The 141,868-nt window shown below is 51.9% G+C and overlaps 1 protein-coding gene across 1 annotated transcript; it reads left to right on the top strand.

Moving 5' to 3' along the window:
- The first annotated feature begins 54,433 nt into the window (after window positions 1–54,433).
- BACE2 (beta-secretase 2) lies at window positions 54,434–134,769 on the top strand. Its single transcript, XM_080828265.1, has 9 exons — window positions 54,434–55,147; window positions 90,060–90,148; window positions 100,024–100,240; window positions 103,630–103,758; window positions 104,918–105,052; window positions 106,595–106,696; window positions 111,145–111,294; window positions 116,871–117,039; window positions 134,215–134,769. The coding sequence occupies exons 1-9, from the start codon at window positions 54,857–54,859 to the stop codon at window positions 134,466–134,468; spliced, it is 1,536 nt and encodes a 511-aa protein (XP_080684391.1). The 5' UTR covers window positions 54,434–54,856; the 3' UTR covers window positions 134,469–134,769.
- Window positions 134,770–141,868: the final 7,099 nt, after the last annotated feature.

The following is a 141,868-nucleotide window of genomic DNA, read 5'->3' as shown; positions in this document are numbered from 1 at the left end:
TAGTAATTCACAGAACAATGATAGCTTTATTGGAGAACAATAGAGATTAAGAATGAATGAACTAAGTATTTAACAAAGAATTCAAAAAACAATAGTAAGGCTAAAGAAAAGAATCAATGAAGATAAGAGAAAAAAATAGAAGCCCCCCTCTTTGAAAAGTTAGCAGGTTGATAAATGAAATCAAGAGCTAACTCTTTGCAAAGACCAGCGAAATAGACTAACCTGGAGGAAGTCTGACTACATCGTAACATCAAGGATGATAAAGGAGGAATAATTTCTGGCAACGTGGACAACTGCCCCCACACATTATACAAAAACACAGAGAAATGCTAGATTAAATATGACAAAATTGGGGATTTTTTTGGTTTTAAAGACACAGCAATCTTGGGGGGCCTGGCTGACCCAGTCGGTGGAGCGTAGGACACATGATCTCGGGGTTGTGGGTCCAAACGCCACAATGAGGATGGAGATTACTGAAAAGTAAAATCTTTAAACAAAGAAAGAAAGAAATACATGGAAATCTCAAAATAAAGAAGGAGAAACCATCAGTGGCCAGAAATGAAGGGAAATTGTAAGCCAGAGTAGTAAGCATGAGCTGATCCTATTGTGGTCACCAGGGCCCAGATAACAGCCCCGGGATGGGAGCCCAGGGACTAACCGCAAGCTGAGCCAAGGGAGGTGGGTGCTTGATGGCCGTGTGGGGTGAGGAGGGAGAACTGAGATCCCAGCACATGGCTGGAGCCTCGGGAGCCTCTCTGCCTGGGAAAATGGGATTACAAACGCTCTGGCCACTTCTCCTGAGGACCAAAGAAGCGAACACCAGTCCAGTGCTCTAGGCGGCCCTGTGACACATTAAAAAAAAAAAAGCCTCATGCTTATGCTTCTTACAGTTGTGGAGTCCAAATTCACACCATCTTTGCGGTACAGAAACATATAGGCGGGGAAAGAAACCACCAGGAGGGAGAGTCAGCTGTTTAAATTTTAATTTTTATTATTTAAAGTTAAATATAGGGACGCCTGGGTGGCAGAGTCCAGTAACGGCCCCAACGTACCAATGAGAAAGCTAAGACAGGAAGTGGCAGGGAGGTCTGAAGCTCACAAGGTAAGTGGCAGAGCGGGGCTTTGAATGAAGGCTCGCAACTCACATTAGCAGGGAAAGAATGGATCATTCGTTAAATGTTTTAGGAAAATTGGTTTATCCTATAGATAAAATGAGTTGAAATTCTACCTCCTATCATAGGCTGATATTCTACCTGGGCTGGCGATCTGCATATTTTCACAAATTATGAAAGTACTAGAAAAAATATGAAAATACTTTTTTTCTAGAATCGTAGAGTGTAGGAGACCTTTTGCAGCAAGACACAAGCCAGAAATCATAAAGGAATGTGACAAAGCCGAGTAGCGAAAAATGCAAAATCCTATGTGGCAGAAGACCCATGACCCAAGTGACAAAGATGGTGCGGACATGGCAACAGAGTCATTCGCGTGCATTTTGGGGTCCGGAGTTTGCGGTAGGATGCAGGCTACGTGGTCAGGGAGAAGCTGGAGGAGCAAAGGAATCCGCCTCCAGCCTCTCTGACCAGCTGAGCATATCCAGCTAGCTCCACAGTTGGGCTGAGATAGGGAGGCTCATGCCATTGTGCGGTCAGCCCATCAGTGGAGATCAGCTGAACCAGGAGCAGAGGAGAGCAACTTCTGCCTCCACTGCTTCTGTCGACAGAAACAGCCTTTACAGAGAGTCATACTGATGCTTCCTTTCTTCTCCCACATCTCGAATAAACTCCCTCGGTGAATTCTATTTGGTATCATACAAGGATGGATTTGGGGATATAGAGTTCCAACTTAGCCAAGTTGATAAATGGCAGGCTGGAAGAAAATATTTGCACATCTTTACCAAAAAAGCAAACAAACACATGATTGATGCCATACTAAAATGGAAAAAAAAAATTGCCCATGGGATTGACATAAAATTTAAGTTTGAAAATAATTGTTTGTGATGCTCTAAGGAAATTATCATTTTCACATATTACTGGTGAAAGTAGAAACAGATGCAAACATTTCAGAGAGGAAAAATGTGTCGGTTCCAAAATTTAAAACATGCACACACTTTGTCAGAGAAATGTCATTTCTATCCTAGAAAAATAGCAACACAAATGAGCAAAGATAGGTTGTATGAGGTCATTCTTTGCAGCTTTGTTTGCAACAGTTAACACAAACACTGATAATGGGGATAACCTGTATTTGTACCAGGAACAAAGATGCAATTGTTTTCAAAATGATATGTATGCAATGATGTAGAAAGATTCCAATATATTATTAATGAAAGAAAATTGTCCAGGTGCCTGGGTGGCTCAGTTGGTTAAGCATCCAACCCTTGATCTCAGGGTCAGGTGTTCAAGCCCTGCATTGAGGAGTGGGGGGAGAAAGAGAGAAAGAGCTATAAAAGTGACTATGGCCAGGGGAATGGAGACCTATAAGGGAGCTGGGAAGTCAGAGAATAAGTGGGTTAGGATACTTAACTGTGATTTTGCTTGAATTCATTAGAACAATTGTTTTAAATCTGTTAAAACAATCCTGTATTTAATTTACATATCATTTTAAATTATGTATCTAACTTTTTTTCCTATATCAGAGTAAAAGAATAAAGGGGAAAAAAGCAAAGAAGTCGGGGAGAGAGGAGAAGATTTCTCTAAAGCTCAGATACAAATGGATGGCTTTCATGTAATGACCTACCTCCAAGGCAATGTTTTTACAAAATACATTTGCAGTAAGATAACACAAATTCACATTTATGTAAGTAAAACAACCCCTGCCTTCGAGTAAGGAAACAACTACCAGAATGTAGAATTTCAGCATCCACGTAATCACTTGTTGTCAGAATCACATCTTTCAGGGTATATTATTTCTTTTCCAAAGTTTTGAAAGCTCAGGGCTCAGAAATGCAACTGAGGCCACAGCCTCGAATCCTGATGCTTGGGCTTCCTGAACAAGAAATTCCTACCAGTCTCTTGCTCTTTTACTGCTGGACTTGGAGTCGCAGAGTCTCCTGCCACACAACATTTAAGTCAGTTCTTATCTCGTGTGACTAATCACAGAGACCTTTAAATCATCACTCTGCTTTTCAGTGATTTATTAACCTTACTTTAAGTCCCAGGGAAATAGTCACAGCAAGCAACATGAAGATGATTCTGTGGTTATAGGAAACCAACAGGCTATCTATAAGCTGGATTTCCTCACCCTTCCACTGACGATGATGATGATGATGATGTTTATGAGGAAGGTGATGATGATGGTGGTGATAATGGTGATGGTGGTGATGATGATGATGACGGAAATGATGGTGATGGTGGTATTGATGGTGATGGTGGTGATGATGGTGATGATGATGGTGATGGTGGTGATAATGAAGATGGTGATGATGGTGGTGAAGATAATTGGTGGTAGCGATGATGATCGCTTCTCGGCCTTTTGGCTAAGATCAAGTGTGGTGGTAGCGATGATGATGGTTGTGGTGATGACGATGATGATGATGGTGGTGATGGTGGTGATGATGATGATGATGATGAAGGCGATCATATGGCGATCATAACTGTTGATGGTGATGGTGATGATGGTGATAGTGGTGGTTGATGATGGTGATGGTGATGGTGATGATGATGATGGTGGTGATGGTGGTGATGGTGGTAGTGATGATGATGATGGTGGTGAAGTTAGTGATGATGATGATAGTGATGATATGATGGTTATGATGGTGATGATCATGATGAAGGTAATGGCGTTGGTGATGATGATTGTGGCGATGATGGTGATGGTGATGACAGTGATGATGGTGGTGATGGTGATGATGGTGATGGTGGTGACAATGGTGGTGGTGATGAGGGTGATGGTGATGATGATGATAGTGATGATGGTGATGGTGATGATGGTGGTGATGATGAAGAAAATGGTGAAGGCGATGATGATGATGGTGGTGATGGTGGTGGTGATGATGGTGATGATGATAGTGGTGATCATGATGGTGATAACAACTAGCATCAACTGCATGCTAATCTTGAGCCAGTCTGTGTTCCAAGAGTCCTACATATATTAATACATCAAACCTCATAACTACCTCATGGGGTCAAAATGATTACCTCTCCAGTTTGCAGATAAGGAAACTGCTACACACTGCTTAACCACAGCAGGAAGTGCAGAGATCCATGGAGCCCCAGCAACCTGGTTCCAGAGTCTGCAACCTGCCTCCTTACTAGTGGGGAAATCTGCTTACTGCCAATTAACTCAACAGCCTAGGTACAAGTTGGTCTTCAACCTATTTCATCCTTCCTTTTGTGACCCAAACCACAAGCTAAGATACTCCGCATATCAGAGAGGTGCCTGGCCCAGTGCCCCCTGCAAGTACCTAACCTGGGTACCACCTGGGACCCATACACTTGTGGGCTCCATCCCCAGTGCTGAGTTCTTCTGCAGTTACTGGGAAAGAGCTAGGTGCCCAGCACAAGTCAGTATGAGGGCAAAGTGTCCTTCCATTCCCTGTACTCTGGAGGGTGCCCTTCCGAGATGAACACAGACTGCCTCACCTTACGGGTAAGGAAATTGGGTATGAAAAAAGATAAGAAATCTGTCTAAGATCAGATACACTATTTCTACAAGTCAACCAAACAGAATCATGGGGCATCAATAAACAATGTCTTAAAAATGCTTCAGTGTGTCTTTAAGTTCCCTAAAAGTAAATTTCAGCATTCTTCGTTCTCTACCTAAATAGCCCCCACAGGCCACAGCGCCATCTGAAGGTGACAAGGTTGGCCCTTCACTGGGGCCAAGACCAAGTCTTCTCTGATGCCTCATCCCCTTCCCAGCGCTGGTGCTGCAGGGCTCCAAGCATCTCCCTGAGCAGTGGCTGGCACACGCTTTGATGTGAAACAAGGTGACATTTCCCATGAGGGATGGGAAACTGCATCCAGCTATGACTTGAACCATTTCTTCAGGCAACTGAGCTATTGCAGACTCTGATTCTTATCCTGGAACAGCAGCCCCCAGGCAGAGTCCTGATGTGACCTTCATGTACCCACCAAGCGCCATAGCAAGGATGCACCGACCTCCATGTGCACAGGCTTAGAATTATCACTCAGCAATAATACTGTCACTGGGCTTTTACTTTTTAAACCACTGGATTGAGATAGAAGTGACTTACAAAGAGCTATACATATTTAATACATACCTTAATGTTAGGACATAAGTAAATGCCCACAAACCTATCAGCATAATCAGTGTCATGAACACATCCATCGCCTCTAAAAGTTTCCTCCTGCCCTCTTTCTTTTTGTGTGTAAGAACACTTAAGATAAGATCTGCCCCTTAGCAAATTAGTATATTGCAGTATGCAATACATAATTACTCACTATAGGCACTATGCTGTACAGTGGGTCTCTAGGACTTGTATAACTAAAGCTTGTACCTTTAGCTAAACATCTTCCATCCCCCTCCCCCCAGACCCTGGCAACCATCACCCTGCTTTCAGCTTTCAGAAAGAAGGGAATCCTGCCATATGTGACCAAATGGTTGAGCCTGGAGGATGTTGATGTTAAGTAAAATATTCCAGACACTGAAGGACAACTATTGCAAGATCCTGCTTCTGTGAAGAATCTAAGAAAAGAGTCAAACTATCTACCTGTCTCTGAATGAGCTGGATATGAGCCCCATGCAGTATCTCACTCATTTAACTCACATTTATTCATTCATTGAACAAATACTTCCCAAACCCCTGTGATGTGCCAATCACCAAAGACAGAACAGTGAACAAAACTGGTGCAGATTAGAGCTGACAGATTGGAGGGGGACACAGCAGGGAAAGAGGCATTGGGAACTGCGTGCGAGGGTCCCAAAAAGCTAAGTGGGACCACGTCACCCGAGGGATTGGGGACCATTTCTGAGAGAGGGTCAATAGGGGATGGAGGCAGAGGGAGGACCAGGTGGCCCAGACAGGAGGAAATCTAAGGACAAAGGCTTCGTTCAGCCGTTGGAGAGACAAGGAGAGGAAGGAAACAAGAATGGCTGCCATGTCCGTGTTCCGTGAGCAACACACCGTGGCGGGGCTCAGAGTTCTAGAGACAACAGAGGCGCTGCACAGGAAGGCATCCAAACAAATTGAGACACGATCATATCTGCATTTTCAATAGAACATTGTGGCTGCAGTTGGAGTGCATTGGGAAGGCTCATGTCTGGAAACACAATTAGGAACTGTGGCAATCTTCCAGCTCCAAGATGGCTGGAGAGGGTAGCTGCTGAGGAAATGGAGAGAACGGGATGCTTCTGGAGATACTTCTAGAGGCAACGTGAGGTGAAGAACTGGATGTGGGAAGTTTGGGGGAGAGAGAATAGTCAAGGAGAACGCCAGGTCTCTGACTTGGGGGACTTGAGAGAAGACGTTACCGTATTCCCAGAGACAGAAATTCTAGAAGGTAAAATACCTTTAGGAAACCAGAATTCATTTCCATTTGAGGTCACACACTGGAGTTGGAGCGACCCAAGGAACAACCACACGGAGCTGGTGGGGGGTGGGGGTGGCTCCCAGGAGCAGGAGCTCAGGACAGAGGTCTGGAACGTAGACACACCTTGGGGGTTAGTAGGCTGGGTTGTTGCTGAAACGACAGACATGCCTGAGACGGTTCGGGAGTGTGTGTGACTTGAACAAGGTCCTTGGACCAACCCTAAGGAGCCCTAACATTCAGCATCTGAGGGCAGGAGGATGAAGTCCCACAAGGAGAGGCAGCAGGGGACAGGGAGACAGGGACCAGGCGGGAGTGCGAAGACCAAGAACCTAGGATGAACACCTTCTAAGGAGAGTGAGGTCCACGGTCCCCAGGGTGTAGGGCAGACAGCTGAGCAAGGCCTGGCCAGGATTCACTGGATTTAGCTGCCATTTGGGGGCACGACAGATGCACAGTTATGGGGGCTGGGGCTGGGGGAGATGGAAGCCATGGGTGTTGGCGGTTGTCCACCGAGTTTGGCTGTGAAGAACTGGGGAGTGTTCTGGGAATGACAACCTCTGAGAGGGAAGATGGGGGTGGGGTGAGAGAAAGGCCACCAGAGCCGGGGGCGGTGGGGGGGGGCGGTTAGCCTGAGGGATGCTGCCAGGCTGCAGAGCACAGAGGAAGACCATGCATCCAGGACTGAGGCCCTCCAGCTCCCCGACAAGGGGCATGGCCCAGGGGAGAGCAGGGGGCAGCAGGAGAAGCGATGGGAGAGGGTGATGGAAGGAGGCGAGGGCCTCCTAAGCCTCAGGGCATGTGGGCTGGGACTAGTGCTGTCCTGGGGTCTGGAGCACAAGGGGAGGAACGGCCTCCCTGTGAAAGGGCCACAGGACACTTGTCTTCAGCTGGAAGCAGGTTCCAGCGGAGCTGAGAGGGGCAAGACTCAAAGGAGAGGGAGACGGGACACGGAGTAGTTGGCTGGTGTGTGTACCAGCAGAGGCTACACAATGCGCACTCGGGTGGGTGGGGTGGGGGTGGGGGAGGGCACCTGTCCAGGCGGGGGGGGGGCGGAGGAGGGCAGCAGAGACGGCTGGGACAAGCCCAGAGCAGGGATCCCCAAGGAGGCTCCTGAATTTTCTCTGCTAGGAGCACTGGCTGGGACGAAGAAGGGCTTCCCCATTTTCCACAGGGAAAACTCCAACGCTGGAGAACAAAAGTCACTCCCCCTCATCAAAGCAGCAGCACGGCACATTGTCTTTGAAGACTTTGGTTTTATCCCAAGACCACATGAGAATCTTGTATCTTGCTTCTATCCATGTCCTAGGGCGGCCAGCCAAGAGCTGCCGAAATCTGGGGGACCTATGACCGCAGAACTTTATTCTCTCGCGGCTCTGGAGGCCAGGAGTCCGATGGCAAAGTGTCAGACCTTCCCGGTGTCTGGCGGGAACCATCTGTCCCCTGCTCCTCTCCCGGCCTCTGGTACCTGGGCAATCCTGGGAGTTACTGTCAGCCCCGGAGGACGTCCAGACTCCCTAACACGGTCACTGACGGTGGCACTGGCATCACGAACACGAAGCAGAAGTGTGTCGCATGTGAACGCCCGAGACCGAGCGCTCTGGACGAGAGGAGCCGGGACTGGCCAGGGAGATGCCAGAGAGGCTGTCTCCTTGCACGGACAGCACATGCTCCCTGAGTCATCTCTGGGGACGGCAATGTCACACGGCGGGCCGGGTTCATTACAGCTGTGAGATGTGTGCTCACCAAAGCCTTGGTCCTTGTGGATTCCATCTCCTCACCAGTGAAATGGGACTGTAACATCCCACTCACCTGGCTCCTCGCTGCCCGGGGGGGAGGGGGTGGGTGGCTTTGGAGCTGAGACCTGAGTCATCAGATGGAGCCTTTGGGACAAACGTTTTCTGTCCGGCTGCATCCAAGACTTGGCAGGGGAGCTGGTGTTTAGGAAAGAGCCCAGCCTGTAACCGTCAGAGCAGACATTCAAGGGGTGTGTGGTGTTCAGAAGCAGCTCCCGTCTATGTGGGTGTGGCCAAGGGACCTCTTCTGAGAGATCAGACAGAAAACAGGTCACTGCTGGGGACACAGGTTTCTAGTTTGATAACCACTGACACTCGCTCAAACCTACGGCTCTGACTCCCAGCTGGGGTAACGTGCCTTTCCAGGCTCTTTCACCAATTAATGTGACATCTAAGTGGTGTCACAGCTTCCCTGCCCTGCCCTCAGTCATCCCGTGTGCAGATGCGGATTCACTCTCCAAACATTCACCTTTTAGGTGAAGTCATCCCTCCACCAGAAAATCTTCAACATCTTGACGTGGTATTCACAGCTCCACAGCCCAGGGACAGTCTGGTCTCAACGTTATCTCCCACAGCCTGTGCACAAGGATCCTTCCCTACAGCCAGCTAGCTAAGGCAGGGCTGCCGAATGCAGTTGTGCAGGTCTTGCACTGCACATCTAAGGTGCACAGGTGGTAGACTGCACAAGGCATATGCTGATACGTGTTCACTATTCACCTCCCTCCCATCACCACACTCTACCACACGTGACCGCCAAGCATGCTTTGTGTCTTTCTCGTTCTAGGCTTCAGGGGTTGAATTTGGGGGGTTGTGGTTCCATGGATATTTCTTAATTTACAGTAAAAAATATATAATATGACAAATTCCCCCATAGTCTATTACCAAGACTTAAACAGTATTTATCATATTTGTTTTGATGTTTCCTAAGAAGTCCGTTCAAAACGGACCAAATGGAACCGAAGCCCACTTCTTAGCAACTCTGACTCGATTGTTGCTTGCCTCCCCGAAAGCAAATTTGGGGATTTGGTGAAACCTGTGAATTTGGTGTGCATTTTTCCAACTGGCCTTTCAATGCCTCCCAATTCTGTGCGTCTGTACACAATATTGCATGAGTCAGAGATCAGTAGCCCTCTGGCTAGGAAATGAAGCTGGAAATAATCGTACAAGGATATCGGCTGATCTTGCCGGATTCAGGAAGCAAGCTGGGAAGGACAGCCCAGTCATGTCCCGGGCTGCTCCGGTGGGGAAAGCATGGCTCCCCCACAAGGGACAAACCCCAACTCAGGCTCTGCTCCCACCCAAACCCTCCAGAAACGTTGTCCCAGAGCCTAGACCCACGTGCCACCCCCCACCCACAGAGGCGTGATGCCGGCAGTGGGTGGTGACCCGACTCAGCCAAACCCAAGGGCTGACTCCAAGCCCGAGAGGATGCACTGGGAGGAAGAGCTGTGGTTTCAGGGGGCTTATTTTTATATATATATATAAATTCTATTAAAATAGAAAAGCAGATAAGAAGAATGTGTGCGATCCATGATGGGCCAATGACAGTAGCCCAGTATCTCATTCCAGAGTGCACCTCTGCTCTGAAACCAGAGGGAACAGGGACACGTGCAGCACCAGCTTCCAGAATGGTTTTCTAGAGCACGCCCCAGCCAGCGCCGGAGAGGGCGTCCAGCCAGAGTTACTGGAGGTCTTGAGAGTTCTTATGTTCGTTGGGCTTTTTCAAAATACCTCAGCAACGAGCCCATGTCAAGACTTGTGACTTGGGCTGCTTCTTCTTCCAGAGGTTCCAGGAGTCCACATCCTTCTAGGCATACAGAAACCCCCAAAGAAACCAATGTCTGCACAGAGCAAACACGAAACCATCTGCTGTATCAGAGTTAGTGGCGGTCCGCACCCCAATGAAATGCGGTCTTTGGAATGGTTTCAGTCCATCAGACCCTGAAGATTTGGCCACCCACCTAGGGCTTGTTAATTGGTAAATTCGCGTTTCCTAGACGTTACAGAGGGAGGCAATTACAGGGAATAGCCGTAGCTTGATGTACATTCTGGGAAATGGCAGAAACCCAGGCCAGTCTTCTGGGGGGAGGCATATTGAAACGTGTTCAGCACTCAGCCAAAGTACAGCCCCAAGACACATCCAGTAAGAGATGCAGTCTGTCAAAGATGCCCATGTACGTTTGCAAAGCGTTCTTGAGAACTGCGGATAACGAAGGAAGGATCCCAGGCAAGCTCCAGTGACTGGAGCGGGGTTTGCCTTCCTTGATCACTGTGCAGGAGGCACGAGCATCGGCAGCGTCTGTTTCCTCTGGCAGCTCTCTCCCGCGTCAAGTGTCCAGCTCCCCCGCTCTGCCAAAACCTGGGCTGGAAGGAATTTCACGGCCTCTTCCCAGCAGAAGAGGAGCTCTGTGCTCAGAAGGCTCTGGGATGAGGACGTGAAGAAAGTCGTTTGCAGAAATGACGCAGGCCAGAGTGAGAAAAAAAAGAAGTGGCACTTCCCCCCATCCCCTGGAAAGGAGCTGCCCCAGAAAGCCTCAGGCTGTCCCAGTCGGTATGACACATCTCCCCCAAACTGACACTCGGTCTCCGTGAAGCACCGACTCCCCACTTCTCCCGCCCCCTCCCCCAGCACCTCCGGTTTCACTCTCTGCCCCTGCCGACCTGACGACATTCCAGAGACCTCATCGAACTGGACTCACCCAATATTCATCTTTTGCGCCTGGCTTATTGCACTCAGCATCGTGTCCTCCATGTTCATTCACGCTGGGGCAGGCGTCAGAACGTCCTTCCTTTGCAAGGCCGAGGACTACTCCTCTGGAGGTGTAGACCACATTTCATTTCTCCATTCACCCAATGCTCTTTATGCTTTGTGTTAACAAGTAAGTCCCGTGGGAACAGAAAACAAAATGAGATCGTGGGATCTCACACACACGTGCAAGAAGCACTGTAGAAAGGCTCTCTCTGTCCCAGATACACCTGGGACTAAGTCACAGATTAAACTGTGTGGTCCTCTCAGCGGTAGCCCGGAGAAGTGCACCAGCATCTGTGACCATGTCTGCGAAGCAGTCATTGATCGCATCCAAGATCTGACGGCAGAGATGGAAGGAGCATGAGGGAGAGATTTTAATCATGCACTCTTCCTAGGAGAAAAGTACTTATTGGAGACGTGTGTCTGCAGAGTGCAAGGGCACAGGTGTCCCCGGAGACAGATTCCCACAGAAAGCCTGCAGGAGGAAGACAGAAGGAAAGGCAACGTCTGCCTCTGAGAACTCAGGGCTGGGCTTGGTGCACATCCTAAAATGCACCCCTCGTTTCTTACCCCCAGACCCCCATGCGGGCAGTCCCAGCAACCGAGTCACAGATAAACTTTCATCCGGAAAAAATCTAAGAATCTCCAAGGAAATATGGCAACACGCTACAGGTGGGTTTTCTTTAACTCACATCAAAATAAAACATAAATATATCCAAAGGAATAAAGATTCCATTATCAGGTCATACATACAATTTTCCTATCTACAAAATGGGAGTGGGTGGTACATTATGAATGTTTGGAATTCTGGGGTTGTGTTTTAGCTTTTCCGGCTGGGATGCCTTTCCTCCTCACCTCCGCCGCTGGTGTGCCTTCCTGCCACTTACACCTCAGGTTCAATGTCGCCCCTCCGGGAGTACTTCCTTGACCAGCCCACGTCCTGAGATCATTACCCAATAACTGCTTGTGCATTAGTTTATCTGCTTCCCTCCCCCGAATGCGGGCCCCTGAGCACAAGACCTTGTCCATCTCTACCATGGCCCCCTCAGCATCAGAACAGAGGCTGGCACATAGTCAACACTCAAAAAATATTGGACAAATTCTAGCCATTTTTCCAGAAGGGCCAAGCACCGATGCAGATGGACGATTCTGCCCCATGACTTAGCCTGACGGCGTTCTCTGTGGCGAGCGGAGCGTGGAGAGGTCGACAACGGCAGTGGCAATGTCATTGCCTCTCAGAGATCCACAGCCCTTCCGTGTATTAGGCGCCGGGACCGCCCTGGGATCTCTTCAAGCATCTTCCCGAGTAAGCGCCGTGTTACAGTTCCTCAGTAGAGGGCACTGGAGGGACGCGGAGAAGGAAGACGCTTCTGGCTGCTTACAGCATGGAAGGGGTCTAGATGGAGGGAGGACCGCCCGCGGGGTTGTTCCCACTGAGATCCTGCCACCTCTGCCTGGTGCCAGCCTTCCTACAGCCTTCTCCTGCAGCTCCTTGTCCAGAAGGGCTCCGCTCCCGCCACACGCAGAGACCTGTGCTCCTGAGGGTGACCGCTGGCTGGCCCAGCAGCCCCCCTCCCCCGGCGGGTGGCCGAACCACAGCTTCTCGGGCAAGATCTGAACTCCTGAGCCTGTCCTGCCTTGACTCTGAGTCTGTATTTCTTTAGGACTTACCACAGCCAGCATTCTTTATATTAAATTCGCCCTCTTTCGCCCACCGTGTGGCTTCTATCATTTCCCTGGACTCAGACTTCTAACCGCCAAGGTCCTGCCCCACTACCCTGCTCCGAGAATGCCACTAAGTCGTTCTCTGGGCTGAGCCCCTGACCGCACTGCCGCCCACACATGAGCTGGTGAGAAACCACGAGGGCCTGACGAACTCGTGTCAATCAACGAAATGAATCAAGTTCTCTCTCTGGCATCCGGTGGGAAACCCAAAGAGCAGCCTGTGTTTAAAGAGAGTCTAATAATGATGGTCGCCCACCCCGCAGAGGGGGGCCACCCACCAGACTCCCCTCTGAGGACCTCTAAGGACCTCCCTTGTTTTCACTAACTTAACCGTCACAGCAATCCAGGGGTGCAGGTTACTGGTACCAGTTCCCTTCTACGGATGATGAAACAGGGACCCCCAAGGGTAATATACCTAAGTGCAGGTCAACGGAGGGTACGTGGCAGGGTGCGGGTTTGAACCCAAGCTGTCTGGCTCACGAGGCCACACTCTTCATCGTTTACATAAAATTTGGATACGCAGCCATCAGACAGGAGTACCGCTTGTCAGAAGATCCCCTTCAATCAAACACCCCCGTGAAGCGCGTGGGTGTGCTCTGACGGCCTGCGGAGGGGCGACGAAGACGAGAGCGAGGGGCTCCCGTCCGTCAATAAACAACAAAGAAGAGCAGGGGCTTCCGAACGTGTGCTCGGCCGCGAGGCGCGCAGCCAGGCCCGCGCCCGCCCAGCCGAGCGCACGTGCCCGCAGCACGCGCCGGAGGCCCACGCCGGGGGCCGGGGATGCCGGGCCCCCGCGGAAGGGACGAGGGGGAGTCGCACCCCGGGGCGTGTGCGGCGCGCGAGGCGTTTCGGCCTGACGGGGGGAGGCAAACGTCTCCTTGCTGTCGTCCGAACCGAACCACGGGGACGCCCGCTCCAGCTGGGCGGGGAACTCGGTCCGTCACCCTGAACGCAGCGGGGCACCCGACGGGCGCTCGGCGCTCACGGCAGGAACGAAGTCATGAACGCGGAGCGTTTGTCCCCCGGAGTTCACGCGGGTCGGGGGCGGCTGAAGACCCCTGCCCGGAGCCCGCCAGCAGCGCGTGGAGGTGGCACTCCCAGCGCATGAAGACAAACGCATTTCCGTCATCCGCAGGGGCAACGCGCTTCCTTTTTTTTTTTTTTTTTTTTTTTTTTCCAAATTTCAAGGGGTGTCTGGGTGGCTCAGCCCATTAAGCATCCGATCTTGATTTTGGTCACGATCTCAAGGTTGTGAGACGAAGCCCGGTGGCGGGCTCACTCTCGCTGGGTGTGGAGCCTGGGGTTCTCTTTCTCCCTCACCCGCTCCCTCCACCCCACTCCACTCACACAAGAACATTCTTTCTTAAAAAAAAAAAAAATTTTTTTTTAATATAAATCTTGAAAGAGCACATGCGTTACCCAATCATGGTTTCACATTTAATTTAGGAATGAGCCCTTCAGGTGTTCAAATAAGCCGTGTCCCATTTGTCTTCCTGCCCCTTGAGGGGACCCAATACTGAACACCAAATCAAAGAAAGGAATTGATTTTAAATGCTAACAAGAAATTTGCCTCGGGGCGCCTGGGTGGCTCAGTAGTTAAAGCCTCTGCCTTCGGCTCAGGTCATGATCTCAGGGTCCTGGGATCGAGCCCCACATCGGGCTCTCTGCTCAGCAGGGATCCTGCTTCCTCCTCTCTGTCTGCCTGCCTCTCTGGCTACTGGTGATCTCTGTCTGTCAAGTAAATAAATAAAATCTTTAAAAAAAAAAAAAAGAAAGAAAGAAATTTGCCTCAATCAAGCAAAGGTGATCGTCTTAGAAATAGCTCTTTCCGCTTTTCACTTTAGTCAGACATACGCCCTGGGACCTGGCCAGCACCGGGCTGCTGGAGCAAGGACTAAAGGAATACGGGTCCCCATACGACGGCCTTACTAGAATCTTCAGCGAAGCGTTTACAAGCCGGGCACACGGGAACATTAACGTTACCGTCCACCGTCGAAACACGCGACAAGCTTTCTGAAGTTAGTGCGACACCTGGCACAGCCAGCCACATCGGGACATCCTGCCGCACCCAGCGCTGACTTCATCCACGTGACATAACGGGAAATACTCCCCCCACCCTTCTCGCTCTCTCCTATTTTCAGTTACATCAGAAAAGATCAACTTCCAATATACCAAAAGGTCTTGCCTAGTTTTTCCAAGTGGCATTTTTGAATCGGAAGTGCAATCGTCCACAGCCGCTGAACATGTGGCCTGACACCAGTTTCTTGGGGGATGAGAAGAAGAAACACCAGTGCCTGAGCCAAGGGACCAGCCTTGAGCATCAGCAAGCTGATAATCATCACTTCACTTTAAAACGCGGGCGTCGCACACAGATGTGAGGATATAATTACCAGCATATGGCAAAACCAGAGTGTGAGTCTGGACTGACTCGTCCTGGAACAGATAGTTATTTATAATCGCACTGAGGCTGGGGAGTCAAGTCATTGTGGGCAAAGACGAATTTGTAGCCCAGGCGCAGAGATGAAAAGGGGCAGCAGCCAGTTATGGGGAGAAGAGCCCACACCACCCACAGCCTACTGGGCAGGGTTCGTGGAGGTGTGGCCTTGCAGAAAGGGACAGGCCTTCGCAGGGAACTGGGCAGGGTCTGGCTTTCAGCAGCAAATCACAGCTATCCTGGCAGAGAGAAGTAAGCCTGGAAAGAGCCCCGAAGCCTCTTTTCTTGGATTCACTCACTGCGTTGAGTATCTTAGCTCCTTACAGAGGAGCGGAGACCCAAAGAGAAATTTTGGAGAAGGCAGAGGCTGGTGGTGGGAAGAAAATCTCTCTTTTCCTCTTAACAGAGCTGGGCTGTAGTTCCAAGGAGGGAAAATTGAGAAGCGTAATAGGAGAGTGGATCATTGCTCCGTGTAAAGATTCGGGATGAACGGAAGGGCTCCACTCAGCAGCCAATCGGGCAAAGCCGGAGTCATGTCCCCAGGAGGCCCTGTGGGCTCGGTTCTCCTGGGAGGCGAAACTGCATGGTGGTTCGGCCTTGAGTCCTGAAGTCAGAAGGGCCTGCGTTGGAAGCCCGTCTCAGTGAGAGCTGATGCCGGTCACATAAATGTATCTCTGGACTGTAATATAGCTGTGTCAAGGGAAGGGCGCCACTCCTCCCAGACCCTGTTGCCCAACATTGACATTTGGGACCCTTTCCTCCTCTTCTCAGCTGTCATCTCTTGGAGAGTCCTTGCTTTGTTCCTTACCTAACTTGTCTGCAAACAACAGAGATGATTGAGAGCGGATTATCCCCAAGGCATTCGTATACACAACCTCCATGTTCTCTGGACGTTTTCCCCTTACGTCCATTGAACAGGTATCTCTGAGGCACTGGATCCCTCTCCCATCGCTGCTGTAACAGATGACCGTGACTTTGTGGATTAAAACAATGCAGATTTATTCTCACAGGTCCAGGAGTCAGAAGTCTAAAATCAATGCGTCCACAGGGCTGCATTCCTTCTGGAAGCTTTGGGGTGGGGGAAATCTGTTTTCCTGCCTTCTCGGGGATCGATTGGTGCCCACATTCCTTGGCGTGTGGCCCCTTCCTCCCTCCTCAAAGTGCCTTGTGCCAACCTCTGCTTCCCTCATCACATCTGTGTCTGCACTAGCCCTCCTGCCTCCCTCTTGTAAGGCCCTTGAGATGACACTGACACACCCCAAACAGTTCAGAGTCATCCCCCATCTTGAAAGCCTTAATTTAATCCCATCAGCAAAGTCCCCTTTGCCATCGGAGGTAACATATTCATGGGTTCGGGAGACTGGCCTGTGGACATCTTTAGGCAGGGCCGTTATTCACCCTCACACAGGTGTCAGTGGGAGGGGCGGGTGCTCGGTAAGAGCTGGGGTGCACAAGTTTGAAATCCCGGTCACTGTCTCCTGAACCATTCTCTCGACATGCAGAGGGGTCAGAGAGAGTCAGTGGGACCCGACGAGCCCTCCCACCAGAACCAACTACAAGAAGAGACAAAGTATAGGAGACAACAGTTTGCAGAGTGGACAGCAGACCCAGCAGGACTGAGATCTCTGAGAGAGGGAGGTGAGGCGAGCCCTGCGACTTCCCCAGTTTTCTGTCTTAAGGCACTATTCGGAGAGTGGCCCAGGGGAGGCGAGCCTAAGCAGGGCACAGGCATCTCTCAGAGTGGTCTGGCTACTAAGACGACGAGAATGCACGGCACAGAGCAAAAGGCGGGAGGGAGCTCCAGGGAAGGGCTCCGGGGATCTGCGGAGGAGCACTTTGAGTCCAGCTGAATGCCAGGCTGTGGGTGTGTCAAGGCCAGGGTGCCATGAGCTGAACAGAGATTCCAGAACTTGCGCAAAGGGGGAGACAGGTGTTCCAGGTTGCCAGAATTCCTGGATCTCAGGGAACACCCTGGGAACTCAGCTGACACCTCAGAGACAGCGTGTCTCAGGAGCTGCGGATCTCTAGTCCTGGAGTAAAAGCTACTCTGTACCCACCCTACGAGGCTTAAAGACAAGCTTTGAGAGCATCGTGCTGAACTACAAGTAAATCAGCCACTTGCCAGAACAAAACTCAGCCCTGCTAATGGAAGACAAGACAAGCTAGGGTCCGCCATGCTCAGCACAAAATCATTACCAGGCATGCAAATGGCGGGGTAATGTGGCCGGTTACCTGGGGGAGGAGGAGAAAGTCAATCGTCAGGAAAAGACCGAGACATCCCAGAATTACAGAATTAGTCCACAACACCTCTAAAACAACTGTTATAATTACGGTCCAGACTTAGAGCAAAAACATGAGCATAATGATGGAACATATGAGAGATCTCAGTAGAGAAGTGGAAACTATAAAAAAAAAAGAAAAAGAAAAAACACAGTGGAAATTTTAGAACAGAAAAATGCAGTGTGTAAGATAAAATACTCACTGGCTGGGTCTGGCTGAAGGAAACTGAAGAGAGCCCCAGGAGCCTGTGGGACAAAATAAAGTGGCCTAATAAACAAATAATTGGAGTCTCAAAGAAAGAGAAAAGAGATATGAGAGCATAAAAAATGTTTGAAGAAATAATGGCCAAATAGCCATGAAAAGGAATAAAATCTTGCCATTTGCACCAACATGGGTGGACGTAGAGGGTGTTGTGCTGAGGGAGATAAGTCACACGGAGAGAGACATAAACCAAGATCTCATTTGTATGTGGAATTTAAGCAACTAATAAACAAAGAAGAATGAGAGAGAGGAACCAAGAAACAGACTCTTAGGGGGCACCTGGCTGGCTCAGTCGGTAGAGTGAGCAGCTCTTGATCTTGGGGTTGTAAGTTTGAGCCCCGCATGGAGTGGAGATTACTTAAAAATAACATCTTTTAAACAAAAACAGATTCTTTTTTTTTTTAAGATTTTATTTATTTATTTGACAGACAGAGATCACAGATATGCAAGCAGGCAGAGAGAGAGAGAGAGAGAGGAGGAAGCAGGCTCCCTGCTGAGCAGAGAGCCCGATGCGGGGCTCGATCCCAGGACCCTGAGGTAATGACCCGAGCTGAAGGCAGAGGCTTTAACCCACTGAGCCACCCAGGTGCCCCCAAAAACAGATTCTTAACTCTAGAGAACTCACGGATGGTCACCAGAGGGGAGGTAGGCGGGTGATGGAGAAAATCGGGGATGGGGATAAAGAGGACACCTGTCATGATGAGCACCAGGTGTCGTATGGAACTGATGAATCATGGTGTCGTACACCTGAAACTGACACTACACTGTGTTAATTACACTCCAATAAGAAGAAAAAGAGAAAGAAAAGAAATAATGGCCAAAATATTTCCAGATTCAAAGATAAACAGAAACTCACCAACCCTCGGGAAAAACATGAAGAAAGTCACCCCAAGGCATATGATATCAAATTGCTGAGAACTAGTGAAAAATAAGTCATCTTAAAAACATCCAGAAAGGGGCATATCAGTCAGTTGAGTGTCTGACTCTTGATTTTGGCTCAGGTCATGATTTCAAGGTCATGGGATCTGATTGAGACCTGCTTTGGGCTCCAGGCACAGCGGGAAGTCTGCTAGAGCTTCTCTCTCCCTCTGCCCTCCCCCATCCCCACCTCACACAAGCATGTGTGCAGGGTCTCTAAATAAACAAATTAATAAAATATTTAAAAACTAAAAAAAAAAAAAAAGCCCAAGAAAAAGAGACACATCCCATACAGGGGAGCGTTGATAAGATGTATGAACACTCTTTCTTTCTCATCACATATAAAGGAGGCCTTATGCTAATGGAACAACATCTTTAAAAAAAAAACAGAAGAATCTGTCAACCTAGGATTTCACATCCAGAGAAAATATCATTAAGAAAAATAAAATAAGAGCAAGTTTGGACAAACAAAAGCTGAGAGAATTTGTCACCAGGAACACCTAAACAACTAGAAATATTATGGGAAGTTTTTCAGAAAATGAAAAGTTTCCAGGCACAAACAGCTGTGCCTGAAGGAACGCAGAATTCCAGAAATAGAAAATGGGTCCAGAATGAAGGTAGGTGTTAAAACTTTTCTTTAAAAAAAAAATAATACCTTTAAGAGCTAATGATCAGTGAAAAGCAACAAGTTGTACCTGTGGGGCTGGTAACATGTGAAGAAGTAAATTGGAGGAGTTATGCTGTTGGAAGGTGTTTATTGTAAACTCTGAGCAATGACCAAGAGGGAAGGTGAAACCCTACGGTGGGAAATGCAGAGAAGAAACTGAAGGTTAATGCAAGGGGTCAAGGTCCAGGTCAGCAACCGAGCCCCGCCCGGAGGGAGAGGAGCACTGTGGGGTGGGCCCGCGCCTCTGTATACACAAAGCAATTTCAGAGCAGGTGTGTCAGCCAAGTCTCGAAGGACCGGGTGATGGAAATGGGGGAGACTGCCCAGGGAACAGCTCCCGGCCGAAGGAACAGTATATGCCCAGGGACCAAGTGCGGAGAGAAGCTCCTACAGAAGGGAGAGGGGCTTGTCTAACCACAGACACCTGGTCACCCGTTGGAGTAAAGAATGTGGGGAAAAGCCTCGTGTGAAAAAATGTGCACATTCTGAGGGCACCTGGCAGACTTCCTCAGTGGAGTGGAGCGCGTGACTCTCGATCTCAGGGTTGTGAGTTCGCGGCCCATGTTGGGGGTAGAGATCACTTAAAAATAAAAATTAAAAAATGTGCTCCTTTCAGCTGTGTGCTACATGTGTGCGTTGCACGAGTTCACCCACATTCATTTCACTTTTTGGTCAGTATGTCTTCACTTCCCAGGGCACCATCTCAGGCCACCGCACCCTTTCCTGTCCAGGCCCCCAGAATTTTTGATTCTTGGCTATAAGGAGAAATGGACAAAATCCTCCCACTGAAGGGAGGGAACCTTCTGCAGAAATGCACATGGCTCCTCCTCCTGCATCATGAAAAAACAATGTAATAGCCGAAGTCTATCGAGTGCTTCCTGGGCTGGGCTCTATGCCCCGTGCTTCACAGGCACCGTGTCTGTGACTTCATCCCCGCGACAGCCCGCACTGCTCTGGGGGTGGATACGGTGTTGTCTTCAACTTCAAATAAAGAAACTGCGGCCTGGGGAGGTTCAGTAACTTTCTGGAGGCACCCGGCCCAGGGGTGATGGAGCTGAGATGAGGACCTCAGCCGTCTGGCCCCAGGGTCCTGTCCTTAGCCATCGGGTCGTGGCACTGTCCTCGCTGACCTTGGCTAAAGAGTGCTGTAGTTCATGCTGTAGCAGACACAACCCGCGTCTGCGGAAGCCGTGCGGCAACATCTGCCTGGGAAGCTCTTCAGAGAAAATGACGCTCTGGGCCGGGAAAGATGAGAAGTCAGGTGGAGGCAGGAAGGGGGGAGTGGGGAAGGGGGAGAAGGGAGGGGGCATTCCAGGCAGGAGGAACAGGAGCCGGTTGGGCAGATGCCGGCTCCTGTGGGAGGGTGCGTGCAGGAATCAGCAGCCAAACCCAGAAGAGAGAGGATCTGGGGTGGGATAGGCAGAAAGAAGGGAAGGAAGGCAAGGGGAGGGGACAGGAGGAGAGGGGAGAGGAAAGGGAAGGAAGGAAGGGGAGTAAGGAGGCAGAGGAAGGAAGAGGGAGAGGGGGGGGAAGGGAGGAAGGAGGGAAGGAAGGAAGGGAGAGAAAACAACCCTAACAGGTCACAGATTGAATCAAATCTAGCATTTGTTGGCCTCTTCTGCTCAGGGGTAGATTTTGAGCAAAACTAGTCTCCAATTAGTTAGGCAAAGAAGAGTCTGGAATCAACAAGCTCCCCTTCTTTCAAGCGAATAATTATAAAGTGAATTCTGGAAAGACTCAAGAGGGCAATAAAAAAAAATTACTGAGAAGCTACTATGCTGCAGAGACAGAGCTGGACCTAGACGCGGCCGTTGTTCTCATAGAGCGCACAGCCTGGGGCACGCAGACCAGAAAACGGGCACATCTAATGCAGTATGGGCTAGGGTAGGGTGTTCCCTGCTCTAGGCTTCATTTCTCCAGGGGCAACCCTTGAGACAAGAAGTTGCTCTAACGGTATATTTGGGAGGTGATCCTAAGTAGCACTGGTGGGGGGATGGAGGGATGGGATAGAGAAGAGAAGGAGCCCATTCGTGGTGCCTGGTTGCCACTGTTGAGGCTCTAGCTCCCCCCACCCCAGGCACGTCTGGGAGACCCAGGGTCCTGCCAAGGGGAGAGGACCTGGGTGTTTATCACCATCTCTCATCCACCACTGATGAAGGGTCGCTATTTTCTGGAACATTCAGATAGCCCTATGCTCTGGCTGTGCAAAGGTCCTGGGACAGCGAAGTGAATGGTGTCCCTATAGGCAACAGGAAGAGCTCAAGAAGGCCTCGTGGAGATACTAGTGCATAAGCATAAATCAATCCAAGTAAGGAGGGGAGGGAGCAGAGCGTCCCAGGCAAAAGAACAACACGAACCATACTTATTAGAATTTTGTGTGTGTGTGAGTGTGTGTGTGTGTGTGTGTGTCTTATTCCCCGCTCCGTGTAAGTTTCTGTGGGACGTGATTAAGTCTCCTTGATCTTTTTATTCAATTCGTCTTTCTCAAGCAACTGTTCCTTTTGTGCTGGACTAGAAAAATCTAAGGTCAGAAAAATACGGGACAAGGTATAAAGGGGACACCTGGTCTACGCCCACCACAAAAGGACAACCTGAAACTCCCGTGACCACAGAGAAAGTTTAAAAATGTTTCCACGTGTATAACTTTGTGTGAAAGAAGCCACGCAGTTTGTTTCTTCAAAAACTTTATTATTTTTGTTCCAAAGAAAATATTTTTTAAATTAAAATGTATAGAATGTATGTTTTATAAAAGGATCACATTATACATGTTAATTTAACCTATTTTTTAAAAATATCAACAGCATGCTATACGCACCATTTATAGCCACAAACATCTTTCTAGAAGGTTCTGGAATACCAGATCATGTCAGATTTCTTTGCCTTTTCTTAAGCTTAGATTTACTTTGAGACCTTCCACTGAGGTCAACAGATAAATTTTTGCTTTCTGCTTTCTTCAATCCTTTGGAGATCTCATGAATGTTCTCGAGACTAGGAAGCAAGTTCCCCCAAACACTTGCTCATGCTGTGGCAAAGGCAGGGATACAAGCCGCCATGATTTTGCAGGTGTGGACCCGTCGTTTATTCCTGGGGCTTTGGACAAGCCAGAGCGGCTCTGCCACAGCCGTTGGCTTTGTCTGGCGGCCGTGTCCTGCTGGACCTGCACTATACTGACATCTGGTGGCCACCGAGAGGTCGCGGTTGGTAACGGCTATTCAAAATGAAGGACACCGCGTTGCTTTCCCCGAGTATGCGGAACTTATTTTTTATTCAGGTCCCAGGGCTTTAATTAGCATCTGTACCAGTTTCTCTGTGCAGCTACGTCTGCAATTGAAGGCTGCTTCTTGCAATCGGTGGGACCAGCCAAGGTCCTTCAGCCATCACCGGAGAGCGTTCGCGGTGGCAAACGTGGACACAAGGGAAACTTCCACAGACTGTTACCGATGTACCTTATTTTCACAAGCTCTTCAGAGCCCAAGCTCGTGGGTCTGCGGCAGAGGAAGTACAGGGAGTGGGGCATGGGACTGGAGGGCAGACGGGTTGAGTCTACGATTTATTATCCAGCTTAAGGCAAATCTTCTAAATGTGGCCCCTGAAAACACAGGCAGGCCGCCACCTTTGCTCATCAGCATCTCTGCTGTTTGTCCCTCTCTGACCATTCCCCCAGTAATCCCTCTCCGACTGTGGGCCAGGAGGCCTCTGGAAGGTGCTCCTGCATCGCCTGCCGCAGAGTCCTGGGAGGTCACGGTCAACACAGAGAACCCTGGGCTCCAGACCTGGACCTCAGAACCGTGCTTCCTGGGGTCGGGGCTGTCCATCTATACTCCCTGTGCCGTCGGCCACCCTGGGCTATTCTTTCTTTAAGATTTATTTATTTATGAGAGAGAGAGAGAGAATGAGTGGGGGGAGGGGCAGAGAGAAAGGGAGAGACTCTCAAGCAGGCCCCCCACTGAGCGCAGAGCTGGAGTCGGGGTTCGATCCTGTGACCCTGAGATCATCAGCTGAGCAGAAATCAAGAGTCTCATGCCCAGCCAGCTGAGCCGCCCAGGCCCCTCACCCTCCCCCTGGTTGATTCTTAAGTACATTCAAAAGTGAGAACTACCAGACTAGGGGCTCTAACTCAGGACGTTGGATGGTGCATTCTGGAAAATGGGGAGACTATCAGCAGAAACCCTTTCTCAGTCTGGCAGTCTGGAAGGCCGATGGCCCAGGCTGGTCTTCTCCTGGGCATGCCTGTGCACTGACTCCCGCATCACACAGAGCACCCACTGCCCCATAAGGGCACCTCGGCTGTGCCGGGCATCTGCACGTGGCCTCAGCTGCAGGTGAATAAGCCCCACCTCCTGCCTCCAGCTGCTGCCGCAGGAACACCAGGTCCGGGCCACGCTGGGTCCCCTGCCGCCTCTCCACCTCCATACCTGGAAACTGGCAGCACCCCCCACACTGCCTGCGGGCACACTAGCTCCCAGAGAGCACCGCCTGAGGAAAGGGGGTGCAGCAGAGGCGGTGCAGGTGGGAACAGAGGAGAAGAAGGGGGGTACAGGGGAGATGGAGGCGGGGCCAGAGGTGATGGAGGAGGGAAGGGGCCAGAGTTGATGGAGGCAGGGACAGAGGAGACGCAGGCCTGGACAGAGCACCAGGGAGTGTGAGGACCCCTGGGCCCAGCGCTGTCCCCCGCAGGAGCGCCCCTCCTCCCTTCAGGCAGGTTGCAACCCTGCGGGGCGGCCCCATCCACCTTCCCCCAACTCCACCTGATTCCGCAAGGCAGGACTCTTGCTGTCACGGGCATTCGGGGCTCCCAGTGGCAGGCCCCGAGCTCTGCTGTCAGGCCTACGGGGTGGGGTCATGGCTTCACCACCTACTGCCTGGCTGAATGGCTTTCTGCAGGTGGTTATGGCCTGTCTCGCCGGTCCCCCAAGTTGGGGACTAACGGCAGGATTGTCCCTGGGCTCTTGTCAGAAGGAGGTACCCAGCTTTAGGGTCGGCCTGTAGTGTCCCCATAAACCAATCAATCCAGAAAGGCAGGCAGTCCCTCCCATCTGTGGAACGTTCCCTGCAGGCCACTCCCCCCTCTCCCACCTCCTCCTGCCCAGGCCCGCTATGAGCTGAACCCGAAGGCAGGCAGGTGGGCGCCCAGTGGCCTCTGCACTCGGGCTCTTCCCTGGTCAGAGATGGTGGACCTCGGTGCCCCTGGCAGCTCAGGACTTCTAGACCCTCCCCAGGACAGTAGGGGCAGCTGGAGCACAGAGACCCAGAAACAGACTCAGACGTGACAGCCAGTTGTCCAACAAAAGAAGGGTCTCCACCACCTGGCTAACTAAGAAAGCCCTGGGGTCTCCTCACTCCTCACCCTGACCTCTCCCAGCCAGCCCGATCTGTGGGGCAGCCCCTTCCCCCGCAGGCTCTGGGCACCGTCCCCTCACTGCTGCCACGCTTCCAGAAGGTGGGCAGCAACCACAGCTATGGCCCTCAGTTTCTGGCTTCCAGGCAAACGACAGGGGCGCCTGGGCACCCAGGACTTCGGCGAGTCCCCTGGAGAGGGAGACCCTCGCAGCAGCCAGAGCCGGAGCTCGCCCTTGGAGCTCCTCGGGTCTGAGATGCCAGGAAAAACTGTAAGCCTGGTGGGCCCTCGCTGGACAGTAACTCCGTGCCTGTTCTCATGCCATCTCTGTGGAAAGGTGTCAGCGCCGTCTTATGTATGTGGAGACTGTTTCAGAGGGGATCGAGCTGACCCAGGGCCACCAGCGATCGGTGGCACAGCCTCAATCGGAACCCAGCTGCATCTGTTTCCCAAAAGATGGCGGAGCTGGGGGTTCTTGTCTGCACGGGGAGCCAGGGGTGCAGAGCCAGAGACAGACAGGACAAGGAAGTCAGAAGCACGACGGGAGAGTCCCAGACAGGTCCCGGGACCCCCTCCACGGGTGAAGGACCGCGGTTATGGCTGCCTGCGGTGGGGCATCTCCTGGGCCTCCACTCCCCACCCCTGCCCAAAAGGTCAGATGCCCACAGCCACGCTTTTTTCCTGCTTTTTGAGTGCTGAATTCCCAGCGCCTCAACCACCCTCTGGCTAGAGGGGCCACTCAGCAGGAGTGGAATGCGTCCGTCCATCAGTCTGTGGGTGGCTGACCCAGACGGGCAGAGAACTGAGCAGGCTAAAAACTCGGGACTCTGCCTCTTTACTCTCACACAATTAATCCCAACTGGTGTTCACTGCAATCATCTTGAACATCCCTACACAGCATGTCTTACACACGTGCACACGCGCGCACACACACACTCCTTAGCAAAAACCCCATCCGCGCACTTCTTGAATTATGGGCAGTGAAAAGTACAGGGAGGGTATCGTCTGGGCTTTGGGGAGAGAAATTCCTCAAGAAATACCAGTTCCTTCCCATTCCTGTACCACCACCTCCAAACACCTCCCTGGAAGGGGAGGGGGGAAGATTTAAAATTGTGTCTGCATACGAAACCTCTCAAACGGAAAAGGTAGAGCAAGGGCTGTTTTTTTCCTCTCTATGTACTTTCAAACTGGCTCCGAAGGAAGTTTGAGAAAAATCTCTGTCCATCTGCTGCCCAGACTTCACTCCTCGGAACACGGCTCAGTCAGGGTTACGCGAAGCTGGAGAAATAATGGAAATGCACAGAAAACCTCGCGCCAACCCACACTGCTGATCGTTTTCCAAAACAGCATTCTTGCCAAATGGGCTTTTGGCTTTATTCACTCAAACGACTTTCTTGTTCGCTGCTTAGAAGAGGCGTTTTGGCAGGAAAAGGAACCCACCGTGTGAGTCTGACATGACATTTCCATTCTGATCGAGAGAACCGAGGTAGGAAACAAATACTGTGAAGCAGGTAGGGTTTATCCAGCGCTCCATTTGTGGGGCTCTGCTCCCCAGAGTGCCTGTCCTCTTGTCATTCAGGGGCCCCGGGCAGCTGCCCCTCCACCCCCCACTGCCCACGGCCAGCTGCTGGTGTATGCATTGGCCTCACAGATATACCTGCTTAGGACTTACGGTCAGCCTATTCTGATCGCCGCTATACAAACTGTAAGGTCGATATCATTCTCATACCCATTTTACAGATGAGGACACTGAGGCTCAAAGAGTTCAGGAACTTGCCTGAGGCCACAGAGCTGGCAGATGGCAGAGCCAGGCTCTCTACCAAGGCCTCTGTTCCAGATCCTCTTCTTGCTCCGCCAACCCTGGAGCCCTTCCAACTTTGAGGTGGACCAGCCTGGATCTCATGCCAGCAGAGCCCAGCGTGGTCAGGGACGTGGTCTGATCGCCCTTCTGCTCTGGGCAGGGTGGGAGTGGGGAGTTAAAAGACCATCTCCAGAAGCGTTTCCACCATTTGGAGGCCATTTGTCCTTCAAACTGAGGGGCAGGGCTCCCCAAGGAGATTTTTCGGACCACGTTAGATCAACCACTCATGCATTGGGACCCCTGTGGGCCAGGTTCGTCCACACTCTTCATTCCAGAAAATCCAAGACAACTCTCCTGTCTTTGCTTTGCTCAGAGGACCGTTCGAGAGACTAGGCTGGGGGCAGGCGCCGCGTGTTTGGGGACGTGTTTTTCCAGTGCGGTTTAGACTCTAGCGTTTGGCAGCAGATCTTGTATGAAACATCGGGAAGGCACAGTTTCCAATGTCCTTGGTTTTATTGCTGTTGGTCACCATTGACGTTTGCTTTGTGGATAATTTCAGTATTTATTTGGCTATAAATGCCGATCTACCTTCCAAATAGCTCGCTACCGGCCCCGGGGGCACTAGGACCTCCCAAACACTGGGGGCTCGATGTAGAAAAGCCAGCCAGGGGGACGTGGTTAGCTATGTCCTCATCGGGAGGAAAGACAAGAGGAATTGGTAACACGGATGCATCCAAGTCGCTGAGCTGGAACGAGAGAGAGAGAGAGAGAGATCTGAGCGTGGACGTGCACCTGTTCCGGGAGTGCCGTGGGCGGGGGCGGGGGTGGGGGTGGGGTTGGCCGTACCCGCTTGGGCAGCTGAAGCAGATGTCCACGAGAACCAGCCGCCACAGCACAGGACAGAGAAAGCCCCGGATGAGGGCGGAGGTGGCAGGTGACCAGGCGTGTCCCAGCCCCTGGGTCAGAGGGGAACGGCTCGAATCAGCTGTGCCACGTTTCCCCCACAGAGCTCTTCCTTCCAGAGACCTTCCTGGGAACCCGGTCTTCCACCCGCCGGCAGGAGGAAGGATGCTTCTCGCTGGCTAGAAGTTTCAGGACCAGAAGCCACCCTGCGGCCTCCGGCCTCCGCCATACAGGAGTCCTGTCTGTCCCAGTGGCTCAGGAAACCCTGCCCGACCCAGAGACTGGGGTCAGTTGTCAAAGGGGCAGAAGCGCGTGGCACACGGGGTAAAGCCTGGGGAGAGGGGGCCCAGCTCGGAGGCAGTGGGGCTTCTCCCAAGGCAAGCTTGTCCCCAGGACAGAAACCAGGGCACAGAACTGATCCTTATACAAAGGTCCTAGGGCTGCTGTAACAAGGCACCCCCAGGGGCTTAAAACAACAGAAACCCACAGCCTCTCAGGGCGGGAGGCCAGAAGTCTGAGATGAAGGGGTCTGCAGGGCTGGGTCCCCCTGGGAGAGGGAGAATCTGCTCTAGGCTCTCCCCCAGATTCTGGGGCTTTGCTGACAATCTTCGGCCCCACAGCTTGCCCCCGATCTCTGCCTGAAGCACCCCACTGGGGAATAATCCCGTGCCTCCCACCCAGCCCCGTGCAAACCTCACCGGCCCAGGGGGCGGCCGGGCTTCATTTGTCTGGAAGGATGTCACAGAGCTGGTCCCCGCCGCCGGAGCGTGGAGGGCCTCACGGGGCCCCTTCAGGGGTAGAGGTGCCCCCACTCACCCTGCTGTAGCGTCCACCCCCCCCATCACGGCCTGCCCCGAACTCCAGGGGGCAGCAGCACAGGCCGGACAGCGGGCCACGGACCCCGCCTCGGGCCCCGAAGGGAGGAGCACTTGTCTCATCTCCCCGTTGTGCTCCGCGGAAGGGCTTGGCCTAGTGTCTGGAGCCCTCCTGGACCTGAACAACTTCTGTGCAAGGCGGGGCTTCTGGGAACAGTGCAGTCTGGCCGGTTAGACAAAGCAGGTGCAGGTGACAGGAAAAGCCTCCCTGTGTGTGAGTTAGCCAAGCCCGGACGTGCCTTCGCTGCGGGGGACCCGACCGCCCACCGCGTGCCCGGAAATTGCGCATCAAGTCACCGTCCTGGGAGTCAGGCTGCCACCATCACCTGGCGCACCGACTTCAGAACAGAGGGCAGAAGCTCTCCTGCGTCAGCAGAAACCGGCTGCGGGAAGGAGGCGGTAAAGGAGCCTTGTCGGTCGGACTTCGGTGAAGAGCGCCCAGGCCCCCAGCTCCAGCCGCCTCCCCACACAGACAGCCGGGCTCGGTGCGCAAGAGTGCCGTCGGACGTTTTAGCAAGCCTCCCTCTCCCTTTGCCTCTCTCTGTCTCTCCCTCAAATACATAAAAAATAAAATAAAATAAAACAAAACAAAATGTGAAGCTGTTCTGCATTTTTCCTTGTGTACACGGGAAGGACAGAGCAGACCCGTGTTCTGGTTTTAAGTTGTGTTGTCACTGATGATTCTCAAATGACTCCCAAGAATAAACTGTGAGTGTTCCCAGTGCCCTCGGTCCCCGGGCTGGCAAGGTAGGAAGAGGCAGGGAAATGAGGTCCCCTTGCGGGGAGCCCGCGTGCCCAGCTCTGGGTACCAGCCGATGCGCAGCAGCACGCCATGTCTTGCTGTCCCCATTCACAGAGGAAGAACTGGAGGCCCAGAGAGCTCGGCGCCAGGATGGCCAAAGTCTCATTTGCCTTCCCGGTCCGTGCCCTTCCTAGACACGACAGGACCGTTGGGAACCCGATGCCGAGCTCATCTGCCCCACCGGACCTTTACAGAAACGAATGCCACACATCAGCCGAGTCTCCAGAAACCAGGGCTCGCTGTTCACATCCAACGAGGCGGGAACGCAAAGCACACACATTTCGGGAATTGTGATAAAATGGAGGTGGCTTCTTCCCTGATGAACGTTGACTGTTGAATGTTTGCACAGAAAAGGAAACAAGAGAGGACAGCTGAGTTCAAAACATCCTCGCGAGCCCAGTTCAGAGAGGGGTCTGGGACCACCACCAGGACCCAGCCGACGCGGGTATGACGCCAAGGGCCTGCTGCTTTGTGCCGAGGGGTGGAGAGGACCTCAGAGTTTCCTGCAGCAAAGCACTCAGAGTTCAGTTGGAAAAGTACAAACAAGAAGAAAGCAGTGTATCAGGTCACAAAACTAGTTTTTCTGGTTTTTTCTTCCATCTCAGAGTGAGCTCAGTGTGAGCTCAGGAGCCGGGGGATCAACAGCCCCCCCTCATTCAGCCAAGACTGATCGGCTGCAGGCTCGCCCTTGGCCACCTGCTCTGCGAAGACTCTAGCTGAAGCCTCCTCCTTACTACCCCCCCCCGCCCTCCCTTCCTCCCCAGGCCCAGGGGTGTCTCTGACCTAACAGCCACCCCTCTTGCTTTCGCCTTCAGCCCCTGCCGGAGCTAATCCTGCGGGTGCCGGCTCTCCAGGCCCCCTTCCTGGGCTTCCCAGGACCCCATGTCCACTGAGCCCAGAGCAGACACCCTGTCCCTCCTTCACGGGCTCACAGCACACGGGACTCAGCGGCACTCAGGGCGGAAAAGACATCCCTCTGCTCACTGTCCAGTAAAAGGGTCATCCCACTGGGACCATCCTGCCATGGGCCAGCCGGAAAAGCAGTGACCAGGATGTTCTTCAATCACCCACTTACACAGCTGCCCTCGTCTACTGCCCAGGGAAATTATCCAGAAAGACTCCATGTCCAGCTCCGAAGGCGAGTCTAGCCAGGCCACATTCTGCCACCCGTGGGGCTACCGCTCCGTCCTCGGGCCCCCGCCCAGGAGCATGGGGCCACCCCAGACTGAGTGTGTATCAGGGCATCAGCTTCCTCGTGTTAGCAAGAAAACCACAGGCCCACAATGGATTCACTCAGGCCAAGTCTCTGAACCGGGTTCCATCCCTAACTTAGCTTCGGTCCCAGTCTCCTCCAGCGTGCAGCCGGCGAGGAATGCTCCGTCCTCGCCAATGAGGTAAGCCTTCCCCGGGTCTTCTGCCTCCACACTCCTCCCACCCAAGGATAAGAGCCCCTGGTCTTCCCTCGGAGGGAAGGTGACCCCGCCTGAAAGGATCCTTTCTTTTCTTTTGCTAATTGCGTCCTTGCCCCAACGTCCTTCCTATAAAAACCTTCCGTTTAGTCACAGTTTCCCAGAGCTCCCTTTCACTCGCTGGACGGGATGCTCCCTAATTCATGAGTCGCTTAATAAAGCCGATTAGACCTTCCAAAGGGCTCAGGTGAATTTTGTTTTTTGACCCGCGGAGCAACCTAGAGAAAGCGTGAGGGTAGAGTGTGCTCAGGGCATGGGCACTTGCGTTTTCGTAACTACACCCAGAAACTGTAGTTTTAGGAAAGAAATTAGGTCTTTAGTAGAAAGAGTCAGAATATCTAAATTAAATTGTGGCTGTGATCTCTCCTCGTTATTTGTGAGTTCAAGCAGATCATTCGGGCTTACGCAAGCCTCAGGGAACTCAGTGTGGAAGCCAGAGGGGGTCACTCTTGCCCTCCTCAGCTCCAGAGACTGCGAAGAAAATCCAGTTACACTGTGAATTGAATATGGGTTTGTTGTCAACGTACGGACCTGCAAAAGTGCGCGGCGTTTATTCTTGCCCAGCAGTAAAAACAGAATTAATGTGATGGGCGTCACAGCTACAATCTCCCAGGTTTTGTAACATTAAAGACAGGGTGAGGATCACATAACCCCGGAAGAGCTTTACTCTATCTTGACTGATGACAACAACAGACCTTTTTTTCAAATATGTGATTAAAACCTCATGGGGGGGCGCCTGGGTGGCTCAGTGGGTTAAAGCCTCTGCCTGGCTCAGGTCATGATCCCAGGGTTCTGGGATCGAGCCCCACATCGGGCTCTCTGCTCAGCGGGAAGCCTGCTTCCTCCTCTCTCTCTCTGCCTGCCTCTCTGCCTACTTGTGATCTCGGTCTATCAAATAAATAAATATATAAAATATTAAAAATAAAATAAAACCTCATAGGGGCGCCTGGGTGGCTCAGTCGGTTAAGTGTCTGCTTTCAGTTCAAGTCATGGTCTTGGGGTCCGGGGATCGAGTCCCCACTCGGGCTCTCTGCTCAGCGGGGAGTCTGCTCTTCCCTCACCACCTGCCCTCATGCTCTCTCCCTCTCTCTCTCTCTCTCTCTCTCTCTCATAAATCGTTAAAATCTTTTTTAAATCAATCAATCAATCAATAGAACCTAATAAACACGGGGCACCTGGCCAGCTCCGCCCGGGGGAAATGCCACTCTTGAGCTCAGGGTTGTGAATTCGAGCCTCACATGGGGGGTAGGGATTACCTAAAAATAAAATCTGTAAAGATTAATTAATTAATTACTTAATCTAAAACAAAAACAAAAACAAATAAATGCATTCCTAGGAAAACAATCCAGAGCTACCCGTTTCCACATGGCTATTGTGAGGAGCAAAGGGTATCGTGCAGGGTCAGCTTCTGTGATCGCTGAAGAGCAGTCACGTGTGTCCCTGGTGGTGGAGGCTGGGGGCTGTCGCCATGACCTGTCCCGAGAGCCACCCGCCACTGGAGGAGAAGGGAAGATCGTGGGGGGCTGGGGGATGCTCACCATGAGAGGGAGGAAGGTGGGCAAGCGTGCAGGGGACGGTGCAGAGTCCCCTGGGAGGGAGAAGCCCTCACTGGCCCCTGATGGATACTGTTACCTCCCGCCCAAGACTGGCCTAGAAGCCTGTTAGCCGGGGACAGCCCTGGGCAGAGGACAGGATTATCCAGAGCCCCTGGCTCAGCTCACGTCTGCAAACAGATCAAGCCCTGAAACCCCTGTCCTACCTCAGTGAACACCATCAAACCATTAAGCTCTAAAATTCTAGGACTAGGTACTTGCCCCCCTCCTTCCCTGATCTGTGAGCCTACAGCTGCCGAACCTCGTCACCTCTCACTACTGTGCTCTCGGATCCCATTCTGCTGGAGGAGCACAATTATGGTGTCACCTTTGCATCCCAGAACACCTGCCAGGAGGGGCTAATGAAGCAGGTGACACTTGAGAGGGTCACCGAGCCAGCTGACAGTCCCCCCAGGAGCTAATGACTTTTGGACACATTCCTGGGGGTGGAGGCAGGATGGGCAGTTAGGGGTTCCCGAGGAGCTGTCCATGCTCAGCGGGTGGTCAAAGCAAACTCCAAAGGCCAATGGATCATTAACCTAATTAGCATGACAAACGGGTATTTTCCTGCGGCTCGGAGCCAGGAGTTAAAGCAGATGCGGCCCCCAAGAGGGTGTGGACTGGGATGGCCCAAGCGTCCCGATTCCAATGGAAATTGCTCTCCGGGGCTCCCCTGGGCCACCATCCAGAGCCTGGTCTGGAAATTGGCTTCTAGACGCTCAGGTAGCGCAGGATGGGGAACGACCCCATACCGGAGGCTGCTGTTTGGGGAGGAAAGAAAATAAGCGGCTTAGTACAATGGCTTGCAGTTTCTTAGCTCAGCTTTGCTTTCCAGGATTCACAGTGCTTGGCCACTTGCTTCTGGGAACTTACTCGCTTCGAAATACCCCCTCTCTGTGGTTCCTTGGAAACAAAGAACGGAAACATTAGAAAAACCCCTTCGTTACCTGGTACAGTGCTGCACATGGACGCAACCATGGGGGAGAGAAAAGCCTTGGCTTGTAGCCGGGAACAAAGAGGGATTCATCGACCCTGCTGAAAGAAATGCATACAGCAGACAAACCAAAGCACGCCTCCCCCCGCCCCACCCCACCCCCACCCCCCGCCTGTGTATTTTAGCTGGAAGAAAAAGCTTAATTTGGGGAGGAAAAATCAGTTGGGGACCAAACTTACTCAAACCAAGTGGATATCCACATCCATATTTTAAAAGGAACCCCATGGACAAGCACCCTGCCCACTGAGGCAGGGGACCCTGGAGAGAGCAAACATTGGCCATAATAAAAGTGACTTCCCAAGACCGGCCTGCTTACAAACTGGTTCTGGGGTCACGGGAGCTCATTTTCACTGTGTCTGCAGACAAGACCCAGCTGATCCCTTCAGCCCAGAACCCGGATGGCAGGCCAAAGACAAAGTGCCAGAGCTAGAGAGGACTGCACGGCCAGCCCAGCCCAGGAAGTGATTGGGAAGGGGGGAGAAGTACTTGCAGACCTAGTGGGGTCCAGGTTCATAAACCCCTGCCGCGGGTAGAGGCATCTTGGATATGCAAACACTTAACTTTCCTCAACACAAGGCATTTCCTGGGAGTTAAGTGCCTGAGCGGCTGGTGCTAAACTGGGGGGTGGGGAACGTGTGGATGGTGGGCCTGGACACAGCAGGTGATGGGAGCGATGGTGGTGCAGCCCCTCATGGAGGAAACTGCTGTGTCCCCCGAGAACAGTAGCCCTGAGTTCCAAACTGTGACCCCACATGTCCAGAGAAAGTCAGACCAACTTGTTCCTGCTGCTGCCCTTGGCAGACTGGCCTTTCTTCATTCTAGAGACACCTGCCCCATGTCAGAGCACACGGAGAGCAGAGTCCCAGGGGCTGAGGGCTTACATTCAACCTGTAGATTGTCTGCTCCTGGGCAGTGCGTGTGTGTGTGTGTGTGTGTGTGAGAGAGAGAGAGAGAGAGAGAGAGAGAGAGAGAAAGGACAGCAGAGGCCACTGTGGACTAGGTGGTCGAGAAGCCTTCCAAGGGCATGAATACAAGCAGAGTTAAGCATCTCCAGAAAAGGAAAGACTTGAGATGCAGCTTTCTTGACATAAGAAAGGCCATTTTAGGCCCCGGCCACCCTGGGATCTGTGCCTGACCAGCACTACTCGCCCAGAGCACATTTCTTGCAGAACCTCCGGAGATACGTCGAAATTGCAGAACAACAGAGCCCGGTAGTTAAGGATTTTAGGGGAAGACAAGAATGTAAGAACAAGTGGCCACTGGCAGGCCAGGAGATAGCGCAATGGTATCGGGGACAATCGATCAGTGATAAAACTCCCAGGGCTGGTTCAAAAGTAAAGATTGGCCCAGCACGTTATTATTGTTTTTTAAGATCTTATTTATTTATTTGACACAACAAAAGACACAGCAAGAGAGGGAACACAAGCAGAGGGAGCAGAAGAGGGAGAAGCAGGCTCCCCACGGAGCAGGGACCCTGATGCAGGGCTGATCCCAGGACCCCAGGATCATGACCTGAGCCGAAGGCAGACGCCCAACTACTGAGCCACCCAGACACCCTCCCAACACATTATTATTTTTAAAAATATTTTATTTTTAAGGAATCCCTGCACCCAGCGTGGGGCTCAAACTCAGAACCCTGAGATCGGGAGTTGAACGCTGCCCCTACAAGGCCAGCCGGGTACCCGGTCCAACACACTCTTGAGATATCACTGCGGGATCTCAACCCTTAAAGCACGCAGACTCCAGGGCAACGGGACCCAGAGAACTGATGCTGTCACCCCTGGCGGCCCTTGGCTTCCATCACTCAGGACCTGGACTCTGTCCCTTACGATGGCTTTTGCCCCAACTCCATGCTGCGGTCCCATCGCCCGAGCCCCATCATGAATATGCTCGCGCCCTTAGCGCTTCGGGAAATAACCCTGGTGTGTTCTTTGTTTGCCCCAAGTACCACCTTCCTCATCCTGGGCTGGGTTGGTTGTGCCCTTTGGCTCGAGACAGCCAACAAGAGGTGAACCCAGTTTCGGGTACCATAGCGACTTGGTACTGCTTTTCAGACGGGGGTAGACAGAGCCGGGTTGGAGCTGCGGTCTGGGAGAAGCACGTCCTAGGTCGCTTGCTCAAGCAGCGGTGGACGGGAAGTCCTGGCCCACAGGAGCACAGGATACCCCGCAGAAGGGACTGAGCCCCGGTGTGGGATCTCCTCGCCTCTGCAGCCGTAGCGAAGGGACCTCGGGATTGTTGTGACCTTGGGGAGATACAGAAAGCTCTTGTTATAGAGGAAGACCCCCAGAGTTGCTAGCAAAGCCCTTAAGGATATCATTCATCACGCCCGGCAGTACTGTGTTTTGTTGTTGTTGTTGTTGTTGTTTATTGTTTTCTTTTTTTTTTAATATTGTAAAACACTCATGCAGCAAAATATTTTATTCAGGCATTGGAATCATCCGTTCTTCCTAGCCTCTAGAGATGGACAAGCATCTTACCTTTTGCCAAACGTTGTCAATACAGAATCACCGTGTACCAACACCCGGCGGGTCGTTTCCGGAACCCCCCGCCCCACCGTTCCTGGCGCCCCACGAAGGCGCCCCCGCCAGCTGTGTCTTTCCACAAGGTCCGCCGCCGCGATCAGGAAGCCGGGTGCACTCACAGTTAGGAAGCAGCTTCGGGATTCCGGGCTCTGGGTGGCAAGTGCCCCCGCGATTAGACTTGGCTTCTTATGCGGCACCCGGCGCAGGACAGCAGACAGGCCACACCACGAACGAGATGACAGAAGGGAGCAGGCGGTGAGCAAAACACACGCGGCGTCGGTCCCTGGGTCCGTGGGTGCACCGTTGAGATAAGGCCTCAGTCTGGCTCGGTCAGCTCTGGGCGCTTCTGCTGCAAACGGTCCACCGCAGAAGGAGCTCTGCGCCTCTTGGGGATCAGTCGGGCAGAGCGTCCGGTGGCAGCTGCCCTTTTTAGGTGGTCAGACACGGAGGGACGGGGTGGGGGGTGGGGGGCAGTCTGAAGAGTCTGGCAGTTTGCTGTCAGACTATTCGCCATCAGACTATTTATTTTTAAGATTTTGGTTATTTACTTGAGAGAGAGCACACGGGTGAGGCCAAGGGGGAAGCACGGGGCCTGACATGGGGCTCGATCCCAGGACTCCGGGATCATGACCTGAGCCAAAGGCAGACACTCAACTCAGCAAGACACCCAGGCGTGCAGTCCTTCCCTTTTTATTTATTTATTTTTAAAGATTTTATTTATTTATTTGACTGAGATCACAAGTCGGCAGAGAGGCAGGCAGAGAGATGGGGGAAGCAGGCTCCCTGCTGAGCAGAGAGCCCCATGCGGGGATCGATCCCAGGACCCCGGGATCATGACCTGAGCCGAAGGCAGAGGCTTTAACCCAGTGAGCCACACAGGCGCCCCAGTCCTTCCCTTTTTAAAGGGATTTAAGCAGTTTCGGAGTCTCTGCAGACCTCCTCTGTTTCTGCTGGGGTGTCAGCCGAGGCTGGTCCCAGGAGTATCTTGTAGCTGCAGGACCTTAACTCCTTGCGTCGTTGCATGTCATGGGTTCCCGCTTGACATCAGAGCCTCTATGTCACTCTCCACACCCATTGTCTCCTCTTCTGTGAAACCTGGGTGCTGGTTTATAAATGACTTGGTGAAGGTGGGGCGTCCACACCTGTGTACCAACTAAGGGCCAGCCCCTGCACCCCCAAGCTGGTCTCCATCGGGCAAGCCCTCTGTTTTATTTCTGATGCTAGGTTCCAGGACCAGTCGGCCTGGGGGGTAGAAGACCCCCATGGAAGTGAGCCCCAGGACATGCAAAGGAGCAAAAAGGAAGGAAGAAGAGAGAAAGAGCCCAGCTGAGCCAAGTACAGGAAAGATAAGCAGACCGGGCGTGGACCCGGATACAGTGGAGTACGTCTCTACGTTCCTCTGCTGCCTGCTTCCCGGCAGGATTTCCAAGCACATGGAAGTCTGGGCACATCCAGCACCATCCCCGGTCCTCGTCCACTAGAGGTACAATTGAAAACCTTTCCCCCAAAAGCCCGTATCCAGACCTGCCACATTAACAGAATTTTTCAGAGATCGTGTATCTTAATTCTAGAAGAACACAAGGACTTTGTTTTTTAAGATTTTTTATTTATTGGGGACGCCTGGTGGCTCAGTTGGTGAAGCGTCTGCCTTCGATGCAGATCATGATCCCAGGACCCTGGGATGGAGCTCCGCGTTGGGCTCCGCGGCGTCTCCCTCTGCCCCTCCCTGCCGCCTGGGCAGGCTCGCTCTCTCTCTCTCTCTCTCTCTCTCTCTCAAATAAATATTTGATCGAGAGAGCAAGAGAACACGATCAGCGGGGAGGGGCAGAGGGAGAGGGAGAAGCAGGATCCCAGCTGAGCAAGGGCCTAATGCGGGGCTCTATCCCAGGATCCTGGGATCATGACCTGAGCCAAAGGCAGATGCTCTACCGGCTGAGCCCCCCAGGAACCCATTACTAGGATATTCTCATTAATATCTGCAGAATCCAAGCAAGAGTTTTGGTTTCTAGGGGTGGCTGGGTGGCTCAGTCAATTAAGTGTCCAACTCTTGGTTTTGACTCAAGTCATGATCTCGGGCTCCTGAGATCAAGCCCCACCTCCGGCTCCACACGGAGCATGGAGCCTGTAAGATTCTCCCTCCCCCTCTGCCCCTCCCCCTTCTAACAAAAAAAAAAAAAAAGGAAAGAAAGGAACAAGACTTCCGGTGCCCTCAGCTTGCTCTTGCTAGTCTCTCCTTGATGGACCTTTCTTTCTGTCTATACTTGGAGTCTCTCCTGCCCAGAAGATGAAAAGTGGGTTCCAACCACAGGTGTTGGGCCCAAGGCACTGCCATTGTCCTAGTCTAGCGGATGGTCCCACTCAACCTGAGAGCGGCACAGCCTCCCCTGCACGAGAGCAGCGTGGCTGGGCTCACCCCGGCAATGCTTCGAGGGCCGCCCGTGGTGGCGACGATGTGCTGGGAGCAGTGTTGCTGGGGTCTGGAGACCCCAGCCAGGAAAGGATTCTTGAGACCTCTTCGGGGGACAGGACTGGTGGGCAGAAAGAGCTTCTGCAGGAGACCGATTATGTACTCAGGGGTTGGAGGAAGTAGAGGTAAAAGAAATCCCAAAAGGACTTTCATAGGCTAAAGAAGACGCACAGGACACCCGTGGCCCTGCCTTGGTCACGTTGAAGTTGTGTGACCCTCGGGCCAGGCGTTGCCATTAAGACGGTCACTCTGCCCGCCTCAAATATTTGTCCACGGGCTGCAGGTCATAAGGGCACTTAATGTTATCTCCATTTCCTTTGGACTCTGTTTCCCAAGTCAGTGGCAGGAACCACAGGGGCCAAAAGAACTTTTAAGGACCACCCAGGCTGTAGGACACGCTGGGACTCTAGGAAGGAAGAGGAGCCCTGGGGGCAATTTTGGGACCCAGTAACTCCTTCCTTCCTTCATTAGTTAAATGTGTGCTGAGCACCTCCGCCTGCCAACCTGTTCTAGGCATTTGGCGTGTGTCAATACGCGAGACGGGCCAAGATATGGGGGAGGGCGGTTGGAGGGCAAAATGGCAGAGGAGCATAAGGGCAGGGAAGCACCTGTGCAGGGGTTCCTGGGCAGGGCAGGGAGATAGCGGTCGGCTGGGAGTGGAAACAGGGGGGTCACCTCTGAGCAAGGCCTGAGGGAGGTTGTAGGTGCATTTGCAGAGCAAATGCTCCGGAGGGAGTGGGCTGCAAAGAGGCCCTGGGCAGGGCGGGGGGCTCCCCTGAACCCCAGAACAGCTCGAGGCTGAGCCTGAGAGGAGAGGAGGGCCTCCCCGTCCCTGGAAATCGTAGATCCCGCAGAAACCATTGCAGGGGTTCGAACGGAGAGGCCATGAGGAGCAACATGTTTTAACAGGATCGCTGTGGTGGCTGGGCAGAGGACAGACCCCAGGGACAGAGGTGCCGGCCGGGAGACCCGCTGGGAGCCTAGGGTGGGTGGCCTCGGTGGCCGGCACTGAGTGGCAGTGGAGGAGCCGGAAGTGAACGGCCTGTTTCTGATCAGTTTTGAAGGTAGAGTCGGCCTGATTGCTGAAGACTGGATGGGAAGTGTGCGGGGAAGAAGGGTCATGGATGCCGCCCGCACCTGTGATCTGAACAAGCTGGGTGAGTGGGATGTTCACGGAGGTGGAGAAGACAGGATACCAGGAGAAAGTAAGGCAGAAGCCCCATGTTGACTCTGATGAATCTGAGATGTCCCCGTGGAGAAAGAGGCCACAATGTCTTGGTGTTGGGAGCTGAGGAGGGAGGGGGCTGAGTGGGTCACGGTTCTGGGTGAGCCCCCCAGGGAAAGGGAGAGGACCCTGTACTGCAAGCAGAGCCACATCTCCAGCAGCAAGGGCTCCAGGAGGAGGAACCAGAGCCCGAGGAGGCCCTGGAGAGGCCCGAGGGGAACAGAGGGATAGAGGGTGGCAGAGAAGTCAGGAGAAAAAAAGAACGAAGACAGAACGGTCATCTCTGGCTGGAATGCTGCCCAGGACTCGGCGCAGACGAGAACGCCCCGACTCCTTTCTGGGGCTTAGAGCCAAGGATAATGTCCATAACCTTGACTGACCTTCCCTGGGTTGTGCAGGCCCATCCCCAGGGTTCACACTTGGTTTCCATCAAGGAACTCCATCAAGTTCAATGTCAAAGTGGTGACAACAGGTTCTCAAGGATAGAAGCTTCTTTATTTAGCCTCCAGCTATAAGTACAAAAACACCCAGCCAAGGTTACCTCGAAGAAGCTGGAGAAGTAGAAACACTGCAGCCAGCACTTTCCAGGGAGAGAGGCATGCTCACCGCCCAACGGCCACATTCTAGTAGAATACCGCCAGCCTTCCAGAACCGGTGAGGAAGACTGCGTTTCGTGCGTGGGACGCTGCTGTCCTACACCCTTGTAAAGGGCAGACACATCAGAGTGTTTTCTTTCAAAAACAAACAAAAGCTTCCGCCAAATGGAAACACTCTTAAAATATTGATGAAGGGAAGATCCTCAAATTCTTCCTGAAGTTATTGGGGGATCTGGGACGAGGGTCAGGCATCCACTCCACCCAGTATGGGGCAAGCACCTACCTCTCCGGGACCCAGTGGCCTGGCCTGTAAATTGGGGACGATAACACTCACTGCCCACCGCTGCTTACGGAGTAGATGAGAGAAAGTGTGTGAGAGCCGGCCTGTGGCGCTGATGGGTACGAACGGCTACAGAGATTGGCTTTAAACACGTCCCAAGAAGATAAACTTCTTTTTTAGAAGATAAACTTCAACCAGGGGGCTTCTCTCCCAAGCCCCCAAGAAGCCCCACCACAAAGTCCAGTCCTGACAGCGGCAGGTCCCAAGTGACCCTTAAGGGAGGGATGTCCTGGTAGAGCCTTTGGTACCCAGGCCTTGGGGACAGGCCATTCAGGACCTTTCCTCAGCCACCTGGAAGGGAGTATGGCCCTTTGCCAGAGTTTGGATGGCTGAAGGGAGCTGCCGAGGACAGAGCTGATTTCTCATTCAAATCCTATGACTGTGATTTAACATCGAATAGTCGGGGACGCCTGGGTGGCTCGGTGGGTTAAGGGTCTGCCTTCAGCTCCGGTCCGGCTGGACCCTTCCGCTCAGGGTCCAGCCCCATGGCGGGCTCCCTGCCCCGAGAGCAGCCTGCTTCTTGCTCTCCCTCTCTTCCTCCCTGCTGCTCGTGCTCTCTAATAAATAAATAAAATCTTAAAAAAAAAAAAAAAAGTTGCCATCGCGCTGTGTACACAGGCCTACATCCAGCTCTTGGCACAAAGCAGAACTTTCCTGTGACTTTCTTATTGGCTCTGGACTCTGCTCCCACCTACCTGGGGAAACAGCCCCAACCTCCCAGAAAAAAGCAAACACATCCAGCCTCCAAAGCCGACCCCACCCAGCGCTGGGCAGCCAGACGCCTCTCGGGCTTCGTCAGGGACCAGCACACCCCACTGGCCTCTTCCCGGGCTTCCAGAAAGTGCTTCATGCCCCAGGCCTCAGCAGGGGCACCCGATTTGTCCATGGGGCAGGGAGGCCAATATTCCACACCCAGAATGGTACTCGGAAAGGGTCTCAGGTAACTTTTTTTTTTTTTTTTTTTCAAGCGAGCTGTGGACGTGAGCGGCCCAAACTCATGCCTTGGAGACAAAGAGTCACATGCTCTGCCAACGGAGCCCGCCGGGCGCCCCGAGCTGCTGGTCCTGTTTTATAACGGCAACGCTGAAATCCTAGGATTTTAAATTTTAAGAAACTTAAAAATACAGTTTAACCTATATTTTCCTATCACCATCAATAATGATAATTGTTATTAAATTAATAGCTAAAGCGCTTAAAATGTGTCCACTCTGTGTGAAGCGATTGGGCTGTATGTGTCTACGTCTCTCGGTGTCCGACGAAGAAGGCTTTAGCTCCCACATTACAGATGGGGAAGCCAAGGCAGCGTGAGGAGGCACAACAGATGGTGTCAGGATTCAGCCCTCGTGTGTGTGCGCGTGTGTGTGTGTGTGTGTGTGTGTGTGAGAGAGAGAGAGAGGGAGAGAGACACGGAGTGTCTCCCTCTTCAGATAATCCCCCCACCCCCATTCCCCCCCACCCCCCACTCCTCACCCCCATTCCCCCCCACCCCCCCACCTCCCCCACTCTCCCTACCCCCACCAGCTCCACCCCACCCCAGGCCAGACTCTGGGCTCTTCCTCCTCTTTCCTCCTCTTGTCCCCACCCCTTCCCGCCCAACTAGAAGAGTGGGTGAAATCTGGAGTTCTGTTCTCTACCAGCCTCTTCTGTTTCAAGAATTCATTCTTTTTCTTTTTTTAAATTTAAATTCAATTAGTTAACATAAAGTTCTAGAGGTAGAGGTCAGTGATTCCTCGATTGCATACAACACCCAGGGCTCATCACATCAGGTGCCCTCCTTAATGCCCATCCCCCAGTCACCCCATCCCCTCACCCACCTCCCCTCCAGCAACCCTGTTTATTTCCTGGAGTTTAGCATCTGTTAGGGTTTGTCTCCCTCTCTGGTTTCCATCTTGTTTTGTTTCTTCCTCTCTTCCCCTATGATCCTCTGTTTTGTTTCTTTAATTCCTCGTATCAGAGAGATCGTATGATAATTGCCTTTCTCTGATTGACTTATTTCGCTTTGCATAATACCCTCTAGTTCCATTCACATTGTTGCAAATGGCAAGATTCCATTTCTTTTAAAGTTTTTACTTACTTATTTGAGAGAGAGAGAGAGAGATCACAGAGGGAGAGGGAGAAGCAGACTTGCCACTGAGCAAGAAGACTGAAGAGGGACCCTGGGATCAGGACCTGAGCCGAAGGCAGACACTTCGCTGACAGCCATCCGGGCACTGCCAAGATTTCATTCTTTGTGAAGGCTGAGTAGTATTCATTGTCTCTATATCCCACAACTTCTTTATCTATTCATCTGTTGATGGACTTCTGGGCTCTTTCCGTAGTTTGGCTATTGTGGACATTGCTGCTATAAATATTCGGGCGCACGTGCCCCTTCGGATCACTACATTTGTATCTTTGGGGTAAATACCCAGTAGTGCAATTGCTGGGCTATAGGGTAGCTCTATTTTCAACTTTTTGAGGGACCTCCATGCCGTTTTCCAGAGTGGTTGCACCAGTTTGCATTCCCACCAACAGTGTAGGAGGTTCCCCTCTCTCCGCATCTTTGCCAGCATCTGTCGTTTCCTGACTTGTTGATTTTAGCCATTCTGACTGGTGTAAGGTGGAATCTCACTGTGGTTTTGATTTGTATTTCCCTGATGCCCAGTGATGTGGAGCACTTTTTCATGTGTCTGTTGGCCATCTGGATGTCTTCTTTGCAGAAATGTCTGTTCATGTCTTCTGCCCATTTCTTTTTTTTTTTTTTAATATTTTATTTATTTTTTTGACCAAGAGAGACACAGCGAGAGAGGGAACACAAGCAGGGGGAGGGGCAGAGGGAGAGGGAGAAGCAGGCTTCCAGCTGAGCAGGGAGTCCAATGTGGGGCTTAATCCCAGGACTCTGGGATCATGAACTGAGCCGAAGGCAGATGGTTAATAATTAAGCCACCCAGGTGTCCCTCTTCTGCCCATTTCTTGACTGGATTATTTGTTCTTTGGGTGTTGAGTTTAATAAGTTCTTTACAGATTTTAGATACTAGCCTCTTATCTGATATGTCATTTGCAAATATCTTCTTCCATTCCGTCAGTTGTCTTTTGGTTTTGTTGACTGTTTCCTTCGCTATTTTTTTATTTTGATGAAGTCCCAATAGTTCAATTTTGTCAAGAATTTGTTCTTAACATTTGTATTGCTTACATCTCTAGGTCATACTGTCAAAAGCCACTGAAATTCAGCTGCCATCTTTACTGCTGTCCCAGGTCACTGTTGCTTACACACCACACCTTCGTTGTCTGGAATGCCTCCTCCCGGTTCATTTCTTTTTCATTTGGTTGGTGTGTGTCTTGAGGAAGAGCTTTGCCTGGCATGGCCCGTTTCTGTACCCTATGCTCCCCTCACACAGGAAAGACAGAGTCTGGGACCAATCCTTTCATCTCGGACCTGCTGTGCTCCTGTCTTCTGCTCCTCGGGATCTTAGAGATGAGCCCGTGTCGCCCAGCACACAGGGCAAACGATTTTTATCTTTGTAATTCCTAAGTGCCTTTCAAAATAATCCCACCCAGCCTTTGGGGAGTCTTTGTGATCCAATGTCTTCAGCCCAGCGAACGCTTGTGTCTCTGATCACCTCTCCTTTCTCTGTTCTCCCTTCCTATGCTCAAGCGATGTGAAAGACAAGATCTCATGGGTTTCCCTTGGTTGTAAATGCTGCCTTGCATGGTTCTCCCCCCTCGGTCCTTTTGCTTTGGGGTGGCAACAGTTCCTTGACTTATGTCGAGCCGCTTTCTGCCGTTTGCTGTCTCTCCTCAGTTTTTCTCTTATTTTCAAAACTTGTGGCCTTTTCTCCAAGAATTCTTCTTGGAGCTCTAATTGCTCATTTCTCTTTACACAGTAAAATCTCTTCTTTCCTTCACATAATAGCTTCTGAAATCTCCCTAAGGGAGGAAAAAAATAGCTCAAAATTAGTTCAAAAATCTTGGCTCAGTGGCCTTTTTCAGTCACTGACTCTCCTCGTGTGTCTGGGAGCTTCTCATTGTCTGTGCATACTGAGAAGCCGAAGCGAAGCCGACGAATTCCAGTGGCTGGCATGGGCTCTTTCTGCAACTAGTTGAGTGGGAGTCTTCGGGAGAGTAGAGACTGGAATTGGAGGTGGGGGTGAGCTGACATGCTTCCTCTTGGAAATGGTGCAGAGGCAGGATGGGGACAGGTGGGCAAGAGCTAAGACACCCGCTCGCAGGGGGTGGCTGCCATTTTGAGCCAAGTGGGTGGCTGTGAGCCCTTGAGTCTGCAGGCAAAGGCTGACGGTCACTCCGCGTGCGACGCGCTGACGGAATTTCTCATGTTTCTCGCGAGTATTCCCATAACTCCTCCAGGCCTCTGTGTCGATGGGACATCTCTAAGAGATCAGAGGGGAAGCCGGAGAAGCTCATGGTGCAGTCCGAGCATGCTTGGGCATTTTAAGGCTGCCTGAGCCTCCCTCCCCTTCCTTTTCATTATGGTATCCTAAAGGGATCTGCAGCCCTGCCCTCTCCCCTCTGGGTCCTTGCCTTTCTCTAAGGGCTGTGCCAGACCAGAAGTCCCACACACTCAGCAGGCAGCCCACAGGGGCAAGCAGGTCAAACACTAGGTCTCGTTATTGTCTCGGGAGCTCCTTTGCCCTCTCCTCCTCCAAGCCCACCCAGATGACCCACTGTGGGCTGCTGCACCCTGAGCTTGTTGGCTGGGGGTGGGGCTCTGTATGCGAGCTTGGGGGGCATGTGGTTTCCTGGCCCATGTTGCTCCTTTCTCAAGAGGAGATGAGACAGATCTGAGCTGCAGAGGACCAGCCGGGGGCTCTGAAACCCCACTGAGCCCAAGACCCACAGGAAACAGGGGTGTCAGCACAGAGACTGGCAATTTCTCTGCACTTTCTTATTTGTCTCTTCCCCTGTGTCCATTCTGCACTCTGTGCCTCCAACAAACTCATAAATCCCCACAGAGGACAGGCCCATTCCCCAAATGGCCCCTGTCCAAACAGATGCTTGAATTTGTCTTCCTCCAGACTTTTACCAGGAAAGGGATGCCATCGAGGCTTTCCATAGGTGACCAGAATAAATACAGCCCATTAAAGAAGACGTGTGTGCCGCCGAAGGCATCATCTACGGCCGCGGAGCCACTCCTGGTTTTGGCCACTCAGGGCTCCACCAGCCTTGGTGTTGGTATCGATTAGTTCTGACGATGGAAAGATCGAAGGCCGCAGGACAGCTGTGAACTCCAGAAGGACGCCGACTTGGTTAAAAAGGAACCCCCCCAACCTGTGGGATCCTGGCCTAATGAGTCCCAGGCTCCAAGATGAGGACGGGAAGCAGTTCCCAGAGCAATGGGAATGGGCCAGCAGCCAGGTTACGGCGGGGGGGGGGGGGGGGGGGCATTCAGACAGATCCCTAGAATGAAGGAAAGATGACATTGCAGGTATACCCCCCCAAAATCCCGGAAACACACAGCTGAGGGGCCAAGTCTCACAATCCGAGACATTTTCAGGGAAGCAAGTGTTAGCCCAGTGACTCCTATGTAACGAGCAGGCCCACATGGGTTGCGCTATGTCACTGACTATTGTGAAGGTAAAGTACACACCAGGGGCACCTGGGTGGTTCAGTTGGTTGAGCATCTGACTCTTGGATCCAGCTCAGGTCATGATCTCATGGTCGTGAGATCGAGTCTCCCATCCGGCTCCACACTCGGGAGGGAGGCTGCCTGAGAATCTCTCTCTCCCTCGCCCTCTGTGCCCCCGTCTAAAACAATTAAAAGCATGCATGCCTCAACAGAAAGAGCCCTTATTTCGTGAACCGCTAAGAAAAGGACACATTACCATTAACCCGTGACAAGATACTTTCTTATCACTTGGGATTTCTGTTTCATACCTATGAAAGAGGATTGGAGCCCTATGTAGACGCTCCTGTGTGAACATAAAACACAGGTGAACAGACTGGTAAGTCATTCTTAACATTTTTCATGTTCTGGCCCATTCTTCAAACCACCCTGGACTCGATGGGCAATATCCGTGTTTTTCCGTACAACATCACCCTGTGTGCCAGGAAGGTGTGAGGGGATGGTCTCCTGAAAAGGGGTGTCTTGGTTTCCGCTTGCTGCTGTCATAAACCACCACAGACTTCGTGGTTGGAACACACGAATTCTGTCATCTGACCCTTGTATGACACGAGGTCAGAGGTCTCACCTGGGCCTCCCTGGGCCAAGGTCAAGGTGTAGATGGGGTGGCTTTGTTTCCCGGTGGCTCTGGGGGAAAAGTGGCTTTTCTCACCCTTGCAAGTTTCTCAGGCCACCTGCGTTTCGTGACTTGTGGCCCCTTCCTCCTTCAAACCTAGCCAAACCGTATCCCTCTAACCACAGTTGGGGACGGTTCTCTGGTTTTGAAGATGCACAAGAATAGATTGGGCCCTGCTGGGTAATCCAGGATGCCTTGTTCATCCCAAGGGCCTTAACAGTCACATCTGCAGAGTCCCTCCTGGCACAGAAGGTAATGACTCGGGGACCCTGGGGGTTTGGATGTGGGCCTTCTAGGAGGCCGCTATGCCGCTTCCCACAGGAGATTCCCTGCTCTGGTCTCCAGGGGACTCCCAGCCCCAGATGCCTTCTTGTAAGCATTCGTGGTGGGCTTTCTTGACACTGCCTGCAAGTTCAGCAGAAAGTTCCAGACAACCCCCAAACTCACACACCTTTCACAAATGATGCTTCAGTTATTTGGTAACTGGAATGTGGAGGGGAGTGGTCTTCCATCATGGCAACAGGAGTCCCAACCGAATACGTCCCTTCACAGGTAACGGCGTATGTGCCCCGGCTTCGGAGCGCTTAAAATGTGGATAGAATCAAGAGGTTATGGGATATGATTGAATTCTAACAAGGAGCCCCCCCTAAAGCAAGTAGATAAGCCATACCGCTGGACAACGTCAGAGGACCCCCTCCATGCTGGATCTCGGAGAATGTGCCTCGGAGGCACACACCAGACGCACATGGAAGGAAATCCGAGTCTGGGAGCAACGGACAGGTACTGGGCGCAGTCCCAGGGGCCGAGGCCGAATCAGAAGTTGATCCCAGGTCTCGGGGCTCGGGGCTACGCACTCGCCATTGGGCTTTCTCTCCACACTGGCTGCAAGAGCGGGGTTGCTGGTGGAGAAACACGTGGGGACCTCCGTGATTGGGGAGCCCATCTATCCCGGCAGAACCTTCCCTGGTGGGTCCCAGCTGATGGAGTGTTGCCCTGACGGGCCCTATTTACCCAGCCACTGTGTTCCAGAGAGTAGACGGGCGTCTTGGTTGGGGGTACCTATTTCACATGCATGAGGGGTAGTTGGTACTTAAAGGGAAAGTTGGAGGTGAGTGTTATCTCCCTCTGTCCTAAAATGTGCCTGCTTAGTCATTTTAAGAAGGCAGCCTGCTTCAGGTAAAAGAACACAGTCCGGGGGCTGACTCACTGGGTGCGAATCTGGCTCATCACTACTTGCTGGGATCTCAGGCCAATCTGCAGGGCTCTATGCCCTGGCGTTCTCCCCTGTGCCGTGGGCACAGGGAGCATGCCCTGGAGTGGCAGAGAAGCCAGCAGCATCCGGTGGGAGCTTGGGGTTGCTGTCCTTCACTGTCTTCCTAAGTGGGGACATCCGCCATCCCTGTTCTCACTGTCCAAGAGTCAGAATGAGGCAGGGTGTGTGACCACGCAGTAGCGTTGGGCCAGCCCCAAGCCAACGGAAGGAATTCCCATGTCTGTCTAGTGCTCATGAGTCCCCCTCTGTCTACACTCGATGCTAACTTCTCCCTCTCTGTGCCGCCTGTCACCTCCTCATGGATTCCTGTGGTGGCCTACTACTTGGTCTCCCGGTCTCCAGGCTCACCACCACCCATCTCTCCTCCACCCAAGCTAGAGTGATGTCTCCATAATGAACATGAACTTGTGCCTGTCCTGCTAAACTGTCACCTCTGATGGAAGGGGCTACTCGAGAGGCAGCTCTAACATGGTCAGTGGCACAGAGGAGGGCCTCGGCTTCTCCATTAAAGGAGCCACGGGGATGCTGCCTACGGGATCTCCTGGGGGCTTCACCTTCTGGATGCTCCCCGGGCAGGAGTTCTGGGATCCTCTCCAGCTAGACCATCCTGGGATCCTTCAGAAAGGCCACATGGCAGGGCTAGTAAGGAGCACGGGCTCTGAAGTCTCCAGAATCAGAATCCCAGTCCCACCACTCAGCAGTCAGGTATCAATTCTGTGCCTCCGTTTCTCATCTGTAAAATGGGAATAATAATGGTGCCTGCTAACAGAGTTATTAGTAAGATTGTATGTTTCACTGAGAATACTGACTGGCATGTTTTCTATCAACCCATATTGTTTTGGAAGAAATCTCATTTCATTCATAAATACCAGCATGTCTACCCTAAATTATACCTCTTCCACACACATACACACACACTCAATACCATTATTACATCTAAAAATTATTAATAATAATTCCATAACATCATCCAACCAGTGTTCAAATTTCTCCAATTGTCTTATAAGTAACTTCCTTTTTGTTCAATCAGAATTTAAGTGAGATCCCTATATGATGATTCATTGATAAGAGTTTTGGGACTCTCTTGATCTATAGCAAAAGGCTGGCAAACTTTTTCTGTGAAGAAGTAGACAGTAAATATTTTAGCCCTCCCAGCCGAATCGTCTCTCTTGCCACTACTTCAACGCATGTGCATGTGCATGTGTTTCAATAAAGCTTTATTCGCAAAAACAGGCAGCAGGGCTGAGCTGGCCCCCAGGATGTGATGTAGAGGCTTAGTCAGATTCAGGTTTGGTTTTCTGGTGAGAACATTTCACTGGCAGCTCTGTGGACTTCCATCAGGAAGCACAAATGTTGGGTGGTCTCTGTTTTGTGTGCAAAGTTATCAGCCATGTACGCTCAATGCCCCGATCTCTGAACTCATTTGGGTCTGCTCAGTGGCGACGTTGCAGTCCCATTCCTTCTTCATGTATTAGCGGCAATCCTCCTATAAAGAGAAATTTCCCCTCATCAATTATTTGGTTATACTGAGGTAGAGCTTGTTGAGGGAAGTCAGGAGAATAGATGCCTGATTCTGTTCCTTTCTCTGCCAGTTTTTAAAAATAATGCGTTGGGCTCCCTCGCCGTCTTCAAAAATAATCGGTGTACTTTCTCAAAGAACATTATGAACGAATAGGTTTCAACATAATTGAAGTGTTTTGAACCCTTATTGTTACTACTTTTAATGGTGTCTGAATTGTCCTGGTTCTGTCCCAGCTCCGGACAGGGCCTCCAGAGTCTTTGGTCACATTCTTGCTTTCTGGTATGACAAAATGCCCCAGGGTGACCTTGCTCCGTTTCTTCCCCAAACCTGGAATCAGCCTTCTCTGGGGGGAACCATGGTTTGCTTTACAGGGAAGTGATATTTAGAAGCCCTAATGTAGGATCTGTGGGTGTTCATTGTATGTAGCCCTTTCCAGTAGACGCAGCAAGGCTTATTACTATTTTTTTTTAAAGACTTGATTTATTCATCTGAGAGAGAGAGAGAGAGAACACAAGCAGGGAGAGGAGCAGAAGGAGAGGGAGAAAGAATGGGAGAAAGTCTCCACAGACTCAGTACTGGGTGCCGAGCCCAACATGGGGCTTGATCCCACCATCCCAAGATCACGACCCAAGCCCAAACAGAGAGTCTGAGCTCAACCAACTGAGACACCCAGGCACTCCGAAGCTTGTTTTTAAAAATATGAACGATCTCGGGGCACCTGGGAGGCTCCGTCGGTGAAGCGTCTGCCTTCGGCTCAGGACATGGTCCTGATCCCGGGGTTCTGGGATCGAGTCCCACATGGGACTCCCTGCTCAGCAGGAAGTGTGCTTCTCCCTCTCCCTCTGCCCCCGCCCCCGCTCATGTGCTCTCTCTCCCTCTCTCTTTCTCTCTCAAATAGATAAAATCTTTAATTTAAAGAAGAAGAAGAAAAAAAAAGGATCTCGGGAATACCTTCTGACATTTCCAAATCAATTCAGGACCACGCGGCTCCGGCCTCTCTTTGGTCTGATACCTGCTCCCCTTTCTCCCGTGCTCTACCTCCTGGTTCACCTGGGGAGCTTTTAAAACTCGCAGTTCTGGAGGCTGGTCCCAAACCAGCCGAATGGGAAGGATCCCCCAGGTGACTCACTCAGCAGCCAGGCTTGGCTCCAAGGAGCAAGCACGTTGTGCTGCCCAGGGGCCGGGTGGGAATACAGACGGAGAAAAGTGGGCCGGCCCGTCCCTTGGGGAGTGGAGGTTTGCGGGGTGAGGAGCGGCTGTCGTCGGAGGAAGAGGAGGAAAGGAACCCCAGCAGCTCTTCCACCGCGTGCGGCTCTAAGGGGAGGGAGATAAGGGCCAGTAACCGGCAGAAGTGGGATGAAGATGGGTTTAAAAAAAGAGAAGTGGGGGCTGCAAGCGTGTTTGTGAGTTTCGGAGAAGGAAGCAGGCGGCAGGCAGAAGATGAAGCTACAGGAGAAGAAAGAGATGCGCCCATGGGCTCTCAGGGGCCTCGGTGGCCTCCTCTTGCTGAGTGTGGGAGGCGCTCGGATAGAGAACGAGCCCTCTGACTGCACCTGCAAAGTCGAGGGCAAGGACCACACCTTCCTCCACCCTTCTCTTCCAGCAGCCGACACCATGCCTGACTCCGAGCAGTCACTATATGTGGAAAATGTAGATGCAAACCTAGAAACCGAAGACAGTACAAAACAGCAGGGCTCCAAGTATGCTCTGACCCTTGCACGGGGCCTCCTAGCTCAAAACTGTTTTTACGATGATTCTAAAGTGTTGTCTTCTTCACTTTTGTTCTGTTCTATGTGCTGGATAGAATTTTCCGGAGGCTTCCAAACAGACTGAATGCAGAAGCATATAGGAGAACCCAGCTGCCTTCCATTAAGACAGATAAAGAGACTTGCAAAAATGCGAAATAACCATTCTTCTCTCTTTTTAATAGATTAGTTTTCATTAAAATGTTATTTTATGTTGTTGTATAATGGGTTTATTGCATTATTTTTAAATGCATTGTTACGTATTGTTAAAAAGTCTGTTTTAACCCCTAATTTGGTAACTACTGATAGATACGATCTATATAAATAAAAACTCCTTGGGGTCCTCAGCCTGTAAGTAATCTCTATATCCAGCGTGGGACTTGAACTCATGACCCTGAGGTCAAGACCTGAGCTGAGATCAAGAGTGGGATGCTTAACCCACTGAGCCACCCAGGGGCCCCATGTGGGGTCCCCAATTTTTAAAGGGTCCTGAGACCCAAAATTTGAGGATTGCTGGTGTAAGAGGAGCTCAGAGCTAGCAGAGAGAGCAGGTGAACAGCCAACACGCGGGTGACAATCTTCCCAGCCACGCAGCACGTACTTCTGGAAGGATTCCCTGGTTGCCTCCTTGGACAGGACATAAGACACATCCTCACTGTCTGCTGTCCAGGACAGTTCTTTTTTTTTTTTTTTAAGATTTTATTTATTTATTTGACAGAGAGAGAGAGAGAGATCATAAGCTGGCAGAGAGGCAGGCAGAGAGAGGGGGAAGCAGGCTCCCCACTGAGCAGAGAGCCCGATGTGGGGCTCAGTCCCAGAACCCAAGATCATGACCTGAGCCACAGGCAGAGGCTCAACCCGTTGAGCCACCCAGGCGCCCCCAGGACAGTTCTTGGTAAGGAGGTTTGCTCTTTCCAAGGAGGATGGGCCAGTCTCACTTGTAGGCCCTGGTTTTTCTGAGTGGCCCAGGAAGTGCGTGGCTGGGGGCCTCAGTGCATGGAGGGGGAGGGGGCAGTTTGAAGAGGGTGTGGGAGTGTCCCTGCAGGGGCGTGAGGGGTCCACCTTCTCCCCCTGTCTCCCTCCCCCTGCTCACCCATGCTATGGGAAGTGGCTTCTTTCTTAGAGAAGCTTCTGGAAGGATAAAAAGACTCTCTAATCCTGCCCTGAGAGGCCTGCCCCATACGGTCTGTCTGCCTTCCTTCCTTCTCTCTCTCTCTCTTTCTTTCCTTCCTTCCCCCTTCCCTCCTTCTTTCCCTTTCCTCCTTCCTTCCTTCCTTTCTCTCTCTCTCTTTCTTTCATGTTAGTCACCATATAGTACATCATTGGTTTTTGATGTCGTGTTCCATGATTCATCGTTTGCGGGTGACACCCAGCGCTCCATGCAATCTGTGCCCTCCCTGACCCCCGCCACGGGCTCACCCATCTCCCTGCCCCCCTCAGAGAGAACACCTGGCAGGTGAAATGACTGTTTCCCAGACCCAGGCAGTGCCATTGTTCTGAGGGGCTAAGAACCACCATCCACGAGCCCATTCATAAAACAAAGACGGCCAAGGGGACTGTCACCTGAGGCTGTCGCTTCAGCCCACGTTCTTTTCTGAGGAGAGAGCTCTCCGTCCATTAAAACTGCGCCTGGGTGGCTCAATGGGTTAAAGCCTCTGCCTTCAGCTCCGATCATGATCCCAGGGTCCTGGGATTGAGCCCCATGTCGGGCTCTCTGCTCAGCGGGGAGCCTGCTCCCCCCCACCCCCGCCCCACCCTGCCTGCTGCTCTGCCTACTTGTGATCTTTGTCTGTCAAATAAATAAATAAAATCTTAAAAAAAAAAAACCTGCATGAGCTCCTCTGCGACTAGACTTTAATGCATCCGTTTTCCCCTAAACCTGAACTAGTCCTTTCAAAATGAAAAGTTCACAAAGACTCATCACACTGGGTGGAGTCAGGAGCACCGCGAGGGACAAACCTTAATTAGACTTGATTTTTTAAATTTTCCCTCGTGGTTTTTAATTATTAGAGCAAATGTCTCTGATGTTGAACTCCACGTCAGGTAGCCCCAATGCCAACGCCCTTAATAAATTCCATGTGCTTTTTACAAGGTTATGTTCTTCGGAGAACTGTCTGCACGTCTTTCCGAACCCCTCAAGACTGGACACTAAGGAGTATAAATAATCATTCTTTAAAAATTATACTTCCTCTACAACCTTGAATTTGAAATGTGAATATATGAATAGAATAGGTCTGGAATTACTATGCAGATTTATGGGGATATCAATTTAGGTTATATCACAGGCCCAACTAGGCCTTTCATTTTGAGGCTGGGGATTTGTTAAAGCTGGGATAGAGTTTGGGGAAAACGTGATTCTCACAGACACGACTGAAGCACTCTGACATGGGGGTCCTTTGCAGAGTTAGACCTGATTCTGAAATTGAGAAGACAGGAATAAAAATCAAATCTTGAACAGAAGTAGCTGGAAATTACAGGGAGGAGTGAAGCTTTGCTCCAACCTTCCCACTGTTTCGAAGATGGGTTTGTTTGTTTTTTAAAACAGCCAGCATAATTCAGCTGGAGGAGGTAGAGAGATTTTTCTGCTCCTTGTTTCAGTAGAAATCGATGGGCTTTAGCAGGTGCAGCTGTCCCCCCTGCGTTTAGTACCTCAAATAAAATCACCCTCCTTGTTTGCAGTACTGAGACTTCTTTGGTCTTCGTGTCCGCGGCTAAACAAGTATTAATTAGATAATCCGCCGAGGGCCGGCGGAGGGGGGAGGAGAGGGAGGGAAGGCGGCGGCCCAGACTTGGCCGCCCTGATTTGTGCATCGTGACTGCGAGTTGCTCGGTGGACTGAGGGAGTCCTGGGGGAGGTGAAGGAGCAGCTCCGGGCAGCTTCTCATCTGCATTACGGACGAGCCTGGGGAGGAGAAGCCCAAGCTCAAAGCCAGCGGCGGACACCACCTCCCGGGTGCTTACGGTGGGCGCCTGGGGGAGCCGAGGCCCCCTCCCCCTCCCCCCAAGATTTCTAGGGAGAGGTCTCCAAAGCTCTCGCGCTCTCCCTGCCCACCCCCAACCCACCCACCCCCTGCCGCTAGGGGCCGAAGTGGGGAGAGGGGAGAGGGAATGAGCAGGATCCGGGGTGGGGGCGGGGGTTCAGCGCCCTAGAAATGCCCAGAGACGCAGCCAGACTCCGGGGGGTGTAAGTGCGGCAGGGATGAACTTAGCGAGGGCAGGCGCTGACTCCCGGTGATGCTCGCGGCTCTCTGACGATTCTCTCTTCTCCTCTCTGACCCTCAGGTCACCCCCCACCGCTGCGGGGCTCCCTCGCGCGCGGGGCCACAGGGCCAGTTCAGGCCCTCGCTGCCCCTTTAAGGGTTCCCGAAACTTTCCCCCTGGTATCAGAGGAGCCTCGTCACATCCGTTGGCCGTAGCAGCGGGGCGCGTTCCGAGGAAATTCAGGACTCGAGTTTCCCGGGGAAGAGGCGCGGCCCGACACGAGCGAGAGCGGGTAGGGCGCGCCCGGGGCGCTCCGGCGGACCCCGCGCTCCGCCGTGACCTTGGCCGCGGGGGAGGGGCCCGGCCCCTGCGGGGCAGCCGCCGCCCGCCAGAGGGGGCAGCGGCGACCAACTTGCTCAAGTTGGCGGCGCGGGCTGGGGCGGCTCCGGCTCCGGCGCCTCCTCCCGCTTCCCCGGTCCTCCTCCCGCGGCGCTCCTCCCAGCGGCCGCCGCCCGCCCGGTGCGCGCCCAGCCCTGCCCGCAGCCCCGCGCCGAGCCGCCGCGCCGCCGCCACCGCCACCGCCGCCACCAGCGCCGGACGGGACGGGCCGGGCCGGGCGCGCCCCCCGGGCCCCGCCGCGGGCATGGGCGCGCAGGCCCGGGCGCTGCTGCTGCCGCTGCTGGCCCAGTGGCTCCTGCGCGCAGCCCCGGCGCCGGCCCCCGCACCCCTCACGCTGCCCCTCCGCGTGGCCGCGCCCACCCCCGGGCCCGGGACCCCCGCCGCGCCCCGTGCTGCGCCCCAAGCCGACGGCCTGGCGCTCGCCCTGGAGCCCGCCGGCGGCGCAGCCAACTTCTTGGCCATGGTGGACAACCTGCAGGGGGACTCCGGCCGTGGCTACTACCTGGAGATGCTGATCGGAACCCCCCCGCAGAAGGTAGGTTGGCGGGCGCTCTCTCGCCCAGCGGACCCGCGCCCCACCACCCCTGCGGCCCCCCCAGGCTGCAGCCGCGGATTTTCCGGGGTTCCGGGGGGGAGCGCCCAGCGGAGCGTGCCTGCAGTTTAGCGTCGCCCCCGACCACACCTCGGTGGAGCAGAGTGGGGGGCACGCCGGGGGGCCCCTCCGCGCCGGGAGCGGGGCGCGCGCCCTGGGGACGCGGAGCGCCGACCGTCCTGCCCCGGGCTCAGCCGAGGGTGTGCGCGAGTGTTTCAGAACTTGTTAGTCCTCCCCTCCGAGCGGCGGGGCGGCGAGCGCCTCCAACGGGCAGCCCTTCTGGCGAGCTGGGAGCCAGCACCGTGGGCCTCGGGCGCGATGCTGTGGCTCCTGGGGGCTCACTTTGGGTGCCCGATCTCCTCCTCGCCCTCCCACCCCCTTGCTGTCTCATTGCTACGGGGGCTGGTGGCCGCTCCGGAGGCGCGGTGCCTGGAGTGGGATCTGTGCGCGAGCTCCGCCGAGCAGCCCAGTCCGCGGAGGCTCGCTGGCTGCGGGCGGAGGGGGCCGCGTGGCCGCCGCGCCGCTCTGCTCTCCCAGAGTTGGCTCGTCGGCTTCCTCCCGCCCGCCCAGCCGCCCAGCCTCTCTGCACCGAGCCAGCGTCTGCACACGTGTGTGTGCAATGTACTAAATGCGGTCCAGCTCCTGCGGAAAAATCCAGGCTGAGTAAGGCTTCCGGGGACCGAGTGGCCTCCCGATGACCAAATAAAAATAAAACCCAGCAGCCTTCTTTTTATTTTAATCTGATTTTATTTATTAGCACTTCTTGTGGCAAGAAACGAATGCCCCCCCCTCACCCCCCCGGCTCAGTAATCTTAAGAGAAACAATTCCCGAAGTCGATTTGGTCCCCCCTCTTTCCACGTTTACCTGATCTAAGTGTGATTTGAAGTCAGGTTTTCTTATCAATTGAGTACAGTCCCAAGATACTTTGTTTTTATTTTTAACATTGTCATTTGAGTTTCAATTCAGCTATGATTCCCCCATAAATAGAACACACTCATGACTTTGGTGTAATTCTAATTAAATTATTCAAGACTTGCTTAAGAGGAAAGACGCGCCATGCTAATTCTTTTTAAAAAAAGAAACTCTACTGAGTAACTTCTATACTTGCTTAATTAGTCTTTTAAAAAAAAAACCCTCCAGAAATGTGTTCTGCTCAAAACTTGAACTCTGGTTGCCTTTCCTCTAAGCCTTGCCTTCTCGGTCTTCCCGGGTGGATGGTGGGCAGGGAGGGGGAGGGCGTCAGCTGAGGGAGCTTAACTTGACCGCAGGGGTGTGGTTGCTGGTCAGAGCGGCCACGTGAAGACACGCGCTCCTGGTGAGAACCTTGTACTTTCTGCCTTCCCAAGATTTCCCAATATTTTGTGGATGACCCTCTTTTGTAGCCCAAGGGTGATCTTTCGGAACAGGAAATGACTCTCCGTTTATGAAATATGTGCTTTGTGGGGAAGTGCTCTTGTTAATTTTTGAGTGGAAGGGAAGTCTTTGTACTAAAGTAAACATTTGGGCACTTTGGGTACTGTGATAAAAGGGGTCCTTGATATCTCCCTCCAGAGAAGACGGGAAGGGGGTGAAAAAAAGCCTCAAGAGAAGGGGGCGGGGAATGGGAAGATTTTTCTTGGGCTCTCAAAAAAAAAAAAAAAGCCTTTCATAAATAATACCTTTTCTTTATTAATTAATCCAGTGACCTTTATTTTATTATTTTTTTAAAGTAAGCTCTAGGCCCATCGTGGGGCTTGAACTCAGCTCCCGGAGATTGAGAGTCGCGTGGTCTACGGGCTGAACCAGCCAGGCATCCCAGTGACCTTTACTTTAAAATGATGAAGTTTAATTAACAGGATCGTATTGCATGCCTAGTGCTTGTATCTTTACCTTGGCCAAGGAGGTAGTTCATTCAAGGTTATTTCTCAGTTAAAGATGAGCATGTTTCCAGGGAAGGCTGTTTTTAACAATCCAGATTTAATTTTTACATTTGACGGGGAATGAAATATTCTGTTCCTCCTTCTTGGCCTGATTTAGTAATAAGTTGTTTTATAGCAAAATCCGTGCGTACGATCTCTCCAAAGGCCTACTATAAACTCTTGGGTACTAGTGACAAGCACATTGGGATTCATTTCTTTCCTCTCTCCTCCTGAAATGTCTCTGGCCACCAGCAAGGTGTTCGCAGCAGGCCCTGGGGTGACTTCTGAACTTGGAGTGAGGTTTCCTGCTCTATTAATGGCCAAGAGTTATGCATTTATTCTTTGCTGATTCTCCTAAGCCTAAAATAAAACTTGCTTAGGTGGAGAGAAAAATGCACTTGTAAATTCAGGCATTAAATAACCAAGAATTTTTGGAGAGGTAATAGTCCCCAGCCGTGTGGAGGGCTCCCCTCGTGCGGAGCACCGTACCATGTGGGTGTTGTCCTGGGGGGATCCTCGCCACCACCCCAGGGTTCTGATACCCATTTAGGGGTTGGGAAAACAAGCTTGGAGAGGTTGAATGACTGGCCCAGGGAGCAGGACAAGAGAGAGGGAGAGCCAGCAATGGATTGTGGGTAGTCCAGGTGGCTAGACTCCAGAAGCTAGGTGGCTGGGCTCCACTGGGCACATACCTGCCTGCTCCCTTTCCTCCCTGCTTCCTTTCCTTTTTCCCTTTTTTCTTTTTAAGATGTATTTATTTATTTGACAGAGAACACAAGCAGGGGAGCCACAGACAGGCAGAGGGAGAGGGAGAAGCGGACTCCCCGCTGAGCAGGGAGCCCGCTGTGGAGCTCGATCCCAGGACCCTGGGATCATGACCTGAGCTGAAGGCAGACGCTCCATCGACAGAGCCACCCCAGCACCCCTATTTTTCCCTTTTTAAACAAAATTTGGCCTTTAACTACCCTATCCAGGGAGAGATCCCTGGACCTTAAAGCCCAAGGTGTTAGGGACTTAATGGGTGACCAACGATGGACTCCAGCCCCGTGCTGCCCCTGCGGCCCTTCCCTCCCTGCCGGGCGACCTGCTGCACAGTTGGCTACAGCTACGCATGGGAGAGGGAGAGGTCAACAGAACCAGCGCTGCCCAGACCCCCGCTCTCCTATGGGAAAGCCCACTGTTGGACATGTGCTCGTTCCCCGAATGCTTACACCAAGAACTGGGGGGGGGGAGGGGAGGGGGTCAGTCGTTCTGCCTGCCACTGCTGAAGACATCACAAGCGTGTGCCCTGAAGCCCATGCGAGAGCAGGGCCACGTTGGCATGGAGATGAGTGCCAGGTGTTCGATACCATCACGTGACTTCTTGTGAACAGTAGAGAACCAGCAGCCGCTTGAACCCGGCAATTTGGTCTTATTAATAATAATAATGGTGTTCTAAAGTGATTATAATTATAGCAATTTCCATTATTTTAAAAAAAGGCTTTCACCCTGATGCAATCAATCTGCCTGGAAAGGCTAAGGGTCTGCAGCTCTATACCTTGTAATGGCCTCAAAAAGTCCTTAGGGATTTCTGTTGAAAGATTTTCTGTCATCTCCGCTAATACGGAGGAAACAGACGGCAACACGATTTTCGTGTTTAAACATTCTACTGTAAGGAGCTAAGAAATTATTTTGGGGACTCACATTTTAATCATGGCGCCTTGGCTTACCACTTCTTAGTACACAATTGTTTGGAAGACTTTGGATTGAAGATATGTGCCAAGTATATGCAATTTAGGAGTTTGTCTTTTTTAGAATAAGCAATCCAGTGTCCCTAAATTACATGAAACTCACTGCAGGCGAGGCTGGAAAAAGGAAGGCGATGGGCACCGAGAATAAACTTGATGGAACACAGCGAGATGGTAAATACTAAGGACAATGGGAAGGGAAGAGATGGCGGGGGTTCGAAGAACAGGAAAGGCAAAGCGAGGTTCCCCCCAGCTCCTGTGAGTGGCCCATGGCAGGTGGCAACTCTGAGCTTCGTGGAAGAATTCAGGATGCGGGTCCTCCTTCAGAAGGCGGAGAGGCCAGGCCGAGGCACCTGCTGAAAGCGCCTTGGAGGGACCGTCTGAGAAGTCACTGACAACCGTTAATATTAACAGCTAACCTTTATTCCAGGCTCACTGGATGGTGGGTACCATGCTAAGCGTTTGGCACAGATCACCTCATGTATTCTCCGAACAGCCCTAGGAAGGACGTGGAAGTTGCTCGACTTAATTATCAGACGGAGAGAACAGAGCACAGAGAAGCCCAGTAATCTGTCCAGGGTCCCCCTGGTGAGTAGCAGAGCTGGGGTGTCCATCAGGGAGGTCTGCCGGTTCCGTCCTGCAGTCCGAGCCCTTCGCTTCTGCTCCCCTTGTGCACTTGGACTTAAAAAAAATAAAAATACCATTTTCATTCACCTGTGGAAGACTTGGGTGTGGCCGGAAGCATCCCGGATGCTAGTGGCTTTACCCTGGTGATGGCAGTGGACAGGTGATCGGACTGTGCTGCCTTTCCCTATTGATTGGAGATTTTCGAGCTTTTAGCCTCCTGCGGCTGCTGTCACAGATCCCACAAACCAGGTGACTTAAAACAACAGAAATACATTCTCTCCCGGTCCTGGAGGTTAGTCACCCCGAGGAAGATGCCGCCAGGGCCCTGTCCCTCCCCCGCCTCTCCCAGCTTTGGCGGCTGCCCGTAGTCCTCCTCCCTGTTCCATGGCTCCAGGCTGCATTTCTCTAGTCTCTGTGTCTGTCTTCAGATGAAATTCTCCCCCCACCACGTGTAAGTTTCTAGGTCCAAACTGGCTTCTTAAAATGACACCTGTCACTGCATTAGGGTTCACCCTGATGCGTTCTGACCTTATCTCAGCTTCATCACAACTGTAGAGACAGAGATTAAGATTTCAACCTATTTTTTATTATAACGTATTTTAGGGGCATCTGGGTGGCTCAGTTGGTTAAGCATCTGACTCTTGGTTTCTGCTTAGATCTTGATCTCAAGGTCATGAGATCAAGCCACATGTCAGTCTCCGTGCTCAACGTGGAGCCTGCTTTTCCCTCTCCCCCTGGCCTTCCTCGCCGCTCCTGCTCTCTCTTTCAAATAAATAAATAAAATCTTAAAAAAAAAAAAAAGACTGTAAGGCATCCATCACTCCTCTTTATTGAATACATTTGATAGAGAATATGGACCTTTCTCCTCTACTCTGTCTTCCGGCTCCACCAGCACTTTCTGGACTTCCGATGTCCTCTGTTACAGACAGGTGGGCAGAACCTCGTCCGGGCTTTCTGGTCCTCCTAGAACACTGCTGGCCCCTCTTAACTAAAAAACCAAAAGGGGGAGCTGAAGGTTGGCTCTTGTCGTGTTGGACCCGAGGACAGACGTTTCAGGGCAGCACTTTCCCTTCCCGCGGGCACCTGGCTGCACGCCTTGGGGTTGGTAGCTCAGACACAGAATGGAACGGGTCAAGCCTTTCCATTCTCTGGATTCAGGATCCACCTAGGCTAGAGGTCGGGGTTGGTGGCTGCTGACCTTTGCCCCAACCCAGGCAGGGTGTGGCAGGAGTAGATGGGTCCATGGTGATGGTGGGCACTTCTGTCTCCAGCCGAAGAGCCTCCTCGAACGACCAGCAGTGGGGCTTCTGCTCACGCTGGGCTCCATTGCCCTACATCCTGGATCCCTCCGCGCGCTCTGTTCTTCTTGCCCAGCCTGGGCTTGGTGCGGCCTCTGGAGCTTAGTGCACGTTAGTGACGATGGATACGGTCTAGAAAACCAGTGCAGCCATGAGGCAGGCGGATGGCCCAGCTCGCCTTCTGTGACTTCGTGTATATGTGTTCACGGGCAAAATGTGAGTAAGGGTGTATACCCCGTATTCCGGGCTAGTTTCCTGAGCCGTGGAGAGTGTGTGCGTGATTCACGGTTGGATGGGCTGTCACTTGGCGCCCCGTTGTCCCCTTCTGGTCCAAATGGACTATTTGATTTTTTGCCTGTTGCTGCTCAGTTGCTTTTTTGCTCTTGGAATTCTCAAAGAGGAAAAATACTCTCGGTGTAACCAAGTGAAAGAGACAAAACTGGTGTAACCACATTTAAGAAACCAGGAGGTTTGTTTATGGGTTAATGTGTGCTAGCCAACACAGGTCTCGGGTTGGACATTTTTGGATTTTTATTATATGGTGCGTCATATACCTGTACCTAGAAATACACAGTCTTAGCATTTCCATTTTAGAAAGATAAAGAGGACTGTCGGAAGAGTAAAGCGAGTGCTGCCCTGGGCAAGCTTCATCCTTCTGCGGAGCCGTAAAGGGCTGTGGGAAACCTCTCTCCTTCCCTTTCACACTGGACCGGGAATGGCCCAGCGGGAGGATTTATACCTGGTCTCGCTAAGGCCAGGCTCGTGCTCCCACCGCCGAGCTCCTCCAGAGCCCGCACTGGATAGATGGCCTTAATAGGCGGTGGGCAGGGGACCTCAGGCTGCCAGCCATGCAGACCCCCTGCCTGGAACTAAACAACAAAGCCAAACACCCCAAACCCCCAAACCCAGCCCCAAGCCAGCCCCTCAGAAAGTGGTGACATGGGGAAAGAATGGTGGAGACTACTGAATCAGAAAGTTTTCTAGGCAGCAGAGAGGTTGGGACAGTCAGGACCCTTGCCGGAAGGGATGCTGTTGCTTGGGGAAGGTGGATGTGCATTCCCGAAACCTCCGTGGGCATCCAGAGCCCTTTCCATGACACCAGGCTGCCCCCTGGAAACCAGAAGCATCTTCCAGTCGGACAAGTTGCTGGGAAGCCGGCTGAACTGCACTCATTTGGGAATTGGGTGTTTGGGTGCTGATCCCGGAGGTGGGGCTTGCCGAGTGCTTGGTGTGGGAGAACCTCTTGGCACCTCATTCCTCAGCTTGTAAATTAGGAGATTGGACTGGGTGACCTGAGAGCCCTGCTAGGACTCGCACACTCAACGGCTCTGATCTGTTGTAGTTCTAAGTGCTTTCAGAAGCGCGAATTTTCAGCAGGTGTGTGCAGGCAAGTCACCTGGACATGTCAAAATGCAGAATCTGTCTCGGTGTCCTGGGAAGGGGGCAGGGGGCAGAGGAGGATGGGTGCTGCGGGCTCCCTGGCCCCAACTGCAGCCTTTGTCCCCCAGCCCAGCAGGCCTGGGAAGGACTAAGAGTGCCTGGTACAGCTGGTTAAACACAGTTTCCCGGATGGACCAGGTGAGACGCTGGGCCTGAGAATCTGCATTTTTACCATGCCCTCCTGGTGCCCCCCCCCCCCCCCCCCGCTCCCAGCAGTCGCTCGGCCCCTGTCCATGGATGTTGTTTGGAAGCCACGAGAGAAGCCAGATCTCCCTCTGCTTCACGGTTCCCTGCGTGGAAGGGGTTGGTTCTTTTATCCTCCTAAGTGTGGTCGTTTGGTTAGCATTGCCCTCTGCGGGTTTATTAGCAAAATCTCTACCTCAAGCAGATTGTGTTCCAAAAACTTCCTTGTTTGGCAGGTTGGAAACACGGCTTGCGTTTTCTCCAGGGAGGATGTTCTAAAGGCGTGTGTGCTGACGGTGTCCTTTTTAAATTTCCTTCTGTCACGGAGCGATAATTTGTAAATCAATAGACATGAATTAGTAGGAAAATGAAATGAAAATAAAAAAGTGTCTAGATAACAAGGGCTACTTTTTCAGTTATTGGGTTCAGCAGACATCGGTTTGGGAGGGGGAGCTGGTGTCAGTTTCAGGCCCCCCATCGTGTGGCTACCTTGTTGCCGACTGGTAACTGTTGCTTTGTGGCTTGGTGCCCCTGAGCAGTGTGTGCTCTAGAAAGTGTCCTTGCTCTGGAAGAAGAGGAATCAGAAGTTGTTACGAATGGTTCCAGTAACAGATTTGTGTTGCTGCCCCTCCCCCTAGTGGGAGGGTGGTTATTTTTGTTTAAGCGAAAGGGAAATGTGAAAGTGTTGGTTTCTCTGCTTCCTATTCCTCTCCAGGGAGGGTGGGAAGAGAGCTTTACCCAGGGCAGCAAATAGGTCTAACACAGACGTTTTTCCATCCCCCATCCCCGGAAGTTGTACCCTATCTGGGGGACATATGGTGCTGTCTTGAGACGTTTTGGTTGTTACATATTGGGTGGTTTCACCAGGATACTGCTGAAGGTCCTGCAGGGCACAGGACAGCCTCCCAGGACAAATAATGATCGGGTCTAAAATGTCAGCAGTACCAAGGGTGAGAAATCCTGGAAACAACCTGGCCTGGGAGCAGGGAGGGGAGAGTGTCCAGGAGGAGCATCCGCCATGGGCACGAGCAGGGAGCGACCACTGTGACACCTGCAGCCCGCCCCTGAGCTTCACCGCCCTGTCTCATTCCAGCATTGTGGTTCTTCTCATTCAGCATCTTTATGGAGCGCCTACTGTGTGCCAGGCCCCGTGTTAAGCCCTGGGATGCACCACCGGTTGACAAGGACAGAGATGGTCCTTGATTTTCTAGACTCCATGTGCTCGTTGGCAAGACAGACTGTTAAGACAGTAAACGGAATTTCCGGTAATTGCGGAGACAGTCCCACCTGGTGATGGGCATGGGTCAGAACAGATTGCTCCAGCCCGGCGGGTAGAGGAGAGCTCTCCAAGGAGGCACAGCTGGACTGTGACCAGCAGCGTGGGAGACCCAGCCTTGAGCAGTTGGGGAGAACCAGGTTCCAGGGTGAATCCAGGCAGGTGAAGGCGACACCTGTACCCGTGGCCGGGCGGGGGTGGGGGAGACACATGCCGAGAGTGCACTCGGGCCGTGGGCACCTCTGAGGAGGTGCCGGCTTTGGGAGCAGCTCCTCTTTCCTCTATTTTAAAATTGTGTTTTGGGGTTAGATTTTATTACAACAAAGTCCTTACAGAGGCAGTGCGTGCGTGTGTGTGTGTGTGTGTGTGTGTGTGTGGTGAAGAGTTGGGGGAAGGGAGCTGAATATGGTTAGCCAGGACTTTCTGAATTAAAAAGGAAAATTAAGCTCCGCCTGCCCCGGGGATAGGGGGCCTCCAGGAGATCGCTGTCAGGTTCCCCAGACGCAGACTGAGATAAGCGTGCGAGCAGGCAGTGTATTTGGGAGGTGATCTCCGGAATCGCATGTAGTGGGTGGAGAAGTGAGAGGGGAAGGGAAGCATGTAGCAGGGGGAGGGTGCCGGTGTGGGCAGCGGGGCACAGGCCCCTCAAGGATCCCCGGGAGCGGATGCCAGAGAGACTCAGTCCCAGCTGAAGGGCGCGGGCACCGGGCATTCCTCCCCCCCTACACCTCTACTCCCACCCCGGGCTCCTGCCAGGTGTGGGCTGAGTGGGCTCACCTTCAGCGTCTGGGGTCCTCTGGCTGCTTAGAGAAGGCGGTCAGGCGGAGTGCAGGGCCGAGCACCCGGAGGCTGGAGGGTCACAGAACTGTTGGCTCAGTCCGTGGCCCTCCTGCGGGCACTGTAGCTGGCCAGGTTGGCCTCCTGTCTGGGGAATGAGAGAAGGAATGCTCTCTGTCACTGAAGCTTTTTGAGAGCCTCATTCCGACCCTGCAGAAAAACACTTTTAAAGCTTTGCTTTATTTATTTGTTTATTTTTAAGGCTCTGTACTTTAAAATCCTAACTCCCTAAAGCGATCTAGAATCTAACTCACAGAAGCTTCTGTGAGTCAGTCCGGAGTGTACTTCTCATTGATATCTGTCCTTTGAACTTTTTTCCAGAAGAGGAGGATGTGGGCACTGAGCCAGAGAAAATGGTTGGGGATGGGGGGGGGGGGCAAAGGGAGATGATGTTTGAGGTTAAAAACAACCACAAAACCTCCTTTGAAGATCGAGTGCTCTGAACCAAAGACTTTCAACATCCCTTGCATGCGTGGTGCCTTGCGATGCCTGAGAACAGGGTGACGAGGGGTGCAGGATGGGGCCAGGTCTCCAGACCCACCGAAACTCACATGTAGTCCACAAGCTCCCTGACGGCCTGAGAACTGATCATCCAGCTGTGTGCTTATTGCAACGTGTACACTCATTTCAGAAATAGATGAAATACTTTGTCACCTTGGTCAGATGGTTTCTTAGCCCTGTGGGACATGGTACTTTCTGGTACCCACCTCCCTGTTCCTTCCCCCCAAGTGGGAGGGACTGTGGGCCTCACGCTGGGCGCTCGATAGAGGGCCGATCGTGTGTCTGAGGACCATCGTCACCTTCCCCTGCACACCTGAGCTGGTGCCTTGCTCGGGGCTGCTCCTCCCAGTGGCTGTGAACGCACGCCTCTCTGTCCTGGGTTTCTGAGCCGCCGGAGAACTGAAACATCCTAGTGTTTGCGTTCAAGGCCTCGGGGCAAAGGCAGGGGCCTGCCCAGCCTCAAATCTCGGCCTCATGTCCCACCCCAGCGTCCGCAGAGCTGTGCATGGGGCTCCTGGCAGGGGCCCAGGGAGAGGCACAGGGATCCTGTGGTTCCTTGGGTCCGCACGACCTCTGATCCCTGCCCCGGGAGCGCATGCAGACCCCAGGGCCCAGAGGTCCTGGATCCTCCAGCAGCCGCCAGCCCCCTGCGTCCCGCAGCAGTCAGCACTCTCTCAGTACTCCTGATAAAGCCCATGCGCTTGTGACTCTGTGTGTATGGATCGTGTGTAAGATAGCGGTGGGGGTGCCCACGTGCCGGATTCTGAGCGCTGGACTTCTGAGAGTCACCACAACGTGTCTTAGTACGGCTCGGGGGGCTTTGGTTTGTTTTTATGGTAGGCGCTTGGTCTTTTCAGGCTAGAGGCTCAGGATGTTGAATTCTAAGAAATCTTCTAGTAAAACGTTCTTTTTTTTTTTTTAAGGTTTTATTTATTTACTTGACAGAGCGAGAGCGAGAGAGAGAGGGAGGGAACACAAGGGGGGGGGGGGAGAGGGAGAAGCAGGCTTCCTGCTGAGCGGGGAGCCCGATGCGGGGCTCGATCCCAGGGCCCCGGGATCATGACCCGAGCCGAAGGCAGACGCCCAACAACCGAGCCCCCCAGGTGCCCCTAGAACGTTCTTTTCCTTTGGGCTTCCCGTTATCCAGATGTTGGCCTTCTAGTTGGTCTCCTCCAAGTTCGCATCCTTGGTCTTTGAGTTCTAGTCTGGGTTCATTTCTGCCACTTTCACTTTAATTTTCAAGAGCACTTTCTTTTCGTCTCTGAATGTTCCTTTTTATGGTTGTACTTTACTCTCGTTTCAGAATTGCAGATCTGCTGTTTCTCTGAGGAAATAACTTACGATTTTTTTTTTTTTAATTTTTCTTTCGGCTTCCTGCCTTTTTTCTTTTGGCCCCGAGTCCTTCTCTTGGGTTCTGCGTCTGGGCGTCTGGTCTGTGTCTCTCGCCAGAAGCTTTCCACAAATGTCCGGGGATTATTGGCTGACTGTTCGTGTTTAAAAAGGAAGTGTTAGGGGCGCCTGGCTGGCTCAGGCGGTAGAACACGTGACTCTTGATCTCCAGGTGGTGAGTTCAAGCCCCATGCTGGGTGTGGAGTCCACTTAAAAAAATAATAAATAAAATAAATAAAAAGGAAGCGTTAAAAGGTATAAACTGAGTATAGAGTGTATTTTTTTTAAAGATTCATTTGTTATTTTAGAGAGTGGGGGAAGGGGCAGAGGGAACGAATCTCCATTGGACCCCCCCCCCCACGTAGGCCAGTGGGGGGGGCTTTAATCTCCCGACTCCGAGATGGGGACCTGAGCTGTCCAGGGTCGGACGCTAACCCACTGAGCCACCCAGGGGCCCCTAGAGGACTTTTGTTACTTACGTGCCTGCTTAGGTCCTGAAACACGGCAGTCATGGTGATGCTGTCACTTGGCCGGTGGCAGACGCCTTCCGTTGGTTGTTGAACCAAAACACCTTCTCAGCCCTCTCCTCTCCGGCCTGGAGCTTTTCCCCATAGCTGCCGATGTAGGGACCTGGCTGTGGATGGGGGACCTAAATTGGGGTCTCCTGGAGGACTTCAGGGAATCTTACTTCTCTGGATAAAAGTGGCGGGCTTGGCTGGGCTGATGCTTTCTGCCCTTTCCTGCCTTTGATCAAGTCAATGGGAGCCGACTTCTGACCTTGAGAGCTGTCTTCTGACCTTGAGAGATGGGGGTTGGGGAGGACAGTGATTTGATGCTGATTTTCTTTGAGGTGCTGATCTGACACCAACTGTTCCTAGACGCGCTTCTCGCTTCTTAGTGTGAAGAGTCCCGGCTTGTCTGAGTCGCTTGGAACCTCGCTTTTACTCATAGCCAGAAATTACGTGGGGAAAAAAAATAGCTTCATAATTAAAAAAATAAAAAAAAAACTTTCAGGTAGTTTGTCCTTCTTTTCTTCTCCTTGAAATCTCCCAGGAAGAGGAGGACAAGTCGAGAAGTCTTTTCTGTAGTGTCTTTGTTGCTGTTGTTGGCCAGAAGCTCATGTCCGGTGGGCACTGTGTGGGACCCCGTCACAGGGATGTAGGTGTGGGCTTTGGCCATCGCAAAGGGACCCCACAGGAGACGACCGCCGGGAGGAGTCCGCATGGGGTGGGTCAGGGTCAGCAAACGAAGGCCTGTGGGCTCATCTGGCCGTTTCCGTAAGGGCTTATTGGGAACGCGGCCGTCGGATTGGTGGTTTACCTGTTGTCTGTGCGTGTGTTCACACTACAGCGGCAGAGGTAGCCCGAGTCTAGGGTCGTCACTGTCTGGCTCTGTACAGAAAAAGTTTGCTGATCTCAGGGCTAGATTGTCAGGTGCTAGAGACAAAGGAGGGAGGGAGCATCCATGGCCAACAGGTGGGCTGTGGTTTTGTCCACACCAGGACATACGGGGTGGGGTGGGGGCTCTGTGTGGCGGGAATGGGGGAAGGAACGCCCCATAGGAGGAGGGTCGAGTACGTAGGCATCAGCCACACCCTGAACGTAGCAGTCATGACTCGAGGGGAGCGCGTTCTTCCCCCGAACCTTCCTTCCCTCCTGTTCCAGGCGTTGTCATGAGCCAGATGGGGAAGCAGTAAATCCCACCGTGCCTCCCCTGCCCCACTGTAGGTTTCTGAGCCTGAGGTGCACCCTGGGCCCACGGTATCAGATGCCAGCTACGGGCTTTGTGCTTAAGTTTTATCTTTAGATAGGACCGGACTTCTAATGTCCAAAAAAATAAACCAACCAAACAAACAAACAAACAAAAAAATGAACTGCCACAAAGCTTTTGGAAAAATACAATCTTTGCCCAAGATTTCATTCAAGGATGGGGAAGAACAGTTTACAGCGTGTGTTCGAAGGGAGGTGTGGGACAGGAAACGTTCTCCGAAGGTGTTCTCCCGTCATACAAAGGCTATATGGAGGGGAGTTTGGAAATTTCTAGTGAGATCACGTATCCATGTATCCTGTGGCGCAAAAATCCACTTCTGGGCATTTAGGCAAAGTTATGTCGGGGAAAATTTCGAAAAGCATCCTAGTCATCGTGGTGTCATCTGTGTCAGCAAGCCATTGGAGACCACCGCCCAGATGTCCATGGGGAGGGGACCGGCGGAGGGAAGCAACACTGTGGGGCGTGGTGCGTCTGAGCGATCGAGGACCCTCTTTAAGGACTTTAAGTGAGGAAGGCCAACTGGAGACAAGAGGAGAGCCTGCATCTGGCAAAGCGGGTGGGCACAGGCACCTCTCCCTTCCCTCTTCTCTGGAGATCGTCCGGGACAGAGGCCCCCTGAGCCGGGTGACTGTGTGGCTCACTGAGCCCCAGCCCTGCTCCCATGCCCATCCCTCTGCTGTGACAGCCACTAACCACCCCCCCCCCCACCCCAGCACTCTGCAGGCTCCAGCACGTCATGGGTCTGCTGTGTTGGCAAGCTCAAGACCTTTGCAGGTGAGTTCCGTGCTCTTTCTTCCCAGAAAGCCACCGGGTCAGATTGGCTGGCTTTTACCGTGATGACAAGTAAGTGGCTGGCAGGGCTATGCTGCTTCATAGATACCGGAAAATAAATACATAAATAAACGATTCAAGCAGGTCCCTTTCAGGTGATCTTTTCACGTGGATTTAGAAACTGCCTTTTCTTCAGAAACTTCTGCTACGGAGAGAAGTCTTTCTGAAGGTGGTATCTTGACATATTTCCGTCCTTATTTGATTTCTGCCATTAGCAATGGTATGTTTACTACGTATATAAATACTTGTGAACTCTTAAGTTAGAAACACAGTTTACTACCTGTGTAAAAAATTTTCCAAAGAATTTTCATCCTTTTATTTAAAAAAAAAAAATTATTTCAGAGTAGCAGGGAGGGGCAGAGGGGGAGAATCTTCCCCACCTCTAGGCGCAGAGCCCAAGGCCAGGCTTGATCTCACGACCCTGAGATCATGACCTGAGCCGAAACCAAGACTTGGATGCCCAGCCACTTGAGCCACGTAGCTGCCCCAAAAGAATTTTAGTTCTTTAAGGAAAAAAAAAACCAAACAACAAACTAGAGAAAAGTAGTACCTTCTGGTTAGTTTGCTAGAGCCATTAATTGACATTAGGGAAAATGGAAGTTTAGGATTCATTACCCCCGTTTCACAGGTGAGGAGCCCGAGGCAGAGCCAGGATTTGAAAACAGCTGGTCTGGTCCCAGACCCTGTGCCCTGAACCACCACTAAGCTGCCTCCTAGCACATAAGTGGTAGATATATGCGCGGATGGGGTTGAATGCTCAAAAATGTCCTTTTGTTTTTTAAGATTTTTTTATTCATTTGAGAGAGAGAGAGAGCACAAGCAGGGGGAGGACAGGCAGAGGAAGAAGCAGACTCCCCGCCGAGCAGGGAGCCTGATGTGGGCTCCATCCTAGGATCCTGAGATCGTGACCTGAACTGAAGGCAGATACTTCACTGACTGAGCCCCCCAAGTGCCCCCAAAATAATCTTCTCATTCCTGTATTTTATCCCAAAATTTTCCATCACTAGTCCATGAGCATTGGGGAGCCCCGTACGGAATGGGGGGGCTCATTCGATTGAGGAGAAACTGCCCGTCCGTGAGCGGAGTCTGTGTGCGTCTTGGAATCGCATAGATGCCCAGTAAACAGTCGTCCACGGGTTTATTCGCTGGACTGTTCTGGACACTTGGCCTCCTGGAGGAGGTACCGGCTGCCATCTTCCATAAGCTCCTCTCCTAGAGCAGCCCTGGAATAGCACTGGGCCATCGAAGGCTTGATCTGAACCGTGATGATCAACTCCCAGCAGCAATCGCCCTGCAGAACCCGTGTGTGGCCGTCTCTCCCCTCTTTCCAATCAGCTGGCGACGGTGACGCCTGCCTTGTTTCAGCGCTGTCTGCTTGTTTGTGGGCGATCTGAGAAGGCAAGGTGCAGCGTGGGTCCGCGGCTCTTTCCCCAGCTGCGTACGTGGGGTGGCGGGTCGGCCAGCTAGCTCCCCTTCGTCCTCCGTCAGACTCCCATTCCTGCACTCCTCCCCACCTCCTGGGGGATGCTGCTGGAAGGGGAGGGGGAGAGGCCCAGCTAGGAGTGGGGTGCTTGGGACGCCTCCGGATGGCATCTGATGCCGTGCTCGTGTGCAAATGGCATCACACAGGGGTCCCAAGGAGGAGGGCGTTTTCCTGGGACAGGCCCTTCTGTCCTGCCTCGGTGGCCAGCTTCCGTGAACTGCACTGCTCAGTCTCGCTTGTCCCCTGGCTTGGGATTGGGCTTGGTAGGATGAGAGAGAATTCGGTGTATAAACGCCACTCCCCACTCCCTGCTGGTTTTAGCGCGGCTGTTTCCTTCCACCACTGCCGCCTCTTCCAGGCCCCGGGCCACCCTGCCCTTCACGCCCAGGCCCTTGGACACCTCGGCTCTGTGACCCTGCCCATGCCCACACCTCTGTGGGCCACCGGTCCAGCAGCCTCCTCCCGCGAGCCCTGGAATAGACCCCCCGCTCCTGCTGTGCTCGCTTCGCGCAGCGGGTGAGGATGACGCCCCGGCACCTTCCTACTTGAGGAGTCTGTCCAAGTCTCTGGACCTTCAGGGGCTCCCAGCTGGCTCAGGCCGTGAAGCACGCAGCTTCTGATCTCAGGGTCGTGAGTTCGAGCCCCAGGTTAGGCTGTGTGTGTTTTTGTGTTTGTTTTTGTTTTTTAAGAAGGCACATCTTTGGAACTTTAAATTTGGGCTCGAGTCAGTCTGTAGCCAGAGTGGTTGTCCCATCTGTGTCACCGTTGCCCAAATAATAGTCGATGTCCTAAGCCCCACTATGTCAGACCGGGACTGTATTTGGAGATGGGGCCTTTCAAAGGCGACTACATTAGAATGAGGCTATTAGGCCCTCCTCCTGTCTGCCCAGTGTCCCTCTTAGAAGACGTTTGGACACACAGGTGGCAGGGTGCGTGTGCACGGGGGAATGGCCTCGTGGAGAGGCAGCAGGTGGACGGCCCTCGACACACCAAGGAGAGCGGCTTCAGAGGACACCAGCCCTGCCCCCTCCTGGATCTTGGGTTTCCAGCCTCAGAGCTATCAAGAGGATGAATTTCTGTTCAGACGCCAGGCTGAGCCAGCCAACACGCACAGCCTCCCTCCTGGTTCACGGTGGGGTCCTAGCGCCTGGGGTCCCCTGGAGGTCCCCCCAACTCTTCCCACTCTGTCGTTGCTCACCAGGCCGGCTTATGCTAGCGGGAAGGAGGACAGAGTGGGCCTTCCGTGATAGAATGGTCCCTTTGCTGTAAGGTGCCACCTGGCTTTATGTTCTGGACCATAAAACACCTATCTTGTTAAGTCCTGGTTCCTGACTCGATGAAGGCCACGTGCCCACAGCCACTGCTCTTAGCACTCACTGGACGGAAGGGGAGCACGTTTCACGGGGTTACGCTTATTTATTTTTCTCAAACCAAGACACGTGCACTTGGGGCAAAACCGTGAAATTCAGGGCCGTGAGAAAATGACGACTGCTTCTGTAGCCAGCAACCCCAAGGCCAGGGCCGGCCCGCTGCCTGCCTTCCTGCGCACTTGAGACGAAAAGGATGGGAGGAATTGTCCGACACCTGGCACTTCACGCAGGAGGCTCTCAGCCTGGACTCTCACCGTCTCGCCTCCGTCTCAGCGGTTCATCGATCTCAGACCCGGCAGCTTCCTCCGGGGAGAGGCGACTGGAGAGAGCGGCCAACTCAGATGTCTGTTCGGCCCAGGAGCCCCGAGGGGAGCGGCTGTGCCGAGGGCGAGTGCTCGATGGGTCTGGCCACGGCTGCAGGCGCTCGTGGGAAGGAGATCGAGTGGGAGTCCGTTTCGGCAGTTTCCAGCAGTAATCAGCAATCGTCAGTGCTTTCCAGGCGAGCGAGCCCAGCGTTCCCTGGGATCAGCGACAGTGATTAGAACTGAGTTGTCTGTTTGAGGGGCGCCTGGGGGGCTCAGTCAGTTCAGCGTCTGCCTTCGGCTCCAGTCATGATCCCGGGGTCCTGGGACCGAGCCCCGTGTCGGGCTCCCTGCTTGGTGGGGAACCTGCTTCTCTCCCTCCCTCGGCCCCTCCCCCGCTTGTGCTTTCTCTCTCTTGCTGTCTCTCAAATAAATAGAATCTTAAAAAACAAAACAAACAAAAAAGCAAAGGCTTATTTTAAAAGTTGAGGTGGCTGCTGTCAGCGACGGGCCCTGACGGGACGGGGCGGTGTGAACTGGAAAGGCTGAGAGTCTTTACCAAGTACAAAGCCGATCTTCGAGGTTGGCTTTTCTATGGTTTTTGCTGTCTTCAGGAATTGTGAAGTCACGGAAGACGGTTTCTACTGCAAATTGTTTTCACAGGTCCTCGTGACCCGTGGGCAGAGGGGATGGTCACCCAGTGTTGTGCGTGTGTGTCATGGGACCAAAGTTTAGTTGCCGTGTATGGAAATAGAGAATGAGATTTTTTATTAGCTAAACTGGTTAAAGCCTAGTTAACCGGCAGCGTTCTCCTGGTCTCAGGTGTACAATATAGAAATTCAGCAGTTTTCTCCATTACTCAGTGCTGTGATCATTGTACTTTTAGTCCCTTCCGTGTCAAAAACACGGGACACGTCGTGAATTCGCCTGTCATCCTTGCTTAGCGGCTGTGCTAATCAGCAAGCACAATAACTGGATGTCTGGTTAGCGGATGGTTGCAAGGTGGTAAATGAAGGCTGGATATTGACTTTAAATGGGGCACTGGGCAGGTGCTGCGATGACGAAGGGGTAGGAAGTCCCATCACGTGACCAACACTTGGAGGCCTCCAGGGAGACGCGCATCCCATCTGCCGGCCCCAGAGGAGGGGTCCCGGGGGCCCTGGGGGGGGGGCACACTCACTTCAGATAATCGCCAGGCTGCTCTGTGGCTCTGCTGGGAAGCAGTGGGGGCCGTGAACTCTTCAGCCTCTCGGAAGCTCCGTGGGGACCGGCACCAAATCCATCCTCAATAAATAGTTGTTGAATTAAACTGCGAAAGGAAGAAGGGGCCAAAACAGATGCCCTAGACTCGTTCCAAGTTCGGACGTCAGGTAATGAGCTTCCCCTCGCTGAGGAGTTTGGCGGAAATGTCCACAGCTTTCTGGGTGGTTCCAGGTGGTGGTGCTGCATTACGGGGGGCTGGACTGCGTCCGTGGTCCCCATTCCCGCTGACTGTCAGGTCCCTGGGGACCCTGTTCAAGGTGTGGATTCCAGTTTCTGTTCTCTGGGTTGGGGCTGACCTGCGGTAGCTGCTGGAGTGATCCCAGTGGACACAACGGTGACCCCTCAGATTCATTTCAAGTCTCCTGCTTCCATGCCTCCTGATAAAATCTAGCCTCGTGTCCGAGGGTGGGTCCCGTTCTGTAAGGCAGTTACTCTAAGTCACAGGTGACTGACCGCGTCTGGCGGGTAAGCGATGTGTGTATCTACTCGCCTGGCCCTGCTCTGGGCAAGAGCGTGCATCTGTGAGCCATGGAGGTGTCCAGTCTGGCCCGCTCGGATCTACGTTGAGTGGGACAAGAAAGACGCATCCAGTCAATATGGTGCCGTCTGGAAGGGGGGTTACAGTGCAGACAAAGGCGTGCGGGGAGTAGGGAGGTGGGACTGCGTTCTGTAGGGTGGCCCTGGGCGGGGGTCCTCCAGGAGGCAGCACTGGAGCGAGGGAGTGAGGTCCGTGGGGAAGGGTGTTCAGGCCCAGGGAACAGCCAGACCCAGGCCCTGAGGACGGTGTGTGCTTCCGTGGTGGAGGAGGCCCGAGGAGGCCCCGGTTGGAGTGCGGGGCACGAGCTGTGGGAGAGGAGGCGAGAGTCCAGCGGGAAGGGGGGCTCTGTTCTCGCTGAGAACTATGTGGTCAAGAAGGTAGAACGAGGAGATTGGTTTTTGGAAATGCCACATTGAGACGCCTTGTGTAACCGACAAGGTGTGTGGTACCGGAGTGGCTGAATTGGCATGTGGGATTCAGACAAGGGGTCCCTGACTGAGATGTAAACCTGAGTGTCGACCACAGAGCAGCGTGTGAAGCTGTGAGATGAGATGAGATGAGATGAGATGAGATGAGATGAGATGCAGTCTCCTGTGTGGAGACAGGCGAGGTCCAAGGACGGGCTCTGGAGACACCCCAAAGCTTGGGGATTGGGGAGGTGAGGCAGAATCAGCTGAGGGCCCTGAGAAGGAGCAGTAGGGAGATGGGAGGGGAACTGGAAGGTGGGTGCGTCCCAGAGTCAGGGGAAGCAGAGAGTTAGGAACAGACCCAGATCCCACGATGGCCGAGGGACAGGAGGTCTAGCAGTTGGCCTTGGCGCGGGAGGCGGAGAAGAGCGGTCCCCATGGGTTCAAGGGAGAAGGGACGAGGATTCGCTGCACCAGGGGCATTCAACAACGGTACAGAAGCGCTCTCACGTGTGTATTGGAGATCTCGCCAAGGTTAATACGTTGCACTCTTTCTAGCCAAGTCTTAATTTTTCCCATTTCTAGAATCTTCTGGAAGGTTTCTGTGTGGCTGTTCTATACCCTATTTAGAAAAAGTCTGTGTTTCGCTGGTGCAGAAACAAGAGGGGTGCATCCGTCATTTCTCCTTTGGGTTAGCATTCTTTCAAAATATCTGGGCATCATAAAAATGTGGAGATCAGTGGAGACCGAGATGTAATGTCTTTCCTGAGAGGAATTTACTTGGAAGGGCTTTAAAAAATCTTTTTAGCAGAGAATGATCTCTTTGATCACCATATGCCTATTAAAACATTTTTCCCCCTCATGGGTTTAACAAGAAAAAACCATCAAAGCCTTTCACAAACCACATAGAAGTAGCCGTTTTCTTAAATGGCCAGCCTGAAATTAGCAAAGGCTGGCAAGCCCCAAAACAATGCCCTTTCGGTGTTACTCCTTCCAGGTTTGGGCCGATCAGAAAGCACGCAAGGAGAATGCAAAACGGAGATAACACTTGAGATTGTAAGAAGAGGTCACTGTAAGGGCTGCCTCCCGTCCCGCAGTGAGCCGAACTGAGGATTCTTGAGTTCTCACTCGTGTGTCATCATCCGTGTTGCTGGAAGGTGTTCATACCTGTGTGACACTTAGGACTTAAGTCATGCTTTCTGCTTTCAGAGCGCATAATGGTGGTACCGTGTGCAATTTCATAAAATAAACCATGAGAGGCTAACCTGGCAGGCCCATTTGGCTGATCAGTTTAAAATCTAGTACAGTGTTTGGACAGTTACGGGTCGTGTGATCAGCAGTTTGTGTCCCTATGCTAATTCTTCTGTATTTCACACAGTATTGAAACTGATTACTGTACCTAGGCTGATAGCATCACAAAACAGAGGGAGTCATTTTTTCTGAAGTGTATTGATTGGCAGAGTAAGGGGTTAGAAACTACACTTGAAATCCAGTGGATAAGCCTCAAATAATTAATCCCTCGTTACTAGTGTTTCATTCTTTGCCAGCCCCGTAGTCAACAGAGACTGAAGACCATCAGAAGAGAGAAAAGCTTTTTTTTTTTTTTTTTTTGTCTCAATATTAGGTGGTAAAATCTGGAAGGGGCACTCAGTCGTTGTTCTCTGAGCACATGGTAGCTGCTCACAAAATATCTATTGAAAAAAATAATCTTCCCCAAAATCTTGAAGCAGAATTTCGAAGAGCCACGTGTACACCTGTATCCTTAGCAGCCTTATTCAGCCAAAAGGTGGAAACAGCCCAGTGTCTGTTGATGGGTGAATGGACAAACGGAACCTGATGTCTCTGTAGGGGGTAATTATTATTCAGCCCTAAGAAGGAAGGACGTTCTGACACCTGCTACAACGGGGATGACCTTGAGGACCTTGTGCTCAGTGAAATATACCAGACACAGGAAGAGAAACAATGTTTCGATTCCACTGGAATAGTCAGAATCATAGACTCAGAAAGGAGGCGGTGGGTGCTGGGGGGGCTGGAGGAGGGAAGGAGGAGTTAGTGTCCCATGGGTACAGAGTTTCAATTTGGGGATGATGGACGTGTTCTGGAGGTGGGCAGTGGCAATGGCTGCGCAGGACTGACCTGTATACTTAAACATGGTTAAGACGGCAGATTTTCTGTGTATTTCACCACGATTAAAAAAATGAATCTTATTGCCGAGAATAATAGCAAAAAATAACCACTGTGTGATAACGGTAAGTTGACCGTCTTGGCTGTTGATGGAGACAGTACATATACACCTTGTCTTTCCTTTTTTTTTTTTTTAACATTGACTAAAAACTGACGATATTTGCATGTGGGACCTGGGTGAAATTTGTCTCCTGTCTCTTTTCTGAAAGATTAGATCAGAAATAGCTTTGAATTCAATTGCAGTTACAAACTCTTGAGCAAAAAGGAGCGTTTAGCGAACCTCCGGAAATATCTCGAGAGTCAGGCTATCATACCTTTGATGAGAACCTGCTTAAACTCCATTGGCAATTGTGTGAAAGAGCTGAGTTTTAGCTAAAACGATGTCTCCTAAGATCCCTGGAAACCTATAATGGGTTTTGGGGACAACAAAGTTGTGTCTTTGGGAAGGAAGAGGCTACCTTGCTCTCTGGAAATAGAAGTTTCCCTCCCTCCACAGTCACCCAAATACGGGACAAACCTGCTTTTGTACTTTCTTTAAAAAAGCATTGTTTGGGGGCGCCTAGTGGCTCAGTGGGTTAAGCGTCTGACTCTTGGTTTTGGCTCAGGTCGTGATCTGAGAGTCCTGGAATTGAGCCCCAGCTCAGGCTCTGTGCTCAGCGGAGTCTGCTTGAGATTCCCTTTCTCCCTCTCCCTCCTTAAATGAATCTTTAAATAAAAATAAAAAATAAAGCACGTTTAGTGTGAATGTTCTTTTCCATGGTAAAGAGGGTCATTATTTTCAGTGGCATCAGTGAATGAGGTCGAGCCTTGTGACTCTTACACGGGGCTCTTTAAATACCCACCTTCATTCCTCCTTCAGCGGGATCGCTTCCTGCCAGCAGGTGGATTACATAAACCCAGAGGCCGAGAGAAACTCCAGTCTGGGAGGTCCCCCTGGGCTGGGACACCTCCTAGGAAAGGGGCCCTTTGTGCTCTTTTTCCACTTCCTAGCCCCCTCCTGAGTTCGCCTACACAGAGGGAGGGGCTGAGCAGGCAGACGGAAGCGTCCAGGCCACCTGTCACTGAGTATCCCTTTGCAAACAAGCAGTGTGGCTTCCGGTTCTTCTTCTAGAAGCTTGGTGGGTGTCAGGCTGCTTCTGGCCGCTCTGCCATTGGTACTTGGCTTCGCTGTCCACAGGGCAGAGAACCAGACTCCTGGACCGTTTGGATCCCTGGAGATAGGCCACCACGTGCAGCCTCTTGGCCAACAGCCCGCTCCTTCTTCAGGTGTGACACCGGCGGCTGTGAGCCCAGCGGTGACCTGGCTCCTGATCCAGGTGGTGGCTCTGCTGGTCCCCAGTCAGGGCGGCCCTGGATGTGGGACCACCCCCGGGACCTGCATGTGGATGTTGTCTGTTTCGGGTCTCTGCAGCGGAAAGCACAGGTAGAGCCTTCAAGTGCCAACTGAGGCACGCTGCGGTCTGCGTTCCTGTACAAGGACGTGCGCCACAGCTGGAAACCCACAGACACCGCTCTATGAGGGCGGTGGGTTAAGAGGGTTCTGCTGTCTTCTTTCCAAGCATGCTCTGATGCTGTTGCTGTGCAGGGAAAAGCAACTGGCCTTGGACCTGGGAGGCTGAAGCCCCGTCTGGGCTGCAGGGGGCTGACCCTCTGTCTGCCCGGCCCCATGGGTGTCCCTGCACACTGGGGGAGACCCACGCTCCAAATGGCCTCTCTTGTCTGAATTCTTTTTTTTTTTTTCTTAAGATTTATTTGAGAGAGAAACTGCCAGCAGGGATGGGGAGAGGGGCAGAGGGCGAGAGCGAGAATCTCAAGCAGACTCCATGCTGAGTATAGATCCTGACACGGGTCTCGAGCTGACGACCCTGAGATCATGACCTGAGCCATACCCAAGAGTCCGACACTTAACCAACAGTCAGGCGCTGGACCGGCTGAGCCACCAGGTGCCCCTTCCTTGTCTGAATTCTAAGAGCAACAGCTAAACTTAGACACGGTGATTTTAAAGGCTGAAATTATGCATCTATTTCATAGATGACCACACTGAGGTCACGAGATGACTGTTTAGCTACTTGTGGCAAAGTGGAGACCAGCTCTGACTGCCTCACTGTGGGCCCCGGGCCTTTGACACGTGGGGCGGGGAGACATCCAGTCAGTCTGCTTTGGGAGACAGGCTCGGACCCCTTCTTGGGAAACCAGGCTTAGGCGTCTGCTGAGGTTCTGTTCGGAGGGAAGCACTTGGAGAGGTAGTCACGGAGAATTTGTTCAGCTGAGACAGGCGTTGGGGGCTGGGCTCCGGGGAGCAGGCTCTCAGCAGAGTGTAGTTGGGGGGTGCTCATGGCCGTGAAAGGGGAGGAGGAAGCAGGAGTGGGCAGGGGGAAGGGGGGTCATGCTGTGATGGAGCGAGGGACGGTCTCTGCTGCCCCACAGGGCACGCGGGAGTTAGAAGGACCTGCAGAGTGGACCCGGCTTAGGCAGAAATGGGCCAGGGCTTTATCATCCACTATCACTCAGTCTTTACCTGTGGCTGTCTCCAGGAAGGGCGTGACCTTGGGGGGGGGCGGGGGAGAGACAGGTGACCTATCTCGCAGCTGGGCAGCTTGGCCTGCCCCAGTGGGGGATCTGGGCAGTGCCCACAGGTTTACCCCTGCCTTCCATGGGGCAAAGAGGATATTTAAAATCCCAGGTGCTTAGAGGACTCTCTTGCCTTCTGGGGGCAGGGGCGGGGCTTGTGGACTTCCCATCAGTGGGAAGACCCGTTTCTCTGCTGTTCTCCTGCGCTCCCAGGGGCTGGCTGGGAGAAGAGAATGAAACTGTTCTCCGGGAGAGGTCCCGAATAGTGTCACTTTTGCTCAGCGTGGACAGCGGGAGGACAAGGCTGGAGGATGGGGTGCTGGCACTGGGGGTCCTGCCACACCCCTCCCGCCCCCTCCCCAACAGTGCCCAGTCTTTGTCCATGCCACAGTGGCCCCGGAGAGTAAGACACAACCATTAGAGGGGCCGCGGGGGAGAAGCCAGGAGTCACTGCGTCCTGAGACCCCGGGGAGGGCATCAGACCCTCCAAAAACCATCCAGAGAGCCAGAGCTAACTGGCTCCCATTTCTGGGCACAGGAGGGTCCTGCTCACTTATTCAGCAAAACTTGACTGAGCCCCTGTGCTCAGAGCTGCTGACCTGAAGCCGCTGGGGGTGCTCCCGAGGGAGGGAGGTGGGGGATCTCGGGCTCCCAGAGGACAGAGTGCAAACCGTGGGCGCAAATAGCCTTGGCGGCCCTGGGCTTCGAGTCTGAGCCGAGTGTGGGTGCCCCTGACACACGGGTCAGCCCCCACCCCCGGTGTTTCAGCAGGTGGTCACATCTGTGTGGGCCCCGCCTGCTGCAGGGACCAGCGCCGTGACCCTTGCGGGGACTGCTGAGGGTGCTGTGGAGTTCTGGAGCTCATGCATGCCACCTCTGCTCTGGGTCTGGACTAGCGGCAAAGCAGGGACTGAGTGAAAGTCTTGGGGTAATTGGATGTGAGTCCCGTTCTGCTTGGTGCTGAAAGTTGGTCCTGAACCAAGAGGAGAAACAGAGTCACAACACCCCCTCTGAGGAGCTAAAACCTCCCAGTGTGCCAAGCACTTGTCTGGCCGCACCCCCCATAAATTCTCCCCCGTGCCGCTGAGAACAGCACTCTCGATCACCCCACTTGGCAGGTGAATGGCGGTGACGCCAGCGCACAGGGAGGGTGTGACATTGGCCTCAGGTTCCATAGCCAGCTGGGAGGGGGCCAAGCCAGGGCTCAGACTGGGGTTTAGCAGACCCTAAGCCACTGTTCTGTCCTGTGGCTTTGCCTTAGAGAAGGCACAGAGTGTATTCTGGGGCCACAGATAAACAATGAACTTGAAGCCAGCAGCCTGTAAGTGGACACAGGTGCCAGCACGTTTCAGCGTCCCGGGCTCTGGGTGTGCGGTAAATCTCCCCCACTCTTCCCCTTTCTGGTCTTCCTAACAGGGACAGGTTGTCTGGAAGGCTTCAAAACTCAGGGACCACCCCGTCCCGGCATCCCACCACCCCAGGGATGGCTGTTCACTGCCGAGGGAGCAGGAACTCCTGTGTTTGGGGCTGCGTGACTCTTTGGTTCCTAAAACAGTGACCCCCACATCAACCCTCCTCCTCCCCCAATTTGTCTCTCTCCACCTCCACCGCCAGAATTAACGGCCAAGCCCTGAGCATTCCGTGGACACCTTTCACCGTGCTGTCACTTGTGGCAGCGCCGGCGTCCCCAAAAGGAGCCGAGGGAATCCACGTGGCTCTTGACATGTGTTTCTCCAGGAGGAGCTGCATCGGAATCTTAAAGCACCAGTGTGCATGCTTGGGGGCCCGAATAAATTGTGTAATCAAGCTCCTCTTAGCCAAGTTCTGTAACATCTGTTTGTGTGAAGTGCAGCCCTTTGAAAATGATTTTTCCTCCTTCTTTAGAAAACACCCTTAATTGTAGATTGTGGAGAAATGGCGTGCGGCGGTTACTCTTGCTTTCTTCAACCAGACGTGTTTAAGTAAATGAGATTCCTCTCCAGAATTGAAGTGGGAATGAACCTGATTAACAAGATGTTATCCCGTGTTAGGGCTGTGGGCAAACAGCCCCGTCGCTGGGCCGGAGAGCGCCGCCGCTGCCGCGGGCCCCGCGTGCTGGCTCCCTCGGCAGATGGGCTGCTAATGTAATTAGGGATCGTTGTGCTCAATGAGCCATTATTTAAATTATCTGCTAATTTTCCTATCTGTTAACCTGCTGAAAAAGAGACAGTGGTATCTGAGAAATGTCCAGCTGCTAATCGCTAACGAGGCACCTAACTTGTTTCTCCTCTTTAATGCAACCTCTTACCTTATTGCGGAGATAAGCAAATGGCCCTCTGGGAGGGGACAGCCCCGGGCATCCTCGGAAGGCAGGGGAGGGACAGACGTGGGGAGACAGACAAGCACGGTCGGTGTGTCAGTTTCCACCGGCGGCAGGACGGTCCGATGGTTCGGAGCCCTGCGAGGCTCTCCGCTTTCCTGGACACGCTGGTTTTGTTGCAATTAGGCTCTCTGAGTTGGAGGATATTTGGGGTTTGGGGTGCATGAGGCAAGGTTTGCAGGAGTCCACCTCCACTGGGTTCTCCCTGGCCTGAGCCACTGGTGGGGGGCAAGGTGGCGGGGCAGGAAGGAGGCAGCAGGTGGAGGTCTCCATCCATGAGCGGTTGTCTTTGGGGCGGAGGGCGCTCCCAGGAGCGCTTCTGCCCTGGCACCGCAGGCCTGCCCTGGGCGCTGGGGGCTGTGGACTTCGGAGTAACCAGAAGCTGGACTAAGTCCCAGGGCACGTGGAGGGCACCAAAACCTCACCTGGCGTCCAACTTTGGTTATCCTTGGGTATTAAAGAGGTACGTGTGTGGTTCTTTGGTAGACTAGCCAGGACGTGAAGTTGGCCCGCCCTCGCCATCTCCAGGAGACCTCAGTCCTTTGCACCCGTGTATCAGGAGTTTGACCTCGCGAACAGCCTCCCGTCTCTTCCAGCTTCGCGGCAGGTCTGCCTTCGTCTGTCCTCCCAGGTGTTGGCTCACGTGTGTTCTTCCCCCTGTGGGGCGGGTGAAGAGCAAATGCCTGTTCGTTGTAGTCCTGAATGGGCACCGTCGAAAAGAGACCGGAAATGTGTTTGGCCCTCCGGCACCTTACGAACTCCTTGAGTCTGGTGTGCCACTTGGAGAGGTGAGAGGCCAGGAAAGACCCAGACCACCAGAATCAAAATGAGGAAAAGCAAACCCCACCAAATGTGCCATTTTAAACATGAATGAGCTATGTCAGGCAGGGCAGGGCAGGGCATGAGGATAAAGTCCTGGCCGCCCCCAAGAACATGCCTAAAGGGAACGTCCCGAAGAAACTGCCAGTTACAGAACCAGTCCTTGGCCAGAGGTCCCATGGATGTCATGGAGGTCGTGTTGGTGGCTGCCGAGGACTGACCTCAGTCTTCTGTCTCCTTCTGAGATCTGCACGTGGATTCGGCACCACGAGGTCTGGCTCGCCCCCTGAGAGCCTATACCGGGGGCGCAGGTAAGGCACCTGACTGCGTTTACCTCTCACAAGCGCCCTGTGGAGCACTCCATCACCCGCCTCGTAGGTCAGGGAGCAGCTAGGCACAAGCAGAAGGACTCCGTGCGGACACAGGTCTGTGAGCCGTGGGGTGCCTCTTGATCCCAAGCTCTGTCTCTGCTCAGCAAAGTGGAGAAGCAGCTCTCTGACATGCAGACGGACTGCCCGTTCATGTTCCAAACCTATCCAGTTCCCACCCACTGGTAACGGGTGCAGAAGGGTGCAGAATGGTTATCCTTGTTTCAGGATTAATTTGTAGAGTGGTGTTGCTGCAGGCCTGGGTGGGACTGGGGGTCCTGGAGGGTACTGTGGAAGAAGTACGCATCTAACAGGGAAGTGTTGGCTTTGGGGGTAGTAGGATTTTCACACATCATCTTGTGACTTCTAGAGCAGGTGGTCTGAGATCTTTTTCGTCTTCTTGATCTTCTGTGTATAATTTGTAGGTATAAGCACAGACTTGTTTTATACTGCATAAACACATTCCTTTGGCCCAGAATATGCAGATCTGCTACTTAGTGTCCACTCAGTGAAAGTTTGTACGTCCCCCACTTGTGTATTCCACAACTATTGGTTTATTGAGCACCTATGTGCCCTGGGTGCTGTCCAAGGTGCTGTGAATGAAGAGTGAAACCACCCCAGGGCCCGCCCTCCTGCAGGGCCCCCTGGGGGTGTCCCCTGAAAAAGACTGTTGGACTCCATCCAGCATGGAAATGGTGCATCAGGGGCTGGGGACACAGAATTCCCAGGAATGATGCGTAAGATGTTTCCAAGAGCATGGAGGAAGGAGATATCTCTATCTGCAGTAGGAGATGAGAAGGAGGGACATATCTGCAGGGGAGATGAGAAGCGGGGACATAGCTGCAGAGGAGATGAAAGGGGAGGGGGCGTATCTGCAGAGGTGATGAGAAGGGGGACCATATCGGCAGGGGCGATAAGAAGGGGGGCTATATCTGTGGGGGCGATGAGAATTGGGGGGATGGCAGGAAAAAAGGAGGAAGGTGGTGTTTCTGAAGCTTCCAGGGGGACTGGTCAGTGTTGGCCAGTGTGTACAGTCTCCTGAGCAGGCAGAGACCTGGGAGGTCACCAGGGAGCCTGGCCGGCTTGGAGCCTGGACAGAAGCCCCACCTGAGCAGATGGAGAGGGGAAAGGAGGTGAGGGATCCGGACACGAGCTAACGCCTGATGCTTGCCTGTGACGGGGCCAAGGGCAGAAGCTCTGGGGAGTGTGTTGGGTTTTTGCTGATTCTGAGAAGCGACCGAAAACTTGTCCCATCAACTCCTGCCATTCTGGGCCTTCCTGGGCCACTCGACCTGGATCACAGGCAGCTCTTGAGGACAGGCCTGTGGACATTTCGGTCCTCCCTGCTGGGTGCCTAGCTCTGCAGGGCCTGTGTCTGCTGTTTTCCCTCTGGAGGGCCGTGTGCTGGCCCAGGGTCGGAGCAGCGAAGCCCAGCGGCCCTTGGAACACAGGCCCCAGCTCCTTGTGTCACACGTTGCTATGTTCTAGAAGAAACGGAACACGAGTTCCCCAGCGTAGGGAGGCAAGGGTCTCGCCCCTCTGGGCAGCGTATCTGCACCCTGGTGTAAGGCAGAGGCTATCTTTCTTCAGCACTTCTAAGTCGTTTGCAGTTGTGTTTGAGAATGCAAACATTCCCCAAAGTTGAGAGACTGTGCGTACATCTTCAGTATCCCTCGAAGGGGCCGAGGGACGTGTTTTGGGGTTAGACCATCGTGTGTGTGGACTTGAACCCAAGAAAGCAGGAGGCAATTCTGGAAGTTCAGGATGAAGGCAGCTGCGGAGGACCGTGCAGGTGTGTGGAGTCGGGCCAAGGAGCGGCCGCACCGGAGCCTTGGAGGCGGTCCTTTCAGAGTGCACGGGATGATATGTATAGGGCCGGGGCACGGAGCTTCTTTCTCTGTGGTCGAGACCCCTTTCCGAGGGAAGGTGTGGCTCAGCCGGAAATCAGCACACTCGGCGGCTGCTTCTAACACTGGCCCATGGAAGAAGGTGTTGGCTTGTTTGCTGTGCACCTGAAATGCAACCCATAGTCTTGACCCTGGACATCTGTCCCTTGCCTGACTTTGGGCTGCCTCATCTCTTGGGATGATTTCTCTCCCCAGATCCGAGGCTCTGGGAAGCACTGGGGTGGCCAGCTTTGCCAAGCCATACCTCCGAGTTGAATTTTCTTGCAAGCTGGCTCCTGCTCCTACTAGCTGGGAAAGAGAGGGTCGTACCAAATGCCAGGATGGTTTGGAGTTGTCTGTGTGTACGTTCATGTAGTCTGTATTCTGGTGCAACTTTCTCTGCTTTCGTGCCCCCTCTGCAGAGGAGGCATTGTTGTGGTAGAGGGAGGGGCGGGGGTGTGTGAAAGCTCTGGGTTTTGGTATGATGCAGAGGCCGTGGGGGGACTGTCTTCCCAGAAAGGCCTTGGTCACTGGGGCCATTATGCCAAGGACGTAGTCTCGTGTCCTTGTGGCCACGCTGTATTGCACAGGAGCCTTTGCAGCAGATGTGGGATGCCCCAGTGGCCGGCCTTTCTGCACGTGGGTGCTGGGGGCCGGGCACCTGGAGACCCCAGAACACTCAGAGATGGCGCACTCTCCCGGCCGACGCAAGTGTGGGCAGGAAGGATGCTCGTGTTAGAATCTAGAGCTTCGATTGTGACTTTTAATGGGCAATGAAGTATTTCTCGCTGTCGTACAGTTGGTGTTTGGTTTGGTTCTGTATTTTCCGGGTGATTGATGTGTCTTGACACGTACACTGAGCCACGCTGTCTGCTTCTAAAGGCGTGGAATCCTCTGATTGGCCTCATGAAGGAGTCTTGTTTCTTTTTCTTCTTCATCGCCTCTGTGCTTTCATCCAGACAACTTTGGAAAAGTTCATCTTGTCTCCAGGAGCCATTTAAGTCTGGATGCAGGGTCCTGTGATGAGCTTACGTCCCTTCAAACCTGGGGTCTGCTGTTGGGACAGAAAGTCTTGGCGCCTGACAAGGTGCATTTTGGAACGTCATTCCCAGGATGGGCAAAGGTCCCATCCTTGCCCTTTTTACATTGGCTGTTTGTGGTACTGTGACTTATGAGAAATCTGTATCTGGTCTTGTTCCAGTTCCTGGTGGGGCTCCTGAAACCCCAGGAATTCCCCCAGGGGGAGAGGACTGATCAAGGCATCTTCTGTGACACTGAGCCAGCCCCTTTGGACCACACCTGAGTGGACTTAATGAGCTGGCTCTGGGAAAACCCGCAGGATGGGGGACCGGCAGGGGAGGAGAGGTGGAGTCTGGCCTCTCCAGGAGCCAGAGGTGCTGGAGGCTGAACCGGTCACCACCGATGATCTCATGGAATGTTACCCGGCCCGCGAGACTGACCTGCCGACGGAGCTCGTCTGCCCAGCTTGCCTGCTCGGACGGCTGGATGCACGGGATCCCGTCACATCACCAGATCCTCTCCCATGAAGTCCGCAGACGTGCAGACTCACTTGGCGCGCCTTTGCACGTTCAGGAGAAATTCAGATGCAGCCCGATCCACGTGTGGTTTGGGAGCTCAGGGCCGCTGGGCATCAGCTGTTTGAATAGCGAACCAGATAATTTTGATTCAAGCTGCGTGCTGTCTGAGATACCAGACCTCTCCATAGGGGAGGGGGTCTGGCCCCATTGTGAGTGACTCTGTGTTAGGAAATGCAGACAGAAGACAGAAGTCTCTTCCTAAAGTCAAGACGCATAAAGTGACTTTTATCATCTCGTTATTTAGTGTGTTTTATTTTTTTAAAACAAGATTTCATATATTTGAGAGAGTGAGAGAGAGAGAGCATGAGAGGGGGGAGAGGTCTGAGGGAGAAGGAGCCTCCCCACGGAGCAGGGAACACGATGTGGGACTCGATCCCAGGACCCCAGGATCATGACCTCAGCCTGAGCCCTCGGCAGACTCTTAACCCACTGAGCCACCCGGGTGTCTGCTTAGTGCGTTTTGGATCCCATCAGGCCCCAGATCTGTCTGCTGCCGTTCCTGCAGGTGCCGCGGACAGGATCTTCAGTGGCGGGAAGGGCTCCCTGGGAGCTCACAGAGTAGGCTCTGGTTTGAGAAGACGTGATGTCACATTTCTTGTGCCCAGAGCTCCAGGGCAGGGGCTCCCAGGACGATTCCCTGGCGTTTCCATGGCCCCCAGCAGGGGAAGCCCATGCGCCCAGGACAGCAGGGAAGCAGCCGCCGGGCTTGCCGTCGGATGCCCGGCAGCCCGGAACCGGGTGTCTGTGGAGCCCACACACTGCAGGTTCAGGGACACCAACCCTACCTTGTTTATTTTTCCCCAATCTAGAGTGTCCTCCTACCAAGGGCAAGGTCACCGTCTTTGATCTGAGCTTTGAGAATCATTTCGCGGTTCCTCCAGCAGATACCTCAGCGTCCACGCTGGGCCTGGCCCCGTTCTGGGGACGGAGCAGAGAACAAAAGGGCACAGATCCCGGCCCAAGACCCACATGCTGGAAGATGGGAGCGGTGGGGGGGAGCTCCTGGAATCTGGGGAGCTGTAGGTGAGTTAAGAGAAGGTGTTTGAAGGAAGGCGACATGGGTCAGCCCCAGCCCTGCCATGCCCCTGGCGTGGCCGGGCAGGGCCCCCCTCAGCACCTGATTGCCTCGTCTGTGAAGTGGGGGTCATGGTGGTGCTGTCGTGGGAGTTAAACAGGCTCGTGTCTCTGAAGCCCAGTAAGGAGCCCCTGGCACATCGTACATGCTGTTCGCAGTCCACCGTTATCCCTGGAGGTGCTGAGTGGTGTGGGAGTGGAGGGAGGGGGTGTCCGCGGGCTGGGATTCACTCGGAAGGGGGCACTGGACGGAGAGCACGGGTACCCTGCAAGGGCCATCTACACTGGCACAGACCATGCAGTGGGGGGCGGGGAGGTGAGGCCCCTGCCGAGCGTCTGTACTGTCCAGGGAACAGCTTGGCGGTCAGCATGGTGGAGGCGGAGTGAAGTCGGGGCACCGTGGACTGGGCGGTCGAGCCGAGGGAGGGCAGGGGAGTGGCGTGCTCTGACGTATGCTGTTGTAGGGTCATGGTGGCCGGCGGGTGGAGTGGACCCAGGGAGGAAGGAGGGACCCCGGCTGGGCAAGGCGGGAGACGGTCATGCCGCGGGCAGAGATGGTGAGAAGTGGGTGGGCACTAAATACAGCCCGGAGGAGGGGGCGACGCACTTTCCTGATGGGCTGGATGTGGGGCAGGAGGGAGAGGAGCGCGGACGGTGTTGCCAAGCTGTTGGGCCTGAGCCGATGTGGTAGAGCCCCCGTTAGGGGATGGGAACATCTGCGGACGCGGCAGGTCTGGGGGTGCCGGGAGTTCCGTCCTGGACATGGCAGGCTTGAGATGGAGTGTTTGTTCCATGGGGTTGCCATGGTGACGGGCAGACCCAGTGGTCTAACAGCAGAAATGTCCCCTCTCACGGTCCAGAGGCCAGGAGTCTGATGTCAAGGTGACTGCAGGGCCGAGCTCCCACTGGGACCCCGGGGAAAGTCCGTCCTTGTGTCTCCTGGTCCTGGTGGTGGCCGCCCGTCTTCGGGGCACTGTGGCCTATGTCTGGCTCTGTCACACGGCCTTCTCCTGGTGTGTCTGTGTCTTCTCGTTGTGTTTTCCTCATGGAAGGACACCAGTCCGGTTGGATGAGGGGTCTCGCCTTAACTCGACGACATCTGCCAAGACCTGTTTCCAAGTCAGGCCACATTCACAGGACCCAGGGCATTAGGATTTCAGTGTGTCTTCTTGGGGGACATGGTTCAACCCCTAATGGACGGCTGTTGGACGTCCCAAGTGGAGGCGTTGAGTAAGGAAGGCCTGGAACTCAGGGGCAGCCTGGGTGGGAGACACAGGGCGTCACGGGCAGGTGGAGGGCCCGAAAGCCAGGCGACTCGGTGAGGTTGCCGCAGGGCTCTTGCGTGTGGTGCCCAGAAGTGGTTGCGGGGCCAACTGGTGGGAACAGTAGTGAGGCTGAGGTGGGCAGGCAGAGACGTTGGAGGAACACTGGCTGTGCCATGTCCTGGAATCCAAGTGAAGACTATATTTCCAGAAGTTTCCAGAAGGACAGAGTGGCTGACCAGGGGACGTCCTGCTGGGTGGGGAGGGGGTGGTCAAGTAAGAGAAGGACCGAAAACACAGGCTTTGGCAAAAACTGGGGATTTGACCAGAGTGTTGAGAGAATTCTAGGTAGAAACTTGCCCGCCTGGATTTCCTCATCTACAGTTTTTTAAACTTGATTTCCGGCCTCTGGGATTTTATGTGCATGTTCCGTGTTTACTTCCATGAAACGTTTCCTTGTGTGTACCGTGGGGTGTGCGTCTGGACTTGGGCTGATGCTGAGCGCTGCACCCCCCGCCCCAGACGTGGCTTACTGGGTGTGGGAGTGGGGCGACGCTTCACGGACGGTGCGGCTGCTTGGGGTCACTGGTCACAGGGAGCAGCGGGTCAAAGCCACAGGAAGTCCCTGTCCACACTCACTAGAATGACCATCAGGAAAACAGTCAGCGTGCCACACTGGAGGCGGATATGAAGAAGATGAACCAGAGGAACAAGGGACGCATCACTTGTGACAGTGTAACTTGGCATCTCTCCTTTGGTGTATTAAAAATACACTTGCTCTGTGACCCATCAAGTTGGAGCCCTGGGTGTCTACCCAAGAAGAATGGAAACAGACATCCATGGAGCGACGTCTACGAGAACGACCGTAGCAGCCCGTGGACCAGAAGAAGCCAGAGGCCGGCCCCCCACCCCGTCTACATGGTTACACCGATAGACTGTCCAGTCCCTGGCGATCGCGTCAGAAAGTGCCTGCCTCTGAGAGACAGGAGGGGTTGCCTGGAAAGGGCACAGGAAGTGAGCTTTGGGGGACAATAGAAATGCCTGTCTCTTAGTTTGGGTACCATGTCAGAGCCCACCAATGGAAAATCTAAGATCTTGCATTGTTATTGTATGTAAATTTGAAGTCACTAAAACCAAGAAGTGACCCATGTGTTGGGTGTCCCAGGGGCTGTGTAGCGGTGATGAGGGAATGCCAGCTGCCAGGGGTGGGGGGAGGCTGGGGGAGCATCCTGGGCAGCACCCTCCCCCCACCGTCAGGGCCTCCGTGGGAGATTGGAAAGGCAGGGAGACAGAGCTGACCCACAGGCTAGTGGCTTAAAAAGGAAATCTCCGTTATTTTGCTGAATTGAGCTTCTTGTAAGGCCGCTTGTGTATCCACAGCACAACGGGTCCCCTTCCCTGCTGTAAGCTCCTTAATGGACTATGTTCAGATTTCAGTTCCAAAGCAGCTTTAAAAAAGAATATGTCTCATCAATACAAATTTTTTTAAGTAATACATTGTTCTTGGTGCTTCGTTTTTGAAAGAATTATTCAACCGTGTTGCCTTATTCAAGTAACCTGATAGTGTCTGTTTTTTCCCCTTGCAAATAAAAGCTGCAGATTCTCGTTGACACTGGAAGCAGCAACTTCGCCGTGGCAGGTGCCCCGCACTCTTACATAGACTCGTACTTTGATGCGGAGAGGTGAGTGATGGGGGCGTGGCCGGGCGCGGCAGGGTTTCGGGGCACCACACCCATGCTTGAGAATACACTGGACCAGGAGAAGCCAAAGCTCTAACATTTTAAGGGGGGGTCTGTGTCTGTGTCTATATGTGTGTGTGTGTAGCTGTCTGTGCCTATGGTTGTGTGTACTTGTGTATGTGTAGAGATCTGTGTGGAGGTATATATCATTGTGTGCATATTTGTGTGTGTGTATTTGTGTAGACATCTGTGCCTAGTTGTGTATTGTGTATATGTGTGTATGTAAATATTTGTATGTATGTGTAGGTATTTGCATGTGTTTGTGGTTGCATATGTGTTTGTGTGTATGTGTATATATCTATGTATATGTGTAAATATCTGTGTTTATGTATGGTTGTGTGTCTGTATTATTTACATTTGTTTATATGGTTGTGTGTATATTTGTGGGTATGCATATATGTATGGTTGTGTGTCTGTATTTGTATAGATATTTACATTTGTGTATATGGTTGTGTGTATATTTGTGTGTATGTGTACATGATTGTGTATATTTGTAGATATCTGTGTATGTGTATATGGTTGTGTATATATGTATAGATACCTACATATGTGCATATGGTTGTGTGCATATTCATGTGTATGTGCATATGGTTGTATATCTCTGTATATATCTGTGTATATGGGTAGATATCTGCATATGTGTATATGGTTATGTGTATATTTGTGTGTATGTGTATATGATTGTGTATATGGGTAGATATCTGTGTATGTATATATGGTTGTGTGTATATTCGTGTGTATGTACATATGGTTATATATCTCTATAGGTATATGTTTGTGTATATGGGTAGATATCTCCGTATGTGTATATGGTTTTGTGTATATCTGTGTGTTTGTGCATACGTTTGTATATCTCTGTAGGTATATGTTTGTATATAGTAGATATCTGCGTATATGTATATGGTTGTGTATATTTGTGTGTATGTGCATATGGTTGTATATCTCTTTAAGTATATTGGTATATGGGTAGATATCTGCATATGTGTATATGGTTGTGTGTGTATTTGTGTGTCTGTGTAGACATCTATGTATATGTGGATACCTGTGCCTGTATATGATCATGTGTATGTTTGTGTGTATATCTATATTAGTGTGTATGTGTGGCTAATTTGCATATGTAAATATGGTTGTGTGCATATTTCTCTATGTAGACATCTGTGTATATGTCGATATCTGTATGTATGGTGGTGTGTCTCTGTGAATGTGTATATGTTTGTGTATCTCAGTAGCTGTGTGTGTGTGTGTGTGTGTGTGTGTGTGTGATTGTGTGTTTTTCTGTGACTGCTGGATCTGTCCAGGTGCCTGTGTGTGCATCTGTATGGGTTCCTTCCGGGGGAGTCTGTGGGAGGATTCTCCTAATAGCTGTGGTGCGTGCTCCTGACCTTTACTTCCTGAAAATTCAAGCCAGCTGGACATTGTGTGGTTCACCTGACCGCAGAGAGCACACCAACCTTTCATGGTCATTGAGGCCTCCAGTCATAAGCGGCGGTGGGCTGGAGTGGGGAGACGGGCATTTGGTGCAAGCGTGAGGCTGTTCTGGGCAGTGGCTTAGTCGTGGTCAAGGTGTGGTTCATTAAAACCACTTCCATGCGAGGGGGGTTTCTGGTGCCGGGAATCTGTGGCTTGCATAGGGTGGCACACAGAGCACTGAGGCCTAGGACCAGGCTCCGGGCCTCTGTTACAGGGCGGGGCTGTGAGGCCACAGTGGAGCCCGGAGAGCGGTCGCTGCGTGCTCTGGGCCTCAGAGAGCCCGAGGTGGGCTCTGGACATAGCGGCCAGGGCCTCCTGGTGGCGTTTGGTTCCCGGGGAGCCCATGGGGCCAGAGCCACTACCTTCTGGGTGCATGTGTTGATTTCACATCCATGCTTGTGACCAGAAAATTGAAACAGATAAAACGAATAAGCTGACACATGGTTTGCTGTCCAGGGTCGTGAGCTGTTGCCTCACCCAGAGCGGCCCCATTACACTCCCTGCTCACTTGCCTCATCCACAGTCTCTGTTCCAACAAACCCCAACTCCCCCAGCTGGGGTAAAATAATGGCTGGGAAGCTTCTGGAAATAGCAGGCAACTTTCCCAAGGCAGGTTAGCTTGCCCTGTGCAGAAGAAGTGCCCGTCTGTCTTTTCCTGGGAATGTGTCTTGGTCTCCCTTTTGGTGGGGCAAGAGGTGTGGTCTTCTGTGCGAGCAGCTGGAGGATGGTGGGAGCAGGTGCGAGACAGGCCTCCTGGGGCCCCCACACCCCCGGCTGCCCCTCCTCCAAGAGCCTGTAGCTTAGTGTATGACTCAGTGTATTGATAACATAATAATGCCATCATTGACATTCCGGATGAACTTCCCGGCCAGGGACATGTGCAGTGAGGGCAGGGCTGTTCCTTGTGTGTGCAGGAGGTGAGGGGCTACTCTCTGACCCTCCCCGTTTTGATGGGTGGTCCGCCCATATCCTCTGCCCCCAGTAGCCCCCCATCCCCAAGCTGCTTGCTCTGGAGCAGAACTTCGAGTTGGTCCTGACCTTGATTTCACTCGTGTAGCACGGGAGGTCCAGGAGGCCAGGAAGCTTCTCCACGTTCCAGCTTCTAGGTCTGCAATTCGCAGACCGTCAGCCCCGGAACGCTGTTTTTAGAGCCAGTACTCTGTAATGCCCTGAACGAAAGGCAAAGGTCATGCATCACTTGGCTCATACCTAAGTCTAGATGCCCTGCTGTCGCACTGGGGAGAACGAAGAGAATGGTAGTCAGTACCGTGATACGTGTACACTCTGGGTCAACAGTGGGGGGTCGGTGAGTGTCCGAGGACCTTGCAGCACCCGGTGCAGACTGATACAAGGGGGTTGAAGTAGACTCAGACCCCCCCAGAGCCACTTGGGTTGGGAACAAGATTTTCCAAATAGATGAAGGATCTTCGTAAAGTTTCCCCCCAAGTGTACCACCTTCCCCCAATTTAGTTGCATTTCTGGAAAATGCAGTGTGTGTTCAAAGTATGTAGAAAGTGTTACTTTGGTGGCAAAGCAGTCCTAGCCCTACGTCTTTTACATTGTAGGGCGATGGTCCCCACATGTCCCCAGTGTCCCCACACCTACCGTGGGGCTCAGAACACACATGCTTGGAGCTCGGCTGTAACTTTAGTGGCTCGTAGTTCTGCCTTTCATCGCGGATCTGTAGACACACGAGACAGAGTGAAACCAAGGCTGGGGAGAAGTGTATAGTCACGTTCGGTTCAAGTATGTGGGTTTACCCAGGGGATGAGTATTTCCTTCTCAGTGTGTAAGCAGCATTTCCTTGGCATACACCCTCAGCCAGGGGTTGAGAGGGGCCAAACAGCACTTTGCAAGCCAGTCACCTATTTGCCATGTAGATGCAGTTACTGAAACATTTGAGGGTGAGTCATAGCATTGCAAATGCAGTGTACGACGGCAGTGAATATGCACAGTATTTGAGGGACTGTAGGCCCCCGGTGTCTTACTTACCGCCCCCTCCGTTCATGGTTTGGTTGAGCGGTGGTTCTCTCTCAGGCTTCAGTAGGACAGGTGTGTGTGTGTGTGTGTGTGTGTGTGTGTTTGGTTTTTTTTTTTTTTTTTGACTCCCCGCTGACTGAACAGGGAGCCCGATGTGGGGTTTGATCCGAGGGCCCTGAGATTGTGACCTGAGCCAAAATCACGAGTCAGATGCTCAACCGACTGAGCCACCCAGGCACCCCAGGACGCACCTTTCTAGCATACCTGCTCACCTCGCCGGCTGGGTTTGTGGTTTGTGGCGGCGGCTGTTCTGTTTTTTACCCTTAAACATGAAGCCCGGTTTAATGTGGAAACTCGTGGGACCGCCCGCGGCTCCCATGATGGTGAAGCCTTCCTTCCTTCTAATTCCGTAAGAGCCGAGGGATCCCTGCCAGCTTTCTGAGTGCTCAGGGTTCTCTTGGGCGCCCCATGTGTGAGCAAACAGAAATAACAGAACGGACCAGCGGGCAGGGGGTGCCCCAGGCTCTGTCACCCGGACACCAGCCCACCTTCTCTGTTCCCAGGTGTTGCTGAAAGGTCTTTAGGACCGGTAAGATGCCACCCACATTTTGGACCCCGGGCCTTCCTTTTAAGAGACCTATTCTTAGCACAGGCATGTCAGGTTTCTTAGCCGAATCAGATGGGAAGCGTCACGTTGCTGAGTTTGCGGCCAGTTCTGTCCCTTCGGCCACACCCCTGCAAAGAGGGGGTGCTTTGCAGATGAGGTACCTGCTCAGGTTTGTGTTAACTTTCTTTTCTCTCCCTTCCTCTGTTTTTATATTCCGTGCTTCTCACACGCTTCTGTTTGACTCAGATTTATTTATTTATTAAAAAAAGATTATTTATTTGAAAGAGAGCATGTGTGCCTGAGCGGGGGGGGGGGGGGCAGAGGGAAAGAGAGAAGCAGACTCCTTACTGAGCAGGGAGCCTGACTTGGGACTCAGTCCCAGGACCCTGGCTTCATGACCTGAGCCCAAGGCAGACGCTTCGCTGACTGAGCCCCTGGGGCGCCCCAAACGTGGATTTAATATCGTGAAGATAGGAACATTTTCTGTAAAATGATGCATTACTGATTTGCGTATGGCTTCCAGCTGACTTTCCGGTTGGCGTAAGGTGTATGCTTCCCACCGTCGTATTTGATGGAAGCCAAGAGAACGTTCTCGTTTCCCATCTCCGTTTCCGACAGAGGGTTCTTTTCTGAGACGCAGCCCCCTGCCCTGTGATGCTTCTGTGTTTGCTTGTCCCTCTGATCTCCCCGAGTTATAATAAGGTTTCTGGTTGGGTTTGTCAGCTCTGATTCCAGTCCCCCAGTCTTTGGATATTCAGGTTTTAATGCTTCCTGAAACATTTCCCAGTAATTGGAGATTTGGCATGGGGCTTTTTGACAAGAACTCTTTGATTTCCGGAATGAGCCGCCAGGCTACCATTAATCCTTTGTGTGGCTTCTTCCCATCGGAGGCCCTCTTTTCATGGTGGTGAATGTTCCAGTGAGTTTCTTCATGGCAAAAAGAAGATTGTGTATTTCTTTAGATGTCCTTCTTTTTTAGCCAATAAAACAGCCTCCGGCCAGTTGGCTTGATTAAAGATCTGGTATACTCATCCCCCTCCTGTTAGACTATCCGGGGAAATACTCCCGTCTGGGGTCAAGACACACAGAGTAGTCGTGGCGAGGGGGCAGTTAGTTTCCTCAAATGATGCTTGTGAGTGGTGGTAGGATGTTAGGGAGTTACCGGGTAGCCTCCTTAAGGGGGCCGAGCTGGGCGTGTCTCTCCTTAGGCCGATGGGCCGTGTTTGTGCCTGATGGTATAGATTGTTCCTCAAGCCCGCGTTTGTTTGTTTGCTTGTCCCGGAGAGGACTGCTGGTGCCCACGAACATTGGTCATTGTTGGGCATGATGGTGACTCTCCAGGCTGGGCAGGCTGGTTGAGCGGCCACTGGGCCATCAGTGGCCCCATCCACTCTGGTCTGGTCACTTCCAGAACCTTAGCAGAGAAGGGGCCAACTTGGGCCAGTCTGACAACCCCGAAGGTAGGTTCCAACCCACCCCCCAAATGCAGAAGAGCCCCTGGGTGCTTTCTTTACCAGACTCTCATTCCCTGGGCGGGGGAGCAGACCCCAGGACTTTGAATTTTGCCCTCCCACCCGCTCTTTTCACGTCCTCTGAAAACAGTAGCGGGTTCCTTTTAAAATAAAATGTCTCTGGCTCTTTTCTCCCTGTTCATTGATTTCCCCTCTCAGTCCTGTGTACCCTCAACACACTTACCAGAGGCAGAACGCCTTCTGAACTTGGTTCAAAGTGATTTTGTTGCTGAGTGGACTTCGTCCTGGCTACCCACGTCCCTGGCTGACGGCTGTTCCTGAGAACCCAGAATGGGAGCCGCAGGACGCCCCAGTCCGGGGTTCCCTCAAGATAGTAATTAATGTGCAGAGCGGTTGCGAGCCAAAGCATTTTAGTGCCAACAAATGGGATGTTAGGGTCATGAAGATGGGGGAATACTTTCTTTTTCCCAATTCAATGCGGGAAACTCCATCGATAGCCCTCAGATTTACTTATGATTCATCACTGGGGTTTTTGCCCTTGGAGGCTTAGTTCAAGGAGCTCAGAGAAGATGCGCTTACTTTTTCTCTCGCCTTATCTAGAACTATGCTTTCTACCAGGGTAGCCGCAGCCACATGGGTATTTCAATTAATTACCGAACACTAGATGGAATAAGCCTACCTCTCCAGTCCCTGTGTCGTCGTATGTAGTGCTCAGGACGCCCCTGGTTACCATAATGGCCGGCATAGGATACGGGGTATTTCCGTCAGGGCGGCCGGCTCTGTTGGACGGCGCTGCTCTGGAAGGCCGGAGAACTCTCCCTTTAGAAACGGAGAGGCCCCCCGCCCCCATGGCTCCCCTCCCCGATGGCCCCCCACCACCTTAACCAAGTTGTACAACAGACTAGCCCCTTCCCGTGGGGGTGATCGGACTTCCGGATGAGACTGTTTCTCGTATTCAGTACGAGTAACGCTGTAGGAGCATTTTCAGGGAATTAACATTTTTTTTAAAGGTTTATTTAATTTTTTTTTTTTTTTTGAGAGAGAGCACGCATATGTGAGCGGGGGGAGGGGCAGACAGGGGGAGAGGATGCCAAGCAGACTCCCCGTGGAGCGCGGGGCCCCACTCAGCGCTCCATCCCACGACCCTGACATCACGACCTGAGCCGAAAGCAAGAGGCAGACGCTCAACTGACTGAGGCACCCAGGTGCCCCGGGAAAAAAAAAATTTGTGCTTTCTAGTAGTCATTCACAGACAGAGTAAAGACAGCAAGTGTTCGGATAATTATAATAGTACCAGGTGTTTTTCTTGTGCACCGACTCTGTCCCAGGGTTTGTTCTAAGTGCTTTCCAGAGTTCTCTCTCTTGGTCTTCAGAATTAACCCCACGGGATGTGATACCGCACGGTCTCCTTTTCCAGGTGAAGCCATAGAGGCACAGAGAGGTTAAGGGGGCTGGAGTCACACAGCTGAGCAGTGGAACTGGTGGTTGAACCCGAGCCATGTAACATCAAGGGCCTCTCGTCTCTGCCAGTGACATCAGAGGGTCCAGAGGGCTCCCCCCATGAGGGGATGAGCAAGCTGGTCGGGGTAGTGTAGGAACCGCACAGTCTATACCCACGAGGCTGCTTCAGGCACTTAGACATTAGCAGGTTCTAATGAGTGTTCTGTAGTCTGGGCAGAGTAAAAAATAAAACAGCTTCTCCCAAGGAAGTCACGGCACTTTAGGCTGTATCGGGGAGAGAACCAATTTCTGCAGTCAGGAGTTGGCAAACGAGGGCCCGCCGGCTACCTCCAGGCTGCTCTTTCTGTTAATAAAACTTTATTAGAATCCAGCAGCGTGTATTCGGTCAGTATCGTCGGAGGCTGCTTCCGCATTACACTTGCAGAGCTGGGGAGGCGTAACAGAGATCACGGGACCCACGGAAGGTGGAACTTGTTTCCTCAGCCCTTGACGGAAAAAGCGTGCTGACCCTGGGCCAGATCCTGTTCTCTGCCCGTTTCAGAACGGCCTTTTCTGTTAGTGGTGGTGTATTTGTACACACGAGGAATGACCCCAGATGGTCCAAAGTCGGGATTCTCATTGCTGTTCACCATAAATGCGGATGGCCCCCGTCTCGCACCAGATACATTTGACTCGGTGCTGGCAGCCAACGTGGGATGGGCTCCTGTTTCCGGGACCGGACGGCCCTGCCCGTGGGACCTCTGATGGGCGGGCCCCCAGCACTCCGTGTGCCCAGACCCGTCCTTGTCACTCTCTGTCTCTGTCTGCCCTTGCCAGGAGACACACGCATGCGAGGTGTTCCCCTAATGCTGCTGTCCCTTTAAGATCGTGGCAGAGTGAACTAAGGCAGTAAATACTAAAATTAAGCAGTCTTCATATTTTGTATCCCATTATGAAGTTCGCATAAATCAAATTTCTCCAAAATGTGTGTGCCAGATGTCGGAAGAATCACTTATTTGCTCTTTATTTTTAATTTTTTAATATATTTTTTTAAAATGTTATTTATTTATTTGACAGACAAGAGTGCACAAGCATGGGGAGGGGCAGAGGGAGAGGGAGACATAGACTCCCTGCTGAGCAGGGGGCCCAATGTGGGGCTCGATCCCAGGACCCTGAGATCATGACCTGAGCCAAAGGCAGAGGCTTAACTGACTGAGTCACCCAGGCCCCCAAGAATCACTTCTTCCCTCTGATTATAAAAGCTATGTGTGTAGAAATTCTAGATGGGCCTGAGCACAAGGGGGAGTCTCCCTCCCAAATCCCACCCCCCAGAGGGAACCCCCGAGAGTTATTTCACCTTATTTCTGCGTCCTTGAAAATGACTTTGTAAGTAGCATTCTTTGGTGCTACATGATATTCCATCATTGAGGGGCGCTATACTTTTACTGAATGGTCTCCTTTCTGCTGGGCATTTGGGTTGTTCCCAGCTGTTTGCTATTTTAAAACATAATGACTGTCTTTGTCCCTGAATCTCCATCTTGTATCTCTGGGTATTTCCTTAGGATCAGACGCTCAGAAGTGCCGTTACTGAACTAAAGACTGTTAACATATTTAAAGCTTCAGAGATGTGCCCCTCCCAAAGAAGAGGTCAGACCGTCTCTGACGTAACTGCCTTCTGGACCCCAGGCAAGACTGCACTAGTTCGAACAGTCCTACCACAGACTTGGCGTTCAAAGGCTCAGTGTGAAAACAGTGAATGAAAACCTCAGGCAAATGGTAGCACTGGACAAGTGATCTGCTTGGTGAACTGATATCTCTCTGGGAATTTGGCAGCTTTCCTAGAGTGAGTGTGGTTGGAATGCTCAGATATTTGCCTCGAGACATTCTCTGGGTCCCATCCTCTAATTCAGCAGAGTTTTCAAACTCAGATGGTGTAGGAATTACCTTACAGGTTTGGACACCCCAGGGCCTTGACACCTGCTGTCCTTCGTCCAGAACGTCCTTCCCACGGGGCTCATTGTCTTCGCGCGTTGTCTCCCACAGAGGTGGCTGCACTGGAGAGGCCTGGGTGACCGCCAAGTCAGTGCCCTTACCCGTACCCCCACTTTATTCCCTGGGCAGTCCTTCCACTTTACCACTGCCTGGAATGGAATTTTATGTATTTATTTGTTTACTGTCTGTGTCTGAAAGCCCGAGGGCAGAATTCTCATCTGCCCTGCCTGTGGTCTGACCTCCTTCATGTGACTCTGTTTAAGTAGCTCTTACCCATAGGGCCATGTGCACGTAGGACTGTAGACGCTGTCACAGGGATTCGTGTCCCTACAGGCCACTAGCTGCACCCCTCCCCCATATTTGGGGACAGCCCGGAGAAGGAGGCTGTGACATCAGGAGGAAATGTGGGCCCTGAGGAGGAAGGCATGGGGGTGCTCTTTATTTGTCACATTGGCTGTGGGTGTGAATCTGGACCCAAGGTCCCTTCCTGTGTCATAGAGGAGCAGTGTGGGGCCTCTGCAAAGCCAGGCGGCCAGGCGGGTGCCCAGTTTGGGCCGCGCCTTCAAAAGCAGATGTGGTTAAGTAAGTTATGGGCCCCCCTTGGGTGAATGTTAAACTAGGGGCTATGTGTCGACCCCGGAGCCTCCCTCACACTTGGCACGGAAACACCACCCAAATGTGAGTGAGGCTGTCTGGTGGGATTGCTCACTTTGTCAACAGAATCGCCGTTAATGATGAAGAATTGCGTGCGGTCACTTTCCTGTGCTCAGGAGAGCGGTCACGGCCACCGTGCCCGGCTGCATCGTCCGAACGCGGCGCGTGGATCCAGCCCCGGGCCTTGTCTCTTCCTTCTCCAGGTCGAGCACTTACCGCTCCAAGGGCTTCGATGTCACGGTGAAGTACACGCAGGGAAGCTGGACCGGCTTCGTGGGGGAGGACGTCGTCACCATCCCAAAAGGCTTCAACAGCTCATTCCTTGTCAACATCGCCACTATCTTTGAGTCCGAGAATTTCTTTCTGCCTGGGATCAAGTGGAACGGGATCCTGGGACTCGCCTATGCTGCTCTGGCCAAGGTAAGGCCTGTCTGGGGGTCGAAGTAGGATCAAAGCTGGGACGAGTCGGGCGGGCGGCAGTGGTGGGGGGTCCCAGCTGCTGGAGATGACGGCTGGTCGCTGAGAGTCACGTGGTGGAGACCAACTGTGGTCACCCAGTTAATTATGTTTCTAGGCATCTTTAAACTTTAAGGTAGACAGTGTAATCCTTTGAACCTTCCTGCCATGATGTACCCATAGCATTAGTTTCATTTGTCTTTGTTTTTGCTTATTTTATTTCTGTAGTTTAAAAATGTGAACAGAATCCAAGTCACTTGAATTTTGGCATCGGTGCATTTTTCTGGGTGGGGGGATTAAAAGAAAACACATTTATTAGATTCATACATTCTTACGAGGATGGTGGAGACTGTGGCTGGCCCTGGGGCCTCGGCCAGGGAGACACCCCACCAGGGGGAGAGCATCGTGCTGCTTCCCTATGGGTGCGGACACCCTGGAGGGGCCACCGGAGCCCGGGGAGGGCCTGAAAGCACGTCCCAGAGACCATAAGCCAGTGGCCCAGGAGGCCCCGAGGGGAACGTGTGCAGCCCGCGCTCTCATCGGCATCGGAACTTGCACAAAATGGGAAAGACAGGATCTGCAAACATTTGGACTCGGCCGGCCCAAAGGGAGTGACATTGGTGTGCCTGGGTGGGGAGGCAGGCTGGGGAGTCTCCCCCAAGAGGGGAACCGGGTCAAGCGGATGAAATACCAGGGTGCGTCCTGGAGCAGAGCAGAAGGCGGTCACCCCTCCTGGCCGTCCTGGGCCCCGCATCTTGTCCTCTGATTGGTCAGCGCTCAGCTTGCAGCCAGAGAAGTGTGGAACGCGCAGAAGCAGGTTGGAGGGGCCGCGGAGCCCGTCATGGTCCAGGAGGATGCTCGAGGCAAAGCCTGTTTTCTCTCCCACAGGGATGTTCATCCCGGCCCCGGCTCACTGGTAATGGTGCACGGAGGGGTGAGTCAGGGAGGGGGCGGCAGGCAGGGGAGTTCCTGAGCCTAGGATTCTTGTTTTTTTGTTTTGGTTTTTGTTTTTTTTTAAGATTTTATTTATTTATTTGAGAGTGAGAGAGAGTATGAGGGGAGAGAAGGTCAGAGCTGGGAGCCCGATGCAGGACTCGATCCCGGGATTCTGGGATCATGACCTGAGCCAAAGGCAGTGGCTTAACCAGCTGAGCCCCCCAGGCGCCCCCGAGCCTGGGACTCTTAAGGAGCGAGAGGCCTATGAGGCAGGAGGGCTGAGGACATCTCAGGACTTGGTTCCCTGGGTTCTGGTGACATCCAAGGGTGGCCACGTTTCCCATTTTAGGGATGTGCAGACTGAGGGTCGGAGAGGTTTACCCTCCTTGCCCAGAGCCTGGGGGGCTCTGGAGCCCCTTTCTTCTCAGTACCATAGGGTGAGCTTAATATGAACTGCATAGACTCATTTTAATAACATACATTCCTCGGTACAAGTTCATAGACAGTGTGACGGAGGACAAAACATTGCTTTGTTACCTGGCTCGGAACGGGGAAAGGTAGGAGCTTGGTTGGTTTCATGCTACTTCTCGGGGGGACGGCAGAATAAAGCTGACTTTGCCTGCAGTGGATAGTACTGATAATAAGCTTCCTTGCAAATAATGACTTCCAGGTCCCCGGCCGTGGCCAGGCTTGCCACACGACCTTCTTGTGTATGGAATTCTGAGATGACGGCGATTGGCTTCCTGTCCCAGATTTGAGGAGATGGTCATGGGATGGGTAGGACGTGGTGCGTGGCTGGAAGTGCGGCTTGGTGGGCCAGAGCTGCTGCTGAAATAGGTTGGCCGAGCCCTCAGTGGTGGCCACGGCACGTGGCGACCCCAGTCTGTCACGGTGCTTCCCGCCAAGGATTCCCACCAAGGCTGTGCCTCACACCTGCCCTCCGGGGTCTCACACCACGGATGCCTGCGTCCAACTGCACACCCACGAGCTGGGCTCTCTCGGGTTGGCCCTGGTACCTGTATGTTTTCAAACCTCAAGAGGGAACCTGAGGAATGACTGGGCAGAATCCTAAAAGATCCCTTACTGCGAGCCAGGCACTGTTCCAAGGCTTTTGTGTGTATTGGCCCATCGAAGCCCCAGGAGCAGCTCCGGGAGGCTACTGTTTCCCCATTTCACAGATAAAGAAACAAAGGGACCGGTCACATGGGGAGCAGATGGCAAAGGCAGAATTCAGTCCCAGGTGATGTGGCCTTTGCTGCCTCCCACACAGGTGGCCGGGAGGACGGCAGCCCGGGTCAGCACCACACCCAGCCCACTTCGTGTCTGTGATCCCCCGAGATGCCAACGCACACGTGGTGTGAGGATATCATGCCCAGTCCTGCCAGGGAGGCCACAGAAGCCAGAGGAGGAGGCCAGACGCAACTGAGTTAAATAAATGAGAAGCTTTGTGCTTGCTAATGGGCTGCGCCCTTGCTCTCCGCAGAATTACGGTTTTCATTCTCACAGGCAGTAAATGATAGTCCCGATGTTGACTCCCAGTGGTCCGAATCTGCCCGGCAACTGGGCCACTACAAGTAAATTTCCATCAGGAACCAGCAACTCCAAGTGACCCATATACCCCGCTTGTCAAACCCAAAATCTACATGCAGGTCCCTGACTGGTCTTCGGGACCAGCAGCCCTGGAGGCCCACCCCCAGTACAGAGCTGTTTGTACACTGAGTTCTGGAGACGTGGGGCGCCCCGAGTGAGTGCTGGCTCTGTGGAAGGAAGGCATCGGCCACTTAGGTCCACTGAACTATGGTGGCTGGGAATCTGGGGCTGGGAATCTGGGAATCTGGGACTGTCCTTTCCTGCTGCTTTCCTGCTCCCTGGAGCTCAGCAGAGTCTGGGGTCTGAGAGGTCTCATGCTTAGCACCTGTCGTGTGGCAGACGACCGTGGCCTAGAGATGTGAAGCACGTTTTCTGAAGTCCCAAAGGCCACTCCTAGAGGTGCTGCTCTCCTTGCTCAGACTGAGATGGGAGCCCACCAGCCCCACTGGTGACCCACCTCCACATCTCGTGCCTGCCTCACAGGGCATTGTGGTGATAATGCGACAACGTACCAGCAGCTCTAGAAATAGTGTCTGCGGATTGCGTCTCTGCCTTGCGCTGGGACCGCATGGATCTTCTCTGTCTCGTTCCGATTTTAGAAATACTATCTTATTTTTCCAACAGAGCCACACAGACAGGAAAACATTGCGTAGTAGGAAGGTCTGTTACTGGTTTCCGAATCACTGCCCTTGAACAGATGGTTGTTGTTTCCCCGTGAAAACAAATACGAAGAAAACTAGGTTTGGACCCCATGCCCGGTGTCAACTTTGGCTTGGTCCTCGTCTCCGCCTCGAGTCATGGGGCTGCTGTCCTTGTGTCTCCTACAGCCGTCAAGTTCCCTGGAGACGTTCTTCGATTCCCTGGTGGCCCAAGCAAGGATCTCCAACGTCTTCTCCATGCAGATGTGTGGGGCGGGGCTGCCCGTGGCTGGATCTGGTACCAACGGAGGTAGTCTTGTGGGTATCTTTTAGTCCTCAAGGGGGGAAAAAATATCACAAATGAATCGGGCAGCTTTTCTGTTTTGTGAACACCCTGGTGGAAATGCTAGACACAGAAGCATACATCAGTACTATGGAATTTTGATCACCCTTCTTATAGAACCTTTAAAAAAAATGGGTAAAATTAGGTATTATTTTTATCTTTTCTAATTATCCTGCCAGCCAGAAGCTGATTCTCTTTGCTTCCCCCAATTCTATGAAAGCTTTTTAAAATAATTTCCTAGAAAAATTTTGGCAGGTGGGAGAGGGTCGGGTGAGGACCGGTGGGGGGTTGTGGCAGACGGGCCTTACCCAGGGTTGGTCCACTGGTTGAAGGAAAGACTGGCGATTTCCTAATTTGGTGCTGAGACAGGGACACCTGTGTGTCCTTTCTCTGCACAAGTGCGTACACACGTACACACACAGCAGGAAGTTTTCTAGTGAAACACGAACAGATCAAGGCCACCAGCTCTGTGGATGTACTGAGGCTGTGTCCCCTCGATGGACCCTGCCCGCCCCCCGATGTCTCAAGCGAGAGGTGACAAGGACAGCACACAAGAAGGGCCCCTCAGGGCGGGTGCTGACAACCCCCTCGTTGTCCAGCTGTGAGAAGCAGACACTCAGTTGCTTTCATTTGCCTACACTACACCCGGCCTGAAGACCTTGCTTGCCCCCCTTTTTCAGGACAGAGGACAGCCTAGGGTATGTGGGGCGATGCTTTATAGTTTTGCAACATAGGATTTCGATTAGGGACGCTCCTTTGTCTGCCTTGCGTGCACATGTGTGAGACTGGTAAGTCCTCCTCTGTCTTCTGAGGAACTGAATTCTTGTCCGACAATGTGGCTCACTATTTCCCTTCATTTGATGGGAGGTGCATCTTGGTAGGATACGGCTAGACTCGGAGGGCCATCCTTTACAGAAGGGAGACCACCGGAGCATCTGGAACAGACGAGGGCACAGACTGTCTGCCCTTTGGATACGTGGCCCCCAAATGTTCCCTGTTTAACTTCCGAGCATCTGTGTTTTGTGACGTCATCGTAACGCGCGGACGGGGATTCTGATTGTATGCTTCTCTGTGTAACCTGTGGCCATGCCTCCGTATTTTTTCTCTTATACCTGTAAATATTTCCCTTCTTAGGTCCTGGGTGGAATTGAGCCAAGCTTGTACAAAGGAGACATCTGGTATACCCCTATTAAGGAGGAGTGGTACTACCAGATAGAAATTCTCAAGCTGGAAATCGGAGGCGAGAGCCTGAATCTGGATTGCAGAGAGGTATGCACATCGTGATCTCTTTCTGTCACTTTAATACTGTCGCTGGGACCAGAATAGGAAATTAGAAGGTACGGGGGCACCTGGGTGAGGCAGTCACTTAAGTGTCTGGCTCTTGGTTTGGCACAGAACCCTGGGATGGAGCCCTGGGTTGGCTCTGTGCCCCGTGGGGAGTCAGCCTGGAGCCTCCTCTGTCTCCGCCCCTCCCCCAGCCCCCGCCACAAGCGTGCACACTCTCTCTTTCTCTAAAATAAATAAACCTTCAAAAACACCCAAGAAAACTAGAAGGCACATTACAAGATGAATCAAAGATTCATACATTAAAAGTGATAGGGCCTTTTTTGTATGATAATGAACTCCTCCTTCTAGAAGTCTTGCTTCCTTCCAGTCACTTGGCAAAAAGGGAAAAAAAATGCATAAAACGGCATGTGCAAAGAGCGCTATAGAGCCCCTTTCGCCGTTCCCCTGGGCCTGATGGTTCCAGAACTGTGTTTCAGAGGTTGGAAGAGCAGGTTTTTAATCCGTGCAAGGCAGAAAATGGGGGCTACAAATAAGCAAAGTGAAACTCAAAAGAAACCATCCACTTTGCCTTCTGTTCACCCCTCCACCGATGCTCCCCTCTCCCTCCAGGACAAGTCATGCTCTGCAGAGCAGCGTGTCCTGACTGTCCTCATGGGGGGCAGACGTGCAGAGCTGGGGCGCCAGGTCCCGCTGGAACCCTGTGCACACCCTGTCTGCGCCGGGCATTCCTGGGGGCCGTAATGGTATCGTGAGGAGGACAGCTTGTGGCAGGCAGTCCCCCACAGTGTCTGCAGGCTGGGCATCTCATTCTGTGCCTCCCTGCCACCACCTCCTTTCTCACGCGCCCACCACGGTTCCCACAGGCACAGATGCCTCTGAAACCCACCCGGGCTCAAGAGAGCGGTGCTCACTCCCTCTAGGAGAGTCTCTAGTCCTAAGGCCACAGAGCCGGCTCTCTTGTCAGAGGCACTTCCTTACACTAAAGAATCCAGTGATCGACTCCAGGGGGAGGGCTGCAACACAGCGCAGACTTCCGTGTGCGCACATGCGAGATCCTCTCTCTGAACGTGGCTAAGGTTCCATCCTAAATGCAGATATGGTGTGTCTAACCATCCTGATCCTCTTTTTCTGTTTCTGGGATAATAGTTGCTTCTGTAGGATTTGCATAAATGGTAATTGATGTGTCATTTGAATCTGGAAAGACACAGGGGTCTTCCCCCTTTGCCCTTGGGAGCTCCTTGACGGACAGGGACGCCTGGGCACCTCCGGATGGGGCAGTTGTCTGGGAGGGCAGAGCTGTTGATTTTGGACATATCCCTTCCCTTTCCTGGTCTCCCGTTTCCTTTTCTGGGAAGTGAGAATGTTGGGCTAGCGTCCAAGTCCCAAGACTGTGCCGTGAGTAGAGCCACCGCTGAGGTCCCCCGGCTGCCGGAAGTTGTGTGTGGCAGACCCCCAGGGACAGCAGGCTAGAATCACGTTGCCTGGAACTCACACCCTCTCCCCACCAACCCGCCTCTGTTCTAGTATAACGCAGACAAGGCCATCGTGGACAGCGGCACCACGCTCCTGCGCCTGCCCCAGAAGGTGTTCAACGCGGTGGTTGAGGCCGTGGCCCGCACGTCTCTGGTGAGTCCTCAGGGTTCTGATAAATCCCGGAGAGCCCCAGGTCATGACCCCGTGCTGGGGGAGGCAGCACTCCTGTGTATTCAGTAGTCTTTATAGTCTTCATCTGAGGATTTTGAGGGACTGAGTTTATTAAAATTTTCAACTATTACTTATTAAGTTCACAGTCTTACTCTTAACTAGCAAAGAATTTTTTCAGATGAACCTCAGGGGATTTGGATCTGAAAGTGCCATGCTGTTTAGTATTTCAAATAATAGCGACCTGGATGGAGTACTTTTTTTTTTTCTTAATCTAAGAAAAAAGTCTCTTGGTAACATTCTAAATGAGAGGAAATAGGGAACCAGGAATATGTTCACAGCCTCTAAAACAAGACCTATGAACCCCAAATCGTCCTCTTTTTGGCCTTCATTCAGGCTGTACTGGGATCTGAATTCTTCCGTAAAAGAATGTGATTCGCGGAAGACAAAGGCTGATCAGCCAGTATAATAATTTTTAAAATCCTGCTCAAGAACAACATTAATTTTGGAGAAGTGGCTGACAGCATCCCAGCATGGCCCCAGCTTTCCAGTTGGTTCCGGGCATCAGGGTAGAGACCAAAGGGTAGACCGAAGGCACTGAGTGGGAAGAATGAGGCTTCAGGGGTCGGACGAGCCTGAACAGAGGCTGGTTTTGGCTGCTCGCTAGCGGGGTGCCTGGGTGGGATTTGGGCCCTCGGAGCCTCCACGTTCTCCTCAAGGGGCTGTCGGCGGGGCTGGAGTAAAGTGCGCCCTGCACTGTAGAACGAGAAGCGCCTGATGTCCCACTGGGCAGCTGCTCTTTGTTCGAACGTGAGATGGAGGTTCCTCTTTGCTCCCTGGGTGTTGTGCTAAGCCTTCCTCTGTACAGTGTCACCTTGGTGCTTGGTGCCTTCCTCTGTACAGTGTCACCTTGGTGCAAGGTCACCAAAAACCCGTGTCTCCTGTGCAAAGTCTTCATGCTGGTGCTAACGCCAGCCTGACTCTCCCACGACTCCCCCGGCCGAATCCAAAGAATGATGGGAAAATGCTGAGCAGGTCTTCGTTGACGGGTTCTAGCAGGAGCGGGGGAAGGAGGAAGGGGTTTTGGGTGTCCTGAGCCAAACTTCAGACGTCTGGAGCTGGCGTGGGCCGAGCTGCAGGCGAGCGGAGAGAACGGACAAGAGCCGCGAAAAGAAGCAGCGCAGAGGCCCCTTCTGAGCTTGAAAGGACTTTCGGGCAGCGGTGGTCAAAAGCCAGAGGAAAGCTCCTATCTTAGCCCGTATCTGCTGAATCAGAAAAAAAGGCAAGGAAAGTTTTTAGTGCCCTCGATTCAGAACGCTGGCTGAAAATCAGACCGTGCTTAAAATATGGAGCCATATGCTGATTTTCTTCCGTAGTGAGAGTGTCCTCGGCAGACCTGACACGAGCCTCCTCAGACTGCGTATTCCGGGCTGGAAGTGTGTGAGGACCACCCCGCAGGACCGGCCCCGCCTCTGGGGAGCCAGGGCCTCTATCCCCCGTGGGAGCCGCAAGGGAAGAGAGTGGCACCCCCGGGGCGTCGTAGCCCGTGGTTGGTGGTGGTGGAAGGAATGGGGTTACAAGACTTGTTTGCCTTGTCTAAAATTATCCTCCGATTCCAGAGCCTGTGTCGGGAAGGGGAGGACCCGGGAAGGTTCTCCGTCTTGGGCACGGAAAGCACAGCCAGCCGAGGGGGGCCGGGGGGAACGGGGGAAGGACGGGGCACAGAGTCCCTCTGTCCATGTGCCCGGACCGAAGATGGGTGTGCTCTTTCTCACCTGTTGTGGTGTAGGCTTGCTTTCTAGTTAAGGGAACAACCTGTCTTCAGGGAATTAAATGCAGTGCCAGTGTTGGGCTCTGTCTCCTGGCCTGGTTTGTTCAGACGGGATTTTAGGAATGCATGGTCTGTATTTTGAAATGGAGTTCTGTAGACGCCAGAGGCCCAGGCACCCTCTCCTCCTAGCTGCAGCGCCCTGGTGCTCGGCCCAGTGCTCCCCCATCTGTAAAATCCAGATGCAGGATGACACCTGCCTTAGGATGACTTCTGACTCTGAACTCTGTGATCTGAGGGTCGAAACTGTCCTCCAAGGACACGTGGCACAGCCTCTGGGGAGGCCCTTAGACTCACAGACGCCTCTTTGGAGGCACGGGGCCCCGTCTGATCCGGAGCTGGGCTCCTCAGTTGAGTTACCACCAGGCCTGATCCTTCATCTGCAAATTGGAGCTGCCCACGGGCACTGACGTGGGGCTCCCTGCCCCTGGGTGCAGACCCAGCCACCCCCCAGCCTAGCCCATCCTTCTGTCCAGCAAATGACCCTCATCCACTCATCTGGCCAGGGATTCTGCCCTCGGATAGATAGTTCAAATCAACTTAACTTTCACAAAAGGTGAAAATGTAATCACATTTTATGTTACAAATGTTACAATGTTACAATCTGTTAAAATGTTATTTTACAAAATGTTAAAATATTACAGATCAGTCATTAACAGTGTCACAGTGGATGGCCCCTGGAGTAAATGAAAAACCCCAGGGCGTTTTCTCCCCACTGTGTGGTCTGGAGGGAGGGAAGGACGGAGGGATGAGGGCAGGCAGGCGCGCACCTGCCACGTATCTTCCTGCAGCAGAGCCCCCAGCGCTCACCCGGTGACGCTCCACTGTCTCTGTACTTGCCCTGCTCAGTCACCATCTTACTTTCTCTCCGCACCCATAGCACCCTCCTTCCTGGACTTGCCGTCCCTGCGCCCTCTTCGTGGCTGTCTGCTTTGCCGGCGCCATCCGGAGTGGGCCCTAGGCCCCTCTCTTCTCCCTGTATTCACCTGAAAGGGATTCCCTCGGTGCCACATCATCGTGTCCCATCCGCCCATAGTGACTTTCCAGTGGGCCTGGCTGGACAGGAGTTTAGATTCCAGAACTTGTGGCCTATGTAAATCCCCTTTGGACTCGTAAATCACACCTGGCTCGCCCCAAAGCTCCGATCTCTGACAGATGATGTCTGCTGAAGACCAAGGCCGCCGAGATAACCTCTGTCCCCCGTCTCCTGCTCCTTCCTATCCACAGCGCCGGCCTCTGCGGCTGCCATCTGGTCCGTCCAGTGAGGCAGCTTCTGTGCGCGGCCCTCGCCCGCCCTCAGACTCATCTCCTGATGAGTCTGATGATGATGCTCCCTGGCCCTTAGCGGACCTCAGCTTCCTAGGGACGCTCCCTTGATAGTCACCCCTCACTCCAGGTCAGGACTCTCCTAGCCCCGCCCCATCATATACCCTCCTAGCCCCGCCCCATCATATACCCTCCTAGCCCCGCCCCATCATATACCCTCCTAGCCCCGCCCCATCATATACCCTCCTAGCTCCGCCCCATCCCTTCCACTCCTAGCTCCGCCCCACCCCTAGCTCCACCCACCACATACTCCCCCTAGCTCCGCCCCACCCCATGCTCTCCTGGCTCCGCCCCCATCGCATACACTACTGGCAGGTGCAGGATAGGCCCGCTGGGGAACCTTTCCTTGCCCTGGTGAGATGGAGGGAGTTATTTGTGGGTAACTCGCGGACTGAGCGCCCAGTGGGCACGTGCAGGTGGCATCGCTCTTCATCAGGTTCAGCCGACCCCTGCTGGGAGGCTCAGGTGCGTGCTCTGTTCTTGGCTGTTTGTTTTTCCCACAAATATTTCCTGAGTTTCTCCTACGGGCTAGGTGTTAGAACTGTAAGGCGGGCAGACAATATATCTCTGTCCTTCAAGGACTCAGATCACCGTGCCGGAAAGAGCATAAGCAGTAACTCCCATAAATACCAAATTACAGCTGTTACAGGGAGAAGGACCAAGGGGGAGAGCTACATGGTGGGACATCAGCAGGGTGGGGAGGACTTCCCGGAAGGTGGTTTCCGAGCTGATGTCTGGAGGAGGAGAAAGGTATTCTGGGACTGCAGGGACCCCCCCCCCACCCAGAGGGGCAGTGGGAAGACTCTGCACCAGGGGCAGAGTGCTATGCTCGGAATTCAGAGGAGAGGTGATGCCCAAAGGGGTCTAGAGGGCCTCATGTGGGATGTAGCTTCTCCTCTAAAGGGCCATTGCCCACTACGGAGACCTGGGGCAGGTGCTTCCCCTCTGTGAGCTCTGGTTTCCTCATCTCTAACGTGGGGCGCGGGGGTGCTGCTACTGTGCCCACGAGGGTTTGTGAGAATTAAAGTAATCCATGCTGCAGAGGGCTGGCTGCTGAGTCCGACAGCAGTCAGTACTCTGCGTGCCTGGGTGATCTTGACAGCCGTGAATTTGTCATCACCGGTCCCCTTCCAGAGGACTGCTGTCTCCGCCACGCCGTCCAAGGCAAACATGGTTTACCGCCACGGGCATCTGGCGAGGTGTCGAGGGGAGCTGGGAGCTGTTTCCTGTTGATGTGCCAGAGTAGTCCTGCTTTCTCACGTGATCTCGTTCTGTCCAGATTCCAGAATTCTCTGATGGTTTCTGGACCGGGTCCCAGCTGGCTTGCTGGACCAATTCGGAGACACCTTGGTCTTACTTCCCCAAAATCTCCATCTACCTGAGAGACGAGAACTCCAGCCAGTCGTTCCGTGTAACCATCCTGCCTCAGGTATGAGCGGGGACCTGGGCTGTTCTCCCTGAACAGGTGACCCGCCCAATGCGGCAGTTCTCGCGTCAGGTAGCGTATCTGTGCTAGGCTTGGAGTGTCACGAGGATGGTGTTACCCACCGTGAAACCGGGTGGCCCTCATCAATGGGCGTGGGCCCCTGCTCGTGAGTCCGGGCAGCCCTGCGGCTCTCAACACGCTCGTGGACACATCGGGTCGCCAGCCCTGTGTGTGGCCTCCCTCATGAATCTGGTGGCTCGCTGGCAGAGCGATGGGGCTTCCGACTCCCACAATCCCGCAGCTGCCTCGTGGTGGTGGTGGGGCTTGGGGGGGGGGGGGCGACACGCCCAGGGGGCCCGGAGCAGGCCCACTCCTGCGCAGTGCTGCGCCCTCAGGGCCGAGGAAGCCCAGACCCCCTGGGCTGGGGAAGTGGAAGGCCGAGAAGGGAGGACACCGGAGCAGTGTCTACCACAGCACCCAATATGTTCTTTTCTTTTATGTATTTATTCGTCTTTAAAGATTTTATTCATTTATGCGAGAGCGAGAGTGAGAGAGGACAAGCAGGGGGAGCAGGACGCAGAGGGAGAAGCACACCCTGGTGGGCGGGAGCCCGATGCGGGGCTCGATCCCAGGACCCCGGGACCATGACCTGAGCTGAAGGCAGACACCTAACCGACTGAGCCACCCAGGTGCCCCCAAAATATGTTCTTTTTTAAAGATTTTTATTTATTTATTTGACAGAGATCCCAAGTAGGCAGAGAGGCAGGCAGAGAGAGAGGGGAAGCAGGCTCCCGGCTGAGCAGAGAGCCCGATGTGGGGCCTGATCCCAGGACCCTGAGATCATGACCTGAGCCGAAGGCAGAGGCTTAACCCACTGAGCCACCCAGGTGCCCCTAAAATATGTTTTTTTTTTAAAAAGGAGACTAAAACTTGACGCTCGAGAGATGAAGAAAAACCTTCTGTTTTCCATATTCAAGAGGTCATTGGCTCCTTCCTCCTCCTATGCATCTAATCAAAACGGTGTGCTCTGCCCTGCTCAGTCATGCTTCTCACCTCCTGGTTCCCGAGGCTTGCACTCAGGTTCCCCTCTGTTTCCCTCTGGGGACCTCCACGCACACTCTGTATGCCCAGTCCCCTCCTTTTTGCCCTTAAAGCCCTCGCAAAGTGATCTTCCTAGGAGGAAGCCTTTGGCCTGCTGTCCCTGCTGTGAGCCATCAGTGAGTCCCCACCCTGTGCACACTGATGTCCTCATTCCCTGTGGCTCTCCAGGCCTCCCTGGACCCTTCCACGCCCTTGAACCGCCACTCACCCCACTCACCCGTCAGCGTCCTCCCCGGCTTCATGCTCGCTCTCCTGACCTTTCCTTCTGCCACCCCCCTCCCCCGCCCGAAATGCCCTCTCCTCCCCCACTCCCTCTGCATATCCAGATTCTTGCCATCCTTCAAGATCCAACTCAGACAACCCTCTTTTGTTGAACCTCTGCTGAGCAAAATAACCCGTTTGTGAGCCTGCCCGTCTGACTCGTACTGCAGGCTTCTGAGTCTGCCCCTCTGGCTTGCAGTCATCCCTTTAGGGGGTATTTTATGTTGGGGCCCTTTTCGTTTGAGCTCTGTTTTCTTTAACAGCACATGCTCAGGCTTCTAGTTCTTCCTCAGTTACATTAATTCCTTGAAGAGGAGAACCGTGAGATCGGAGGTCCTCGCTCCTTCCCTGGCATGAGCATGCAGTGGGGACTAGTGTGTAAGCAAGGTTTTTTTGGGAACAGACAGATCAATGTGCCTCTGTCAATGATTTGGTGACTTTGGGATCAAGAGTGGGATTGGGGGCTAGGGAAGGAGGAATGATTTCAGAAGTAAAACAAGTGAGAGTAGTGCTGTTTCCCTTCTCAACTGATCTGTGAGGACATGCCCTCCAGGAATGGTGGCTTACTGGGGACACGCTTAAGAGCCTCAACAGAGACACGGGGATGTAGAACATAGTCACTGAGGCCTGAGTACGTGCTCAGCTCCACCCGACTCACACTGTAATGCTGAGCAGATCACTGAGCCCTTTCTCCGTCTGTCCCTTTAACGCTAAAGGGAGAAATCATAATACTTGCCAAAGACATTTTCACCGCATACAGTGATGCTTTCTCCATCTTTAAAATAATTGCTTTTTATGGTTAAATTTTGGTCCATCGAGCAGCACTATGTACACGTTGGGGTGGTCTGTAACTAAAGTCGAAGCCAGCGTTAGGACAGAGGTGAGCGTGTAATCAGGAATAGATGGCAGGGGCATGGGTTGGCAGAATCAGGGACTCGTAAGATGCAGGAGAAAACGGGCATTCGGGGGGAAATCTGTGATGTCCAGGGCGGGCAGTAGCCGCCAGAGCCGGAAGATCCCTGGGGCTCAATGGTTAGATCCAGGACCGGGCGCGGGCCGAGTACGAGAACATGGACGGATGGGTGAGGGAGGTTGGGGAGCGTTGCCTTTAATTTTTGTTATCTCTGCGTGAGAATTCAGTAGTATTCTCACGAGACTAGATGTTTTTTGGGTTGATTTGGATATGTTCACATTTTTGGTTTTCAAAAATCTGCTTCCCCTGCTGTTTTCTCGATTTCTTCCACGACATTCCTATTCCATTCTCTTTCTGTCGCCTCTTTGGAGAAGGGCTTGAACGGGCAGCTGTGACCCTTCCCGTGCTGATAACCTCCCAAGCCCTGTGTGGCACTGACGCAGCCCTCGGGGTCAGCGCTAGGGTTGGGGGGGGCACCTCCCAACACTACAGCTCTGCCTGCCTCCCTCTCCCTGACTTTTAGGGCAATCGTCAGGGCTCCTTCCCACCAAGGTTTTAGAATATGGCCCATGCCTGGGACCCTTCTGGCATTGGCAGTCCTAGACAGGCATATGCTTGCTAGCGCAGGAAGGAGCCGTGTCAAAGGCAATTGTCTTAAATTATGTCTGTCTCCAGTCTTTCCCCAAAACAAACGGGCTGCCTCTTTTTTGGCCTGTTGACAAAAGCAGCCCCCAACCCCAGCCCACAGGCAAATTCTGGTTTTCTTTTCCACATACCCCTAAAAATGTAAATAATTTCAGTCTACCACTGGTTGGTCTATTTGTGCTATTTTAGCTGAAGACAGACAGTTTATTCTGAGCTCTAGCCATCCTTCAGCTCTCCCCAGCTTGTTACAGCATCTACAGTCTGGAACTTCTATTGGCAGTCAGCTGGGACACACATACAAGAGTAAAAGATACAAATTCGGTCTGCATATTTTTGCATCGATATCCTCAGTTACATGATAGGTGATAATTGATTGGGTTTTATTATAGAATTGGTTTCTTCGGAAGTCGGGGTGTGTTTTGTGTGTGTGTGTCCACGTACGTGCCCGGGGCTTCTTACAGATCCTTCGGTGAAGGTGCCGTGGCAGCAGGTCAGTGTGTCCCCTGCCTTTGCCTCGTGAGAGTTGATCATAAGAAGTTGAGTCTTTCATTTGATGTTCGTCAAGCTCCGCACCACTCGTGAGCGTCACCTGCATTTAGTGAGGCCCTCCTGGGTGCCTACCACCCCCTTGAAGCCTAGGCTCCAGGAGCACAGCGGGGAACAGAATGACTCCCCGCCTCAAGGAGGGCTTGCAGGCAGACAGACAGCCCAGTTGGGGAGGGTTCTGACCGCGGGTGCAGTTCTTGGACCCCGCAGTGGGCCCAGGTCTAAACGTTAGGACGCCAGGGGCTGCCCCAGTTCTGTCCTTGCTCCCCCCGCTGCCACCCAGCCCCTCCTCCTGTCGCCGTCCGGGCGCCGGCGTTGAAGTTCACCTTCCTCTGGTGTCAGCTTGACCGCACTCTCCTCTAGTACGTGTTCTAGTTTCCTGCCCTGCCCAGACCTTCAATAGAGCTCCTGTGTCCCCACCCCAGGGGGCTGGCTCCCTGTCCCACTCTCTGCTGTGGTTTGCCTCCAGGCCACACCCCTCCCTTGTCACCTGGTGTAGCCCCTTCCTGCTGAACCCTCTAAAAATCCCTTCCCCTCACACCCACTCCGGCCACAAAGCCCCAGGCTCCCAGCCTCTCCCACCTCAATCTTTCTTCCCGCTTTTACCCCTTGAGGGCTGGTCAGTACTCACAAGGAAGTCCTTCGTCCTACTCATCTTGCCCTTTATTGCCCTTTTCCCCAGACATCTGGTATTTTATCTTGCTAAGCCACTCTCTTCTCTTGGTTGCCTGCATTTGCATACTTTGCTGTTAAAACACGGAGGGATTGTTCTCCCTGAGTGACATTGGCTTGCTCCCTGATTAAGTTTTGACTCATTTCCTCACACTCGCGCCCCCAGAGGACGTCAGGGCCACGAGCTCTGTTGATGGAACACGCACAGCCCGTGGCCCTCATCCTCGCAGGAGCTTCCTACAAGAGGGTGCTGGGTCTTCTGTCTGTGACAGCTTCTCTCTCGCTGACGGAGGAAATAAATCATCTTGCTTCCACCCTGCTGCCTACTTTTAAGCTCTCTTTGGCAGAGGATGACAAAGACGGCATCCTGGGGCCCGTTAGGAGCCACAACCGTGTCTCAGGAGAACAGAAGATGCTATTGGTCTGGACCGGGCGGTAGCCCTGGGGATGGGAGGTGTGACGGGGTTCGGATGCCATTTCAAAGGCAGGCCTGCAGCCTCTGGGTATGGTTTCCATGTAAGGAAAGAGATCCTGGCCCGGTGCTGTAGGACCTGAGGAAATGAGTGAATCACAGATTTACTGAAACAGAAGACCTTGAGAAAAAGCAGATTTGGGGAGAATGTCCTGAGTCTGGTTTCTCTGGTATTACATTTGAGATGCCTATCGAGTGTGGCCATGGCAGCAAAGATCTATTGGAGGTCAAGATTTGGGCATCAGCATAGAACCCTGGGGTATGCTTAGGACCATGGGGCCACATGGGTCACCTGGGGTGGGGTGGGGTGGGGGGTGTGGCCACCAGAGGCCAGAGCCCTGGCGTTCTCTGATGCCTGCAGGGGACGAATGTAAAGTGGACCCTACACAGGCGCCTGAGCATGAGCAGCCAGTGTTGGGAGGAAAAGGAGACAGCCCTTTGTCAGAGGCCGCAGGAAGGAGGAGTTTGAGGGGGAGAGTTCTCTGTTCCCATTACCGTAGAAGGGGCCTGTCCCACTCCACATTCATTTACCTGCCCCCTCGCCGGATGGGAAGCCTTGAGGGCAGAGGGACTGTGTGTTGGTTGCTGATACTGGGACAGTATTTAGGCCATGCCAAGTGGTGGATGGATGGATGGATGGATGGACAGATGGATGGACGGACGGATGGATGGATGAACAGATAGATGGATGGACGGATGGATAGACATCTGTTTGTGTGCATCTGTGTGGATGCATCTGTGCGTGGTTACGGGAGGCGCACGTGTTTTTTTTTTATCACTTTCAGTCGTGTTTATCACCATGCTTGTGATATCATCTTCCGGATGGCAGGGTGATGTCATCTCCTTCTCGCCCTGTGTCACCCCACGGCTCCTGGGAGGGTTGGAACACACTGTGGCCTTGAGAGCTTTATGAGGTTGCTGGGTTCATGCTTTTCCCTGTCTGTCTGCCTGCTCTGTCCTTGTAAACAGCTCTACATCCAGCCCATGATGGGGGCCGGCCTGAATTACGAATGCTACCGATTTGGCATTTCACCTTCCACGAACGCGCTGGTGATTGGTGCGACCGTGATGGAGGGCTTCTACGTGATCTTCGACAGAGCTCGGAAGAGGGTGGGCTTTGCAGCCAGCCCCTGTGCAGGTAAGCGATGGTTGCACTGAACGGGGAGCCTCCCGGCCAGAGTACTTGGCGTCCGTTCATGAACTTGGAAGCAACTCCTGAAGATGGGTCAGTTGCCTTTGAATTCTTTCCCACAGGCCTGTCATCCACGGCCAGTCTTAGCAGTAAGACACTCGGCAGGACGCAGAGAAGAGGAAGTGAGGCCATCCTATAAAATGTTTAATCCCATGCTTGACACGTGACAGATGCGTGATCGATATTAGTATTATAGTTATGTCTCGCATTAAATTTAGAATGGTATCTCACACCACAGAATAAAGATAGGGGGCCATGGGGAAGAATTACAGTTTTTTGACAGGAGAATTAAAGATTCATGGGTAAGCTGTGTATTTTTTTTTTCCATCAAAGCAATCTTCATTGTGCAAAAAGAAGTAAATGCCTGTCATTGCTATTTCTTGAAATCCTAAAATGAGGAGATCAAGGAGTGTGTTTTTCTCCTAGAACCCCCTTGAAGAGCTGGTTTGAGGGTGAGTCGGCAATGCTGTTCTGTGAAGCTGAGCTTGAAGGTTGGGCCGGTGTTCAGGGAAACCACAGGAGAGAGGGCAGGAAAGGTGATGGGTGGGTAAGGCCCCCAGACTGGAAGATGTCTGTAGACGAACAGTTGGCTGGGATGGGGTGTCCACCCAGAGCATGGTTTAGTGGGAGGGTCAGGTACTTGGCAGAAAAGGCCAGTCCTGGACATGGGCATGAGCTGGGATTGCTGGGGATGCATGGAAAGTGCATGCGTGACCGGGCAGCAGGCAGGCGCTGCCGGGCTCCTGGGTGGGATTTCAGGACTGACAGATCCTGGCACGTGGGGTTCAGAGTTGGCAGGTAATGTGCCAATGAAGAGAAAAATTAAGCACATGTGAGGCAGCGAGGACGTGGGACAGGAGAAAATGAGGGGCTGTGGGGTGAAACCTGGGTCCCCACAGAGTATGGGGAGGGAGGCATGAATATGATGAAACACTCAGGATAGTGACCCACGGGAAGGAATGCTGGCTGTGCCGGTCACCCCAACCTTCACTGGGATCAAAAACCCACGGAGGAGTCTGGGGGAGAGCCATGGAGATAGGGAGGGGTGCGGGCAAAATGTTGGATGATCTCAGCTGATTTATTCCAAAGGGGGACATTTCAGATCTTATTTACTATCTGACTCGCAGAGGTAAAGTCTGTGGTATCCTGATGGACAAAGCGGGCCAGTCACGCTGCCCATCCTTGTTTGGACACAGGGGCATTCCCGGTGGATGAAATAACAATTTGGGGAGTGGGAGGAGAGGCATATGAGGGGAAAAACTTACATCGGGAATATTAGTCCAGCTCATGTGGTGTATGAACAAAACCACCAACGCCATGTACACACTTGATTGTTGCAAATGCCTTCTTCAGCGTTCACGCGGAGCTCTCTGACTCTGCCCTCTGGACCGGGCTCCAAATCCCCGGGGCTTGTCATTTTGTCATCTTCGTGGGGAGTGAATGTTTACCTCTCAGAGTGCATTAACTGTTTCTAGCCTGGGAGGTGTCCCTGGGGCAGACCTTCCTCTGTGGCACTGCCTGGGACTTCATGATCGGAGATGCTACCGGTCTCCCAGCTGTGAGTGTTTCACGTCTCATAACCCAGGGAACTAAGCACTAAAGCAATTTTCCCCACAATTTCTGTTCTCTTGTTAAATACCATTAAAATAGAGGCTACTATGGCAACAGCCATATCGTCCACTTTACTTAATACCGCAGAGCGCGTAATCACCATGTCTCCTAAGTGAATTGCTGTTGGAAATAGTTTAATATTAAGTGTCTGCAGGCAAACCAGCATTCATTCCTGCCTTTCAACATGAATTCTTTGTTAGGTGTGCTTATAGAAGTTTGGGTTTGTTTTTTTTTGTTGTTGGTTTTTTTTTTTTTTTTTTTTTGGTTACTATTTTTAAAAAGGCGTATTTAAGGTTTTGGTACTTAAACATTTGATTTTCTCAGCAGTGGGAATATACACAGATAGGTCTCCTCTTCCATGCAAACTGTTTAGCCATTAAAGTAATTACTTCCCTCCAAGGCACAATTAGGAGCCAGACAGTGGTCTATAGCGCTGTAATAAATGGAAGAGGTACACTGCCTTTTTTTTCTCTTTAAAAGTGTTTATTTTTAATTTATCACATGCTTTAAATAACAAAATGATTTAAGTCCTAGGAAATCATGTGCTCTGGGCACACTTACGGAACACCCAGATTTAACAAATGCTAACGTTTTGTCATATTTGCTTCAAAAATTTGTCATAGAAACAGAAAATAAATGTAGCTTAAAGCCGCACTCCACGGCATTCCCCAGAATGGCCCTTTATCCTCAGACGGGTGAAGAGTCTTCTCTAATTACTACACACTTAAGATTTTGCTACATAGTTATCAGTGCCTTGCATTCGCTGTCTCTTGCTTGGTAACAGTTTAGCCCCAGGGTGAGCAGCCCTGTCTGACTTGGCATGTGCTGAGGGTCAGCAATGGAGGAGCGGCTTAGCTGGGTGGTTCTGGGTCCTACTGGAAGCTCACTCATGGGATCGGGGAGAGGAGCGCTCCTTTCCTCGCCATTGGGACCTCCTGCCAGGCTTCCCTGACCATCCTTAAGATGGGCACCTGGTCACCCCAGAGCAAATGATTCCAGAAAGTAAAAGTGCCACACAGTACCCAAGCTGGTCTTTTTATGCCCAGTTTTGAAACTGACATGCGATCACTTCTGCCCTATTCTGTTGGCAGCTCAGAACAGCCCTGGGAGGGGATTACACAAAAGTAAATACCAGGGAGTCAGGATCATTGGAGTCCCCTTAGAAGCTGCCTGCCAGCTACCTATAAATAAGTACCATGTAACAAAATGGTTGGTTGTGGGGTTTGGGTATTTTCACATCTGTATGAATGCTCTGTAGTACCGCGCATATCCTTTCTCAGCCTGCTTAATTGCTCAGCATTACGTGTTTCCTGGATCTTCTCTGTTGATAGGAGTCCTAGGTCACTCCTTTTGACAGCTGTGTAGTATCCTATCATATGAATATATCCAGATTATGTACCCAGTTCTGGCCTGATTACCATTTGGAATGTTTCTGATATTTGCAGTTATAAAGAGTACTACGGCAGACATCTTTCTGCATGCTATTGAGACCTTCTGAAAATGGAAGTTCTAGGTGGTTTGGTACGCTAGTCGCAGTGTCACTGGCCACGTCAGATTTGTCTTCCAAGCAGCTGGACCATAAGAATTACATCAGACTGTGCCGTTGTTTTCTTTTATTTTGTTTTTTGCCAATCTTTGTGAAATAGTGTCACAGTTTGATTACCTCTAAGATGATGCAACTTTTTTTTTTTTTTAAGATTCATTTATTATTTGGGAGCAGGGGGAAGGGCAGAAGGAGAAGGAGAGGGGGAATCTCAAGCAGACCCCCCTCTGAGTGCAGAGCCCATCTCCTGGCTCGATCATGACCCTGAGATCATGACCTGAGCTGAAACCAAGAGTCGGACGCTCAACCAATTGAGCCATCCAGGTGTCCCAAGATGATGCAACTTTTGATATATTTATGGAGTGTCTGAGCTTTTTCTCTGATGGTGAATTTTTCTACCAATAGCTTATGCACATTTTTCTAGCTATCTTTTTTAATTGATGTGTATACTTTTTTTTTTTTTTTAGATTTTATTTATTTATTTGACAGAGAGAGATCACAAATAGGCAGAGAGAGAGAGGTGAGGAAGCAGGCTCCTCGCCGAGCAGAGAGCCCGATGTGAGGCTCGATCCCAGGACCTTGAGATCATGACCTGAGCTGAAGGCAGAGGCTTAACCCACTGAGCCACCCAGGTGCCCCTAATTGATGTGTATACATTCTTAATATCTGATCCATTCATTTGGGGGGCTTATGCATGGTGGATAAGATCTGCGAATCTCTCTGGATTTCTTCTACTTGTTTTTCTTATCTTTCTTTTCCTTTTTTAAAATTTAGTGAGATGAAATGTACCGATGTCTTCCTGCCAATGTCTTCATGGCACCTACATGCCCCTCACCGTCTAGATCTGGTTTGCCATATATCAGTATGTATGTATATGTGTATATGTAGTTTTTGTTTGAGTCATTTTCAGATGGGTTGCATATATCATGATATTTTCCTTCTAAATATTTCACTCTATGATCTTTCATCCATCCTTAAAAATAAGGGCAGTTTCATACATAAATGTAATACCATTATGACACCCCCAAATTTAACAGTATTTACATTGTATTATGTAATATTTAGGCTGTATTCAGATTTTCTCAGTTACCTCAAAAATGGTATCCTTGGGGCTCCTGGGTGGCTCAGTGGGTTAAAGCCTCTGCCTTCAGCCCAGGTCATGATCCCAGGGTCCTGGGATTAAACCCCTCATCGGGCTCTCTGCTCAGTGGGGAGCCTGCTTCCCTTCCTCTCTCTCTGCCTGCCTCTCTGCCTACTTGTGATCTCTGTCTGTCAAATAAATAAATAAAATCTAAAAAAAAAAGAATATTAATTTTTAAAAAATGGTATCCTTGGCTATGATTTTTTTTTGTTATTTTTTTTCTTTTGATGGCCATTTGTTTTATAGAATATGTCATATTCAGATTGGTCTGGATTTTTCCTAATAGTAACATTTAACATGTTCATTTAACCTTACATTTCTGTAAACTTGAACATAGGTCTAGAAGCTTGGTTAGATTCAGGTTAAATTAATTTTGCAAGATACCTACTAAATTTGGGGTGCCTGGGTGGTTCAGTCGATTAAGCATCTGCCTTTGGTTCATGTCATGATCTCAGCGTCCTGGGATCAAGTTCCACATTGGGCTGCCTGCTCAGTGGGGAGCCTGCTTCTCCCTCTGCCTGCTACTCCCCTTGCTTGTAGACCCTCTGTCTATGTCAAATACATTTTTAAAATCTTTAAAAAAAAAGATACCTACTAAATTGTAATAACCTCTTTGTCATATACCACAGTATGTGTCTGGATCGGTTACTTCTGAGCGTTCTCTTCTATCCCACCAGTGTAGTTGCTGTCACTGTGCTATGACACACGGTTTAATGTCTGCAGTTACAATAAGACTTATTATCCAGGGTTTAATGTCTGTTAGGGGTTTAATGTAGTTACCATAAGACTTAGTACCCAGCAAGGCCTCCGCTCTTCTCCTTATTCTCCTTCAAATGCTCTTGGCTACTTTTGTCCTTCTATTCAACTTGTCAAGATCTCAGAACTCGGGGTGCCTGGATGGCTCGGTGGGTTAAAGCCTCTGCCTTCGGCTCAGGTCATGATGCCAGGGTCCTGGGATGGAGCCCCGCATCGGGCTCTTTGCTCAGCGGGGAGCTGCTTCCTCCTCTCTCTGCCTGCCTCTCTGTGATCTCCATCTGTCAAATAAATAAATAAAATCTTTAGAAAAAAAAAAAAAAATCTCAGAACTCTAACGGGGTTTTGATTGCAACTATACTGGATTTGCAGATTAACTTGAAAAGAAATCAAGTCTTTATTATACAAGTCTTTCCCCCTTGAATGTATGAATTCTCATTTGTTTGGGTCTTTTCTGTCCTGCAGCTGCTTTGTGGTTTTCTCCAAGAGGGTCTTACATATATACTTCCTCTTAGATACCTGTTAGCTCTTAATGTTACTGAGATTTTAAGTGAGATTGTTTTAAATTGCGTTTTGATTGTTTGGTATATAGGCATGCAGGGGCTTTTTGTATATTAATCTTCTATCCAGCCACCTCGCTGAATTCTCTTTTAATTTTTTTTAATATTTTATTTATTTATTTGTCACAGAGAGAGATCACAATTAGGCAGAGGCAGGCAGAGAGAGGGTGAAAGCAGGCTCCCTGCTGAGCAGAGAGCCCGATGCGGGGCTCGATTCCAGGACCCTGAGACCATGACCTGAGCTGAAGGCAGAGGCTTAACCCACTGAGCCACCTAGGTGCCCCTGAATTCTCCTTTTAAAAAAATAGCTGTCAGTGTTGCTGGGATTGTCTATGAAAGCAGACACATAGTGTGAGGCATGGGGCAGGTTTGTGAACTTCCCTTTGAATTCCCAGTTAAGGGATTCTCAGTTTGCTGAAATTGTTTGGTCTGAGTGGGAAAACAGACTGACATTTTCTACTAATGTTAAACATATTCCTAGTCTGTGACTCAGCAACCTCCCTCTTAGGTATCTGCAGTGGGGAGACGAATGTGTGTGTCCACCCGAAGACTTGACCAGAAGCAGCTTTATTCATAAAATGAAGTAAAGTACTACTTCATTCAGTAATTACATCATTACATAAAACCACCATTTTTATCAAACTAAAAACAGCCCAAAGTGTAAGGAAGGAGACTGGGTAAACAAATGATGACACAGCAATTTTCCTTACGCTGAAAGATGTGCTTGAGGATCTCTTTCAAATTTCATTTCTTTTGCCCCAATTTTTGGATCATAGTTTAATTGTGTATGGAATTTTTTTAAAGAATTTATTTATTAAAAAAAAAAAAAGAATTTATTTATTTATTTATTTATTTATTTATTTATTGGAGAGCGTGAGCACACAAGCATGGAGGAAGGGCAGAGGCAGAGGGAGAAGCAGGCTCCTCGCTGAGCAGGGACTCTGATGTGGGACTTGATTCCAGGACCCCGGGATCCTGACCTGGCCAAAGGCAGACACTTAACTGACTGCTTAATGATTGGGCCCCCTCCCCCCTCCACCAGGCACCCCCAAGCATTTGGAATCTGGATGTGTAATGTCACTTTGCCTTTCAAGGAGGCTGTACTCTTTTATACCTGGTTGTACCAGGTCTCTAGAAATGTGTATACATTCTTAATATCTGATCCATTCCTTTGGGGGATTTATGCATCGTGGATAAGATCTGCGAATCTCTCTGGATTGAGATTCACAGTCAGCATCACCAACAAGGTGTTCTCAACACTTTGGGGAATTTTGCCAACCTGATAGGTGGTAACAATGATCTGTGTAGTTTTAACTTCATTACCTTATATGTGTGAGGTTGAGTTAGTTTCATGTGTCTAAGGGTATTTTTTTTTTTCATTCTCTGCGAACTATGTGCTCATGATATCTTCACCTTATTATTTTCTATTGGGTTTTTAGGGCTTTTTAAAAAATTTTTTTAAAGAATTTATTTATTCATTTGACAGAGAGAGAGAGGGAGTACACAAGTAGGCAGAGCGGCAGGCAGAGGGAGAGGGAGAAACAAGTTCTCCACTGAGCAGGGAGCCTGATGTAGGGCTTGACCCCAGGACTCTGGGATCATGACCTGAGCTGAAGGCAGAGGCTTAACTGACTGAGCCAGCCAGGCGCCCCTGGGTTTTTAGTTTTTTATATTGATTTGTAGAACCTCCATGTAATGGAGTAATTAACCATTTAGAGAAAAAACCTATAATTCATGTTTTATTTATACATTATTTAAAAACTTACTTTGCTGATCATGAATTTTATTGTGAAAGTGCCTTTATGTTTTTAAATATATCAGTCTTTTGTCTTAAGGCTTTTAGGTTTGAAGTCACATTTTAAATGACCTTTACTGAAATTGTTTTGTGATTTGTGCAAGTACTTTGATGTTTGATTTACCGTGGTGTAGTCTGTATGGATAACCTTTTTTCCCCCCAAGATGACTAACCCATTGTTCCTATAACATTTTTCAGATAAGCCACATTTTCTTCACTGATCTGAAATTCCACAGTTACAACATACCCAATTCCAGTAAATATTTGGAAATATTTATCTTTGGATTTCCTGTTCAACAGATACATCCTACAGTGGTAGTTTCTGTCCATTCTTCTTCTTTATTCAGAATTTCCCTGTTGTTCTTAATTTTATTTTCCCTTGTGGACTTCTAAATCAGCCTGATAAAAAAATCTTGTTAGTATTTTTGTGAGATTTTTAATCGCTGTAAACACAGCTCTTACATAATCTCAAGCATTGTGTGCTGTTTTCCTATCATTTATGGAAAGCTGATCTCTCAGTGTTTGGGGCTGTGGACTGTTCTCCCGGTAGTGGATTTTCTTCTCACTTGGTTTGCAACTTTTTGTTGTGAGCTTATCTTTAGTAGGAATACTTTTTTTCCCTTCCTTTGGAGAGAGTTCAGTGCACCTTGGGTTGTACAAATGTTGTTCTAAAGCAACTTTGCATTTGTTTCTGCTGAGTGTGAGGCAATGAGAACTTTTGGGATTTTTACAGCAAGCTGTGTAAATTTAGATGCCTGCCTTGCTTGAGGTGGGGGTCGGGAGACTGTTTCTCCGGAAGAGTCTTTCTCGCCATCCTTGCTCTCCGCCCCTCCGACTTCAGGCCGAGTCAGGCTTCTTGGCTGGCAGAATTTTCCCGGTGCCCTCCACCAGTGAACCGGGCTCTGTCACCCACCTCCGTGGTGCTGGGGTCAAGTCTTCTGCCCGTCCCCCTCCAGCCCCTCCCGCCCGTCCCTCCGTGGGCGTTGGATCCCCAGTTCTAGGGCCTATTTCTAGGCTCATCTACATATTTAAAAATACAAGTTTATCATCTTTTCTATGTGTTACAGTAGGAGGAAATTCTACCTCACTGCCAGCTAGCACTTGGCGGAGCCCAGACCTTTGGGAACTTCCCTTTTCTCTTGGTATCTTTTATTTGCTTTTCATAATAATTGGTGTTTGTCAGACAACACTTAGCTAGAGGATTAGGCTTTTCTATCAGGGCTGGGACTCCCTGGGAAGGAGAGTACTGAGTGGGAGCTCTTCAAAGGCTCTTCCCCAGGGAGCTGTCCTGAATACACTGTGGCCCGCACCCTCCCCTCCTTTTCCAGCCAGGGTGTATGGGGATGATGGTGGGCGGGAGGGTGATGGTTATTTTGGAAAAAGATGCACAGATGCTTCTCTTATGCTGCCCTGTGTCTCCTCGCCTCACCCCCAACCCCTGCGAAGAGTCACTATTCCGGTCTCAGATCAGAACCTGGTAAATAAGGTTGGTGGCCCCCCAGGTGCTGGGGGGCTCGCTGACCTGGAGCTGCGGGTAGAGAATGTCCCATGCCAGGAGCAGGTGTTAGAGGCTGGAGCCCCTTCGGCCGCCTCCGTGCTGCCCCGGGCCAAGCATCCGCGAGCTGGGAAGATAATAGAGTGCGAAGAGTGACAGCTCTCTCTTAATGTATCCAAAGCTTCTGAAATACCACCCATCTCTTTTTATAGATCGAGACATTTAGCACCCAAGAGCTGTGTAGATTGAAGCTTTTACAACTTGAGACTCCTCGTGGATCGTGGCAGTCACTTCTCTGCGAATTTCCCTTGCTGCAGGTTCAAAGTAGATCATCTGGTACATATTCGTGTTTAAAAATAGGCAAGTTAGCTGCTAAGAGCAGAGCTGCAGAGATAAGCCTCTGCCATCTCCTTGGAATCCAATCAAAAGAAGCAGTCGGTGCCTGGGGGGCTTCGTGGGTGAAGCGTCTGCCTCCCGCTCAGGTCATGATCCCTGGGTCCTGGGATCGAGTCCTGCCTCGGGCTCCCTGCTCAGTGGGGAGCCTACTTCTCCCTCTCCCTCTGCGACTCCCCTGCTTATGTGCTCTTGCTCTGTCAAATAAATAAATAAAATCTTTACCAAAAAAAAAAAAAAATGCCAAAGGCAGAGCCCCCAGAGCCATGGATCATTAGTCCTCATTTCTCCCTTGATAGAAAAGAACATTGAGGACTCGGGGTACTAAGTGGTTCCGTGTGGTTGCAGAACAAAACAGCCCCAGGCCCAGAACACCGGTCCCATAGACTGCAGAACACTCCCCCATGTGAACCACGGAACCACAGAACCACGTGAACCACAGAACCACAGCGACTCAGAAGGCAGCTTAGTACCAAATTGTCGGTCTGGGGAGATGGTTCACTTGATTTTTCATACCATGGCAGAAAATACCCAGCCAGGATAATTTTTATAGCTGGCAAATTAATGTGTCTTCCTTGGGTGCTCATTATCAGCCTGGCTCTGATCTTCTGGGAGATAAGACAGAGACAACGCAATTAAAATTGGAACCCAAGACATTGATAAGAGATTTAAGATAACAGTATATTAATAAGACCTACTGAGGAAGCAGGGACCTCACCCTGGTACTGTGCTGGTTGGCTTGGTGATCCATTCAACAAGACTGATGTACTGTAGCGGCCCTTACCTTCCCCATTTTACAGATGTGCAAACTGAGGGGCAAAGAAGTTAAGTCAGTTGGTCAAGATGACCAGCTTAGAAAGTGGGAACGAGGACTTGAACCCCAGCAGCCTGAGCCCAGGGTCTGTGCTCTTAACCCGTGTGTAGGATGGCCCCATAAATAATTCCAGTATAAAAAATTGGAGTCTATTCCATGATCATAGAATTAGTAGGATGTGTAAATAAGTGTACAGATTATCCAGTGAATGGCATTCCTAGAAAATAGCCTCCAGGAGTTATGTTATTTGTTTTTTAAGATTTTATTTATTTGACGGAAACATAGGGAGAGAAGGAAAACAAGCGGGGGGAGTGGGAGAGGGAGAAGCAGGCTCCCCGCTGAGCAGGGAGCCTGATGGGGGTTTCGATCCCAGGACCCTGGGATCATGACCTGAGCCAAAGGTAGACACTTAACGCCTGAGCCACCCCGGCGTCCCCCTCTTGTATTTTAAACAGTTTCATTGAGATATAATTGGTATAAAGTGGACAGTCTGTGTTACTGGGGGACCAGGTTGCTGAATTTTTATGTATGAATGGGACTCAGAAAAGCTCCTGGTCCCCTCGGGTGACTTTGCCCACAGCACAGACCCTCCCTCTGTTCCTGACTTCTAACTGGATTCCACTGCGGTCAGAGAACAGAGGATCAGCTGAATTCTTGTACATTTCTTGCTGTTTGTTCTTATGGCCCAGAATGTGGTCTATATTGGTAAATATCCTCCTGAAAACAATGTATGTTGGGCCATGTGGGCGGGGTGTTCTGCGCTTGGCCATGAGGTCACACTGGTTGGGGCACTGTTCGGGTGGGCTCTGCCCTCGCCTCATTCCTGCCCACTTGCTTGCACAGAGAATAGGGCTGTTGAAGTCTCTGTCTTTGTGGGTTTTCATAAACTTCTGCGGCTTCGTCCTGCTTGTTTCTTCCTTCTCAGAACTCTTATGAGGTGCACAGATGTTCAGTGTTGTCTGTCCTGTGTTCACGTTGAGCCTTTAGGTTATGCAATGCCCGTCACCACCCCGGTAATCCTGTTTGCTGTAACGCCTGATGCTAAGTATTTCTTCCTTTTTTTTAAATCAAAGTATAGTTGTTTTTTTTTTTTTTAAAGATTTTATTTATTTATTTGACAGATCACAAGTAGGCAGAGAGGCAGGCAGAGAGGGAAGGGAGGAAGCAGGCTCCCTGCTGAGCAGAGAGCCCCATGTGGGGCTCGATTCCAGGACGCTGGGATTATGACCTGAGCCGAAGGCAGCAGCTTTAACCCACTGAGCCACCCAGGCGCCCCTAGTTGGGTTTTTTTTTTAAGATTTTATGTATATATTTTGAGAGAGAGAGAGTATGAATGAGGGGGAGGGGCAGAGGGAGAGGGAGAAGCAGGCTCCCCACTGAGCAGGGAGCCCCACATGGGGCTCGGTCCCATGACCTCAGGATCCTGATCTGAGCTGAAGGCAGACGCCCAACCGACTGAGCCACCAGGCTCCTCTCTCTGCATTACTTTTGATTAGCATTCGCTCGACACCTCTTTTTCCAACCTGTGACTTTTAAGGAATTGGAGTATTTACATTTTAAGGGGGCTTTCCCGTGGGGAGCAAACAGTAGCTTTTTATCTTAATTCGACCATCTCTGCTTTTTCTCCGGGGTGTTTAGACCAGAGATTGGCAGATGACAGCCTGCAGGCCAAATCTGGCCTGTCTTTTCTTTTTTTGGGGGGGAGGGGTAAGGCCTGTAAAAATGGTTTTACATTTTTAAAGGGGTGTGAAAAAATCTGAAAAGAATGTGACAGAAGGGGCGCCTGGGTGGCTCAGTGGGTTGGGGCCTCTGCCTTCGGCTCGGGTCGTGATCTCGGGGTCCTGGGATTGAGCCCCGCGTCGGGCTCTCTGCTCGGCGGGGAGCCTGCTTCCTCCTCTTTCTCTCTGCCTGCCTCTCTGCCTACTTGTGATTTCTCTCTGTCGAATAAATAAATAAAATCTTTAAAAAAAAAAAAAAAAAAAAAAAAAAAGAATGTGACAGAAATCCTCCATGGCCCACAAAGCCTTAACACATTACTTTCTGATCCTTTTCCAGAAAAAGTTTGCTGACCCTCCCCACCGTGTAGATGCTGTTTAATGTGATGATTGATAAGACGGTCCTTCCTCCTGTCGTGTGGCCCCATGTTTTCTCTTTGTCTCTTTTCTTGTCCCCTTTTCTGCCTTCTTTTGGGTTATTTTTATTTCTCTTTATCTCAGCAAGAGCTCTGTGTCCACGTGGCGGCTGCTGGGGGATTTGTAGTGTGCACCTTTGAGGGATGCTCACTACCGCTGACCACAGTAGGAGAAGTTCCGGGGCCCGTGCGCTCCTTTCCGTCGCCTCTCGTGATCTTGCTGGCATGCGTGTGACTTACACACGTGTTCTAAACCACCGATGACACCGGTGTCATTTTTGCCTTAAACCAGTTATCTTCCTAAGTATTTACATGAAAAGTGCAGATGTGATCATTGCCCAGGTAGATACCACGTCTGCTGCACACCTCTCCTCTGTGTGGGTCCCGATTTCTGTCGACAGCACCGATCTGATTGAAGGTCGTCTGTTCGTGTAATTTTAGTGCAAGTGGACTGTGATGATTTCTTTCTTTTTTTCAGCTTCATTGAGGTCTAATTGACACACAAAAGCTACATACATTTAAGGTATGTAGGTGAAGTTTTTTTTTTTAACTACATATAAAAATATGTAAGTTAAGTTTTTTATTTAAGCATGAGGTTTTACTGTATGTAAGTATGATAAAATAATGACCGCCAGCTAATATTTGTCAGCTTACGTGGGTACCACTGTCTTTTTTTTTCCCTTCCCTTCTTCCTTTTGCCTTCCTCCTCCCTCTCCTCTCCTCTCCTCCTCTCTCCTCTCCTCCTCTCTTCCTCTCTTCCGATCCACCCCCACTGTTCTACTCTCTGCTGCTGAGCTGGGCTATCTGAGATTCTGCATACAAGTGAGACCCTGCAGAGTTTGTCTTTCCCCGTCTGGCTGATTTCACTTGGCACCGTGTCCTTCAGGTTTGTCTGTGTCCATTGCACATGGCAGGATGTCCTTCTCTAATGCTGGATAATACTCTAGTGTGTGTGGCTCTTCTTGGGAGGAATTCTTCCAGCTTGTGTATGTCTGAAAACATCCTGATCTTCACCCCGAAGGACACTCTTGCTTGGTACAGGATGCTGGGTTGACCAGGTTTTCCTTTCTCGCACTCCGCAGTCATTTCTGAGATGAAATTAGCTGTCATTCTTTTTGTTCCTTTCTGCAGAATATTTTGTTTTGTTTTTATCCTCTGTGCTTTCATGACTCTCTCGTTATCACTGGTTTTCAGCGGCTCACTGGTGTAAGCTACTTCATTGTTCTTAGGCTTGGGGGTCTTTGAGCCTCAGGGATCTGTGAGCTCACTGTTGCCCTCGAGTTTGGGAAGGATTTGGTGATTATTTTTTCCGGTGCTTTATGCCTCCCGTCCCTTCTCTCGGGGGGGCTCCTTGACTACATGGATACTGAGTTTTCTTCACGTGGTCCCATCGTTTACTGACGTTCTCCCTTTATGTTTTCAGGATTTTGTTCTGTGTTTCCTGGATAGTTTCTGCTATGTCTGCAAGTTCACTAGTTTTTTTTTTTTTTTCCTGCAGTTATATATTCTATTAATACCATGTAGTGTATTTCTTGTCTCACATCCTGTAGTTTTTATCTCTAGAAATTTGACTTAGGTCTTGATTATGGCTCCTGTGTCCCTGCTTCTCACATCTGATGTTCCCTCCGGCGTCCCGAGTGGAATGCAGTCACAGTAACTGTTACTTCATAGCCGGTCTGCTAATACTACCATCTGTGTCATTTCTCTCCAAGCTGCAAATGATCAATTTCCCCCCCCCCCCTTGCTGTGCGTGAATTGTGTTTTTCTACTTCTGTGTGAGTTACAAATTGTGTTTTCCTGCTTCTTTGCATACTTGGGCATTTTTCTGTTGGACGCCAGACACTGTGAACTTCACCTTCCCGGGTGCTTGAGACATTACAATTTACAAGAAATATGTATTTGGTATTTGTCTCCATTTCTGGCACCCAGCTCCAGGAATTTCCTAAGCGATAAGATGTCTTTTGTTATGTTAATAAGGACTTTGGAAAGCCTCCAAGGGTGGGGCTGGCCAGTGACTCCTGGGGGAACTTTCATTGTGCCCCCTGACCTGGGGGAGGGAGAGTGGCTGGAGGTTGAAGCAGCCTCCAGCGGTCGGTGATTTCATCTGTCCTGTCTGTGCAATGACACCACCATAAAAACCCAAAAGGAGAGGGTTTGGAACGTTTCCAGGCTTGTGAACACGGGGGCCCCCCGAGGGCACAGAAGCACCCCCTCTTTCCCAGACCTCACCCTGGGCATCTCTCCATCTGGCTGTTCCTGAGTTACAGGCTTGTGTAATAAACCAGTAATCTAGTGAGTTCTCTGGGTTCCCTGAGCCACTCCTGCAAATTAGTCAAGCTCAAAGTCAGGGAGTGGTCGGTGCCTCTGATGAAGTTTTAGATACAAGAAGTGGTCGGTACCTCTGAGGAAGTTTTAGGTATGAGTGCGGTTTGGTGGGATGAGGTCCAGAGCCAATGACCCAGAAAGAATTCTTGAGATATCTTTGGTGGAAAACGGTGGGTCAGAAGCACAGGTGACAACACCCTGGGCTTTTAACTCTCATCGGAAGTAGTGGGGGAGGGGCAGGCAGGTAGGACTTCACCTGTGGGATCTGATGCTGTTTCGGGGTAGATAGTGTCAGGAGTGAGTTGAATTCCTGCACACCCTGCTGGTGTGGGAGAATCGCCTGTTGGTAATTTAAACCCCAGCATGTTGAAATTGGGTCCAGGTAGCCAAAAGGGTGCTGAACACGTTCGTCTTCTTGCTGGTGCTCTTGAGCTGTGTCCTGGGTCACATTTAAGTTACTTCGAGTCCTGCCTGTCTTGCTCGGAAGCTTTAGATGAGATCAGACCAGTGTGCCGTGTGCGGTTCCTTCCCTCCCGGCCCCACCGGGACGGAGGAGAGACCCTTAAGACTCGAACAGATGCCCTGTGAATTCCTGCTTCAGTGTTTTTGTTTTTGTTTTTTCTTTTTTCCACTCGGGGAAGCAGAGTAAACAGGAAGGAGTCGGCCGTGGGTACTCTTCTCAGCCCGGGAGCTCCAAGCTCTGTTCTTTCTAATCTTTTCCAGTGGCCCTTTGACCAGCCTTCGTTCATTTGTGGTCAGCACTCAGCCTTGCCCTTGGCATGCGTGGAATTTCTGCCTACATTGTGCCTTCAAACTCCAGGAGCCCCCAGCCCACTCTCCCAGCCTTGCCCCCCAGGCCTAGCCCTACCCTCCGGCCTTACCCTGTCTCCCAGCCTTGTTCTCTGTAGGCCTGCCCCCCAGCCCTGTCTGCAGCCTTGCCCACCAGCCCTAGCCGCACCCCCAGTACTGTCCCCCAGCCCTGTCCCCAGCCTCAGCCCTGCCCCCCACAAGCCCTGCCCTGCCTCCCAACCCTGCCCTCCCAGCCTTGCCCTGCCCCTCCGGCCCAGGAGGCTGCCCACCTCTGCCCATGTCCCCCTCCCTGTGCCAAACCCAGAAATGTTCTCAAGGCAACTGTGGGCTCCCTTCATCTGCCCTCCCCTCTCGCAGGACTTCATGCTCCTTGCTCTGTTGGCAGTATCTTAAGAGACTTTGTTTCTTCGTGTGTTTTGCCCAGTATTTTAGTTGTCTCGGGTCGGGGGTGAATCTGGCCGCTCTTCCTCCATCTGGTCTGGAAGAAGAAATGGTTTCCAGTGATGCTCCCGGCCTGTTGCTCGGCGGTTTCAGGGTCTTTGCACTGAGCACGCCTCCCCCGCGTTAGTGTATGCCTTAAAGCTTCTCTATCCACAGAGCAGGTGGGTTTTTAACAAGACAGATGACCTACTGTGGAAGGGCATTTGCCACTTCAGGTTCTACCACGTAAAGGATCCCTGCAAATCAGGAGAAAAAGAAATTGTGACAGACATTATATAAATGGCCAGTGAGTGTGTGTTTTAAGTGGTGGCTTCGGCCCTGGGCATCTGGGCTCCCGATGGACACAAGACCATCCTCCCCTGTCCCTGGGTACAGGCAGGCCCTGGTGCGTTGCCGCACTCGTCCAGCTCACGCAGAAGAGCCCCAAATCCAAGCAAACAGAATCCACATTAGCAAGAAAATGGTCTCGCCCAGTCTGTGTCTTCCCCTCATTTTAACCCATTCTGTTAAGACCATTGTTCCATTGTTATTTTGACTCTTTCTAAAGTAAAAAAAAAAAAGAAAGAAAGAAAGAAAGAAAGAAAGAAAAGAAAGAAAGAAAGAAAGAAAGAAAGAAAGAAAGAAAGAAAGAAAGAAAGAAAGAAAAAGGGTGTTATTTGGCAGGCATTAGGGTCTTGAGGCTTTAGTGACAGAGATAGGAAATGTGTAGCAATTGCTTTTTCATGCCTAAATGTTCATTATGGTGATTAAACATGGGTGAGGCTGGGACGATGCCTTTTTCTTTTTGCACGTGAAACGTAAAATGCCAGGTAAAGTCTGTACTTCTGAGAAGAGAGATACGTGATGGAGAGAAATGAAGACTGGCAGTCCCCAAACCTGCCTTAAGAAATCTTCTCACCTCCTTCCCTGAGAACGCTATTTCCCCAGGGCCTGCGAGCACCGGTCGTCTGGCGAATTGTAGCTGTGTGTCCCTTTGATCCCGGGCGGCCAGGAATTCCACATCATCCTCACATACCCCTCCTGATTCCAGGTTCTCCCTACACTGTTGGTGGGATGGGGGACCGGTGTGGGGGAGGGGGGAGAGTCTCCTGGTCTGATCGGGTAGTCCTGGTGCCCCTTCAGAGTGTGGGTCAGGCTGAGAGTTCGATAGTCACCAAAGCGCAGCACGTGAAGTCAGGTTGACGACGGCGGGGATGTCCCGGGATTTACGCAGCACGTTTCCTAAAGCAAGCGTTTCTCTCTTTTGCCAAAGGGTGCAGAGGGACTCCTCACCTCATAGCTGTGGGTTCTCCCCTTTCTGTCTCCTCAGAAATTGCAGGTGCTCCGGTGTCTGAAATCTCTGGGCCTTTCTCGACAGACGACATAGCCAGCAACTGTGTCCCCGCCCTGCCTCTGAATGAACCCATCCTGTGGATCGTGTCCTACGCGCTCATGAGTGTGTGTGGAATCATCCTTCTCACCCTCATCGTCCTGCTGCTGCTTCCCTTTCGGTGTCGGCACCTGCCCCGCGACCCCGAGGTGGTCAATGACGAGTCCTCGCTCGTCCGGCATCGCTGGAAATGAAGAGCGAGCAGAACCCGAGCTTGAGCGACCTTGAACTTTCGGCGAAGAGAATTCCGTTACCCGTGGAACAGGCGAGGTCATGAGGCAGGGTGTCTTCCTGGGTCCACTAGTCTCAAATCTGTTCTGCTCCCAGATGCCTTCCAGATTCACTGTATTCTGATTCTTGATCTTAAAGCTTCCTTCTTCTCCCTCACTTCCAAGAAAAATTGTAATAAAACCACCTCATTCTAAACCAAAACGGAGTGAATTGGGCTTCAGGCTTTATGGGACTGGTTATGCCAGACTGTCTAGGTGTGCCACCAAAAAAGAAAAAAAAAAAAAAAAAAAGAGGGGGCAAGCTTTTGGCTGGTTCTCCTCTTCCTCCGTCTCTGGAGCTGTGAGTTCTCATGGTTCGTAACTGCTCTTAGCTGATGGGAAGCTTTTCATATTAATCACATTTAAGGGTATTTTGCACCTGGGTCCAAGAGTACAAGAGGTTTGCAATATGGTGGCAAGAGAACCAGCCCGGGGCCTGACGATCTCACCATCCTGCCTGCTTCTGACACGGAAACAGAGCCCTTGTCTGAGCCTCTCTGTGCTCTGAGTGAGAGCCAGAACCTTCTCGGAGGGGAACATCACTCGGCGGTCTTCACCAGCCTCTTCTGAAGAGGAAAGCCTTTGTCCATCGTGGTAGAGTGGGAAGGAAACCTACACTTCTGTACTCAGTGCTTCTGTGGTCTTGTTGGTATAAAGATTAAAAGCTACCTCTGTGGAGACTGCTCAGGGCTCTGTGCCTTGCTGGGGCTACGGGCAGCCTGGTTCCAGCCGTTGCCCTTGCTGAAAAGAATCCTCCTTCCAACAGGCAAGGGTAACAGGTGCTGTCCTGTCACCAAGTGGGCCGTTCTTTCACACACTTACTCTTCCTTAAAATGAACAAAAGGTGTTCTGGTGAGAAAAGCAGATCCCACACCACTAGCTTAGTTGTTTGCATTTCCAAATCTCTGGCTGAAGGGAAAGCGGGAAATGGCTCAGTGCCCATCCTTCTGACCAACTCGGGGGAAGGAAGACACGAGACGAGCAGAGGACTTGAAGGAACTTCTCCCACGCTTTCAGGCCCTGTGTTTGCCTTTGCAGAAACCCCTAGACTCCAGCACAGACGCCCGAGCTCATCTGCGGAGCTGTCGACCCACACGCTTCCTCCCTGGGGGGTGTTCAGTCTTCGGTGATGAGGTGGGCATGTGGTGCTCTCCTTCTGCGGGGCACCTCCTCTTACTACCATTTATTTGATCAATTAGTTTCATCGCCCCCCCCCAAAAAAAAGCAGAAGCCTTAACTCGATGCAGTCAGCCTTTCCTGATCAGATGTAATTAGAAGACGGGTTCAAAGGCAATATCTCGTCTCTCGTTTGTATCCCAAGTTCAGTGTTCGCTTTGCATCGCTATTGTGATGGGCTGGATCTATGACAGAACCCTACTGAAAGGGCTAACTGGAGTGTCTCCTCTGGCTGGATCGTCATTTATGTCCAGGACAGCCTGCGTGTGGGTGTTTCAGCCATCGGCTCTGCTCGCTGGACCGGGGCATGTCCATACTGGGGAATATGTGGCTGGAGAACTGTGGGGTCACTCACACGTGTCGTGGTGTCCTGGTGGACGCTCCAGCAGCAGCAGGTTTGAGTTGTATCTTAGAACCTGAGCCTTCCGGGCCCTCTTCAAGAAACCATCTGAGTGCGGCGTGTATGAGGCCCTCTGGATGTGGGGTCACAGGCGGGGGTGCTGTTACCAGGTGCTCCTTATTGTGTCTGGTCTCGGCTAGGTGAATGGTAGTAACTCCAAAGTGCATTTCAGTGTTAGACATCACTGGAAGTCTAATTCTCTCGTCCCATGGGCTTTTTCATTGGTTCCCATTTTATGGTCCACTTTGCACAGAAGGGAAGGCCATCCTTCACGGAGTGGACCTTCCCCATGCTCTGAAAATCTGGACCCCTGAAAGAAAAGGAGGGAGTTGCAGAGATCACCCCATTCCTTTGGCTACTTATTCCCTCACACAGGCGTCTTCTCCAGTTTCCCACATTCAGTTTCTGAGCTGGGAACCTTTCTGTTGGCGTCGATCAGCAGGTGCTGCTCCCAGAGTACAGGTTAAGGGCATGGCCGATTTCAAGCTAAGGTCTTTGAAAGAAGTTTGCTCTAATGCTCTGCATTTCCTCTCCGATTTCTCCACCTTCTCATCTCAGATGTCACTGGATGTGACATTCTAATGGAAATGCTTAAATTACAAAAGCATAACTTAGCAACAAGAATGAAACAGACAATTGAACGGGGGACATTTTCCTGGCATGCCTTGCTGTTGAAAATTGGACTTGGAGTCAAAACCCCGGTTGGTGACACCCACCTCCTCGAGTTCCGTAAATTGATACTGAGCTTGGAGAACTTTCAAGGAGGCTTGCTTTGAGCGGGAAAGGAAGTAACAGCTGTCTGAGGGGGTCATTTTCACCTTGCATCCTACTTTGGAAAAGGCTGGACGAGGTCCTTTTCTGAAAGGTGCTCTCAGCATTTTGCTGTTGTCAGATGCTGTCAACTCTCCCGTAAGAAATGGATGCTTCTTCCTGAAAAGTGTTTTTTTACTAGGGTGATACTTTGTATCCTTGATAAGTTATTTGGAAGCCCCAAAGGAAATCCTGTCTTTAGCAGCTGGAACTATGGAAACTAGCAAGAAACAAGGTGACGACTGCATCTGATTTTTCTCCCCCTGCCCCCCACCCCGGGAGTTTTAAAACACACCACCGTGATTGGTGCCAGATTGTCTGGCGTCTCGCGTAGACTCTGCTGTATTTCTTCTGAACCAAAAAATAAGTACCTGGCATTAAACATTCTTGGCATGTGACTTCTGGGAATGTTTGCTGGAACGCAGTCCACTCCCGAACGTTTGGGAGGATTTTACCCGACTCATTCGGAGATGCAGAGGTTTTGGGTTGGGGATCCCTTGGGGTCAGTTATAATTCAAAATTAGGAAACTAATCCCCAGCAAGGCAGCATTAACAGCGCCTCAGAGATTTGGGGACGACAAGCAGGCCTGATTTAGGGATCGCATTATCTTATTGAAGAAGTGAGAGAAGATTGTCATAATTTAATAGGTTCCTGTGCAAATGAAAATTTGCCACATTCCTCTTACCGGGCCCCTGCGTGGTGGATTGCCAAGCGTGGTTCAGTTCTAAGTTCTGGCCTAGGGCCACATGAGTCACGGGGAATAAATCACTTCCCCCAAAAGCCTGTTCCATGAGCAACAATGATCGAGTGTCACCAACTTTTCCTTATGAGCGGGAACCGGATCCTTGGGTGGGCTCCCGGTGTGCCTTTGTCCTGCGCAAACTGATCAGAACGGATCACAGAACTGTTCAGATGAAACGCTTGCCGCCGATTTTTTTTCTATTTTAGGAAAAACTACTAAACATCGTAAAATGTAAAATTCGGGAGATACTAGATTTTTAGTGCCAAGGAAACTCCGCAACGGCAGCAGCTGCCGTGTACATTTCTGGTGGGTTTTAAGAATTTCAGATTTGGACTTAATGGCGCTTTACCAATTAAATGGCCAGCAAGAAAAATACATTTTGAGAGTGGGGAAGGGAAGAAGACACATAATCAAAGTATGCTGTCAAAGAAAGCAGAAGCTGTTCTGGGGAAGTGGCTTTTATTAATCCCAGGAACCCTCAGATTTACCTGTGAAGTGGCAGCGTCGGCTGGAGGCCTGAGGTGATCCACACAGCCATGAGTCCCACGCTTCCAAAGCGTTCAAGCCGGAGTCATGTGTCTGATGTCAACATGGGCCAAGGGAGAATGTGGCCCCTTACCCTTGGCCCCGGCCAGGTGAAGACTGGTTCATTCGAGGAATAGGAAAGGGGATGGTTGGGACCTGGAAGGTTCTAGAATGGGGGAAGGGAGGTGGGGTAGGAAGTTGTATCCCTTGGTCAGCAGATGACTGCAAAGGTCTGGGTAAACTGAGGACATCCCAGGAGGTTCTGGGCTACCCATTTCCACCCTTGGAAGTGATTTTTTTGCACCCCTACTTTTCAAGAACTTTCCAAAGGAGCCTCAGGATTATAGTTTGTCGAAGAGAACCTTGCTTTGCAGCCATATTTAGACACCTGCCTTCTAACAAAACTGCAGACGGATGAACTCCCGAGCAAGTCACGGTCCTTAGGCTGTAGGTTCAAGTTTGGGTGCTGGGATCGATAGGACAGGATCAAGAGGCTGAAGTGAGCGGGGGTGGTCGGCAGTTACCTTTGGGGTCTGAGCATCTGACAGTCGCATTGAAGGTCACAGCGACTCGGACACAGCCACATCCCCCCAACCCTGCCGGGGCAGCCCACTGATTTCAGAAAGAATCCGACTGGTTCCTGACCACATTCCTTCTCGGGGAACACCTGCCGTCAGACACTTGTGCAGAAAGGAGTGTCAGCCCCTGAGCCACCCCCCTCCCCCCGCCCCGGGCATCAGTGTGGTCTTGCAGCATCTCGCGGGGGCCTTGCCGTCCTGGAGCTCCCCTGTCCTTGTCAGAATGTGCAGTTCAGTAGACTCTCTGGGTGTCCTAGTGAAGCCAGGCGGGGCTTGGGGACACGTCCTGGTTTGGTGAGAACGTCCGCCCTATTGTGACACCAGTGCATCTGTGAAACCTCAAGTCGCCTGGGATTAATTTTGAGTGTTATGAGGACACATGATCTCAGTCTGTCAAAACAGATCCAGATAAATCCAGATCCAGCCCACGCACCGCAAGAGCCGCTCCAGGGTACCTGATCTTCGAAGCCCGAAGGCCTCCACGTGTCCTGGGACACCCTTGGGTACTGGTTGGGCACTGTTGCCAAAGCAGAGAGCCTGGTTGTGTCCAGCTAGCATCTCAGGACACAGGACAGGTGTGCCAGTAAAATCCCCATCTCGCCTCTAAGTATTTGCTCATCGGCGTTTGCCTGAGCCCATGGGGCGGTGAGGAGACGTGAACAGCTTCCTTTGCAGAGGGTGACTTATTTGTGCAGCAGCAGAAGTGGATAAACCGGTAGAGTGGACATTGTCACACACAGGTATACTCCAGACCTACGGTATTTTGCCAATACAGATTTGTAATAATGATTTATGTAATTGCACGTGATTGGTTTATAAAAGAGGTTCATAGAGTAGCATCACCAAGGGGAGAATTGAAACCTTGAACATCTTTGAAACCTTCATTACCTTTGGGGTTTTTCCGCAGGATTTTCTTCATTGAGGTTGGAAGATATGTATTTTTTTCATGGGGCATGCACGGACCAGAAGACCATGAGAAAGCAGGTGTCTCCAAAGGGCGGGGCTTCCTTTTTCTCCGTGAAATGCCATTTTTACAGGCCGCTGAAAGTTTCCCGTAACACCAAGGTTTTCGCTCGCTTCTGTCTACCCATCGAAGTAAAATTACAAAGCCTTACGATTTCGAAGTTCATGCTTCTGAATGAAAGTTACAAAAACATTAAAAGATGATCTTTCCGAGGTAAAAAACAAAGCTGGCTAAGGATCTGTTTCATCTATAGTGAAAATCACCCAAAATAAACTTGCTTAATTCCATTTCCTTGTACGATTTTGTGTTCTCTGTTGCTAGGGGTAACGGCTTGGAATTGCTTTTTCTCCTTCTCCTCCTTGGAGATAACGTGTCATCTAGGGTGGAAGGTGGTACACATTCTTAACGGTGAGCTTGGCGGTCCTGTCTGGACTTGGAACGACCCGGAACGTGTGAGGGGCCGCATGAGCAAGGGTCGTGTACCTTGGGAATCGGCGTGTCTAAAAACGGAACGAGTGGGATTGGCCATGTGCTGGCAAAAGCCGGGTTTTTGTAATCTAGGGGGAGGTATTTCCTGCTATTTCTGTTCATTCCCACAGTCAGACAGACCACAAGCTTGAAACCCCCATGTTCAGTGCCTGCACTCTGGGATTTGTTTTGTTCTTAAGAAGGGTGACTTCACTGCTGCCTTGCGGGGTGCCTGCTCGGGCCGGGAGCTCGTGCACCTTGTCTTCTGAAGCCGTGCTCCTTTGGCCACGGGGCTTTGCAGAATGTATTTCTGTGTGCAACTTGTATTTCTGAAAAGGCTTAAGATAACTTGTTTCCCTTCTGGGCATTCCCTGTGTTTCAGCGTGCCGTGTGGAGTTACACGGAAGCTGTGTGGGCCAGCAGTTGGGGTGAGGGGGCATGCACCCCCCCTTGGAGATGGCCCCACGGCTATGGCCCTGCCCCGGGGGTTGTGAGCCTCAAAACTCGAGTTTTCTACAAGAATCTTATTTTTCTACTTGTATGCACCACGAATTTAAGATGTATACCATTGAAAAGGAAATAAAAGGAGTTTGGTTTGTTTGAATAAACAATACTTTCAACCTGTTGGGCTTGGAATTGTTTTGATGCTTTTGTTCAAGTCGTGCTTCCGAGATGACTGTCAGGCGTGTCCTCATTGTCTCGCCTCCGCTGCCACCACAGGGGTTCCTGCAGAGCATCAGAGAGAAGACTGAGCGTAGGGAGAGTCGGAGCCCAGTCTGTGAGATCCACCTCGCTTTGGAATGCGAGGACCCTCAGGAGTGGAGAGACCGGGGATAGATACGCACAGTTAAGGGGTGGAAAGATTGCATGGGATGTCAGCCTCCTCCCGGGGGGAACTGACCTTGGCCGGGCGGGTGCTTGAGGGGCTCTGCTTGCCCATCCCCCTGCCAGGACGTGGTGTCCTCCAAGTCCAACAGACAGACACATGCCCAGGAATGCACAGCCGGAAAGTGGGAGTGGACCCTGGTCCGTCCCCCTGAGAGCAAAACTCTGCCCCCCACGGCCTCGCCAGGCACTGCGCTGAGCCACACCTTCCCGAAACAGAAGGGTCCCGCTGAGGGAGGCAGTTTCTCGAGAGGGATGCGGCCAACTCGGGGAAAGCGGAAACAACGCACGAAGACGTGTCACTCGCGAGTGGCCCCAGACCTTGACAGACAGGCTTCTCTCCACGGTTAGACGGGTCTGGTGACAAGGGGGATAAGAAGGAATTTCAAACCGGGAGGCGGCGAGGCAGTATAGCCCTGGAGAAACAGAATAGGATGGTTGATTTCTAATAATGAGAAAGACAGTTCGATTTCAGCCTTTTTTTTTCCCTACGCTGCTGATCATTTCGCCATTCTTGAGCTGTGGGGGACGTTGCGGGTGTGTTTTGTGTGTTTGTCACTAGGTGGTGCTGTTGTGAAACTGGAATGACATCTGTGCTGGTTTTTTGTTTTGTGTTGTTTTTTTTTGTTTTTAATTCTGTGTGCATTTGTTGGTAAACTTCTAGTGTGTGCGTGTAATTATACCCAGCAACTATCCAAGGATGTTTACTCCTCCGTTCTACTCTAAGATAGAATCTTCACGATATGCAGGCTGGATATGTAGTAAATCTTGGGGGA

Source organism: Martes martes, assembly GCF_963455335.1.
Source record: "Martes martes genome assembly, chromosome: 1".
Classification (NCBI taxonomy): domain Eukaryota; kingdom Metazoa; phylum Chordata; class Mammalia; order Carnivora; family Mustelidae; genus Martes; species Martes martes.
This window is presented reverse-complemented; position numbering and strand designations above follow the sequence as displayed.

What these genes read in the sequence shown, in the direction of transcription:
- BACE2 (XM_080828265.1), top strand. Translation starts at nt 54,857, where the DNA reads ATGGGCGCGCAGGCCCGGGCGCTGCTGCTGCCGCTGCTGGCCCAGTGG. An exon ending in TGAATCTGGATTGCAGAGAG is followed by an intron (nt 105,053 to 106,594) that starts GTATGCACATCG and finishes CCTCTGTTCTAG; the next exon opens with TATAACGCAGACAAGGCCAT. An exon ending in TGCAGCCAGCCCCTGTGCAG is followed by an intron (nt 117,040 to 134,214) that starts GTAAGCGATGGT and finishes CTGTCTCCTCAG; the next exon opens with AAATTGCAGGTGCTCCGGTG.